Source organism: Palaemon carinicauda, chromosome 1 (assembly GCF_036898095.1).
Source record: "Palaemon carinicauda isolate YSFRI2023 chromosome 1, ASM3689809v2, whole genome shotgun sequence".
Lineage (NCBI taxonomy): Eukaryota > Metazoa > Arthropoda > Malacostraca > Decapoda > Palaemonidae > Palaemon > Palaemon carinicauda.
In genome coordinates this window covers 287638511-287761562 of record NC_090725.1, presented here as the reverse complement: position 1 = coordinate 287761562, position 123052 = coordinate 287638511, and the positions used below count along the sequence as shown (strand labels likewise).

Below are 123052 nucleotides of genomic sequence, written 5' to 3'. Positions count from 1 at the left end.
TAGTTCTATAATAATTTCTCAAATAACCTTTAATGGGCCTATGTTCACTCGAACGGTTGAACCATATATAAAATGCACTATGTCGATTGTAAAGGTCATGGTGTCTGGTTTCAGTTCCATTATCATCAGAATAGATGCTCACCAGAACGTAACCTTCCCAGTAAACAGCTTAAAATCACGCTCCCGAGCTGGGGTCGATCTGCTATGCAAATGCTATGGGAACGTGTTACCACTGTAGGCCTACATAAAAGATAATTATTAGAACTATGAAGCGTGAAGTAGGAGATGATGAGTGGAGAAGTGTTGAATGAAAATCTCAATATAGAGATGACTGGTGCAATCTATCCGAGGCTCTTTGCGTCAATAGGCCTCCGATGAGATGATGATGATGATGATGATGATTATGTGATACATGGGTTTTAGATGACTGTTCTAAAACGTTATATAATTAATGATTAAGAAATTAGAAGATGAAGAATGAACCCCGACTAAAAGGTGTAGCCTATAGTGATATTACTTTCAACATTCTTTATGATAATGCTTTTATTATAAAGGAAATAAAAGGGCTTAGGATACGATGTCACAATGATAAAATTATTTTATAAATATTTTTATAGATAAGAACATTAGCTATTCATACATAGCAATGGCTTAAGATGAATTAGAGATACGAAAACTGAAATGTAGGAAAGAGTCATAATCTAGTGAACTTAATTTTTTGAGGTGATTGAAAATTGATGGGCACATTTTTTTTTTGATATGGAAGGAATTTTGAATCAATATTCTTACTATATATTATCTCTTACTTGAGAGGAAATATGATAAATGAAACACAATCCAGCTTAAAATGCTTCAGGGAACTGAAATACGGGACAATTTGTATTAATGGCAACTTCAAGAATAAATTACGGTGTCCAAAATGAATTTGAATTATAAAAAAAAATTTAGAGTTCTATACCATGGAAAAGAAAAACTGGGAAAAACAATTGATAGATACAGAGGAAATGCGTCTAGGAGTTGATGCAGGACAAAGTGATTCTAACATCAGTTGCAAGTTGAAAGAAGAGTAAGAAAATAATGAAATAAATGATAAAAGAAGTTGACGAATGAAATATATGTCGCTATACTCTAACATTAGTAGTATTGTTTCGAACAAATAACTCATAGTTAAATAGCAAGAACACATTCACATTTGAGGGTAAATAATGTATTTTGAATGTATACCGAATACTAAAACACTGAAAAAGAATTATGAAAAAAAAATGAAATACATAAGAGACAGGACTAGAAACTTCATAGTTTAATAATTATATAACACAGAATAAAAAATAAATATGATATTGAATGAAAAAATTAAAGAAATCTGAAAGTAAAGACCTAAAATAGAAATAATGAATAATCACCACAAGAAAGCTGGGGTGCAAATATAGAGGCATAACTCCCATTGCAAGTTTAATTGACCCTTTTCCTGATATCAAAACACTGTGACTGTCACTCTTCTAGAAAAGTTTATCAACAGAAACATTGGTAGGTTATTTTATTAACATTGTCCTTAAATTATAATGATCAGATATTCAGTGACTTCAGTCTATTTGTTTGTAATGATGTAGTCAAAATGTGGCACGAGACTGTATTAGTAATATTTATTTGACGGCTCATATTTCGGTATTATTATACTGTAAATTGATTGGGTATTATATAATTTATTGTACATTATTTTCTTGTCAAATATATAAACCATGTATTTTTCATATATCATATGAGTTTAGGGGTTTACCATAGTTCCGGTTGGAACAGGTGTAAATTTTATTACCTGTCAAATCAATTTTGTTTTTGGGGATATTGTTTATTATTATTTGAAAGGCGATAATATGAAACTATAGTCAATTTTTTGGGGTGTCTGCCGTTTTTGGGGACAGGGATATCTTTCTTATTACTAGCCAAATCGTATTTCATTATGGGGATGATGTTCTTTACAATTTTCTAACATACCATAATATGATGTTATTTTATCGTTTTGAATAATAGCACAATTTACCTTTACCACGGTAATATTTTCTAAGTTCAGCATGGTCCGAACGCAAGTCACGGGTAGCTCCTGCTTAGTTTCCAACTTTCCCGATAGATAGAGCCCGTGTCATCCCAGTCTAAGAAACGTTCGGTTTTACAATTTAATACTGTCCCGTCAATCTACATATTTACCCCTTCGTTAAGTATGTAGTTTTTAAGGACACGTCATGTAATCATTCCCGTAAAAAAGAGCCGATTTCGGACTTTTTTTTACTCGATTTCAAGAAATGTTCGGTTTTACAATTTAATACTGTCCCGTCAATCTACATTATTTACCAAATCATTCCCGTATAAAAGAGCCGATTTCGGATTTTTTTTACTCGATTTCCGGCCGGTCAAAGGGCTGTCCCCAAAAACGGCAGAGGCTCCAATTTTTTTTAATGAGGCAGACATGTACCTACTCGCAGGGGTGCCCTATTAGCTTGGAAAAATTTCCTGATAACTGATTGGTCGGACATTAATACCAATACTTCTGACCAATCAGCAATTAGGAAGCTTTTCCGAGCTAAAAGGGCACCCCTGTGAGTCTGTACATGTCTGCCTCACTAAAAAAGGGAATGACTATAGTTTTGCAATTACTAAGCATAATTTAGTGTCACCTTACTACGAATGAAACAAGTTAGGAATTGGGAGGCAAACACAGACTTTGTGGGTAAGCAATAGATATGGTCTTCTAAAGGGGGATGGGATTGCAGTGGGGCGTAGCCCCTCTGATAAGTAAGGATATGGGGATATATGTATGATGACAGGCCAGCAACACAACTCCCTTGTTTTCAACCTTTTCATAAAATTGTATTGAATAAAAACTATGGAGCCTTTGTATATCACTGGCCAGTTCATCCTGTAGGGATTAAAGATTGACATCAACTAACCTAAGCTTTCCCCCCAACCTAACCTTTCCCCCCCTAACCTAACCTTCAAGCCATGGCCTTACTTACTTACCTAACGGGGGGCTGACACCCCTTGCAACCCCCCCCCCACCCCTTTCAACTACCATATTCTAAGTTAGCCGTAATCATAGATACAGGTGGCCGCCATCATACATACACCCAAAACTATACAGAATGTTCTAATTACACGAGGAACATTTCTTATATTCATCATTAGGAATATTATACTATAGTAAATATTTTTCCGATGGTTTGTATCATAGAATAGTAAAATATTAATTAGGACATTGAATCATGCATAATTGGATAGATCTGTCAAAATGCACTATTTTCAATCCCATGTATTACTGAAAAAAGTTTCTTTGTTCCTTTCATCATCTTAACACTTGTCGTGGGAGCCTCCTCCCTCCAGACAGTTCAGAAAAAAATTTGATGTGTTACTTTGGTCACAAGGTACTTGTTCGAACCGAATAAAGGGCCTAACGTTTTATATTTTAAACCTCATTGTTAATTGTTTTCAATATTGGAATAGACAATGTAATTGAAAATCTTAATTTATTTATCATGTTGATAATGATAGATTAGGGTAAACATGTGTTAGATATTTTTAGTCTATTATTGAGAAATGGAAGCCAAGGCTAATGTTAAAACAGGCTGGAGAGCAATGCTACAACTTGCCTCTTTGTTAACTTTGTATATATACAGTATATGGTTTTATTCAGTCAATTATACAATATTTTCAAGTATTATGATAGAATTGTGAATTTTGGTTGAGAAAGAAAGAATGCGGAACATATATCTGTATGAACTGAATTAAAGTTAAAACATAATAAACTATATCTTGTAGGGAAACATCTGCTGCTTACCAGAACATAGGAACAATGAAATAATGTTATTGTGAGCGAAGAGAGGTACGGCAGAGCAAAGACCAATAAATAATTAGATAGTGTTAATTTGGTTTAGCAACATGAAGGTACTGTAAATATTCTCATTTAAGTAAGACGGCTTTTTAGTACGATGAAAACAGCTAGAAATAACTCCATAGAACATTGGATTGAAAAAGCCCGTTTACTATGTGTCCGGAAGGCCGTGGAAACAATAGCCCCATTGGTTTAATTGTGTTTCGTTAGTATTACTGGGTTTTGATTATATAGTAATAACTTTTTTATTATAGTGACTGTTTTTTATGACAATTAGAATACTTGCATAAACAACAAAGTTTAAACAAGTTAATATAAAACCCTTAGAATAAGTCTGGTACATGGTGTATTCTAAGATGTTTTCAGTCATGGTAGTCGACTCATTGTAACTCAAAAGCTATGGATTTCTGCTAGAGATCATTATAGAAAATTAAACCTTCTAAAAAACGTAAAATATACTGTACTGAGTAACCGTCTTATTTTCTCCAAACCATTTATTGTGCTATTCTATAATTCTACCAAATTGTCTTTTCGCTGCCATGACTTACTTTGGTTGCAAATAAACATTTTTGTTCCTTCACAAATACAAACCTTCATTCTTTAATAAAGATATAGCTTATGTTTTAGTGTCGAGCTGTTTTAGCCAAAACCGTTCATGTTAGGTGTCAATGACCCTCATTTACTGGCGATTAGACCAACTACCCAGCTCACACACTCACCCAGTGACTACTCCTCACTTTTGTTTTAGCTACTGTGAAGTGCAGACGTCTCATCTCTCTATTCCGGTTTCACTATTAGTTAGTTATATTAGCTTAAAAGATTTTCCATCTCTTCAGGTGTAATTGGTATTGAGGATTGCTAGCATGCGGGTTTTTCCTGGTGCATCGTGCCGCTCTTACGGTACCTTTATGTCAGTGATGGAGACGGATCCTTACCTACTTTGCCCTTTGTGCAGAAGACAGTCCTGCACAGAGGCTTCTCCATGTGCCGATTGTCAGGAGTGGCCATCATTCCAGTGGGAGCTATGGTAGACATAGGAAGTATTAAAGGGATTCTTCACCTTTGAATTCATCCTCAAAGTCGGAAAAATCCCAACTTCTCTTTTTTATGGCTCGTACCATCCCACCTTCCTCTTCTGAAAGCTGATCTGATAAGGGTGATAACTATTTAACTCCTGGACAACCTTCGGGTTAGGAAGACTGCTACTTACCCTAGCAAAAGAGTGCCACCTTCGCCCTTTGGGTAGTCTAGCTCTCTTGACGCGCTGCATCAATTGTGGCCTTCCTTTGAGCTTTCGGGGTCCCCTACAAAAGAATGCCCTTTTGAGGTGTTGAAGCTCGGGGTATGCTTGAGCGCACAGCTGCCTCCACAGGGGTTAATCTTGATCTTCTCTGCCAAGCTGCTGGAGGGTAGTCCCTTCCAGTCGGTCTTATACCTCCAGTTGATACTCCCTCCACCGCTCCTTATCCACCTGAGGAGTTGTAGGCTGGTTTTCTTCGGAATTCCAGCCTAGTGTGAGCATACATAATGAATTTGCTCGGCCCAAGGTTCCCTGTGAACCTCGTCCTTCCGAGGTTGGTAGATGCTCTCATCAGTGAGAAAGATCTTCCTCTCTTGAATGGTCTCCCCTTCTCGAGTGGTCTCCCCCTCGAGTACCTCGTAAGTGGGTGCATGACTTGTCACTACCTCTGTAGCTCTCCAGAGCTGGACTCTTTAGAGCCTTCTGTTGATAGTGTCTGATGGCTACCATGAGCCAGAATGGCTCTCCACCATGCCCCCTGGGCATTACAAGATTCTAGTTTTGCTAGCGTGCAACTCTCTGTGCTCATGCCTCAGCTGTCTGTTCCTTTGTTCAGTAGACATTTTGCAGCAGCAGCAAACGTTTCCTATCAAACTAACCTCACTGTACTCGTCACCATCCAAGTGCCTGTGTTCCCACCAAGACGGATATTCCCGCCAGGACGTACGCAAGGTGCAGGTTACTCGTGAACCTTTGTATCTGAGGTGTTGGAGCACAACGACCACTGTGCGTGCTCTAACTTTTCCTCCAGTCTCTTGTATCTTTGTCAGTCTTATGGCCTCCTATTCCTAGGAAGTCACCTGGTATCCAAGATACCTAGACTCAAAGGTGGGCCTTCCTAAGATTAATCCCTGATGGGAGAAACTGTTAATCATCCCAGTAAAGGTAACAAAGAAACAGAGGAGACAGGGACAGGTTATGCCTCCTCCGGGAGATGCCCTTCATCCAAGGATGAGCCTTGGTTCAAAATCTCTGAGAAAGGTTTCATTCATGGACAACCATTGACTCACTCCTGTTTAAATAGTCCATAATGCATTCACCATTCAGTCTGTGGACCCCATTATAGCTCCCATTAAACATCTTTAAACTTTGCAGCCTGCAGCTGTTCCTTGGAAGGTGGCTGCTAGTGTTCTACCCTCCTTCTTTTCGAATCCTTGAGACTTAAAGGATTTGAACTCTTTTCCGAAGAACTGGACATGAAATATTGTTGATGACTCGGCTCTACAGAGGAGAATTCAGGATGCGGTGGTGGCCTTGTTACTGCCCACAACTCTGGACACTCCTCCCAGGTCTTGATCTCCTGTTAGGGTAGGGGTTGATAACCCTGGCCCAATCCAGGCTCCTATGGGTGCGAGTCTGGAGTTGGATGATTCTCTAGATTTGGACTCGAACAACTCATATGGCGTGTTGCCTTGGCCAGCCCGTCACCGAGCAAGGGTAGTCAGACAATTCTTTTATGCAGTTTCTGTCCTACATCAGGTGAATTAATGGACTCGGGGAACCACATACTCCCTTCCGGAGGGAAGAGACATGGTTCTGGACTTGTTCTGCCATGCCCCATGACTGGGTAAGACCAGGTTGGAGTTAACTTTGTTCTAAGATGGTGTCGGGATTTATTAAGAAAGTCATCTTTCAAATCTCTGATAAGACAGACTCTCTAAGGGCGAGCAACTCGTCTCATTTACTTACTCCACTTTCTGTCAGACAGAGAAAGTATTGAAATTTGCTCAATGATGAACCTTCACCTTTGCCCTTAGATCCGTCAGTGTCAGCCTTGGCTCAGGGATTGACAGTTGAGAAGCTAGCAAGAGACGCAGCCAACATGAAGAGGATTGCAAAGGCAACTCTGCAAGCCCTTAATGTTCTGTATAGACTACTGGTCAGGTTCTGTTGGTTATCTGACCAACGAGGAAGACTTGATGGACCTAGATAAGAAAAAGGCATTTAAGAATGTTTTGTGTTCCTTGGCTAGAGCCGTGGAATTTTATGCCCACAACACAGCCAACCATTAGGCTTATTGGATCTTGAAAAGGCAGGATGCATTCCGCTAAAACCCCTCGGTAGCCCAAGTCCTTAATGCCAGAGTCTGGAAGAGACCAACCACCTTTACAGCACATTACTATAAGCAACAGATAGTTGTCATGTCATTGATTATTTTCGGTTTAAGCAGATACGTATATGAATGGGATGAACGAGTTCCTTCCCATTGAAGACGCCCTTATGCAGGTAAGAATTTCCTTATGCCATTTAGTTTGTAAGTTAGAACAATTATATATAACCGAATTTAAACTTTATTGAGTCAGTGGCTAAGCTTAACCATGAGGCTGATATCAAGATCTTGCTTCTTATACGAGCCAGTCTGGGATGTTATCTATTAATTTATCTGGGTTAGGGCTAGACAGACATTTGTTCAACAGCGGAGACTCCCTCCCACTTAAGGAAGTCTCCTCTATAAATGACAAGGGTTTGTATCCGTATAGGATTAAACTACAAATTTTTAAAACAATTTGTATGTTTCCTACCTGTACAAACCAGAGTTATTCATTTTAAAGTATTAACCATGATAAGACTGAATCAGAGACTGGTGTGCTCACCCACAGCATGGGTGGACACCTGATAACCATACTATAGTTTCTTGCCAGCATCCCAATAATTCTTTCATTTTGGTCATAGAAAAATTACTTAGGAGTAAACCCCTACAAAAGACTTTGGTTTGTATAGCTAGAATAAATACAAACTGTTTAAAAATTTTGTAGTAACTATTATTTCAAAAGTTTTACTCTCTCCTCCCTTTATGACCCACCTCTGTGAGAGTAGGGGAGTCAGCAATATGGACATCAGGGGAGATTAGAAATAAATGGAATTTTATTATAAAATTTATTCCTATACGCAACTGATGTTCTTTTACATCCCAAACCTTCTCCCCACTGGTTATGTTTTTTTAAGAGGATAGGACGTTAGTTTTAACTTCGAGAATAAAGACAAAGCAGGTGCTGGCTAGCTACACTGGTTGTTGCCATTATCCACTAGATGTTTCATTACTGGGCAAGCGACTGAAGGACAAAAAAATAGGAATTTCTTGGGATGATGTTGATATTATCTGTCAGCTCTGAGAAGGAAGCAATTTAAACATTAGGTAAGTAAAGAAATAACAAATTCAATCATTAAAATGAATTTTTTTATTCTTCAAAGTAATTTTAATGCTATACATGTACCATAATGGTTACATATTCCTTGATTTCTGTAGATGGGTATAATATATGCATGCTTGTACTTACAGGATGTTAGAGGTAAACCTTTTACCCTTTTAATATAATCATCTAAAGGTACTGTCATGTTTCAGGACTGGTATACAGTATTATGAAGATTAATGGCAAAACCCAGTTAATGGGCGACAAAGTAATCCTCGTACCCTACAAGAAATCCCATGTTAAAAAGTATCACGAGTGGATGCAGTCACCAAGATTGCAGGAACTTACTGCATCCGAACCTCTTTCTGAAGAGGAAGAGTATGAGATGCAGAAGTCTTGGTATGAAGATGATAATAAATGCACATTTATTATATTGGACAAAAAATGCTTTGAAGAAACAAGATCTGAAGAGCAATCCATGATAGGTGATACTAACCTTTACCTTTCTAATGATGAAGAAAAAACTATAGCAGAAGGTGAGATAATGATAGCAGAAACAGCCTTTGTAGGAAAGAAGCGAGGTTGGGAAGCAATGCTTCTTATGTTCCGGTATGGAGTGGAATTTTTAGGAATAGCAAAGTATCAAGTGAAAATTGGTTTGTCAAATACTCCAAGTATTTGTATGTTCAAGAAAATGAATTTCAATACTGTGTCCGAGTCAAAAGTGTTTAATGAAATCACGATGGAAAGTGAAGTGAACGAGACATGGAAAACATGGTTAACTGAGAGCACTAAACAATTTTCTGTATTGCCACATACGAATGAAGACTTAGAATGAATTGTGATACTCTTCGTAAAGGTATTTTTTTCTTCCTACATGAATACCAACCTTTGTCCTTTAATAGAAGTATGCTTTCAGCAAAGCTGGATAAAGCTGTTAAAACTTAAACATGGGGTCAGTACTGTAGTTAATTCTGGGTGGCAGAAACCTCCCATCCACCTGACAGGCCACTGAGCTTTCACTTTGTTTCCAGCCTCTGGATAGTGGACTTACATCAAACACACTTAACTTGCTTTTTCTTTTAGATGATTGTGATACCAGAGTGTCATCGGCGAGGGACGTTTAAAAGGAATGACAGTTTTTTTCAGTGGTTTCCTGATTATCTGCTATGTGACAGTTTTCATGTTAAACATGCTGATATCCACCATCTTATTGCTGTTATGCATCACTCCTGTTCGCTATTCATTCCCTTGCTTATGTGGCCATGTGACAATGAGGGCAATATAATCCTAAGGTGTTTTTTCCATACCTGGAAAGGCACTTAGGGTGTATCACATAGTTGTGCCGTCTTCTTTGAGGAGTTCTTGTGACCTCTTTCCCAGTTGGAGCATCCTCATTGGACTTAACAACACTGAGAAGAACCTCAAGTTCCTTCTCCACTTCTGCCTCACTGCCTCACCTTCATCTCACAAATTCTTAAATTGATTTATTTTTTTTCTATATGCAAGTGTGAGTCCTTTAAGTTACTTTTACCACCTCAACCACCCCTCTCTGTCATAGGCTTAAAGTCGGAAGTAACTTGCTTAGATGACTGGCAGGTGGGCGGGGCTCTTCCTCGGTAGTTACAATTACCTTGTTAACGATTCAGTGGCTGTTCCAGTTTGCGCTGAAGCCATACTCCTATTTGAAGGACAGGTTTGTATAACTAGGAAAACTATAAATTACTGTACTTTTAAAATCATATATACAGTGCTTAAAATGTTTGGTTTTTATCTATGTTTTATCTGTTAGTATAAGTAATACATGCCAAATGCAGTATAGCACCAGGAATTGATGTAAATTTCAAGATTTGAACATTATTCTGCATTGTATTAAGGATTATAAAAGTAAAATTTTACATACATTTTGGAACTCTTAAAACCTTTATGATAATTGTGTGCCACGAAGTCAGGCCTGTATATAGCTATTGGAAAAGTAATTAGCTTAACTTTTGTATTCTAGAAAAATCCTTAGATGGAGTTTTAAACAATGATGAAAGCTGTACACTATTTTTAATTGAAGAAGGTAGTTGTGTCAGACTAATACTGGCGGTCATGTACATCTCTGTAAACCTAAATTAGTGTGCTCAAGCCATTAAGTTTTGAGTGCTATGAAAGCCTTTCTACTAAATCAGCATTGAAGCCAGAATACCAACATGTTATGAACTAGTATTATTAGAAAGTTAAGCAACTCCTCTAGGAAACATCATTCTCACTTGTTAGTGATGTCATTATAGATAGTTCTTTTTGTACAGATTATTTTGATTGTCAAAGAGAGTAAAATGCTCTCTGATTTTCTCTATACATGTAAGTGAATTTGTTCCTATACAAATACAAAGTATTGTCTTTTGGTAGGACTACGATGCTAGTTTTGCTGGAAACATTTGTTAAACTTTAAACAAAGTACATAGTAGTAGTTAGTGTCAGGTAAATCATAAGGCCTATCTACCTAATACTTAGCTATGCAGTCACTTTTAATTTTGGCTGTAAAATTTCTTTTTGCTTTTGTCTTTGCAGTTTGTATTTTGGATAAATTCTCCATGTGCAGACATGCATGCATTTCCTGGAAATCTTGGTAAGAAATTTGGCTGGTTTATGAGTAAATCTGGAATGGATCCTCATCGTCTTTGTGCTATTTGCTAGGGGCATCAATGTTTGCAGTCATCTCCTTGCGTCAAGTGTAGGTCATGGCTTTCTCTACAGTGGGTATAGTTTGGTAAGAAGAAGGAGACTAAGAGAAATTCTTTGGCTTTGGACATGGCAATGAGCAAGCTTATGCTTAAGAAACTCTTTAGCTCCCCATCTCCTTCCTCTTCTTGACTTATCCTCCTTCAGATTCCTCTGGTGCTGGTTCCTGTGGAGGAATTTGTAAAGGGGGAGGGGCCCATGCTTGCACTTATTGCATCCTTCAGGGAAAACAGTAGTATTCCCTTCTCTTAGTAAAGCTAATATTCCTTTGTCTTTACCTCAATGTTCGGTTTCTGTTGTCCTTACTGAGGACAACATTAGTGAGAACCTGAACCTGCAGAATTTATTGCCTTCCTTTGGCATCGCTGGTGTTCTGTCTGCAGAGAAGCTCCTGAAGGTGCTGGCTCTTGCCAGGTCCTTAATACCTTTCCTTGCTGTGTCTTCCCTCGTAGTAAGAGAATACCTTGATGAAGTCACTGATCTTCAACTTGTAATATTGATTCCATGTTGAAGCCTTGTGAATGATATGAGTGCTTTCAAACTAAGGAATATATTTTCCCTCAGTTTGACCAAGAATGTTTTTTTAAATACTTGTTCTATATTTTATTACAGTATTATTTTAACCTTATTCATATTTCATTGACTGTATCCTATTTTCCTGTCCAACCTCTCTTCCTTTTTTCTCTATCTAGATTTATAGGAAGGGATACTAATGCTGGGATTGGTTTTTATTCAAAACCTATTGTGCGAGTTGTTTTGGTCTTGCTAACTATCCAATAATGTTGGAAACCAAAGGAAAGTCAATATACCTGTATTAACCTGCAGAGCTATCTCAGGGGAGAACATTGGTCCTCGGATTCCAAGGTTGAGCTCATTTTTCGAGATAGGACTCTTAGCATTCAGTACGGTTTGGCTTCCTCTATTATTAAAGAGGGATGATAGTATTCTTGAAACTATCCTAGTCCATCAAGCAGGTTTGTCTTACATGAGCCACTAATCATAGTGATCCCATCCCTTTGTGGTAGAGTAAGGAGTGGACATTTGGGAGTCAGCTCTTTCCCTAAAATTTGTATTTTCCAATTTTTTTTTAACTTATTATTTTCCCCCAACCAAATATAAACGAATTAATATCATTATTGTTTCTCCTACCTCTGAATTCCATGGTGCTCTCCAGACACTGTTGATGACCTTTGCCAATTCAAATACAAAAAATTCCATTGACGACCTAAGCACTAAAAATTATCACTGCCATAGCCTACGTATTAATCCAGTGTTATCAGTACTGGAAATTTTTGTGCCATCTTGCCCAGAACCTCAAGGGGCTAAAAGTATTGGCAGTAAAAATTGAAATAAGAAATTACTGTATTATATTTTGAAACTAATTCCCACACTAAAAAATGATATTTTAATTATAAAATAAATTTTTGAATATACTTACCCGGTGAATATATAATAGCTGCAACTCTGTTGCTCGACAGACACATACAATAAAAACTCGCCAGCGATCGCTATACAGGTTGCGGGTGTGCCCACCAGCGCCAACTGTCGGCCAGATACCACTCTCGATGTAAACAAAGACTCAATTTCTTCTCATCCCACTGCGTCTCTATTGGGGAGGAAGGGAGGGTCGTTTAATTTATATATTCACCGGGTAAGTATATTCAAAAATTTATTTTATAATTAAAATATCATTTTTAAATATTTAACTTAGCCGGTGAATATATAATAGCTGATTCACACCCAAGGAGGTGGGTAGAGACCAGAGTTAAATATGTTTACATCGTATAAGCTAAGAGTTTTTTATTTCATTTTGGCAGTTATCAATATAACAAAACCAAAATAAATAGGTACCTGGTAAGGAAGTCGACTTAGACGATTACTCTGCCTTGTAAGTACGTCTTCCTTACGGAGCCCAGCGATCCTCTTAGGATGCTGACAGACCCCCAGGAGCTGAAGTATCAAGGGCTGCAACCCATACAACAGGACCTCATCAAACCCCTAATCTGGGCGCTCTCAAGAAATGACTTTGACCACCCGCCAAATCAACCAGGATGCGAAAGGCTTCGTAGCCTTCCGGACAACCCATAAAAACAACATTAAAACATTTCAAGAGACAGATTAAAAGGGTATGGAATTAGGGAATTGTAGTGGTTGAGCCCTCACCCACTACTGCACTCGCTGCTACGAATGGTCCCAGTGTGTAGCAGTTCTCGTAAAGAGACTGGACATCTTTCAAGTAAAATGACGCGAACACTGACTTGCTTCTCCAATAGGTTGCGTCCATGATACTTTGCAGAGATCTATTTTGCTTAAAGGCCACGGAAGTTGCTACAGCTCTAACCTCGTGCGTCTTAACCTTAAGCATAGATCGGTCTTCCTCACTCAAGTGTGAATGAGCTTCTCGTATTAACAATCTGATAAAATATGACAAAGCCTTCTTTGACATAGGCAAGGATGGTTTCTTAACCGAACACCATAAACGTTTCAGATTGGCCTCGTAAAGGTTTAGTACGAGCTAAGTAGAACTTAAGAGCTCTAACAGGGCATAAGACTCTTTCTAGTTCATTGCCTACGATCTCCGATAAGCTAGGAATATCGAAAGATTTAGGCCAAGGACGAGAAGGTAGCTCATTTTTGGCTAGGAAACCAAGTTGCAGAGAACAAGTAGCTTTTTCTGACGAAAACCCGATGTTCTTGCTGAAGGCATGAAGCTCACTGACTCTTTTAGCCGAGGCTAAGCATACCAGGAAAAGAGTCTTAAGAGTGAGATCTTTCAGGGAGGCTGACTGTAAAGGCTCAAACCTTTCTGACATGAGGAATCTTAGGACCACGTCTAAATTCCACCCAGGAGTAGCCAAACGACGCTCCTTAGAGGTCTCAAAAGACTTAAGGAGGTCTTGCAGATCTTTATTGTTGGAAAGATCTAAGCCTCTATGCCGGAAGACCGAGGCCAACATGTTTCTGTAGCCCTTGATAGTAGGAGCTGAAAGGGATCGTACCTTTCTCAGGTATAAGAGAAAATCAGCTATTTGGGCTACAGAGGTACTGGTCGAGGATACGGAAACTGACTTGCACCAGTCTCGGAAGACTTCCCACTTCGATTGGTAGACTCTAATGGTAGACGCTCTCCTTGCTCTAGCAATCGCACTGGCTGCCTCCTTCGAAAAGCCTCTAGCTCTCGAGAGTCTTTCGATAGTCTGAAGGCAGTCAGACGAAGAGCGTGGAGGCTTTGGTGTACCTTCTTTACGTGTGGTTGACGTAGAAGGTCTACTCTTAGAGGAAGACTTCTGGGAACGTCTACTAGCCATCGAAGTACCTCGGTGAACCATTCTCTCGCGGGCCAGAGGGGAGCAACTAACGTCAACCTTGTCCCTTCGTGAGAGGCGAATTTCTGCAGTACCTTGTTGACAATCTTGAATGGTGGGAATGCGTAAAGATCTAGATGTGACCAATCTAGGAGGAAGGCATCTATATGTATTGCTGCTGGGTCCGGGACTGGAGAGCAATAGATTGGAAGCCTCTTGGTCAGCGAGGTTGCAAAGAGATCTATGGTGGGTTGACCCCAAGTCGTCCAAAGTCTCTTGCACACATCCTTGTAGAGGGTCCATTCGGTTGGAATTACTTGACCTTTCCGACTGAGACAATCTGCTAGGACGTTCAAGTCGCCCTGGATGAACCTCGTTACTAGGGAGATGCCTCGATCTTTTGACCAGATGAGCAGGTCCCTTGCGATCTCGTACAAAGTTAGTGAGTGGGTACCTCCCTGTTTGGAAATGTACGCCAAGGCCGTGGTGTTGTCCGAGTTTACCTCCACCACCTTGCCTCGAAGGAGATTCTCGAAGCTTATCAAGGCCAGATGAACCGCCAAAAGCTCCTTGCTGTTGATATGCATGCTCCTCTGACTCGAGTTCCACAGACCTGAGCATTCCCGACCGTCCAGCGTCGCGCCCCAGCCCAAGTCCGATGCGTCCGAGAAGAGAACGTGGTTGGGTATCTGAACTGCCAGGGGAAGACCCTCTCGTAGGCTGATATTGTCCTTCCACCAAGTCAGACAAGACTTTATCTTTTCGGAAATCGGGATCGAGACCGCCTCTAGCGTCTTGTCCTTTTTCTAGTGAAAAGCCAGATGGAATTGAAGAGGACGGAGGTGTAGCCTTCCTAGCGAGACAAATTGCTCCAGGGATGACAGCGTCCCTACCAGACTCATCCACAGCCTGACTGAGCAGCGTTCTTTCTTCAGCATCTTCTGGATGGAGAGCAGGGCTTGATCTATTCTGGGGGCCGACGGAAAAGCCCGAAAAACTTGACTGTGAATCTCCATCCCTAAATACAGAATAGTTTGGGATGGGACCAGCTGTGACTTTTCCAAATTGACTAGGAGTCCCAATTCCTTGGTCAGATCTAGAGTCCAATTGAGATCCTTCAGACAGCGATGACTGGAAGAGGCTCTGAGAAGCCAGTCGTCCAAGTACAGGGAGGCTCTCATCTCCGATAGCTCGAAACTGGTACCCCACATTCCTGTAAACAAACCTCAGAAACGGTTGGGAATCCGGGTGTATAGGAATGTGGAAGTATGCCTCCTGAAGGTCGAGAGAGACCATCCAGTCGCCTTCCATAAATGCTGTCAAGACAGCCTGGTAGACTTCATCGTGAAGTTTGTCTTGACAATGAATACATTGAGCGCACTTGCCTCTTACGTACTCCTGCAGTGAACATGGCTGCCAAATCATGGAGCCATCCCTGAGGGACTTGTCCCTGCAGAGAACGTGGCTGTCAGATCATTGGAGCCATCCCTGAAAGCCTTGTTTATGCATGACATAATTGTACAGCAAAACTTCAAAGGCTCGAAAACAGCTGTGAAGTTGACCTGTAAAATCTTGGAGCGTCTCCTGGCCAGGCGCCAGGGAGAGTCTACGAGATTTGAGAAGTCTATCTGGGCAGAGGCAGGAACTCCCAAGCCGAGAACTTCTCTCGTGTCATATCAGACTCTCGCTCTATAAGCCAGTTTAAAAGAAGGGAAAGTAAAGGCTGTATCCCCCAAACTCCTCCTGGTGATAAACCAGTCGCCTAGCAAACGTAAAGCTCTCTAGGAGAGCGAGAGAGCACTAGCTTATAAAACAACGGCTTCGAAGTAGCTAGGCCTAGTGTAAGCTCTGACGTTTAGGCGAACGAGGAGCAGCAGTTACAAAAAGATCCGGACAAAGATCCTTAAAAATCAGCATGATTTATTTAAAGTCCATAGAGGGCTAAGCAGCTTTAGGCTCCTCTCCGTCTGACAGAGTCCTCAAGGGAATATCAGTAGGAGGGGGAACAGCAACTTCCTCATCTAAAGGAACCTTGTCCGATAATAGCTGAGTCTCAAGCAAGGGAGAGACCTACCGTGGTGGCAATGCTTTACAAGCAGAGTCCACACGCACTGGTGCATTAGTAGCGGACCAGGACGCAACGTCATGTAACTGCTTGACAGTCTGTGAACTGTCAACAACAACAGGTGCGAGAGACCAGGACGCAACGTCATGTAACTGCTTGACAGTCTGTGAACTGTCAACAACAACAGGTGCGTGAGGACGCACAGCGTCCACTCGAGACTGCTTTGACCGCCTAGACTGAGCAGTCAAAACAACTCTAGAATGCGGAGGTTGACGCACAGCGTCAAAACAAGTCAACTCCGATTGTTAGCGAACGTCCTGAACGTCAACAGGAGCATCAGCAAGTGGCCTAACGTCCAAATGTGGCTGAAAATCCACACGAGACCGCATCGAGTGTGGTTCTAAACAACCTGACTGACGTGACTTAGCTACGCCAACGTCAACAGGACGCACAAAGGAACGTTAGGTTGGCTGAAAGCCAGGATCTCGATGAGATAAACGGCTAGGCTCAAAGGACTAATCGGCAGAATAGTCTTCCATAAGGGAGGCAAGCTTATTCTGCATGTCTTGCCGTACAACCCATTAGGATCAACGGAAAAGGTTGCGGTAAGAGACGAGGGTAACGTCTGTGACCGCAAAACCTTGCCAACAAAAAGACTCTCGGAGTCTGTGTTACGCTTTTGTTAGGCGGCGAGCAGTCTTCCGATGACTGCATAGGGTCAGAGCTGTCCTAATGGCTACAACCAGGACGCTGGACCTGTCCTGAAAGGACTGACTTTCGCTTAAGGGCCTCGAAACCTTGTTTCAGGTTTCTTATGCGAAAAGCCTTCGGATGACGAGGAGAAAAACGTCTCTCTCGCCTAATGGTAGGGGTTATCTTGGTAAGATACACCCGATACCATAGAGGGAACGTCTGTTCGCTGATCAAGGCCTCTCGAACCCATAAGTCGTACGACATTACTTCTCCCCTGGGCTTGGGAGCTTGCAAGAGGTCCCGGACTAGGCGAACGACAGGCACGAACAGACGAACCCTCGGTCGCAACACTGATAACACTTTGCGCAATATCACTTTATCACTACGATTTTCTGTTTAGCACTTATTTCACTGAAATCGAAACTTTTACTGATTTCTACCTGAAGCGCGCAATTCTAACCTCATCAAAAGGTAGTAATAGCGAAATCAGTCGTATAATGCAAGCACATTAATACCAGCAAAAAACAGTAAACATATTTTAAGATAAAAAATTCAGTGGATGGGGAAGAGACTAAACACTAGTTCATTCAAAACTACGTTTTCAATCTCTCACCGTACATTGCCTGGGGACGAGAATAAAAAACTAAAAACGTTTTATCCTTTCTCCCCGTACAGAGACTAGGGACGAGAGTAACTCGAGAACAACGTTACCCGCTTGAACGGAACGTTTTCTCCCCTCTCTCTCCCTCCGTCTCTATCTCTCTCTCTCTCTCTCTTGATTACGCACCTAAGAGAAGAGCCCACTTACGTTTCGTCAAAAAAACATGTTATTTGACCAAAGGAAAAAAACTGAAAGGTTTTTCAATTAAAAAGTTCCTTTAAAATATAATTTAAAACATTTAAGCTTTGAAAGAAGAATGAACAAAACGTCAGAATCGATTTACTCTTTCTGCAAAGTGAAACCGTGATACTCTCTCTCTTTATCGTAACGATAGAGCGCAAACTGCGTAGCATAAATAAACTAAACGTTAGTTCATCTTTGAAACAGTACGAAGACTATTCAAAGAAAATCTTTCATAAAATATCTATTAAAAAAATATTTATTTAAAAAGTTTTAAATCATTAGCTCTTTAAAAGCTATTTACGATTGAAAGGGCTCAACGTTGTTTAACTTCAGTTTCCAAGTTAGGACCGCCTACTCTCAGGAAGGTCGCATATAAACAAATCATTAAAATTTATTTTTATGTTTATTATAAATGGAAAGTTAATCGAAGAGGCCTAATAAAGGCGGTGAGATATAAAATATATAGAGGAAAATCTATAATTAATTTATAACGTGATAAGATAATTGCTAAAAGCCTAAACACACTTCCGTCTAAGGGAAGGGTCGGCCATTTAAAAGTCAAAGAAAGTCCATACTCTCATTGTCATCAAAAAAATTAAATCTAACCAAAAACGAGTTCAAGATTTAAGATGAAGAAAAACACCTGCACTGTGAAAGCTCAAACCAAATTAAAGTACTTCACCAAATATGATGGGAAAAACTCCAGGTTCTACAGCGAGTAAAAGTACGTCTTGTCGACACGTCGACAGAGAAGAAATTGAGTCTTTGTTTACATCGAGAGTGGTATCTGGCCGACAGTTGGCGCTGGTGGGCACACCCGCAACCTGTATAGCGATCGCTGGCGAGTTTTTATTGTATGTGTCTGTCGAGCAACAGAGTTGCAGCTATTATATATTCACCGGCTAAGTTAAATATTTAAAAATACTCTAGCATGATTAAAAGTCTGGTGTGGAGATACTCTCTCAATAACATCAGAAGGGGACGAAATAAGGTTAGCAAGCAACCCGGCCTGTGTTTCATTGGGAGCTTTAACTAGCAAACAACTATATCTTTTCAAATTACCATGAAAAATGGTAGGCTACCAATACATTTTTTCCAGACACTCATAGCCCTTGATCATATTTAATGCCCTTCCTTGTAGGAAGAGACTTGCCAGATTGGTTCAACTATCATTCTGGAAGCAGTTTCCTTTTCATCTCAATTGAAATCAATGTCCTTGGCCCAGATGTCAAATTCAGAATCAGTAACATTTTGGCTGTTAAACAGCTTTACATGGCTAGAAAGGGCAGGGATTTAATTTTTTCCAACTCTCACGAGGGAAATTTTTGCCTAGGAAGCGTAAAAAAGGGTAATATAAGCTTTATAATCTTGTTTATTATTTTAAAGTTTTAATTTCCGCCTTCCAATTTTCTGAAAAAAAATTAGAATAGCGCCAACGTTATCCCTGCGTGTTGTAAGAGGCGACTAAAAGGGACGGGACGAGGGGGCTGGGAACCCCCTCTCCTGTATCTGCATCCTGTGAGACATCGACAAAGAGATGGAGCTGGGGGGAGAGTGACTGCTCCCCGCACTCTAGTTTTGGGGTGTTTGAATGTGCGTGGATGTAGTACGATAGAGAGTAAAAGATGTGAAATTGGAAGTATGTTTAGGAATAGAAGGAAGGATGTATTGGCCTTGTGTGAGACGAAGATAAAAGGAAAGGGTGAAGTGATGTTTTGTGAAATGTCTTGTAGAGTGTCTGGGATTGAAAGGGGAAGAGCGAGAGAGGGTGTGGCTTTATTGCTGAGTGAATGGATGACAGGTAAAGTAGTGGAATGGAAGGAGATATCATCTAGGCTAATGTGGGTAAGGGTTAGGTTGGGTAGGGAATGTTGGGCATTTGTCAGTGCGTATGGGCCAGGTAGTGAGAGAAGTGAAGAAGAGCGGAATGAGTTCTGGAATGAATTAACTAGGTGTGTAGAAGGACTGGGTAGAAGGAATTATGTAGTTGTCATGGGTGACTTAAATGCTAGAGTGGGCGCTGGAGAGGTAGAAGGTGTCATTGGGAAGTATGGCGTACCAGGTGAAAATGAGAGTGGTGAGAGACTGGTAGATATGTGTTGAGCAAGAGATGGTGATAAGTAATAGCTTTTTCAAAAAGAAAGATAAAAATAAGTATACATGGGTAAGAGTGGCAAATGGAAGAGTAGTAGAAAGGGCATTAATGGATTATGTGTTGATAACTAAAAAAATGTTTGGAAGATTGAAAGACGTGCACGTGTTTAGGGGTATGGCGAACGGTATGTCTAATCATTTTTTGGTGGAAGGAAAATTAGTTGTAGCAAAAGAGTGGGGGAATAGAGTAGGTGGATGTAAAAGGGAGCTAGTGAGGGTTGAAGAGCTAATAAAACCGGGGGTAAAAAGTAAATATCAGGAAAGGTTGAAAATGACATATGACGAAGTGAAAGTAAGAGAAACTGGCAATTAAGAAGAGAAGTGGAAGTTAGTAAAAGAAAAGTTTGTTGGGATTGCAAGTGATGGGTGTGGCAAGAAGGTTGTTGGAGGCAGCATGAGGAAGAGCAGTGAATGGTGGAATGAAGGAGTGAAGGTAAAAGTGGAAGAGAAAAAGAGGGCTTTTGAAGAATGGCTGCAAAGTAATAGTATAGAGAAGTATGAAAAATATAAAGAGAAAATGTGGAAGTAAAGTGCAAGGTACGTGAGGCAAAGAGGGCAGCTGACCTGAGGTGGGGTAAGGGATTGGGTCATTCATATGAAGAGAATAAGAAGAAGTTTTGGAAAGAAGTGAAGAGAGTAAGGAAGGCTGCCTCAAGAATTGAAGAGACAGTGAAAGATGGAAATGGAAGGTTGTTAAAAGGAGAGGAGGCAAGGAAAAGATGGGAGGAATATTTTGAAATGTCATGTTGAATGGAGAGTTACTTGAGGAGGTGGATCAGTTTAAGTACTTGGGGTCTGTTGTTGCAGCAAATGGTGGAGTGGAAGCAGATGTACGTCAGAGAGTGAATGAAGGTTGCAAAGTGTTGGGGGCAGTTAAGGGAGTAGTAAAAAATAGAGGGTTGGGCATGAATGTTAAGAGAGTTCTATATGAGAAAGTGATTGTACCAACTGTGATGTATGGATCGGAGTTGTGGGGAATGAAAGTGATGGAGAGACAGAAATTGAATGTGTTTGAGATGAAGTGTCTAAGGAGTATGGCTGGTGTATCTCGAGTAGATAGGGTTAGGAACGAAGTGGTGAGAGTGAGAACGGGTGTAAGAAATGAGTTAGCAGCTAGAGTGGATATGAATGTGTTGAGGTGGTTTGGCCATGTTGAGAGAATGGAAAATGGCTGTCTGCTAAAGAAGGTGATGAATGCAAGAGTTGATGGGAGAAGTACAAGAGGAAGGCCAAGGTTTGGGTGGATGGATGGAGTGAAGGAAGCTCTGGGTGATAGGAGGATAGATGTGAGAGAGGCAAGAGAGCGTGCTAGAAATAGGAATGAATGGCGAGCGATTGTGACGCAGTTCCGGTAGGCCCTGCTGCTTCCTCTGATGCCTTAGATGACCGTGGAGGTAGCAGCAGTAGGGGATTCAGCATTATGAAGCTTCATCTGTGGTGGATAACGGGGGAGGGTGGGCTGTGGCACCCTAGCAGTACCAGCTGAACTCGGTTGAGTCCCTGGTTAGGCTGGGAGGAACGTAGAGAGTATAGGTCCCCTTTTTTGTTTTTGTTTCATTTGTTGATGTCGGCTACCCCCCAAAATTGGGGGAAGTGCCTTGGTATATGTATGTATGTATATTTCTCAAAAAGTATTAAAAGTTTTCATAATATTTCATATTTTTAAATATTTAACTTAGTCGGTGAATATATAATAGCTGCAACTCTGTTGCTCGACAGACACATACAATAAAAACTCGCCAGCGATCGCTATACAGGTTGCGGGTGTGCCCACCAGCGCCAACTGTCGGCCAGATACCACTCTCGATGTAAACAAAGACTCAATTTCTTCTCTATCGACGTGTCGACAAGACGTACTTTTACTCGCTGTAGAACCTGGAGTTTTTCCCATCATATTTGGTGAAGTACTTTAATTTGGTTTGAGCTTTCGCAGTGCAGGTGTTTTATCTTCATCTTAAATCTTGAACTCGTTTTTGGTTAGATTTAATTTTTTTGATGACAAAGAGAGTATGGACTTTCTTTGACTTTTAAATGGCCGACCTTTCCCTTAGACGGAAGTGTGTTTAGGCTTTTAGCAATTATCTTATCACGTTATAAATTAATTATAGATTTTCCTCTATATATTTTATATCTCACCGCCTTTATTAGGCCTCTTCGATTAACTTTCCATTTATAATAAACATAAAAATAAATTTTAATGATTTGTTTATATGCGACCTTCCTGAGAGTAGGCGGTCCTAACTTGGAAACTGAAGTTAAACAACGTTGAGCCCTTTCAATCGTAAATAGCTTTTAAAGAGCTAATGATTTAAAACTTTTTAAATGAATATTTTTTTAATAGATATTTTATGAAAGATTTTCTTTGAATAGTCTTCGTACTGTTTCAAAGATGAACTAACGTTTAGTTTATTTATGCTACGCAGTTTGCGCTCTATCGTTACGATAAAGAGAGAGAGTATCACGGTTTCACTTTGCAGAAAGAGTAAATCGATTCTGACGTTTTGTTCATTCTTCTTTCAAAGCTTAAATGTTTTAAATTATATTTTAAAGGAACTTTTTAATTGAAAAACCTTTCAGTTTTTTTCCTTTGGTCAAATAACATGTTTTTTTGACGAAACGTAAGTGGGCTCTTCTCTTAGGTGCGTAATCAAGAGAGAGAGAGAGAGAGAGATAGAGACGGAGGGAGAGAGAGGGGAGAAAACGTTCCGTTCAAGCGGGTAACGTTGTTCTCGAGTTACTCTCGTCCCTAGTCTCTGTACGGGGAGAAAGGATAAAACGTTTTTAGTTTTTTATTCTCGTCCCCAGGCAATGTATGGTGAGAGATTGAAAACGTAGTTTTGAATGAACTAGTGTTTAGTCTCTTCCCCATCCACTGAATTTTTTATCTCAAAATATGTTTACTGTTTTTTGCTGGTATTAATGTGCTTGCATTATACGACTGATTTCGCTATTACTACCTTTTGATGAGGTTAGAATTGCGTGCTTCAGGTAGAAATCAGTAAAAGTTTCGATTTCAGTGAAATAAGTGCTAAACAGAAAATCGTAGTGATAAAGTGATACTGTATTGCGCAAAGTGTTATCAGTGTTGCGACCGAGGGTTCGTCTGTTCGTGCCTGTCGTTCGCCTAGTCCGGGACCTCTTGCAAGCTCCCAAGCCCAGGGGAGAAGTAATGTCGTACGACTTATGGGTTCGAGAGGCCTTGATCAGCGAACAGACGTTCCCTCTATGGTATCGGGTGTATCTTACCAAGATCACCCCTACCATAAGGCGAGAGAGACGTTTTTCTCCTCGTCATCCGAAGGCTTTTCGCATAAGAAACCTGAAACAAGGTTTCGAGGCCCTTAAGTGAAAGTCAGTCCTTTCAGGACAGGTCCAGCGTCCTGGTTGTAGCCATTAGGACAGCTCTGACCCTATGCAGTCATCGGAAGACTGCTCGCCGCCTAACAAAAGCGTAACACAGACTCCGAGAGTCTTTTTGTTGGCAAGGTTTTGCGGTCACAGACGTTACCCTCGTCTCTTACCGCAACCTTTTCCGTTGATCCTAATGGGTTGTACGGCAAGACATGCAGAATAAGCTTGCCTCCCTTATGGAAGACTATTCTGCCGATTAGTCCGTTGAGCCTAGCCGTTTATCTCATCGAGATCCTGGCTTTCAGCCAACCTAACGTTCCTTTGTGCGTCCTGTTGACGTTGGCGTAGCTAAGTCACGTCAGTCAGGTTGTTTAGAACCACACTCGATGCGGTCTCGTGTGGATTTTCAGCCACATTTAGACGTTAGGCCACTTGCTGATGCTCCTGTTGACGTTCAGGACGTTCGCTAACAATCGGAGTTGAATTGTTTTGACGCTGTGCGTCAACCTCCGCATTCTAGAGTTGTTTTGACTGCTCAGTCTAGGCGGTCAAAGCAGTCTCGAGTGGACGCTGTGCGTCCTCACGCACCTGTTGTTGTTGACAGTTCACAGACTGTCAAGCAGTTACATGACGTTGCGTCCTGGTCCCTCGCACCTGTTGTTGTTGACAGTTCACAGACTGTCAAGCAGTTACATGACGTTGCGTCCTGGTCCGCTACTAATGCACCAGTGCGTGTGGACTCTGCTTGTAAAGCATTGCCACCACGGTAGGTCTCTCCCTTGCTTGAGACTCAGCTATTATCGGACAAGGTTCCTTTAGATGAGGTAGTTGCTGTTCCCCCTCCTACTGATATTCCCTTGAGGACTCTGTCAGACGGAGAGGAGCCTAAAGCTGCTGAGCCCTCTATGGACTTTAAATAAATCATGCTGATTTTTAAGGATCTATGTCCGGATCTTTTTGTAACTGCTGCTCCTCGTTCGCCTAAACGTCAGAGCTTACACTAGGCCTAGCTACTTCGAAGCCGTTGTTTTATAAGCTAGTGCTCTCTCGCTCTCCTAGAGAGCTTTACGTTTGCTAGGCGACTGGTTTATCACCAGGAGGAGTTTGGGGGATACAGCCTTTACTTTCCCTTCTTTTAAACTGGCTTATAGAGCGAGAGTCTGATATGACACGAGAGAAGTTCTCGGCTTGGGAGTTCCTGCCTCTGCCCAGATAGACTTCTCAAATCTCGTAGACTCTCCCTGGCGCCTGGCCAGGAGACGCTCCAAGATTTTACAGGTCAACTTCACAGCTGTTTTCGAGCCTTTGAAGTTTTGCTGTACAATTATGTCATGCATAAACAAGGCTTTCAGGGATGGCTCCAATGATCTGACAGCCACGTTCTCTGCAGGGACAAGTCCCTCAGGGATGGCTCCATGATTTGGCAGCCATGTTCACTGCAGGAGTACGTAAGAGGCAAGTGCGCTCAATGTATTCATTGTCAAGACAAACTTCACGATGAAGTCTACCAGGCTGTCTTGACAGCATTTATGGAAGGCGACTGGATGGTCTCTCTCGACCTTCAGGAGGCATACTTCCACATTCCTATACACCCGGATTCCCAACCGTTTCTGAGGTTTGTTTACAGGAATGTGGGGTACCAGTTTTGAGCTATCGGAGATGAGAGCCTCCCTGTACTTGGACGACTGGCTTCTCAGAGCCTCTTCCAGTCATCGCTGTCTGAAGGATCTCAATTGGACTCTAGATCTGACCAAGGAATTGGGACTCCTAGTCAATTTGGAAAAGTCACAGCTGGTCCCATCCCAAACTATTCTGTATTTAGGGATGGAGATTCACAGTCAAGTTTTTCGGGCTTTTCCGTCGGCCCCCAGAATAGATCAAGCCCTGCTCTCCATCCAGAAGATGCTGAAGAAAGAACGCTGCTCAGTCAGGCTGTGGATGAGTCTGGTAGGGACGCTGTCATCCCTGGAGCAATTTGTCTCGCTAGGAAGGCTACACCTCCGTCCTCTTCAATTCCATCTGGCTTTTCACTGGAAAAAGGACAAGACGCTAGAGGCGGTCTCGATCCCGATTTCCGAAAAGATAAAGTCTTGTCTGACTTAGTGGAAGGACAATATCAGCCTACGAGAGGGTCTTCCCCTGGCAGTTCAGATACCCAACCACATTCTCTTCTCGGACGCATCGGACTTGGGCTGGGGCGCCACGCTGGACGGTCGGGAATGCTCAGGTCTGTGGAACTCGAGTCAGAGGAGCATGCATATCAACAGCAAGGAGCTTTTGGCGGTTCATCTGGCCTTGATAAGCTTCGAGAATCTCCTTCGAGGCAAGGTGGTGGAGGTAAACTCGGACAACACCACGGCCTTGGCGTACATTTCCAAACAGGGAGGTACCCACTCACTGACTTTGTACGAGATCGCAAGGGACCCGCTCATCTGGTCAAAAGATCGAGGCATCTCCCTAGTAACGAGGTTCATCCAGGGCGACTTGAACGTCCTAGCAGATTGTCTCAGTCGGAAAGGTCAAGTAATTCCAACCGAATGGACCCTCCACAAGGATGTTTGCAAGAGACTTTGGACGACTTGGGGTCAACCCACCATAGATCTCTTTGCAACCTCGCTGACCAAGAGGCTTCCAATCTATTGCTCTCCAGTCCCGGACCCAGCAGCAATACATATAGATGCCTTCCTCCTAGATTGGTCACATCTAGATCTTTACGCATTCCCACCATTCAAGATTGTCAACAAGGTACTGCAGAAATTCGCCTCTCACGAAGGGACAAGGTTGACGTTAGTTGCTCCCCTCTGGCCCGCGAGAGAATGGTTCACCGAGGTACTTCGATGGCTAGTAGACGTTCCCAGAAGTCTTCCTCTAAGAGTAGACCTTCTACGTCAACCACACGTAAAGAAGGTACACCAAAGCCTCCACGCTCTTCGTCTGACTGCCTTCAGACTATCGAAAGACTCTCGAGAGCTAGAGGCTTTTCGAAGGAGGCAGCCAGTGCGATTGCTAGAGCAAGGAGAGCGTCTACCATTAGAGTCTACCAATCGAAGTGGGAAGTCTTCCGAGACTGGTGCAAGTCAGTTTCCGTATCCTCGACCAATACCTCTGTAGCCCAAATAGCTGATTTTCTCTTATACCTGAGAAAAGTACGATCCCTTTCAGCTCCTACTATCAAGGGCTACAGAAGCATGTTGGCCTCGGTCTTCCGGCATAGAGGCTTAGATCTTTCCAACAATAAAGATCTGCAAGATCTCCTTAAGTCTTTCGAGACCTCTAAGGAGCGTCGTTTGGCTACTCCTGGGTGGAATTTAGACGTGGTCCTAAGATTCCTCATGTCAGACAGGTTTGAGCCTTTACAGTCAGCCTCCCTGAAAGATCTCACTCTTAAGACTTTTCCTGGTATGCTTAGCCTCGGCTAAAAGAGTCAGTGAGCTTCATGCCTTCAGCAAGAACATCGGGTTTTCGTCAGAAAAAGCTACTTGTTCTCTGCAACTTGGTTTCCTAGCCAAAAATGAGCTACCTTCTCGTCCTTGGCCTAAATCTTTCGATATTCCTAGCTTATCGGAGATCGTAGGCAATGAACTAGAAAGAGTCTTATGCCCTGTTAGAGCTCTTAAGTTCTACTTAGCTCGTACTAAACCTTTACGAGGCCAATCTGAAACGTTTATGGTGTTTGGTTAAGAAACCATCCTTGCCTATGTCAAAGAATGCTTTGTCCTATTTTATCAGATTGTTAATACGAGAAGCTCATTCACACTTGAGTGAGGAAGACCGATCTTTGCTTAAGGTTAAGATGCACGAGGTTAGAGCTGTAGCAACTTCCGTGGCCTTTAAGCAAAATAGATCTCTGCAAAGTATCATGGACGCAACCTATTGGAGAAGCAAGTCAGTGTTCGCGTCATTTTACTTGAAAGATGTCCAGTCTCTTTACGAGAACTGCTACACACTGGGACCATTCGTAGCAGCGAGTGCAGTAGTGGGTGAGGGCTCAACCACTACAATTCCCTAATTCCATACCCTGTTAATCTGTCTCTTGAAATGTTTTAATGTTGTTTTTATGGGTTGTCCGGAAGGCTAAGAAGCCTTTCGCATCCTGGTTGATTTGGCGGGTGGTCAAAGTCATTTCTTGAGAGCGCCCAGATTAGGGGTTTGATGAGGTCCTGTTGTATGGGTTGCAGCCCTTGATACTTCAGCTCCTGGGGGTCTGTCAGCATCCTAAGAGGATCGCTGGGCTCCGTAAGGAAGACGTACAGTACTTACAAGGCAGAGTAATCGTCTAAGTCGACTTCCTTACCAGGTACCTATTTATTTTGGTTTTGTTATATTGATAACTCCCAAAATGAAATAAAAAAACTCTTAGCTTATATGATGTAAACATATTTAACTCTGGTCTCTACCCACCTCCTTGGGTGTGAATCAGCTATTATATATTCACCGGCTAAGTTAAATATTTAAAAATGATATTTTAATTATAAAATAAATTTTTGAATATACTTACCCGGTGAATATATAAATTAAACGACCCTCCCTTCCTCCCCAATAGAGACGCAGTGGGATGAGAAGAAATTGAGTCTTTGTTTACATCGAGAGTGGTATCTGGCCGACAGTTGGCGCTGGTGGGCACACCCGCAACCTGTATAGCGATCGCTGGCGAGTTTTTATTGTATGTGTCTGTCGAGCAACAGAGTTGCAGCTATTATATATTCACCGGGTAAGTATATTCAAAAATTTATTTTATAATTAAAATATCATATTTATTGTAGAGAGCTGTAGTTCTCAAAAGAGGACATATTGAAGAGGTATCCTCCCAGAATTTTTAAAGTTAAAAAGCTGAAAGGTAACTGTGCAACTGTGGTAGTATTTACCTCACCTTATCTGCCAGACTTGATAAAGATTTGGTAATTCACTTTAATGTTTCTGAGAAAAAAATTATATCCTCACCCTGTTCATGGTTATAAATTTTATGATTTTAAACCTATCAATATCAAATGCATTAATGGCAAGAGATGTTTTATCTTCTCTAAGTTCCATTACCTGTGCAGATTGATTAGATTATAAATTTTGTTTTCATTGTAAGGGAGCTCACTCCTAAAAGTTCACCACAATGTCCTCGATATAAATTGGAACAAGTAATCATTGAAACAGCAAATAATGAACATGACATGGGGTGCAGCCAGGAAAAAAAGTTTTGGGGATACTGTATAATAATGCCCAAAAGCATGGAAATGTTTTGTTCAATCTACAAAATTCAACTTCTAGTTAAGAACACGGCACATTCTTCTACAGTTTCCAATTCATAATTTACAGAATTATGACCACTCCCCTTCATCTAGTCACTCCAAACCATTTTATTCTCATAATTATGGTGTTACTCCTAAATCTTCATCTTATCACATGTTATACCAAAATAGTAATTGTAAAAGCAAATTGCATTGACACTAAAATCAATACCGTATAAGCAAGAAACTCAAATTCTTGTACAAAACAGGTTTGGTACACCAGCAACGATATAGAAAAATCAAATTTTTTATTTCCATACTCACCTGATGTTTATATTGCTTTTTTTCTCTAGAAACTTTAATCGACATTTACCTGTAAAATTTTTACATATTTGAAAAAATGCCTCTTGTAAAATTATGGAACATTCTAGTAATAAGTAGTAAGAAGCTCAGTACTGACATGTCAGTCTCTCTTTATCATTTCAGTTTCTTTTTTGTCATGTTTTAGCATGCACATGCTCCAGATTGTTAGCTATTACTGTACTGTGTTTTAAGATGTGTTCCTCTGGATTTGTGAGCAATTACTGTGTGGAGTGTTCAAGGGAACCATCTCTAGGTGATCATGATCTGTATTATCTTTGTGTCTCGTGTCGAGAGCAGTAGGCTTACTGTAATTTAAACAACTGGTGAGGACTGCGTTTGCTCCACTGCCCCTATTTTAGAAAATTATGTTTCAATAGTTGCCATTCAAGATAAATGTTCAAAGTGTAAAAGGAAACTAGCTGCTATCTGAAGAGGAAAAATAGGGAAGCTTCGGCTAGTTGATTATAGTGGGGATGATGACGATAATGACACTCCAGCATCGTTAGATAACTCACTTAACAAGCCAGGTTCTGATAATGATGAGCTTCAAAAGCTCTTGACATCTCTACCTTCATTTGTTAAATATTCCAAGTCCAGTGAGTCCTACCGTAAAAGCTATAATTCTGATCGTACATGCCTGGTTGCTAACCCTAACCTACCTCCTCAAGTTGAGTCTAGTGGTAATAGCATTCTTTTCAGTAAGGGTTCTGAAAGTTTTCTTTGCAATACAAATTCAAGGTCCTTCCACAGAGCCTGGAATTCTTCAATTGATTTAGACATTTTATCTGCTAAATCTTTACATTCCCATAATATTAGTCGCTCTTTTAGATGAGTAAATAGTAAGGTAGAAGACCAAGTTGGTAGTCTGGATCCTAATATCCCTCCATTCGCTAAAGTAAGTGCTCTTAAGTAACCTCACATTACATCTGTGGATGGCATGACATATCGAATTATTCCCTTAGATCTTGATGGGGCAAACTAAGTTTCAACTAAAGTCAATCCTTTACCTCATGTTTCAGGTGGTAGTGAGATTTGTTCGCTTGCAATTGCAACCTCATCCACTATCTCATTATGGGTTAACTCTAGCAGAATAAATGTGGTAACTGTGACATCTAATGCTGAAACGAGTCCCAGCATGCATGCGCAGTAACCCCCATATCCAGTTGTAAACAAACTGGGATATCATCTGATTATCCCTAGGTTCCTCCTGCTGTACAGGAAGATGAGGAGAAAAAAAAACATAGAATCAGTCCTCAAATATGAGGAAGTATCTCCCTTTTCAAACTTTACATAACCTTATTGCCGAGAAATATCCTAATAAGTTGCTAAAGCTAAGTTCTGGAGCTGCTTATTCTTCCAGGTCTTTGGAGACAGCTACTTCTGGGACTGTTTATATCCCTCAGTACTCAACCTTCATGGTAGATAGAATCATTAAATTATTGTCTCATATTCTGATTCTTGTTTAGTCCTTAAGCCTTCTATATCACAGAGATGTGCTGGCTTTTTAAGAATAATCAATATCTTATTCTTGTTTTAGATTTTAATTAAACTTCCTCGCTCCTAATAAACAAAACTCTTTAAATTCAGGGTTTGCAAGCTGGTTGTCTAAAGAGATGTTGTGTGGGTAATTCTAGTAGTGTGTGTTCTTGAAGCACTTTTCTTTGCATATTCTATAATAGGAGTTATTGCTAGTCTCATAGAAGAGAATTTCTTGGACATCAGGATTTTTATTTAATTTTGTAATATCTTACCTGTTTAGATAAAACTGATTCTGATGAGGCTTCATCAACTTTGGTGTGTTTTGTGATTTAGAGAAGATAGCAGGTATGTGCCTCTTTAGTGCTGTGAGTCTCGGAGGCAAGAAAACTGTCATTAATTTCTTCCATTTTAGGGGCTGTGTAAGATATAAAAATTGATAGAGTGGTTGCTCAAGTTGAGATAAGATATGCTTTGCAGCATACTGAAATACTATATATTCAATAGGAAATTACACTCTAGCATCCTACTGAGTCCCTTTTGCTGATATATAGGATTGGAATCTTCAATGCATGTAATCCCGTTTGGTACACTAATTGTTCTACTGTCAATACAAATTATTTTAAGGTTGAACAAATAGTAAATGATCATAACCTCTGTACTTTAAACCATGGTGGTACTAGCACTTACTACCTCAAAATCTCATGGAAGATATTCATCAATAGATTTAACTTTAGTTTTCCCAATGTTATTGTTAAGTTTAATTGGAAGATCCTTGACAACCTTTAAAACAGTGACCATTCTAATACAATGTAACCACATTAGGACATTCACCATCTGGTATAGGACAAATAAATCTTACTGATGAAGTCAAGAGCCTCACTATAATCATTCACAAAACTATGATGAAACAAATTTCTTTGTGTACTACTTCATGTAAGCAGCTGATAAATGTATGCCTCTGACTAATGTCAGACCAATAAAACATGCGGTCCCTAGGTGCTCAGACACATTAACCTAATTGATAAAACAAAGCATACAATTTGAAGAAAATTACAAACCCTTAATAAAAGATACAATAACTTGCATACAGGTACCCTATTGGTAGGAAGTACATTAAAGAAACTCGTTGATATAGTCATAGAAGTTAGTGTGCAATATTGGAACCATATTTTAACAATATAACTGATAAATTTAGAAAATAAGGTATAAAAGGCAAAATAATTTCACAACAAAAATGTCTAGTATATCAGAAAATACTTCAATGCAGACATTGCATGAATTCAGAAAATTAAATTGTTCCTTTAGAAGAACTGCAAGACATGCATTTGTGTACAATGGCTCACTACTTCAAAATACATAGAAAATTTCAAATGTTATTGTACACAGTATGAAAATCATAAGCAATATGAATATTTTGGAGACCCACTTTGGATCTATCTAAAGAAAAGAAAAACCAATGGAATTGAATTTTGATGCTGTGAAAAATATTTACATTACTGCGGTAAAGGATTTACTCAAGAAGAGTGTGAATTTGTATCAGTGGTCACTGAGAAAGACGATATAAACTTTGATATAATAAGAAACCTAGTCCATTTGGTTAAGATCTATTTTTCAGTTTTACAGTCATCTTTGGTCTCCAAAAAGATGGGAACGTGTCATAGTAATACCGATAGCTAAAACAGGAAAAATCCCAATAATCCAAACAATTACAGACAAATTTTCTGACTAGATATATTTGTAAATTACTGGAAAATTGTAAATTATCGACTGTATTTCTGTTTACACCATAGAAACATTTTATTAACTTTGCAATTTGACTCACAAACAGAGAAATCCACCTTGGTCTCTCTTTTATTCTTGGAAAATTATATATGTAGTGATGTTTTGAGGCATTCAGTACTAAAATCCTCATTCCATAATGGTTATCAAGGACATCTCTTTATTTTCATTAGAAATTTTATTAGTAGAAGAACATTCCAAACTCATATAAATATTTATTTTGAATTTTTCAATATTTAACTTAGCCGGTGATTATATAGCTGCAACTCTGTTGCCCGACAGACAACTCTAAGGTAAAAACTCGCCAGCGATCGCTACACAGGTTGCGGGTGTGCCCAACAGCGCCATCTGTCGTCCAGATACCCAGTACTCAATGTAAACAAAGACTCAATTTTCTCTCTGTCGAGCTATCGACAAGACGTACTTACTCGCTGTTGTTAAACTGGAGTTTTTTCACAACTAATTGGTGAAGTACTTTATTCTAGTTTTGAGCTTTCGCTGTGCAGGGTTTCTCTTCACACAAATCCTTGAACTCTTTTTGATAACGGATTCTTTGTTGATGACTTTTTGATAGTTTTTTTAATTTCCCTTTGACCAATTCAAAATGGCTGACCCTTCACAAGTCCCAAAATTTAGGAAGTGCAATGCTAGGGACTGTTCAAGGCGTCTTCCGAAGGCTTCTATCGACCCTCACACTGTTTGTTCCAATTGTCGGGATAAAACCTGTCAATTGGAAGATCGGTGTGAGGAGTGCGTTGGGCTTTCGGAATTCGATTTTATCGAATTCCAAAAGTATACACGTAGGCTAGAGAGAGATAGAGTTAGGAGAAGTTCTTCTCGTTCTGTTGATATATCCTCTCCTCATGCCCCACAACCTATTCCTTCCCCTGTAGTGGTTGCTCCTAACCCCCCTCCTGGCACTCAGGAACCTTCGATGGCTGATATGATGCGTGCCATCCAGGCTCTGGGTGAGAAAGTTGAGTCCCTTGCTAGTGACCGTAATCAGCTCATGGCGGATGTGAAGGAGCTTAAGTGCAAAAGTGCAGTGGGAAGTGCTAAAGTGCCGAGTGATAGTGTTGTGGATAGTGTTGCGCTTGAGGGTTCGTCTGTTCGTGCCTGTCGTCCTCCTAGTCCGGGACCTCTTGCAAGCTCCCAAGTCCAGGGGAGAAGCAATGTCGTACGACAAATGGGTTCGAGAGGCTTTAATCAGCGAACAGACGTTCCCTCCGTGGTATCGGGCGTATCTACCCAAGATCGCTCCTACCTAACTAAGACGAGAGAGCCCATTTATACCTCGTCTTCGGAAGGTGTTTCTCGCAAGAAACCCTGGACCAAGGTCTCACGACCGCTTAAACGCAAGTCGGTCCCTTCAGCGCAAGTCCAACAGCCCGGTTGTAGCCACTGGGTCAGTTCGGACTCGCTGCCGTCATCCGATGACTGCTCACCGCCTAAGAGAGGCAAAGCGGTACCGCTTCAGACAGTAACACCGTCTGTCGCCGCACCTGCTCCTGTAGACCCTAAGTGGTCTCTACTGCAAGACATGCAGTCTAAACTAACGTCTCTTATGCAGGACTTTCGTGCGGAGAAGGTTGCTGCCGCACCAGCTAGTGCAGTACCTAGCCTACAACCTTCCACACGATCGGTTGTGCGTTCTGTGGACGCTGAGGTAACCTTCTCACGCACACCAGTTGAGAGAGTTCCGCCACCCATGCGTTCCAGTGTGATCTGCCAGCCGCATGTTGACGTTAAGCGACGCACGGAGGTCTCCGTTGACGTTCGGGAGGTTCACCAACCGTCAGAGTTGCTTTGTTTTGACGCGGTGCGTCAACCTCCGCAACCCAGTGTGGTTTCCACTGCGCACCCACATCAGTCCAGACAGTCTGGAGTAGACGCTGTGCGTCCCCGCGCTGCCATGGTTGTTGCCAGCTCACAGACTGGGCAGCAGTTCCATGACGTTGCGTCCGGCTCAGTCACGCATGCACCCGTGCGACCGGACTCAGCGAACCAGCCGTTAACCACTCCGTTGCCGTTTCCTCATCAGTTATCGGATGAGGGACTTTCTGATGATGATGTTGCTGCACACATAGATGAACCACAATCAGAATTGGACGAGCCTAAGTCTACTGAACCCTCTTTGGACTTTAGGAAAGTTTTGGCCATTTTCAAAGAGATGTTTCTGGACCAGTTTGTTTCTGTGGCTCCTCGTTCTCCTCCGTCAGAGTTTGTGTTAGGCATGCCGTCTACCACTCCTGCCTTTACTAGATTCGTCCTCGCACGCTCGTCCAAGAGAGCTTTGCGGGTGTTAGGAGAATGGTTGCAGTCCAAGAAGAGTTTAGGGAAGACAGCCTTTACGTTTCCCCCTGCTAGACTCTCTTCTAGATCGAGCGTCTGGTATGCCACGGGAAAAGTTCTCGGCTTGGGAGTTCCTGCCTCTGCCCAGGGCGACTTCTCAAGCCTCGTAGACTCTCCCTGCCGCCTTGCCATGAGACGCTCAAAGATATGTTGGTCATCTTCGGACCTGGACCACCTTTTGAAAGGTATCTTTAGGGCCTTCGAAGTTTTTAACTTCTTAGACTGGTGTCTAGGAGCCCTAAGCAGAAAGATCTCTCCGACAGAGAAAGAGTCTTCCTTGCTCATTATGTCCTGCATGGACAAGGCCATACGTGATGGGTCTAATGAGCTTGCTGCATCATTTGTGTCCGGAGTCCTTAAAAAGCGTGAAAACCTATGCTCATTCCTTTCAGCTGGAGTTACACCGTGCCAGAGATCCGAGCTTCTTTTTGCTCCTCTTTCCAAGTGCCTTTTTCCAGAAGACCTGATTAAGGAAATAGCCGCTTCATTGATACAGAAGGACACTCACGATCTTGTTGCGTCCTCCGCTCGCAAAGCTACCCCTTTGCCTACCTTGTCAGCTAGACCAAGGATGGACACTCCAGCGTCCCGTTTTATTCCGCCCTTTCGTGGCAGAGCCTCCAGCAGAGGAGGTGCTCGTGCCGAAGGGAAACGAGGAAAGAAGAAAGGAACCAAGTCCTTTAAGGGCAGAGTCTGACTGCCAGCTTCTTCAGACAGCAGTGGGAGCCAGACTCAAGAACTTCTGGCAGACCTGGGAAGACAGAGGCGCAGATGCACAATCTGTGAAGTTGCTAAGAGAGGGGTACAAGATCCCGTTTGTACGGAAACCCCCTCTAGCAACGTCTCCCATCGATCTCTCTCCCAGGTACAGAGAGGAAGACAAGAGACGAGCCTTGAAACAGGAGGTGTCTCTTTTACTAGAGAAGGGAGCAGTGGTCAGAGTCTCGGACCTTCAATCTCCAGGATTCTACAACCGACTCTTCTTGGTGTCAAAGAAGACAGGAGGGTGGAGGCCGGTGCTAGACGTCAGTGCTCTGAATGTCTTTGTCACAAAGCAGACGTTCTCCATGGAGACCTCAAAGTCAGTCTTAGCAGCGGTCAGAAGGGAAGACTGGATGGTCTCTTTAGACCTAAGGGACGCCTACTTCCACGTCCCCATCCACCCGGACTCCCAACCTTTTCTGAGATTCGTTTTCGAAAAGGTTGTCTACCAGTTTCAAGCCCTGTGCTTTGGCCTAAGCACAGCTCCTCTTGTGTTTACGAGGCTGATGAGGAATGTAGCCAAATTCCTTCATTTAGCGGACATCCGAGCCTCCCTCTATTTGGACGACTGGCTTCTCAGAGCTTCTTCCTGTCGTCGCTGTCTGAAGGATCTAAAGTGGACTCTAGCTCTGACCAAGGAATTGGGTCTCCTTGTCAATATGGAAAAGTCACAACTGGTCCCATCCCAAGCTATTGTGTATTTAGGGATGGAGATTCACAGTCTAGCTTTTCGGGCTTTTCCGTCGGCCCCCAGAACAAGCCAAGCCCAGTTATGCATCCAGAACATGCTGAAGAAGGAACGATGTTCAGTCAGGAAGTGGATGAGTCTGATAGGGACGCTATCATCCCTGGAACAGTTTGTGTCATTAGGAAGACTACACCTCCTTCCTCTTCAATACCACCTAGCATTTCACTGGAAAAAGGACAAGACGCTAGAAGCGGTCTCGATCCCCATTTCCGAGAAGATAAGGTCTTGCCTGACTTGGTGGAAGGACAGTATCAGCCTAAGAGAGGGTCTTCCCCTGGCTGTTCAGACTCCCAACCACGTTCTCTTCTCGGACGCATCGGACGTAGGCTGGGGCGCGACATTAGACGGTCGGGAATGTTCGGGACTATGGATCTCGAGTCAAAGGTTAATGCATATCAACTGCAAGGAGCTACTGGCAGTACATCTGGCCTTGAAAAGCTTCAGGTCTCTCCTTCAAGGCAAAGTGGTGGAAGTGAACTCGGACAACACCACTGCCTTGGCGTACATCTCCAAGCAAGGAGGGACCCACTCACTGACGTTGTACGAGATCGCAAGGGACCTGCTCATCTGGTCAAAAGGTCAAAACATATCACTAGTAACGAGGTTCATCCAAGGCAACTTGAATGTCATGGCAGATTGTCTCAGTCGGAAGGGACAAGTAATTCCAACAGAATGGACCCTCCACAAGGATGTATGCAAGAGTCTTTGGGCCACTTGGGGCCAACCAACCATAGATCTCTTTGCAACCTCGATGACCAAGAGGCTCCCAATATATTGCTCACCAATCCCGGACCCAGCAGCAATACATATAGATGCCTTTCTCCTAGATTGGTCGCATCTAGATCTATACGCATTCCCACCGTTCAAGATTGTCAACAAGGTACTGCAGAAGTTCGCCTCTCACGAAGGGACAAGGTTGACGCTAGTTGCTCCCCTCTGGCCCGCGAGAGAATGGTTCACCGAGGTACTCCGATGGCTAGTAGACGTTCCCAGAAGTCTTCCTCTAAGGGTGGACCTTAAGGTACACCAAAGCCTCCACGCTCTTCGTCTGACTGCCTTCAGACTATCGAAAGACTCTCGAGAGCTAGAGGCTTTTCGAAGGAGGCAGCCAGCGCGATTGCTAGAGCAAGGAGAACATCCACCCTTAGAGTCTACCAATCGAAGTGGGAGGTCTTCCGAAACTGGTGCAAGTCAGTATCTGTATCCTCGACCAGTACCTCTGTAGCTCAAATAGCTGACTTTCTCTTATACCTGAGAAAAGAACGATCACTTTCAGCTCCCACTATCAAGGGCTACAGAAGCATGTTGGCATCGGTCTTCCGGCATAGAGGCTTAGATCTTTCCAACAATAAAGATCTACAGGACCTCCTTAAGTCTTTTTAGACCACGAAGGAGCGTCGTTTGGTTACACCTGGTTGGAATTTAGACGTGGTACTAAGATTCCTCATGTCAGACAGGTTTGAGCCGCTACAATCAGCCTCCATGAAAGATCTCACCTTAAAGACACTTTTCCTGGTATGCTTAGCCACAGCTAAAAGAGTCAGTGAGATTCATGCCTTCAGCAAGAACATCGGATTTTCGTCTGAAAAAGCTACATGTTCACTACAACTTGGTTTTCTAGCCAAGAATGAGCTACCTTCTCGACCTTGGCCGAAATCATTCGATATTCCCAGCTTATCGAATATGGTAGGCAATGAACTAGAAAGAGTCTTATGCCCTGTGAGAGCTCTTAAGTTCTATTTAAAACGAACTAAACCTTTACGAAGCCTATCTGAAGCTTTATGGTGTTCAGTTAAGAAACCATCTTTGCCTATGTCAAAGAATGCTTTATCCTATTTTATGAGACTGTTAATACGAGAAGCTCATTCCCATCTGAGTGAGGAAGACCAAGCATTGCTGAAGGTAAGGACACACGAAGTTAGAGCTGTCGCAACTTCCGTGGCCTTTAAGCAAAATAGATCTCTGCGAAGTATAATGGACGCAACCTATTGGAGAAGCAAGTCAGTGTTTGCGTCTTTTTATCTAAAGGATGTCCAGTCTCTTTACGAGGACTGCTACACACTGGGACCATTCGTAGCAGCGAGTGCAGTAGTGGATGAGGGCTCAACCACTACAATTCCCTAATTCCATACCCTTTTAATCTTTCTCTTGAAATGTTTTTATTGTTGTTTTATGGGTTGTCCGGAAGGCTAAGAAGCCTTTCGCATCCTGGTTGATTTGGCGGGTGGTCAAAGTCATTTCTTGAGAGCTCCTAGATTAGGGGTTTTGATGAGGTCCTGTTGTATGGGTTGCAACCCTTGATACTTCAGATCCTAGGGGTCGATCAGCATCCTAAGAGGATCGCGAGGCTCCGTAAGGAAGACGTACTTAAAAGGCAGAGTAATTGTTCAAGTCGACTTCCTTACCAGGTACCTATTTATTTTGTTTTTGTTATTTTGATAACTTCTAAAATGAAATAAAAACTCTTAGCTCATAAAAGTGTAAACATATATTGCTGGTCTCTACCCACCCCCCTGGGTGTGAATCAGCTATATAATCACCGGCTAAGTTAAATATTGAAAAATGTTATTTTGATAATAAAATAAATTTTTGAATATACTTACCCAGTGATTATAATTAAAGGACCCTCCCTTCCTCCCCAATAGAGACGCAGTGGGACGAGGAGAAAATTGAGTCTTTGTTTACATTGAGTACTGGGTATCTGGACGACAGATGGCGCTGTTGGGCACACCCGCAACCTGTGTAGCGATCGCTGGCGAGTTTTTACCGTAGAGTTGTCTGTCGGGCAACAGAGTTGCAGCTATATAATCACTGGGTAAGTATATTCAAAAATTTATTTTATTATCAAAATAACATTTTGATAATAAAATAAATTTTTGAATATACTTACCCGGTGATTATAATTAAAGGACCCTCCCTTCCTCCCCAATAGAGACGCAGTGGGACGAGGAGAAAATTGAGTCTTTGTTTACATTGAGTACTGGGTATCTGGACGACAGATGGCGCTGTTGGGCACACCCGCAACCTGTGTAGCGATCGCTGGCGAGTTTTTACCTTAGAGTTGTCTGTCGGGCAACAGAGTTGCAGCTATATAATCACCGGGTAAGTATATTCAAAAATTTATTTTATTATCAAAATAACATTTTTCAACCCAGACTGTGATGTACATATCTCAAGGTAATGTTTTGAGTAAGACTTTTTTTTTTTTGTATTGGCAATTAATGATATACTGTACTGTAATTGCTTGAAAGCCACAAGGAGTATAAAGTATCCTGCATGTGAATGACTTGGCATTATATTACTCTTTAAATAATTATTGCCACTTGCAAAGAATTTTGAATATTGCCATACAAACAATGCAAATTTTAACTGCGTTTGTTGGTTTCAGATTTTCTGCAAAAAAATAAAAAAAAAACATTACATTTTATGAATATTATATGGAAGCAAAACCAAGATATAAATCTCACATAAGGTGACATTCAAATCCAATTCCAAGATAGGATAAAATATCTAGGACTAGCATTCGATACCCACCTCCATGGGAAAGAACAATAAGCCTGTCAACTTGATAATGAAATTATCTCTTGCAATGTGGTGTGCAAAGAGATCAGCTACTGATGAACTATAAAGCAGTAGACTTATCAAGGATAGATTGTAGTAGCTCAATATATGGATCTAAATCTGAAGCTGCTTTGAAATCTTTAGATCCAACACACTCTCGAGGCCATAGAATTTGTACTGTAGCCTTTAGATCTTCTCCAAATGTTTTAATTTCATGTGAAAGTGCGGAGCTAACTTTGTCTTTACATCAAGATTTTGTAACAATGAGAAGTCCAAGGATCATATCTGCATATTTTCCAACAAGAAAGCTCTCCAACCAAAGTGATTTATTTGTAAATATTCATGAACATCCATTCTTGAAGAACCCTATTTAAGTATCTATTTTTTTCCACCTTGGACCATAAAGAAAACAAGAATATGTTCTCATCTTGTTTATTTATCAAAGAACTAAGGTTATATTCAGGTCACCGTGAACAACACAACTTGGAACATACCTAAAGGAAATGACCTCACTATGATATATATAATGATGGATCTAAATCAATGGGTGCTGGTTGTGCTACAGTATCCCCAGCAAAAAACCAGAAATAAAAAACTACTTACTCTCTCAAGCATCCGTATTTACATCTGAGCTATCAGCCATTTTGCTAGCTATCAACATTGTTGAAACAATTAAAGGTATCGTTGTACGAACAGTACATAGTGCTTCACAGCATAATTCTGGTCACCAATGCATGACCTCCTATGGACAGTGTGAAACCAAACTTACAACAAATTTGATGACGTCAAAGATCTTTCTGTTTAGTCCAGAAATGATAGTACTTCATCTTTAAAACAGAAACCAGTACCTTAGCACAAATATAAGCTTTCAATTCACATATTTCAAATGGTTTTGTTACTTTAAATAAAATACATTCTATCCATTTACCATGTGTGCAGAAACACATTAGGATTACAATCATTTACAGGTACCTATTTAGATGTACTAGCCATCGTTTCTGTCTGAACCCCAACCAGCAAAGGGTGAATTTGAAGTTTGACCTTTTTTCTGAATTGGGAAGTGCCATAGAGGCTCTCAAAGGTTACATAGATAAGAGCCAGCTGGTACAGTATTACAAATTAAAGGGTTGCCTAATTTCTTTTCCCAAGAGGTAGATAATAATGCAGTCCCTCCCTTTTTCATGATCAGAAGTATGATCAACAAGTTCAGTTGGTTGAGAAAGGCAAGAATGACTTGGCACTGTTCTGATCTCCAAGTGAGTGGCTCACAGATATCTGGCTTCTCAAACAACCACATGAGCACCTAATACACTAGAATTCCCTTATACTTTGATTGGCCAAGAGGAGACTCCTCAGTGTGAGCAGAACAAAAGGTTTTATAAATCCCTTTGAATTTTCCATAGTTAGTTCCAAGAGAAGGTCCAGCCTTTCTCTTTACCAACAACAGTAGGTTCAAGGTAAAGAGGTTTTTTTTCTGTTTTATTATCCTCAGATAAGCCAAAGGTTCCTTGGTTGCAACTTTTAAGTGTTATAGATATATGTTGGCATCAGTATTACAATATAGAAATTTAGGTCTTGCCAAAATACAATCACAAATGATGTTATCAGATCCATATGTAAAGAGGATCTACTGTACCTATGCCAAAATCAATCTCCTGTAATTTGAAGGTACAATAGTCTTAAAATTTATGCTGTATCCTCAGTTTGGTCCCACAGAGTCAGGTGGGTTAAGAGAGCTTTCCTTAAAGACCTACTTTTTCATAACATATCACCCAAGTGAGTTAGGGGTTAGCAAATTGCAGGCAATGTCCCGCAATGTAGACTTTGAGCTGGAGGATTATTTTTTTCATTACCAGTTTTCAGTGCTAAAAGTAACTTCAGGTGTAGGCAATCTCCCTGGAAGTTCTTTTATTCATCATCTAAACACTAGAGTGTAAAGAAGTACTGTACAGTACAGTAATCAGATGTCTATCTAGTTAGAATTGATTATTACAAGAATAGATCAATTAGGTAAAATTCCAAGAATCTTGTGAAGTTGAAAGTACTCGTATTGTGACCAGTTTCTGCTTTTAAAGAGTTAGATTATGTTTCACATGTTTAGGGAAGGTATACTTTAGTGCAAGCTAAAAAATTTTCAGCTCCTTAGGTATGTATTAGATCATTTAAGAATAATTTTAGAGTTTCAGTTTGCACTGTGAAAGATCTGATTTGCAACTCTTCAATGCAAATAGGCTTGGTTTGGCATACAATCAGACATTACCGTTTGTGGGTGTAAGGTAACAGACACCAACCAATGTGGAAAATAACCATATAGTTAATACACCCTTAATGACACCAGAAATAAAACTTGTGTACTGTATTTCTGTCTTGAGAACAAAGACAAATAATAGTATTCATTGTTTCATAACTCTAGATTAAAGGAAAGTATTTACAGTTATGTAGCACCAAATAGAAAATACAAAAATATGTTAATACTGTCCATAAGGACTTGAAGATTATTTTATGTAACAATATTATTTTCATCTTATTCTCCCCTGGGAATAGTATGGTACAACTGAGTGCACTGTGCACTTTTGGTTCTTATATAACTTTTTTTTTTTTTTAGTTAAGGTGAATTCACAATCAAATAAGTGTGAATGTACCTTGACTAAAAGGATATGCTGTATCATTAACTCACATAGTAAGACCAAATAGAGCACAGCATACTGTACTCTGTTATACGATTGGGGAAGGACAGTTGATATTGCCACTTTTAAGGGAATTTTCTAGCCCTTGTGTACTACTGCAATTTGGTTTGTCTTTGTAATCATGGCATGTGCTATATTTGGTTTTATATAAATGAGAATAGATACCCTTAAATATTGCCTTATGGAATTTCAGGCCTTTTCATGAATAAGTATGCGTTATGACTTCATGTATCAAATATCACGATTAGATTTTAAAGTATTGAATAGATTTACTATACAGCCAACCAACCTTGTCAACATAAGACCGATTACAGATTGACTGATTTTATGCTAGTCTCATTTAGTACTTGTCCACAATTATACCCATATGGCTGAAAGTTTTTCCTCAGAGACCTATACAATTTTTGGAACCCTTTCAAATTTGTTTGCTTGTATCCTAATTTGCTCATATTCAGAGTTACTAATTAATTATCAGAGGTACTACTGTATATGGATAATCTATCTTTTGCTACTTTACAGTAATCACTTACAGTAGTTTTATATGACATTATGGGGTTGTCAACACTCTAATGAAACTTAAGTGGACATTGTAACTCATATTTGAAATATTGTACTGTACATACGTCCCAGAGTTACCTTTTACAAATTAGGGTTTCTGGCTCAAACACATTTTGTAAGTTGTTGTAAGGCATGGATTTTGATGACTTGGTAGCTTTCAAGAAAATCTATTAAACCCCCTCTACATTATGTAAGAATTCATTGATTCCATGTAATTTTAACTAATTGTATTAGTGTGCTACTGTTGTTAACACACATTTGGGTTGTCTTCAAATGTCATCTTGGTATGTTACATCTTCAAGTAAAGTCTAAGTAAGTTAACTTTAAAATAGTTTATTCTTTAAGAACAGGGTTAACATCTCCATCACAGGAGTATAGCTGGTTTGGTCGGATGACCATTCCGTATGACATCGTAGAGTAAACTGATACAAATATCCATATTCATGTTAAAGTTATTTCAGCACTTAATGATTTATGTACACACCACATTAATACCGGAAGATACTCAGTTCCTTTCTCACAGACAACCTTTCTCACGGACTGGGTTGGTGTTTACTCTTCATGAAAAATGTTACATTGCTGAGGTTTGGTATTCGCATCCTGCTATGATATGACTACAGCACTTCTCACACTCGCTTCTACTTCCACAGTGACCTATTAGGTCATGTGTTTTAAACATGTAATAAGGGATTTTGACGAAGGAAAAATCTATTTCTGGGCGAGAGACCTGTGCCGCCCAGTGAAATGCTCCTTAAGCACCATTTCAAAGGAATATAACTGCTAATATTACCAGAGAAAAAATGTAAAGGAATGCTAGGTTGAACTAGCTCGCTCACCTAATGGTGTCGGTATAGACTGGGGCGAAATACCAGAGGTCTCGTACCATTTAGACTTCTCCTCTTCGAAATCCCCCAATAGTGAGGTGCCGTTCAACCTCCCCTGCCTCGCAGACCAGTACTACTAACTCAACCCACGCTTGCCCAACACTCCTTTCAAGCACCTGTTTGATATAAGTCCAAGTTTTTTATTTCGTGTGTTTCATTGGATTTATCATCAACTTTCTCTCGATGGCCGATTCCCAAGATACCCCATCGAAGTTAAGTACCTTATCCATGAGTTTTTAACGAGATTGGGCAGTGTCATCTTTGTTTTTATTATTGAGAAGTGTTTATATATGAGCGGCGTCCCCGTTCTTTCTTTCGCCTCTGCCCTTTGTCTCGTTAGTTCGTCCGTCTTTTATATTCGTTCGATCCTTAGGAGTTTTTTCCTTATATTCATTTAGTACACCGACTTTATGCTTTCATATAGCAATATTCATTTAGTACACCGACTTTATGCTTTCATATAGCATTTATTTTATGTTATCCTATGATATCGGTGTTAGCGTTTCATCAGGAGTAGGTTATGTTGGTATGCCTGCATTCGTGCATGTTGGTGGATAGCGTCACCATTGAGATTGTTTCGCTAGTTCTAGGAGCTTTAATTTCGACCATCTCACTTATTATTAGTAAAACCTTTTGTTTTATTACGCTCCACCTAGTTTTACGTTTGGTTCGAGTGGGACTCTCGCGTATTTTGTTGTTTTTACTGTTCGATCTACCGCTTCAGTAAACACACGAAATAAAAAACTTGGACTTATATCAAACAGGTGCTTGAAAGGAGTGTTGGGCAAGCGTGGGTTGAGTTAGTAGTACTGGTCTGCGAGGCAGGGGAGGTTGAACGGCACCTCACTATTGGGGGATTTCGAAGAGGAGAAGTCTAAATGGTACGAGACCTCTGGTATTTCGCCCCAGTCTATACCGACACCATTAGGTGAGCGAGCTAGTTCAACCTAGCATTCCTTTACATTTTTTCTCTGGTAATATTAGCAGTTATATTCCTTTGAAATGGTGCTTAAGGAGCATTTCACTGCGCGGCACAGGGATTGAGCCCAGAAATATAATTATTACAATTGTAAGCAATGGGGGATTTTCCTAAACCAGATTATTTTTATGAATAAATCTATTATGTATGACTCACAACTTCTTGGGACTTTGGAATATTTCTACCAGTATATATTTCAGGTACACACACACTCACTCTCTCTCTCTCTCTCTCTCTCTCTCTCTCTCTCTCTCTCTCTCTCTCTCTCTCTCTCTCTCTCTCTCTCTCTCTCTCTCTCTCTTTTAGAACTGAAATAAACCATTTCTAGATCCATGAAATGGGATCAGCATAACGAATGGATTTCTATGAAAACATTTTGTTTAAAAATTTGTTTATATTTTTCATAGGTGGCGATGTCTAGAAATATAATCAGGAAAGCCAATGCATCTGACAGTGAAAAGTTATTGGTTTTAATTAAAGAACTATCCAAGGAGCTCCGGTTAACATCATCTCAGTTAACACAGAAAGGTAATACAATTTTTATTTATGATACCAGAATCTGATTATCTCTTAACATATTTTTTAATACAATCTTTTTTTTTTAGGAACAATTCATGCTTTGTTTTGAAAGTAGGACTATATTCCCAATTGCTTAATTAATTATGTGTACTGTCGTAAAGGCATTTGTTTCACCTGTATTTGTTCACATCTTTTACCTAATCTATTGTATCCCAATATAATTTACCTTCCTGTCTTGAAGGTGGTGCATGCTAAATGCAACAGGTTGCTATCCAACTGCAAATCTTAATATACAGTACTATGAGCTGTACTGCAGTCTCCATTTATCACTGATAAAGAAAATGACTATTATACTTTAAATTAAGAAAATATGGATTAGGTATAAGTTTTTAAATGTAAGTTAAATTTTTCCTTCTAATTTCCTGTTCCCATAATTCTGTCCCTTCAGTTCCTTATTTATGTGACACCATAAGAGCTGATTAGTGGGAACCTGGTGTGTGTTCTGGATTTTGAGAAACTGATGAGAGAGTGATGAGCCTTTTACAAAATTTGAGTAAACCAGCAATAAAAAATGCAATAGTCTAATAGCAGTAACAGGGAGGTTAATAAGTCTTATCAATTACTAAAATTAAATCTGCCAGTGGGAATAGAAAAGTAGATTCTGATGAAAGTAACAATTAAATTGAGAAAACTTTTTCCTAAATTAATGATAAAGAGGACTGAGAAAGGAAAGTATTGTGATGTAAGAGGAAAACACCCATTTGATGTATTGGATACGGTACTTGCACAGATATTACTCAGTGCTTGAATATTGTGATGTTTGAGTGAAAAATATTATTGTGATGCTGTTTTTTTCTTAATAGCCACTGTAATGATTATTATACATTTGATGAAGAAACAGCATTGTGGAGTTTATGGTATAGAAGTTAACAAGGGATAACCTATCAATTCTGCTGCTACTTGTAACCAAAAAATTAATTGTTCCGTAACCGAAATACAAACCACGCTATTTACAGAGGGTTTACCTTTTAGCGCAGCTGAAATGACGAGCCAATGGTTTTAACGAGGGTTAATTACCCCCGCGCTAGTTAGCGGGGGGTGGGGAAGGGTAGCTTGCTACCCCTCCCCCCTCCACACACCGGTGACTTGCTTCACTTCACTTTTGGCTCGGCGGTGATCAGACGTGTCTGCTCATCGCCCTCGTGACAGCCTTTAATTTTCTGCTTTTTCTTTTCAGCGTGTGTGTTGGTTGGAAGTTGACCTTCAGTTATTTCTTTACAATGCGTACATGCCCTGGAGTTGCCGGTCGTCCTTGTGGGACTTTCATGTCGGACGTAAATACGGATCCGCACACCCTCTGCCCTCAATGTCGGGGCCGACGGTGTGACCAGGAGAACATGTGCCGTAAGTGCAGGGAGTGGTCTGCCTCCCAGTGGGAGAGGTTTGGCCGTCGGCGTAAGAAGAAGTCCAAGAGAGACCGTTCTCCTCCGGGGTTAGCCTTGAAGGAGGAAGGTTCTCGGGACTCTTCTTCCGCCGCCCAAACCTCCTCCGAAGCTCCCCCTCGTCCGCCTCCTAAGGAAAGTCGGCCGAGTGGGAGCGCAGGCCCTTGTTCTGTTTCCCGACCTTCGGTGGGGGGAGAGGGCGTCGCCTCCCATAGCGAGGCGGTTCCCCCTCCTCCTCCGGGGGAGGTTATTGATAATGCCTTATCCAGTGATGATCTTTTACAGATTTGGTCGTCCCTGGGGCTTAAGGGCTTGCCCTCCAGGGTCGCCCTTATTGACCTTGTCTCGTTGGGGGCCGCTGTTAAGCAGTCGCCGGCAGTAGCAGAGGTAGACCCTCTGTCTATTGTCGACGTCATGGTGACAGAGGCCTCCGACGTGGCTGGGCCTTCTGCCGCAGGTGCTGTTGCGGGTGATGGTGCTTAAGACTCTCCTCCTCCTTCCGTACATCCTTCGAAGGGGGAAGTGAGTCCTTCGGTCTTGGCTGCTGCTCAGCTTCCTTCTGAGGGAAGTGCTTTAACGGAGACTCCCCTTCGGAGGACTGATGGTCCCGACGATCTTCCCCGAGGCCGCCTCCGCCGTAAGGCTCACCGTCCGCTACGCCACAAGGGCCTCCCTTCCCCTTACAAGGGGACTAAGAGGCGCCTTTTTGGGTCTTCATCCTCCGGGGGGGACTCTCCTCATCAGCCTCAACCTACAGCTCCGCCCTCCTTGAACCTCTCTGCAAACCGCTCACCATCTCCTGCCAGATCTTCGCCTTCTGGAGAACTCGTCACCCGATGGGCAACGGTCCCTTCGGGGCTAAGGGATCCTTCCCTCACGCGAGCAGTGCTAGCGCACAAGCGCTCTCCTGCTCGCCAGCGCTCTCCTGCTTGCCAGCGCTCTCCTGATCTTCAGCGCTCTCCTGCTCGTCGACGATCTCCTGCTCGCCGACGCTCACCTGCTCGTCGGCTCTCTCCTGATGTTCGCCCCCCTCGCCAGCGCTCTCCTGCTCGTCAGCTCTCTTCCCAGCGTCAGCGCTCATTTGAGGACCATCGCCCTGCGGTCTCTGACCACCCTTTAGTTCCTGCTGAACTCCCTGCTCACCATCTGCCTGGTCCTGTGGCTACGCAACATCGTGCTGCGCGTGTGTCAAAAACACATGTTCGCCAGCGATCTCCCAGTTCCTGCTCGTGAACGCTCCGCGCCACCTGTCCTTTCACATGACACGCGTCGACCTTCTGCTCGCCAGCGATCTCCAGCTCGCCAGCGATCACCTACGCGCCAGCGATTACCTCCTCGCCAGCGTTCACCTGCTTGCCAGCGCTCACAGGCGATCTTAGTATCGCCTATTCAACAGCGACAGTTAGCGCGCCAACGTTCTCCAACGCTCCTGAAGGAACATGGTTCGCCAGCTTCTAGCTCGCCATCGCGCGATCGCCCGCCTGCGCATGCTGCTCACCATCGCTCGCCATTGCACGATCGCCCTCCTGCGCATGCTGCTCGCCATCACTCGACCCTGCACGATCGCCCTCCTGCGGATGCTGATCACCATCGCACCCCATCACGCGATCGCCCACCTGCGCATGCTGCTCGCCATCGCTCGCCATCACGCGATTGCCCTCCTGCGCATGCTGCTCGCCATCGCTCCCCCCTGCACGATCGCCCTCTTGCGGATGCTGATCACCATCGCACCCCATCACGCGATCATTTACCTGTGCATGCTGCTCGCCATCGCTTACCATTACGCGGTCATTCACCTGCGCATGCTGCTCACCATCGCACGCCAGTGCATCGACATGCCACATCGCGCCATCGCCAACTTGAGCGGCTGGACTCGCCAGCTCATCATCGATCGCCTGTGGATGTACATCGCCAGCGATCTTCCTCACCTACGCGGCAGCGCGTTCCCTCGCCGTCGCGCCAACGCTTGCGTTCGTCGCCTCGGACACGCGTTCATTTACCTGCCCACCCTCGCGCTCACTCGCCCGCGCGACCGCTCGCCCGCGCGACCGCTCGCCCGCGCGACCGCTCGCCCGCGCGACCGCTCGCCCGCGCGACCGCTCGCCCGCGCGACCGCTCGCCCGCGCGACCGCTCGCCCGCGCGCCCGCTCGCCTGCGCGCCCGCGCGACCGCTCGCCTGCGCGCCCGCGCGTCCGCTCGCCTGTGCGCCCGCGCGATCATCCACCTGCGCGACCATTCGCCTTCGCGCGACCATTCGCCCTCGCTCGACCATCGTTCGCGGCGAATTCCGCAGCCGGTGGTAGCAGCAGGAACGCGTGCTCCTAGACGGCACTCGGGATTACCTCCATCCAAACACAGGTTGGTAGTGCAGGACGAGGAGAGGTTAGTACATCATTCTTCCCCACCTTCTTTTCAGGCAGGTACCGTCGTGTCCACTCCAAAGGATCGCCCGATCCCTTTCCCTTTAGCGAGGATTTCGGACTCTGTGTCCTTGGAGCAGCAGACTTGGTTTGGTCCTCTGGCACGGGCGTTAGTGAGGGTTATGAAACCAGCACTCGCTGGCCAGGGTAACAAGCCAACGGCTGTCTCTCCTACGCTGAAGAGAAAGAGAGGAGTGGACTTCGTGGTGACTTCCCCCAGGGCGAAGTTGGTTCCCAAGAGGTCGGTCGCGAAGGTCCCTTCTCCTGCACGAGTACTCTCTCCTTCTCCTGTGGACGAGGCCTTTCCGTCCTCAGGTGAGTCCAGTGGGGCGGTAGTCTTCCCCTCGGCACCAGGGGGGGAGACTTCGCTTCAGGCAGGAGAATCGTCTCGTGAGGAAGGGGCCCCTAGAACCTCGTTGTTGGGATCCTGTATCCCTCCCAGGAGGGAATCCAAGGATTCCAAGACCGTCCCTAAATCCTCTGCAAGGATTCGTCAGGAACCCACGACTACCCAGGGGAATGTCCACGTATCACCCCAGGAAGAGATTCCTGGGGCAGGAGACTTAGCTGCCAGCCCGCAGGGAGGAGAAGAGCAAGAATCCGAACATGCCTTCTGGCAGGTCCGAAGCCTGATAAGGCAACTTAACAGGCTTATGGATCCAGTCATCGCCCCCCGTGAAGGCAAAGACACGATTCTGGATGAAGTGTTTGACGTTCGGAAGGCCCCTAAGACCAGTGCAGCTCTGCCCTGGTCTCGGGGGCTGAAGAGTGCCAGGGCTAGGGCCAACGCTCAGCTCGCACTTCTTGCCTCCTCCAGTCGTTCCGCTGCCGGGAACAAGCTCATCCCTCCTCCTCGCCTCCAGCAGAGGAGGTATTTCGAGATCCTGGGTGAGCACAACCTCGCTCTTCCTCTCCATCACTCTGTGGAGGAGCTGGCGAAGGGAGTTCCCCTTGAGAAACTCTCTGCCCGGCAGGTGTCGTTCTCGGCGGCAGAGATCCTTAACCACGAGAAGGTCGCTAAGTGTGCCATGCAGGCCACTTCGTGGCTGGACTTCTGGCTAGGATCTCTGGGCATCCTATTGCGATCGGAGGACTTGTCCAAGGAGACCAATAGGAAGGCCCTAGAGACCTTCTTGCTCTCGGGCACCCGCTCCATCGAGTTTTTGGCGCACCAGGTTACCACCCTGTGGGCCAACTCGGTGTTGAAGCGTCGCGATGCTGTGTCCGAGAGATTCCATCCGAAGGTCCCCGCCGTAGATGTGTGTAGGCTCCGACATGCTTCCCTTCTGGGGGAGAGCCTGTTTGAGCCTCAAGACATGGAGCGAACGGCTGAGAGGTGGAGGAAATCCAGCACGGACTCCCTCCTCCACAGGGCCCTTACAACTCGGCCCTATAAGCCTCGAGCCCCGCCACAACAGCAGCAACAGCCTCGTAAGGCTCCCAAACAGGCACCGGCAGCTAAGAAAGTGGTGTCTAAGCCCCAGCCCTTTCCAGCCAAGGTCAAGAGGGGCGGTAAGTCCTCCAGGGGAGGCAAGACTCCTAGGGGTGGCGGCCGCGCCCGCAAGCCCTAGGGGTGGCAGTCCCCCTGCATGTCCACCTGTGGGGGGATGCCTTCAGCGCTGCATCCGCAGGTGGCAGCAACACGGGGCCGATGCTTGGACGGTCTCTGTGATCGGCCAAGGTTATCGCGTCCCGTTCACAACATCTCAACCTCCCCTGACAGCGAATCCAGTGTCGTTGAGCTCCTATGCCATGGGATCGGCAAAGGGGCTGGCCCTTCAGGCCGAAGTCGAGACCATGCTCGAGAAGGGTGCTCTCCAGGAGGTCGTGGACGGCTCCCCAGGCTTCTTCAGTCGACTCTTTCTTGTAAAGAAGGCTACTGGAAGCTGGAGACCCGTCATCGATCTCTCAGCTCTGAACAGGTTTGTCAAACAAACCCGGTTCAGTATGGAGACAGCAGACACGGTCAGACTTGCGGTGAGACCACAAGACTTCATGTGTACACTGGATCTAAAGGACGCGTACTTCCAGATCCCAATCCATCCGTCTTCCAGGAAGTACCTGAGATTCTGCCTAGACAACAAGATCTACCAGTTCAAGGTGCTGTGTTTCGGTCTCTCCACAGCTCCTCAGGTGTTCACCAGAGTGTTCACCCTGATTTCATCTTGGGCGCACAGGAACGGTATTCGTCTCCTTCGTTACCTGGACGATTGGCTGATCCTAGCAGACTCGGAGTCGACCCTTCTTCGGCACCGAGACAGGCTTCTGGATCTTTGCCAGGATCTGGGGATCGTGATAAACCTCGAGAAGTCCTCTCTGCAGCCGTCCCAACGACTGGTTTATCTAGGCATGCTAATAGACACCAATCTCCACAAAGCCTTTCCATCAGACGACCGGATAGCAAGGCTGAGGAGGGTGGCGGAACCCTTCCTCAGGCGAAAAGAACTCCCCGCCCAATCGTGGTTGCGTCTCTTAGGCCACCTATCCTCCCTGGCCCGTCTGGTTCCAAACAGCTGCCTCAGGATGAGATCCCTTCAATGGCGGCTCAAGTCCCGGTGGAATCAAGGATCCGATTCCCCGGACGTTCGGATCCCAATGGGGTCTCTGGAACAGACGGACTTGCGGTGGTGGCTGGCCGACGAGAACCTGCGGAAGGGAGTGAGTCTTCTCGTCCTCCCCCCGGAATTGACTCTGTTTTCGGACGCGTCAAAAGAAGGGTGGGGGGCGCACGTTCTGAACCAGAGGGCCTCAGGCCTTTGGTCAGAATCAGAAAAGTGCCTACACATCAACCTGCTAGAATTGAAGGCCGTCTTTCTGGCTCTTCAGCAGTTCCAACGGTCCCTGGCGGGTCACTCCGTGGTGGTGATGAGCGACAACACCACGGTAGTGGCTTATATCAACAAGCAGGGAGGCACTTTTTCGCAACAGCTATCCCATCTTGCAGTAGAGACTCTGAGGTGGACCGAAACCCACTCGATAACACTATCAGCTCGCTTCATTCCTGGCAAGAGGAATGTGCTCGCCGACAGTCTGAGCAGGGCTTCGCAGATAGTGAGTACCGAGTGGTCTTTGGATCCTCAGATAGCCAACAAAGTCCTGACTTTGTGGGGTTCCCCGACTGTGGACTTGTTCGCGACAGCCTTGAACTTCAAGCTGCCCCTGTACTGCTCACCAGTCCCGGACCCCAAGGCACTCTGGCAAGATTCTTTCCAGCAACGGTGGGACAACATCGACGTGTACGCCTTCCCACCGTTCTGTCTGATGAGAAGGGTGCTCAACAGGACCAGACTATCGGTCAACTGTTCCATGACTCTGGTAGCTCCGCTATGGCATCACGCGTAATGGTTTCCGGACCTTCTGCAACTCCTGACGGAACTCCCAAGGGAGCTTCCTCCACGACACGAGCTTCTCAGACAACCCCACTCCGGCGTCCCTCACAGGGCCGTAGCCTCGCTTCGGCTTCACGCCTGGAGACTATCCAGCGTCTCCTCGCGGAGAGAGGCTTTTCGCAACAGGTTGCGGAGAGAATGTCTCGGCACCTGCGAAGGTCCTCTGAGGGAGTCTACCAAGCGAAGTGGAGAGTCTTTTGTGGTTGGTGTCGTGGAAGGGGTATCTCTCCACTCGATGCCACTATTCCAGCAATAGCGGACTTCCTCGTGTATCTGCGAGAAGAAATGCGCCTTTCTGTCTCGGCAGTGAAAGGCTATCGCTCAGCTTTAAGCTTGGCCTTCAGATTGAAGGGCGTGGATATTTCTTCATCGCTAGAACTCTCTTTACTCATACGTAGCTATGAGCTTACCTGCCCCCAGTCAGAAGTGAGACCCCCTCCTTGGAACGTGGTTCGAGTCCTCAGGTCTCTTAAGAGACCTCCCTTCGAGCCATTACGCCAGGCCTCCGATCGCCACCTGTCTTGGAAGACGGCTTTCCTACTCGCCTTGGCTTCGGCCAAGCGAGTTAGTGAACTTCATGGTCTCTCGTACGACATCGCCCATTCAAGGGGATGGGGGGAGGTAACGTTCAGGTTCGTCCCTGAGTTTGTGGCCAAGACTCAGAATCCTGGAGTGCCGGATCCTCGGTTCGACTCTTTCAGGATCGCGAGTCTCCGTTCTGTAACAAACGACCCAGACCAGCTGCTACTATGTCCAGTGAGGTGTCTGAGGCACTACTTGAAGAGAACGGCTGCAGTCCGTCCTCATGTGCGAGCTTTGTTTGTGAGCACAGGCAGGACAAAGAGGAGGGTCACAAGGAACACCATCTCAGCTTGGATTCGAAGGGTTATCCACCATGCCCTGAATCCTGACCCTCCTCCGTCACGACGCCCTCGGGCCCACGATGTCAGGGGTATTGCTACATCCCTGGCCTTCAAGAGAAACTTCTCTGTGACGCAGGTACTTCAAGCTGGGGTCTGGAAGCGTCAAACGACCTTAACAGCCCACTACCTGCAAGACGTGACCCACAGGAGCCTCGATACGTTTTCTATCGGCCCTGTGGTGGCTGCACAACAGCTGGTCTAACCTCAGGCTCCTTTTTGGACAAGTAGCAGTAGGTTGAGGGCGTTGTTACCCGGTCTTAGTCTGCGTGAATGAAAGAGTATGTCTGACCCTTACTTCTTTCTTCATTCTCCCCTCTCTTGGGGAAGCAGCATCCTGGTCCTCGGATAGCTGACCTCGACCTCTGCAGGTAACCCATGCTTCTTTGTGCTCCTAGTATTAAGCTTAATACTGTTGCGTCTCCCATACCCTGACGAGGTGGTATGGGGAACGTCCTATCCTAGAATTCTTATCTGAAGGTCTCAAGGTCAACTTCATAGGACGAGTCACACTCTCCTCCTCACACTGCTTATGTAGGTCACTCGTTCCTAGCATCGCGCTAGGAACTTGTGAGGTACAGGGGCTCCCTCTCTCTAGTGCTGCTCACTGAGGGATCGAGCCCCCGGGCAAGCCGAAGTCAGTAAGGCTGGGGGACTTTCCACCCTTCTTAAGGGGTAAGTCACCCTCTGTAAATACCGTGGTTTGTATTTCGGTTACGGAACAAATGACAAATTCGAAGATAATTTGTATTTTTCCTAACCATACAAACCTTAGCTATTTACACATATGTGCCCGCCATCCCTGACCCCCAAGTCAAGTCCTACCTCTAAGTGAAGTGAAGCAAGTCACCGGTGTGTGGAGGGGGGAGGGGTAGCAAGCTACCCTTCCCCACCCCCCGCTAACTAGCGCGGGGGTAATTAACCCTCGTTAAAACTATTGGCTCGTCATTTCAGCTGCGCTAAAAGGTAAACCCTCTGTAAATAGCTAAGGTTTGTATGGTTAGGAAAAATACAAATTATCTTCGAATTTGTCATATTGGCAAATGAAGTGTAATTGAAATAGTAGTTATTAACATGGAATATTACAAGAAGCATATATCTTTAAAGATTCTATTTATCCCATTTACAGAGTTAGATGATGATGCCTTTGGAAAATCTGCAATCTTTACTGTGTATGTGTCTCAGAGTGATGAAGGTGACCTTACCGGATATGTTCTCTTTTACAACACGTATTCCACTTGGGAAGGCAGAAGTCTATGCGTTGAGGAACTCTTTGTAACTGCATCACAGAGGAGAAAAGGAATTGGTTCATCTTTACTAAAAAAAGCAGTACAGGTAACTCAAAGATGTAATTTTTCTTTCAAGCCTTTTGTATAAATTCTATGGGAAAAGGTGTACTACAATAATTATAAAACTTTTTGAGAGTAGGATTTCATCCTCCTCAATTAGAATGTGGAAAAAACAGAAGGTACATATCACCGCAAATCAAAATTAAGAATTGTGATTCAGTAGTAAGTACATTTTCCCAATGATTATTTTTTTTGAAGTATTACACATGAATGTTTATACAGTATGCTATTGAAAACTTTTTATTTTATTGAAAAATATATTTTCAACATGTTCAATAAGAGGTAACAACAGTGTTTCATCTACAAAAATATAAAAACTTGTGGACACAAGTTCCTCCATTTTGCAAATGATGATAATATCCATATCAAAATTAGTAGAATATGCTGAAAAAAGTTGTCTTTTATTGAAAGGGCCAAAATCATTGGAAATTGTTTCTTATTGTGTTTTATTAGACATCTCGTGGAAATCATGTTGTTTATGTAATTTATGTCTAATCAAATTAATATTTTTCTGATATTTTTAATTGATTATTGTCTTACTGACTAGGTTTTAGCAATAGCCTTCTATATAAAGAAATATTGTGTTCTGATGCCCTAAAATTATTACAGTGTTATCCACTGTATACTGGTTATGTAGGTAGTGGTGTTTAATCATTAGTGTTCTTGGTGAGAAATGATTGGAATTGTTGCAAGAAAAAATCTTGGTATTCAGAAGTTAATATACTGTTGAAAAAAATCTTCAATGGATTTTTAGTTTGCAAATAAAGAACATTAAAGGATACATTTTTTAGCATCAAGAGGCCACTGCATTGCTTAGCCATACATTCTGTTGAGCTGCCAACCAGAGATATGTAATTGAGATCTTCGTGCTACCATGGGAGGTTCAGCATAATCTTTGTCTGTCATCATCATGCATACTTTTAAATACTTTCTTATTTTGCTAAGTGTTTATGTCCTTCCTCTTCCATGCATCTCTTACAGTAAATAGGGAATCTATTATGGACAGGCTATCTTTCACTGTACTGTATTGTTAAATCTTGAATTTGCATCAGACTACAGTACTGTACTTTATTTTGAATACACTGTAATGGCTATTTCTTACTTTGTATTTTTATTTTTGTTTTGTATGCCCTCCATCCTTCTCCTTCATCTTCCATATTCTTTTAAGAGCACTGAAATGACAAAAGAAAAAATTCAATATTAGGAAATCAAGTTTATGTTCTTGATGAGAGTGCTTTTTGTAGAAATCTTCCATGCTAATTGAAATTAAATATTGCCAATTGACAAAGACATATCAATCTATGATTAACCACCTCCTTAAATTTCAAAGTACCCAATTCATATTCCTTGTCTTGTCCATTTCCATTGATGCTGCACTGAATACTAATAGGCAGTAGCCACTGAAGTTTGTGATTTATGTGGCATTACCTTCCAACGTTTTAATAAGAATATCTTCTTACTTTTTGTCTCATGGACTCACCAATACCAGCTCTCTATGCATCCCAATGTAATATTCCATGACCTATTCTTTATAAATATGTTTTCTCAATCTAGAATGTATGAGCATAGTTGGATAATGGAAAGTACTTGCCCCTTGTCAGCAGTATTGTTTTATGTGAATCAATATTACAGTTCAGTACTCAATTTTTACCCAAAAATTACATTGTTACAGATTATGGTTCTTTTCAGGAAGCATTGAAGAGAGGATGTAGTCGATGTAATATCACCGCCTTTCCAGGTAATAAATTTCTTGCTAGCCAGGGTGCTATTGATCTAACAGACACTGAAAAGTGGCTGTTCTTCAGAATGAACAGAAAAGCTATGGAAGATTTTAGTCAGAGGTAGGTACTATACAAAGGAATTTTTTTTGTTGATTTTAGTTTTTAGAAATCAGAAATTCTTTTTATAATAATTTTTTTTTCTATTCATGATGTGCAAAGTTAAAGTTTTTCTAGTTTGAAAAGGAAAGAATGTCAACCACTGTACTAGCCTCCCGGCTAGTACATTGTTAACATGGTTGCCTAGCATTTGCATGGTAGCAGATCGATCCCAGCCTGGGACCGTGAGTTTAAGCTGTTGACTGGGGAGGCCACTGCTGTGGTTAGGCACCGCAGTGGTGGGTGGGGCTTGCCCGTCTGACGTTCTGGTGAGCATCTATTCTAATGAAACTGAAACCAGAAGGCTTTACCTAAAAGATAGAATTTTGATAATAGAAAAAATTATTTTTATTGAACTTCGTTGATGTTCATACTGTATTGTTTCTATACTCAAAGTTGTCGACGTTGACCCTAAAGTGAAAATTTCCTGTTCTCTCCCCCTGCAAAATGCTTCCCCCTATGGGAACCTCCACACCATCTGGTAGTTGATGCAACTAAGTAGTCGATGAAACGACATCTTATCTCCTGCATTTCAGTTCTCTGTACAGTAATACCCCACACTAGGTCATTCATTGGTTCCAAGATACCTGAAGTATGTATAATTTTTATAGGTAGGATTTTTGGCTTGGAAAGTCACTTATATGCTCCCTCTGCTTTGTGTATACTGAACACAAAAAAGTATTTACAAGCTGCTATCATTTTATAAAAATTAAATACAATACAGTAGTACCTCTGTTTAATTTGTTCTGGGAACAAGCTTGCAACTTAAATTCTGGTGTTGTAAATTAATTTTTCCTATAAGAAATAAAGAAAATTTACTCAATGTATTCCATAAGTTTATAGATACACATATACAGTAATTTTTAGAGGTTTCTAATAGTGATTATTGAATAATTTATAACCCCTAACATCAAAAAATTAATAAAAGAATTTATGTTAATAATACATACATACATACATATACCAAAGGCACTTCCCCCAATTTTGGGGGGTAGCTGACATCAACAATGAAACAAAACAAAAAAGGGGACCTCTACTCTCTACGTTCCTCCTGCCTAACGAGGGACTCAACCGAGTTCAGCTGGTACTGCTAGGGTGCCACAGCCCAACCTCCCACATTATCCACCACAGATGAAGCTTCATAATGCTGAATCCCCTACTGCTGCTACCTCCACGGTCATCTAAGGCACCGGAGGAAGCAGCAGGGCCTACCGGAACTGCGTCACAATCGCTCGCCATTCATTCCTATTTCTAGCACGCTCTCTTGCCTCTCTCACATCTATCCTCCTATCACCTGTTAATAATAGAATTTGTTATTTCTATACTTACCTTATGTTCATATTGCTTTGTCCTGAAATTGACTATTATTGACATTACCTCAAATAACAAAAAATTTACAGTTTCCATCTCTCACGAGGCCACAAAAGGACATCTGGTGGTTAATTTCAACTTGAATCAGTTTCGACGACAAAACAAATATCCTATCCTCTTCGCCTCATTAGAATGTCAGGATGCCAAGAAGCTTCAAATCAGTCAATCAATCACCTCAATAGTCAGTGTGGAGAAGGAAAGTCCTTAAGAAAATATTAATTTATACGCTAGACTCACCTCTTAGTGTAGGGCTTCAGTACTAAACCAGTATAACTAAGGCTATTCTAAATACCTCTTAAGACTGATTAAATTCATCCTTTAATAAAACTAAAATAAAACCCACTTACATGAAAGCATTCCAAGCCTCTACTATGGTAAAAGCCAGTAAGTTGATAAGAGAATCAGGATTCTTCAAAATAATGTTTAACAAGTACCAATATGTAAGGTCTGATCTGCAGCTAAAAGTCTTCCAAAGAGAGATTCTTACAAAATGCCATCAATGTAGCTGCACTTTTAATATCATGCATTTTAACTTACAAATTGTTCCTTTTACTACTCTTTAGGCTTCTGAAATTAATCTTTTAACCAGAAAACATTAGCATTTAAACAAAGGAGGATTTGACAACCTAACCCCACAGAAAATTGGTATACTACCCTTAAAGTTTGCACCAGTGGCCAATTAATAATTTAATAGCCCTCACCTGCCAGAAAAATCCATTTTCTGATGCAATTGTAACTTCTTTCTCCAAAGATGACATTGAAAAATTTATGGTAATTTTTAAAAAATTATTCTTAGCTCAAAAACCAGGCAAAACCAATAAGATCCTCTTATGTTCTCCAAAAATTACCTTATAAGAAATAGATTTTAGTACTATAAATCATTTAGCCAAGGATAAGGTCAAAGACAGTTTTAGCCATGGGATCCTTAAAAGAGAGCTTTCCAAATATTCTACTGTAATTTTGAACCAGTTTGAATACAGCGTGGCGCAAGGACATAAAACTGGTAATATCTGAAATGGACTGCTTCTTTCCGGAAAGAAGTTTTGTCCTGTATAGTTAAGCCTCATAGAAAGGTTTTCCAGTCCAATTAATAAATTACTGAAGGAACTACTGTACTCTAAATGCTAGCATAAGACCATCTTATGTGGACAATTTTTAGTCCTAGAAAATAGAAAGCAAATAATTACCATTATCCGAACTAGTTCTAGTGACTGACCTATTTCTTATGAGTACCAATCAAAATGAATATTCAATGGACTTGATAAGCTTGGAAAATCTCCTTGTCTATGAGGATAATGTCTACAGCCTCCATGCAGTTTGATGCACCAAGTCTGGGTTTGGAATGCACCACTCTTGAAAGAAGTTGCTTGAGAAGCACGGTTGCACGGTTCCTTGATCACTCCAAGCACATAGGCCATAGACCTGAAAACCACACTTCCTTTGAAGCCGATAAGGGACCACCAGTGCCTTATTGCTGTTCATTACAACAATAAGACTCTTGAGTTATGATAAACTGGTGAAATGTATCAACCTGAATCCAACCAGTCCTGTAATATAATCACAAAAAGGCATATAACATATAACACTGAGTAGGAAGTATATCCCTGCCAATTCATCCAAGCCAATAGAATCGGATCAACATACTATATAAACCTAAATAAAATACACTTGCAAAATTATCATGAATTACAAGATGGATCCAAAGTTTTTTTTTTTTTTTTTTTACCTTTCTAGGAGGTACCATATCCAACTGTTACAGTAATTTGATTTTAGAATCTGAACTTTGCTGAAAATGTTGAGAAAGTTATTGAAGGTATAGCTTTTTAAGATGGAGCATTGGACTGAGGGATTCAGTAAGTCACTATGATCTCAGACAACACTCACTTAAAAATATTTTTATCCACAGGTAAAAAATTTCTTGATACAGACTAGGTATATTTTATTATCTAAGGATATTTATAATTTTCAAAAAAGTTCTTAAGAATATGGAAAGATATATTCTTTTTCATGATTTTTTCTAATTATTTTTCTTTTATCTTTGCAGGTGTAAAAATATAGAAGGAGCCCAAATCAGGGAATCAACTCAAGATGATGTTAAAAGCATTAGGAAACTTATTCAAGACCTTGCAGATTATGAGGAGATGCCTGATGGCCCCAAGATTGCCGCAGCAAGTAAGTATAGGTTTTGTTTGCTTTACTTCATGATATATTTATTTCATAGTGCCTCTTGCTTGAATTTTATGATAGAGGATAGAATCTCTGTAATGATTGTTTTACTTTCTCACTGTACCCTTAGGGCTTTGTAAAAATATTAAGAGTTTTTTTTTTTAATTAGGTATTACAACTTTTGTTATAGATATTACTAATTTACTATGATTAGCTGTCATTCCTTGACAGAAAAATAGCACTTTTATAAATTTGGCATCTCCTTTTTTTACTTTTATGAGGTCACCATTATTTCCATGAACCTCCACTGATGTTCATATTGCTTTGTTCTTTATGCTTTACTTACATCAATGCTACCCTAAAAGAAAAACTGTTTTCTTCTCTTCAATTACCCTCTAAGGCGACATCTAATGACTAATGGTAACCCATATTGTATGTGCTGTATATGCATCCGTCATATATATAGTCTCTCATCAGTGTTGACTCAAGTTGACATTAGTATCCCACTGTAGATTCAAAATTTATTAAATTTAGTTAATTGTATTGGCTTCTCCTAGATTTGTAAGTAATTACTGTGTAGCTTATTCAACGGCATTAAATTTGGGTGATTGTAATCCCCATCCTCTTTTGTCTCTTTTCAAGGACAGTATTGTGATTTAGCTAATTGTTGTGAAGAATGTGAAAACTGTAAGGTTCCTCATGGAGAAACAGGTTCAGAATGTTGATGAATAGATTAAGTTTCAAACGTAAAATAAAATCAGCATTTAGTTTACATGAGAATCCATGGAAGTATAGATTTCTTGATCAGAGAGGATGATGGATGTTGGAAATACTACTCAAGCCATAAATGAACCTTCAGCTGCTAATGAGTCCTCAGCCTTTAGTAAATGTCAGGATTTTCATGGCAATGAGCTTGTTAAGCTCTTGAATACAGTACATTGATTTTATTCATATAGCAAAATAAAAATTCCAATCTAATCAGTCCAGTTTCAAAGCATGTTATGGCGTCTTGAAGGGAAGAAAACAGGAAATTCTGGGTGCTTAGTATTGATGTCAGTTGCTTTAAAAACTAAACAGTGTTAGAGGAGTACTGTATAGAAATGAAAATAATTGAAATTTAATTTTTCAATATTAAACTTACCCGATAATCATGTAGCTGTCAACTCCGTTGCCCGACAGAATTCTACGGAAGGGATACGCCAGCGATCGCTATACAAGAGGGGGGTGTACTCACAAGCGCCACCTGTGGCCAGGTACTGCAGTACTTCTTGTTGACACCACTTCAATTTTTCCTCTGTCGTGCTTCCGGCAAGACGTTCATGGATACGCTTATAATTTTGGAGTCTTGTTCACGGTTTTTGGTGAAGTATTGCTCTAAGATTTCAGCTTTCGCTATTCAGGAAGTTTTATTATTAGCTTAGCTAACTTTTGGAATTAATTTGATTAATTATGGTGACGAAGAGAGTATGAACTCTCTTTCACCTTTAAATGGCCGACCCTTCCCTTAGACGGAAGTGTTGGTGTCTAAGAGAGTATAGACTCTCTTTCTTAATTTTGCTTAACAAAAGTTATAGATTTATTTTATATCTCTCCGCCTTTTATAGGCCTCTTCGATCAACTTCCTTTTATTATAAACTTATTAAAATTAATTTTTATATTTGTTTATATTCGACCTTTCCTAATAGTAGGCGGTCTTTTCTTGGTACCGAAGTTAATTAACATTGAGCCCGTCATTTCGGTTTTACCTGTTAACATATTATGCTATTTTAAATGTTTTTGAAAGAATTTCTTTGATAGTCTCGTACTGTTTTCAAAGTTGAACTAACGTTTTGTTTTGTCTCTGCAGTTGTTGACGTTCAACTTGCGCTCTATCGTTACGATAGAGAGAGAATTTTCACGGTGTCACGTTGCAGTAAGAGTAACCGTGTCTAGCGTTTTGTTCATTCTTTCTTAACTTAATGGTTTTAATTCTAATAAAGTAACTTTTCATTTTGGGAAATATTTCAGTTTTTTCCTTTAACAATAATATGTTTTAACGATATATATGATTGGGCTCTTCTCTCAGGTTCTAAGTCAAGAGAGAGAGAGAGAGAGAGAGAGAGATAGAGACGGAGGGAGAAAGAGGAGGATAAACGTTTCGTTCAAGCGAGTAACGTTGTTATCGTTTTTGCTCTTCTCCCTAGTCTCTTTAGGGGAAGAAGGTAAACGTTTCTAGAGTTTTTTCTTGTTCTCAAGCTTTATGCGGTGAGAGATTTTAAACGTAGTTTATTTGATCTAGTGTTTAGTCTCTTTCCAGCCACTGAATTATTTATCTTTCATTAGATTTTTCTGTTACATTGTAATTCTGTTTTCGCAATTACTAACTTTTGAGAAAGGATAGAATTGCGTGTTTCAGGTACAAACCACTTAAAGTTTCGAGTTCAGTGAAATAAGTGCAAACAGAAAATCAAAAGTGATAAGTGATTAGCGCAAAGTGTGTCAGTGTTGTACGTGAGGGTACTTCTGTGCGTGCCAGTCGTCCTCCCAGTCCGGGACCTCTTGCAAGCTCCCAAGCCCAGGGGAGAAGCAATGTCGAAGGGCAAAAGGGTTCGGCAGGCCTTGATCGGCGCACAGAAGTATCCTCGGTGGTTGCGGGCGTGTCTTACAGAGACCGTCACTCCCACCCGCAGACGATTGAGCCCTTATTTTGCTCGTCTGCAGAAGAAATTTCGGGGAGAAAACGCTGGTCTCAGGTCTCAAGACCTCTTAAACGTAAAGTCCAGACCTATGCCAGACGTACGAAGTTAGAGTTCAACAACCCGGATGCAGTCATTGGGTTAGCTCTGACTCTCCTCAGTCATCAGGTGACTGCACACCTCCTAAGAGAGGTAAGGCGATGCCTTAACAGACCTCATCTTCTATTAAGGCTTTGCCTCAACAGACCTTATCGTCTGTTGATTCCAAGACGACTTTGCTGCAGTCCATGCAGTCGCAGCTTGCGGTCTTAATGCGTGAGTTTCAGGCTGAGAAGGTTACACCTCCTCCTGCGAACGCTCGGAGCGCCTCTCCGCAGTCCAGTCTGCCAGGCGTACGAAGTTGAGGTTCCTCAGGCTACCTTACCGCGTTCTGAGTTGCCAGTTACCAGCGGTGTGCAGCAACCTCCGCCTCCTCCTGCGAGAGCTCCGCCTCACCGCAGTCCAGTCTGCCAGGCGTACGAAGTTGAGGTTCCTCAGGCTACCTTACCGCGTTCTGAGTTGCCAGTTACCAGCGTTGTGCAGCAACCTTAACCTTCCTTTAGGCAACCTCAGCAATGGGAGCAGGAGTCTTATGCCTTACTTCCTCCGCTTCCGCTTGCGGTTCCACCAGCGAGGCAACAATCTCTTGAGGTACGACAACCTCTTCCATCAATGAGGCAGCCACCTCAGCACTCGCTGCAGCGACCTAAACCCTCCTCAAGGCAAGAGTCTCAACTCCTTAGGCTAGCACCTCAGGAACCTCAACTCGCGAGACAAGAACTGCGTTCTGCGCAGCCGCTACCTCTACTCTCGCAGCTCACACCTCAGGAACCTTAACTCGTTCCTCAGGAACCTGCTACTGCGCATCCGCAACCCTTACAGCAAGCGCAACTCTTGAGGCAGCAACCTCATGCTATGAGTCAGCCACCTCAACGCATGCATCTGCCATTTTTTCCTCAACTTGAGCTTCTTCCCATTCAACTTGGGAATAACAAATGACAATAATAACACCTCATTACTTTCATAACTTGCATTTGTAATCATATACATGTATGCCTACACAAACATTATGATAATGGAGGTTATTTGTATTACTTATATAAAAATATATATGTATTCCTTGCAATATATTTTTAACAAATCGCAAAATATGGCAAAAATATCTTCTAAACAAATGAATCATGAGTTATGAATGTAAGGTAATATTATGTTGATATTAAACCCCATGCAAGCATGCATGAAGTAATGCAGTGTTGCCAACAGGGCGAATTTCCCTTTCCTGAGGTGAAGTAGATTATAGTACATTTAGTGTAGCTTAATTCTACGATTATCATGCCGGCTATCAAATTCATCAACAAAACAGTCTAAATCAATTCCCTCGGCACGTGCACTTTCAATGGACGGTAATGCGATATTACTCACTCTAGCACTGGTCATGGAATTTCTGAGAAATGTTACACGCCATGCAACACGCTCTGCTTACCTTACAGCATGCTCTACATACAGCATGCTCTGCATACAGCATGCTCTGCATACAGCATGCTCTGCATACAACATGCTCTGCATACCTTACCGCATGCTTCTCAGTCACACATCTTTGGTTGTTGCCAACTCACTAGACTGTCAAGCAGTTTCATAACGTTGCCTTCTAGTCTGCTGCTTTTGCACCAGTGAAACCCTCACTGAGAGAACTTAGCTTTTCTCGGATATGGTCCCTGTAGATGAGAAAGTGCTTTTCTCCCTCCTTCTGATATTCCCTTGAGGACTCTGTCATTTGGAGAGGAGCCTTTAGCTGCGTAGCCTCCTATGGACTTTTATTTAAGCATAACATGCTCCCAGGGAAGGTAATGGTTCCACTTCAGTCGCTAACCCCGTCTGTTACCACACCTGCTCCCATAGACCTTGAGCTGTGTTGCAAGACATGCAGTCCAAGCTTAGTCCTTGTTAGAGGATTTTTTTATTTACGGAGTCAGTGTGTCACTGGGAAGACGTTCAACAACCAGCAGAAGTGACTTGTTGTGACGCAGTGCGGCAACCTCAGCAACCCGATAAGGAGTTGTCTGTACGACCCAGACAGTCTAGACAGCTTCGGGTTGTCACTGTACTTCCTCGCTTCCCCATGGTTGACAGTTCACAGACTGTGCAGCAGTACCATGATCTTGTGTCCGGCTCCGTCAGACGACTGGCTTTTAAGTTCTCCCACAAGTCGTCGCTGTCTGGAGATTCTCAGATGGACTATGGATCTGACCAAGGAACTGGGCCTCCTGGTCAATTTTGAGGAGTCTCAGCTCGTCCCATCCCAGACCATTGTCTCCCTGGGTATGGATCTTCAGAGTCGAGCTTTTCGGGCTTTTCCGTCGGCCCCAAGGATCTTCCAAGCCCTAGAATGCATCCAGAGCATGCTGAGAAGGAACCGATGCTCAGTCAGGTAGTGGATGAGTCTAACAGGGACACTTTCATCGCTGGCCCTGTTCATCGTGTTAGGGAGACTCCACCTCCCCCCCTTCAGTATCATCTAGCTGCTCACTGGATAAAGGACATGACGCTAGAGACGGTCTCAGTTCCTGTTTCCGAAGAGAGGAGGTCTTCTCTCGCGTGGTGTAAGAACAGCTTTCTTCTCAAGGAAGTCTATCTTTGGCTGTTCAGAAACCCGACCGCCTTCTCCTCTCGGACGCATCAGACACGGGCTGGGGTGCGACTTTGGACGGACAGGAATGCTCGGGAACATGGAATCAGGAACAAAGGACACTTCACATCAATTGCAAGGAGTTGTTGGCGGTTCTTCTGGCCTTGATAAACTTCAAGTCCCTCCAGCTTAACAAAGTGGTGGAGGTGGACTCTGACAACACCACAGCCCTGGCTTACATCTTCAAGCAGGGAGGGACTCTTTCGTGAAGTTGTTCTAGATCGCAAGGGACCTCCTCATCTGGTCTAAAGATCGAAAGCTCACGCTGGTAACGAGGTTCATTCAGGGCGATATGAATGTCATGGCAGATCACCTCAGCCGGAAGGGTCAGGTCATCCCCACAGAGTGGACCCTTCACAAGAATGTTTGCAGCAGACTTTGGGCCCTGTGGGGTCAGCCAACCATAGATCTGTTCGCTACCTCGATAACCTAGAGACTCCTGTTGTATTGTTCTCCGATTCCAGACCCAGCAGCAGTTCACGTGGATGCTTTTCTGCTGGATTGGTTCCATCTCGACCTGTATGCATTCCCGCCGTTCAAGATTGTCAACAGGGTACTTCAGAAGTTCTCCTCTCGCAAAGGGACACGGCTGACGTTGGTTGGCTCCGCTCTGGCCCGCGAGAGAATGGTTCTTAGAGGTACTGCAATGGCTGGTCGACATTCCCAGGACTCTTCCTCTAGGAGTGAACCTTCTACGTCTACCTCACGTAAAGAAGGTACACCCAAACCTCCACGCTCTTCGTCTGACTGCCTTCAGACTTTCGAAAGACTCTCAAGAGCTAGGGGCTTTTCGAAGGAGGCAGCCAGAGCGATTGCCAAAGCAAGGAGAACATCCACTCTCAGAATCTATCAGTCTCAAGGGGAAGTCTTCCGTAGCTGGTACAAGACCAATGCAGTTTCCTCAACCAGTACCACTGTAACCCAGATTGCTGACTTCCTGTTATATCTAAGGAAAGTAAGATCCCTTTCAGCTCCTACGATCAAGGGTTACAGAAGTATGTTGGCAGCGGTTTTCCGCCACAGAGGCTTGGATCTTTCCACCAACAAAGATCTACAGGACCTCCCTAGGTCTTTTGAGACCTCAAAGGAACGTCGGTTGTCCACTCCAGGCTGGAATCTAGACGTGGTCCTAAGGTTCCTTATGTCATCAAGATTTGAACCTCTCCAATCAGCCTCTTTTTAGGACCTCACATTAAAAACTCTTTTCCTCGTGTGCTTGACAACAGCTAAAAGAGTAAGTGAGATCCACACCTTCAGCAGGATCATTGTTTTCACATCTGAAACGGCTACATGTTCCTTGCAGCTCCTTCACGTCCTTGGCCTAAGTCGTTCGAGATCCCAAGCCTGTCCAACTTGGTGGGGAATGAACTGGAGAGAGTACTTTGCCCAGTTAGAGCTCATAGGTACTATCTTAAAAGGTCTTAACCTTTACGAGGACAATCAGAAGCCTTATGGTGTGCTATCAAGAAACCTTCTTTTCCAAGTTCTAAGAACTCAGTTTCTTACTATTCAGGCTTCTGATTAGAGAAGCACATTCTCATCTGAAGGAAGAAGACCTTGCTTTGCTGAAGGTAAGGACACATGAAGTGAGAGCTGTGGCTACTTCAGTGGCCTTCAAACAGAGCCATTCTCTGCAGAGTGTTATGGATGCAACCTATTGGAGAAGCAAGTCAGTGTTCGCATCATTCTATCTCAAAGATGTCCAGTCTCTTTACCAGTACTGCTACACCCTGGGACCATTCGTAGCAACGAATGCAGTAGTAGGCGAGGGCTCAGCCACTACATTCCCATAATCCCATAACCTTTTAACCTTTCTCTTGAATACTTTTTATGGGTTGTACGGTCGGCTAAGAAGCCTTCCACATCCTTGTTGATTTGGCGGGTGGTCAATTCTTTCTTGAGAAGCGCCGAGGTTAAAGGTTGTGATGAGGTCCTTTAGTATGGGTTGCAGCCCTTGATACTTCAGCACCTTAGAGTTGTTCAGCCTCCTAAGAGGAACGCTGCGCTCAGTAAGGAAGACGAACTTATTTAAGGCAGAGTAATGGCTCAATTCGACTTCCTTACCAGGTACTTGTAATTTCATTGTTATTTTGAATAACTGATAATATGAAATACGGGATACTTAGCTTCTTGATATACATGTACACTGGTTTTCACCCACCTCCCTGGGTGTGAATCAGCTACATGATTATCGGGTAAGTTTAATATTGAAAAATGTTATTTTCATTAGTAAAATAAATTTTTGAATATACTTACCCGATAATCATGATTTAATTGACCCACCCTTCCTCCCCATAGAACCAGTGGACCGAGGAAAAATTGAAGTGGTGTCAACAAGAAGTACTGCAGTACCTGGCCACAGGTGGCGCTTGTGAGTACACCCCCCTCTTGTATAGCGATCGCTGGCGTATCCCTTCCGTAGAATTCTGTCGGGCAACGGAGTTGACAGCTACATGATTATCGGGTAAGTATATTCAAAAATTTATTTTACTAATGAAAATAACATTTTTATCATTAAAGGCACATTTATTGATCATAAATCTTGATGATTTTTACATTTACATTTAAGTAGATTGTATTCTTGCTGATCACATATAAGAGAGGATAGATTTGAATAATGAGGAATGATCATGTTGGGAGAATTTACGTTAACAATAAGATATAAAACCTGTGAAATTATTAAGTAGTAATTGTATCTAATTGATATACATCAGAGGATCTATATTACATATTCAAAGATTTAAAATGCTTCATAAGAGAAAATTTTATTCATCTTGTATGTTTTTATTGGATATAAACAGGTTCACTCTTTATATTTACATTTCGCAATACTGACCTTTTGAACTCATATTTACTGCATCTAAAAACATCATAGACATTGTGATGAATGGTTGAAGTCATATTTATAGGAATTCTGTTTTAAGCCTTATTTTTTTCATCAATTACTTTTTCATTTTCTAGCTTTAAGAGAAGATAGTCTAGAGAATGAGGCATTCTATAAATGCTATGTGGCTGAAGCAGAAGGTCAGTTAGTTGGATACAGCATCTTTTTCTTCACCTACAATGGAGATGGAGCTGGTGTATACATGGAGGATCTTTACGTGTCTCCAGAGTACAGGAAAAAAGGAATTGGAATTGCTTTGTGGGGAAATGTGATTAAGGTGAGATTTGTTATTTGTGATAATAATAAGTTTGAATTCGTTGCTATCTGCAAATCAAGGCAAGGATAGGTGCTATTGAATAAAATGTTTATATAAAGAGTAACCCCTGTTTTTCAATATTAAACTTAGCCGGTGATTATATAAGCTGCAACTCTGTTGCTCGACAGAAAACTCTACGTTAAAAATCCGCCAGCGATCGCTATGCAGGTAGGGGGTGTACTTCAACAGCGCCATCTGTCGTGCAGGTACTCAGTACTCAATGTAAACACAGAACCCAATTTTCTCTCTGTCGGGCTACCGGCAAGACCTACTAATTCGCTGTGCTAACTGGATTTGTTTTCACAACTATTGGTGAAGTACACTATTCTAGTTTTGAGCTTTCGCTATGCAGGTGTTTTATCTTCATCTCAAAACTTGAACTCGTTTTGGATAGATTTAATTATGGTGACAAAGATAGTATGGACTTTCTTTCACTTTTAAATGGCCGACCCTTCCCTTAGATGGAAGTATGTTTAGGCTTTTAGTAAATATATCACGTTATAGATTTTCCTCTATATATTTATCTCTCCGCCTTTTTTAGGCCTCTTCGATTAACTTTCCATTTATTATAAACATATAAAAATATTTTAATGTTTTGTTTATATAGAACTTTCCTAAGAGTAGGCGGTCCTAACTTGGAAACCGAAGTTAATCAACGTTGAGCCCTTTATATCGTAATTAGCTTTTATAGAGCTAAGGAATTAAAACTTTTTAAATGTAATATTTTATGAAAGATTTTCTTTGATAGTCTTCGTACTGTTTTCAAAGATGAACTAACGTTTAGTTTTTTATGCTACGCAGTTGTTGACGTTCAGGACGTTCAACATGCGCTCTATCGTTACGATAGAGAGAGAGTGTATCACGGTTTCACTTTGCAGTAAGAGTAAATCGATTCTGACGTTTTGTTCATTCTTTCTTAGCTTAAATGTTTTAAATTCTAATTTAAAGGAACTTTTTAATTGAAAAACCTTTCAGTTTTTTCCTTTAGTCAAATAACATGTTTGTTTTGACGATATATAATTGGGCTCTTCTCTTAGGTGCGAAATCAAGAGAGAAAGAGAGAGAGAGATAGAGACGGAGGGAGAGAGAGGAGAGTAAACGTTCCGTTCAAGCGGGTAACGTTGTTCTCGTGTTACTCTCGTCCCTAGTCTCTGTACGGGGAGGAAAGATAAAACGTTTTTAGGTTTTTATTCTCGTCCCCAGGCTATGTGCGGTGAGAGATTGAAAACGTAGTTATATGAACTAGTGTTTAGTCTCTTTCCCAGCCACTGATTTTTCTTTTTATCTTAAAATATGTTTTCTGTTTTTTGCTGGTATTATGAGCTTGCATTATACTACTAATTTCGCAATTACTACCTTTTAATGAAGGGTAGAATTGCGTGTTTCAGGTAGAAATAAGTGCAAAACAGAAAATCGAAGTGATAAAGTGATATACGCAAAGTGTTAAAGTGTTGCGTCCGAGGCGCAAAGTGTTACTGTGTTGCGTCCGAGGGTTCGTCTGTTCGTGCCTGTCGTCCTCCCAGTCCGGGACCTCTTGCAAGCTCCCAAGCCCAGGGGAGAAGCAATGTCGTACGACCAAAGGGTTCGAGAGGCTTTAATCAGCGAACAGACGTTCCCTCCGTGGTTTCGGGCGTATCTACCCAAGATCGCCCCACCCACACAAAGACGAGAGAGCCCATTTATTCCTCGTCTGCGGAAGAGGTTTCTCGTAAGAAACCATGGACCAAGGTCTCGCGGCTTCTTAAGCGCAAGTCGGTCCCTTCCGCGCAAGTCCAACGGCCCAGTTGTAGCCACTGGGTCAGTTCGGACTCGCTGCAGTCTTCCGACGACTGCTCCTAAGAGGCAAAGCGGTACCGCATCAGGCAGTCACACCGTCTGTTGCCGCACCTGCTCCTGTAGACCCTAAGTGGTCTTTGCTGCAGACCATGAAGTCTCAGTTAACGTCATTGATGCAGGACTTTCGTGCGGAGAAGGTTGACGCTGCACCAACCTCTAGCCTACAACCAACCACGGTTGTGCGTCCTGTGGACGCTGAGGCGACCTTCTGCCGCACTCCAGCTGAGAGAGTCCCGCCACCCATGCGTTCCAGTGTACCCTGCCAGCCGCATGTTGACGTTCAGCGACGCACGGAACCTTCCGTTGACGTTCGCGAGGTACAACAACAGTCTAAGTTGTTTTGTTTTGACGCGGTGTGTCAACCTCCACATTCTAGAGTTGTTTTGACTGCTCAGTCTAGGCAGTCAAAGCAGTCTCGAGTAGACGCTGTACGTCCTCACGCACCTGTTGTGGTTGACAGTTCAGTTGTTGACAGTTCACAGACTGTCAAGCAGTTACATGACGTTGCGTTCTGGTCCGCTACTAATGCACCAGTGAGAGACTCAGTTTTTATCGGACAAGGTTCCTGTAGATGAGGAAGTTGCTGTTCTCCCTCCTACTGATATTCCCTTGAGGACTCTTGTCAGGTGGAGAGGAGCCTTAAGCTGCTTAGCCTCCTATGGACTTTAATTCAATCATGATGATTTTTTTAAGGATCTTCGTCCGGATCTTGTAACTGCTGCTCCTCGTTCGCCTTAACGTCAGAACTTACACTAGGCCTAGCTACTTCGAAGCCGTTGTTTTTAAGCTAGTGCTCTCTCGCTCTCCTAGAGAGCGTTACGTTGGCTAGGCGACTGGTTTTTTCACCAGGAGGAGTTTGGGGGATACAGCCTTTGCTTTCCCTTCTTTTAAACTGGTTTATAGAGCGAGAGTCTGATATGACACGAGAGAAGTTCTCGGCTTGGGAGTTCATGCCTCTGCCCAGATAGACTTCTCAATTCTGGTAGACTCTCCCTGGCGCCTAGCCAGGAGACTCTCCAAGTTGTTTTCAGGTCAACTTCTCAGCTGTTGTCGAGCCTTTGAAGTTTTGCTGTACTATTATGTCACGCATAACAAGGCTTTCAGGGATGGTAAACGGTTCCGCCTCAGTCGCTAACCCCGTCTGTTGCCACACCTGCTCCCGTAGACCCTAAATGGGCTTTGCTGCAAGACATGCAGTCCAAGCTTGCGTCCTTGATAGAGGACTTAAATGCGGAGAAGAACCTTCTGGCCAACAACCTTCCAACCGGTCGGTTGTGCGCCCTGTTGACGCTGAGGTAACCTACTCGCGTCTGCCAGTTGAGGTGGTTCCTCCACCGATGCGACCCAGTGTGGGTTGCCAGCCGCACGTTGACGTTAAGCGAAGCTCGGAGGTGGTTGTTGACGTTCAGGACGTTCAACAACCAGCAGAGGTGACTTGTTGTGACGCAGTGCGTCAACCTCAGCAACCCGGTAGGGTGTTGACTGCACAACCCAGACGGTCTAGACAGTTTCGGGTTGACGCTGTACTTCCTCGCGCACCCATGGTTGTTGACAGTTCACAGACTGTGCAGCAGTTCCATGATATTGCGTCCGGCTCCGTCACGCATCCACCAGTGCGACCGGATTCAGCGAGTCAGACGTTGCCCACTCCGTTGCCGTTTCCTCATCAGTTTCGGATGAGGAACCCTCTGATGAGGACGTTGCTGAACAAGACGATCAGCCCCCAGCCCTGCTATCCATCCAGAAGATGCTGAAGAAGGAACGCTGCTCAGTCAGGCTGTGGATGAGTCTGGTAGGGACGCTGTCATCCGTGGATCAATTTGTGTCACTAGGAAGACTACACCTCCGTCCTCTTCTATACCATCTAGCTTTTCACTGGAAAAAGGACAAGACGCTAGAAGCGGTCTCGACCCAGGTTTCCGAAAAGATGAAGTCTTGTCTGACTTGGTGAAAGGACTATATCAACCTAAGAGAGGGTCTTCCCCTGACTGTTCAGACTCCCAACCACATTCTCTTCTCGGACGCATCGGACGTAGGCTGGGGTGCGACATTAGACGGTCGGGAATGCTCGGGATTATGGAACTCGAGTCAAAGGACAATGCATTTCAACTGCAAGGAGCTACTGGCAGTACGTCTGGCCTGGAAAAGCTTCAGGTCTCTCCTTCAAGGCAAAGTTGTGCAGGTGAACTCGGACAACACCACAGCTTTGGCGTACATCTCCAAGCAAGGAGGGACCTACTCTCTGACGTTGTACGAGATCGCAAGGGACCTCCTCACCTGGTCAAAAGGTCTAGACATATCACTAGTAACGAGGTTCATCCAAGGCAACTTGAATGTCATGGCAGATTGTCTCAGTCGGAAGGGACTAATAATTCCAACAGAATGGACCCTCCACAAGGATGTATGCAAGAGACTTTGGGCCACCTGGGGCCAGCCAACCATAGATCTCTTCGCAACCTCGATGACCAAGAGGCTCCCAATATTTTGCTCACCAATCCCGGACCCAGCAGCAGTTCATATAGATGCCTTTCTCCTAGATTGGTCACATCTAGATCTATATGCATTCCCTCCGTTCAAGATTGTCAACAAGGTACTGCAGAAGTTCGCCTCTCACGAAGGGACAAGGTTGACGCTAGTTGCTTCCCTCTGGCCCGCGAGAGAATGGTTCACCGAGGTACTTCGATGGCTAGTAGACGTTCCCAGAACACTTCCCCTAAGGGTGGACCTTCTACGTCAGCCACATGTAAAGAAGGTACACCAAGGCCTCCACGCTCTTCGTCTGACTGCCTTCAGACTATCGAAAGACTCTCGAGAGCTAGAGGCTTTTCGAAGGAGGCAGCCAGAGCGAATGCTAGAGCAAGGAGAACATCCACCCTTAGAGTCTACCAATCGAAGTGGGAAATCTTCCGAAACTGGTGCAAGTCAGTATCCGTATCCTCGACCAGTACCTCTGTAACTCAAATAGCTGACTTCCTCTTATATCTGAGGAAAGAACGATCTCTTTCAGCTCCCACTATCAAGGGTTACAGAAGCATGTTGGCATCAGTCTTCCGTCACAGAGGCTTAGATCTTTCCAACAATAAAGATCTACAGGACCTCCTTAAGTCTTTTGAGACCACGAAGGAGCGTCGTTTGGTTACACCTGGTTGGAATTTAGACGTGGTACTAAGATTCCTTATGTCAGACAGGTTCGAACCGCTACAATCAGCCTCCCTGAAAGATATCACCTTAAAAACTCTTTTCCTGGTATGCTTAGCCACAGCTAAAAGAGTCAGTGAGATTCATGCCTTCAGCAAGAACATCGGATTCTCATCCGAAACGGCTACATGTTCTACAACTTGGTTTTCTAGCCAAAAAACGAGCTGCCTTCTCGGCCTTGGCCAATATTGTTCGATATTCCAAACTTATCGTATGGTTGGAAATGAACTAGAAAGATTCTTATGCCCTGTAAGAGCTCTTAAGTTCTATTTGAAACGAACTAAACCTTTACGAGGCCCGTCTGAAGCTTTATGGTGTTCAGTTAAGAAACCATCTTTGCCTATGTCAAAGAATGCTTTATCCTATTTTATCAGACTGTTAATACGAGAAGCTCATTCCCATCTGAATGAGGAAGACCAAGCTTTGCTGAAGGTAAGGACACACGAAGTTAGAGCTGTCGCAACTTCCGTGGCCTTTAAACAAAATAGATCTCTGCAAAGTATAATCGACGCAACCTATTGGAAAAGCAAGTCAGTGTTCGCGTCTTGTTATCTTAAGAATGTCCAGTCTCTTTACGAGAACTGCTACACTCTGGGATCATTCGTAGCAACGAGTGCAGTAGTGGGTGAGGGCTCAACCACTACAATTCCCTAATTCCATAACCTTTTTAATCTTTCTCTTGAAATGTTTTATTATTGTTTTTGGGTTGTCCGGAAGGCTAAGAAGCCTTTCGCATCCTACTTGATTTGGCGGGTGGTCAAAGTCATTTCTTGAGAAGCGCCTAGATTAGAGGTTTTGATGAGGTCCTGTTGTATGGGTTGCAACCCTTGATACTTCAGCTCCTAGGGGTCGCTCAGCATCCTAAGAGGATCGCGAGGCTCCGTAAGGAAGACGTACTTAAAAAGGCAGAGTAATTGTTCAAGTCGACTTCCTTACCAGGTACTTCTTTATTTTATGTTTGTTATTTTGAATAACTGCTAAAATGAAATAAAAAATCCTTAGCTCATAATAATGTAAACAATTATTGCTGGTCTCTACCCACCCCCCTGGGTGTGATTCAGCTTATATAATCACCGGCTAAGTTTAATATTGAAAAATGTTATTTTTATAATAAAATAAATTTTTGAATATACTTACCCGGTGATTATATATTAAAGGACCCTCCCTTCCTCCCCAATAGAGACCCAGTGGACCGAGGAGAAAATTGAGTTCTGTGTTTACATTGAGTACTGAGTACCTGCACGACAGATGGCGCTGTTGAAGTACACCCCCTACCTGCATAGCGATCACTGGCGGATTTTTAACGTAGAGTTTTCTGTCGAGCAACAGAGTTGCAGCTTATATAATCACCGGGTAAGTATATTCAAAAATTCATTTTATTATAAAAATAACATTTTACAGGTACTATACATTACAGAGAGAGAAAGAATGATTTTCATGTTCAGGGTAGCAATATGTATCTGACGTGGACTGTTCTGCGAGGGGATAGTCTTTTCAACGTCAGGAGGACTGTCATAGCCTCCAAGATGTTAATGCGTATCACCAATGATGTTTGTGGTGGTTGCAAGAAAATTGTCTGTGCTAGGCTCTTATTCGTTGATCACGCCCTTAATGGCGTGCACAATCGGCTCGGTGTCAACCTTGTTGATCTCTTCGAGCGTTTGATGCATATCTTCCCCAGACTCCTGGCGCATCTTTTGGCTGTGCTTCTAGCATCGGGTCTGTCACCACTGCAAACCGGAGAAAGCCCAGTGCTCTTTCCTGTTGCCATTTTGAAATCCTCATGTGTTGGATTAGTCTCTTGACAGATGCTGTTTTTTCTCTCCTCTTCTTTAATAGAATGGAGAGGTGGTGTGACTGTAAGTTCCCATAGATTCTTAACCATTGAAACTTGAGAGCTGGAGAAAGGTGAGACTTCTAGCGATTGATCTTGAGACAGGTGTTCCAGGAACTGTATCACCTTTCCGGCCACTTGCAGACAAGTAGCCTTGGATGCTGCCCGCACCCACCAATCGACCAGTTATGCTACTACCTGTACTCCTTCAGAGCATAGGTGCTGGACAATTGTGTCCGTTAGCTTTGCGCATACCAAAGGGCATGTCTGCAAAGACAAATTTTGTCTTCTGGAGCCTGAATCCTAGGTAAGATGAGAGGGGGCGACTGACTGGTAGGTGCCAGTAAGCAACTGCCAGGTCTATTGAGACTATACGCCCCTTTTTGGTTGAAGGGTCCTTATGTGTTGCACTGTAAGCATCCGGAACTTGTTGTTCTCGATGTTCTTGGGAACGCAAAACAGCCTTCCTGAATTTATATGGACTTCGCTTGCCTCATTACCTTCTTGTTCAAGAGTTTTGAGGTACGTTCTTCCAATATGGGGGAAGTGTTGGAAGAATTTGGAAAGGTAGATTTTTGTTCCATTTCCAACCAAGTCCATTCGTAATTTGGCTGTGGACCCATGGATCAAAGGTCGAATGATCCCGAAAGTAGAAAAGTCTACCTCTTACCTGGAACCTCTCATTGTTCAGAGGTTTCTGAGGATATTTTTCTGTGACCACGTCCTCCTTCACCCTTGGGGGATTTCCGGAGGATCCTCTTTTGGGGCCCTTACCTTTGTAGGGCCGAAGAGTGGTGGAGTGCCTTTCAAAGCCAGGATTAAATGCAGGTACCTGGTAACCAGCTGATGTGAGACCATCTGGAGAGTGGTTTACAGCTGGACTACCATTTGAGGCACCGTGGCCATGGTCACGTTCGGAAATTATGCCATTCTAATGATGATTTCCTCTTTGAGGACATGCCCCACTTTCAGAGCCTGTTCCTACTCTCCGTGGTGGGTTTGGTATTGACTTCTTGGACCACTTCCTGTGGGAAAGAGTCTAGGCCCCAGATACATGATGAAATCAGTTTTCTGGGGTGTTATTAAAATCCTGCACACATTTCTAAGCAGTTCTGATGAGACAAGGAGGCAATAAGACTATCTTTCATCTCCTGTTCCCTTCTCAAAGGATGGTTTGGCAACTTTGGAAGGTTTGTATTTCTCTAGGATTGGGTAGGGTTTTCCCTCCTTGACTGCTCTCATGACACAAAACTACAAAACTCTTTGATGAGAAGGTTTTGCAAAATGAAATGAACTCAATCATTAATTCAAAGTAGGAGTAAACCTAAGGCATGCAGGGTCCCTAAAACACTGTAACTTAGACTTACAGATATACTGTACTGATACAGGTACTGACAAATAGGTCTTAGTTTCTTATCTTCATCTGCGATATCAGTATAAACAGGAGTATCCAGCTGGAATTTGAAGCATTGAATGTATTATTATCTTACCATGTGAACTAACAGCTTTTTAAAGGAAAAGAGTCTATTAGGTAAAATTATGCTGAGGAAATTGTCCAAAGATTTGAACATCAAATATTTTCAGAATTCCTTGACTCACTTCTACATCTGAATAGCTTGAGGATCCTACTGCCGTAATTTGATTTTATTGAGCTATTTGGTGTATATAATGTGCAAAGCTGAATGAAATTACAGTAGCATATTGGATTCATGAGAGCAAAGAGATATGAACAAGATCTCTGGTCATTCAGAAAAAAAGAGTAAACACTTACTCTAATAGAAATACCCCTGTAATAAACTTAACATAAACTTAAACCCAAGAACTTAAGAGCTAACTTATACAAAAGTTTCCACCTAAATGGAACAGTTTTATCAAAACTTTAAAAAAGAGCTGATCTGTAAAGTGATGCATATTTATCAAAACTTTTAAAAAGTGCTGATCTGTAAAGTGGTGGATATTTATCAAAACCTTTATAAATTGCTGATCTGTAAAGTGATGCATATTTATCAAAACCTTTAAAAAGTGATGATCTATAAAGTGATGCACGATTCTGTTCATATTAAGCTTCTCACCAAGGTCACCAAGGACATACAAAACAGCATTTGAACTGACAAAAATTGTATTATTCACCACCAGTAAAAAATAAGTCCAAATAACTTTTGAAAAACTCCCTAACTGTCACTGAACTAGTGATGGAAAAACCCTGTAGAAAGCTTCCGATAGTATTATGTGAAATTAATTGCACTCATTGACTGAATTTAAGTCTAATGGTAATGAGAATCCATGTAAACATTATTATTATTATTATTATTATTATTATTATTATTATTATTATTATTATTATTATTATTATTATTATTATTATTACTTGCTAAGCTACAACCCTAGTTGGAAAAGCAGAATGCTATAAGCCCTAGGGCTCCAACAGGGAAAATAGCCCAGTGAGGAAAGGAAATAAGGAAACTACAAGAAAAGTAATTAACAATTAATATAAGATATTTTAAGAGCAGTAACAACATTAAAATAAATATTTCATATATAAACTATAAAAACTCTAAAAAAAGGGGGAAGAGAAATAAGATAGAATAGTGTGAGCGAGTGTACCCTCGAGAAGAGCACTCTACCCCAAGACAGTGAAAGACCATAGTACAGAGGCTATGGCACTATCCAAGACCAGAGAACAATGGTTTGATTTTGGAGTGTCCTTCTCCTAGAAGAGCTGCTTACCATAGCTTAAGAGTCTCTTCTACCCATACCAAGAGGACAGTAGCCACTGAACAATTACATTGCCGTAGTTAACCCTTTGAGCGGAGAAGAATTGTTTAGTAATCTCAGTGGTGTCAGGTGTATGAGGACAGAGGAGAATATGTAAAGAATAGGCCAGACTATTCGGTGTATTTGTAGGCAAAGGGAAAATGAGTCGTAACCAAAGAGAAGGATCCAATGTAGTACTGTCTGGATAGTCAAAGGACCCAATAACTCTCTAGAGGTAGTACCTCAATGGGTGGCTAGTGGCCTGGCCAACCTACTTCCTACAAATCCAAGAGCTTGGAATGTTGCTACCAGTTAAAAAAGTAATCTGACATGCAGTAAGTTATCTGAGTTGAAACCTGTGTGCCACCAAGAAGTGACAGCTACGAATACTCTTCCAGAATTAGTACTGTATGTCTGGTATATAAGTGGGCACATAAAAGCTCAAGTAAAGTAATGGGTGAAACTAACTGTTAAATAATTAGTTTCCAAGAAATACTTTTCTAGTGTATAGCATTGGTAATCCTCAGAATTTTTTTTCTATTGAATAAACTTTTCATATATTTAATAACTTTTCACTGGAAGTTGACTCGTATAAGTCTGGCATAAAAAAACAAGGTTTTTGTGTACAAATTTTGGAAATATAAGCGTGCCTGAATACTGTCCAGTGTATTTGGTGAGAACATTTTGAGACCCAGAACTATTTTCAGACAGAATTATTTCTTCTCAATTGAAACCGATTTTATGCAGTGATTTTACTATTGCCTTTAATAACCTTATGCATTGGTTCAATGTTGACTACCTGTACTAGATATTGTACATATTTTTTTTAATGCAAAATTTATTTTAGTGATTGTAAATCACTTTAAAGTGTACTTATATAAGAAGGAGCATTGTACTTTTCAACTCTATGTTCCTGGAACATGATGTTTTTTACTCCATGTTACAAAATTGTATGGCTTTTTAGAGGTTAGATTTTATTACAATCTATTCTTTTTTTAATATACTTTATGTCTAGTTAAGGATTTTTTCTTGTTTTTCAAAAAGAATGAAGATCAGGAAGCAGACTTTAATATTATTTTTGCCATATGATTATTTTATGAAAAATTAATCAATATTAATATCCTACAGGCCACTGAAAACCAACTTTTTATCCATTCTTGGTGAAAATCTAATTTTTATTAATTTAGTTTTTTTATATGAAGATTTACAGCCAACAATTGCCTTATTTATTATGTTACTCTTATTTTTTTCAGGCTGGTCTTAATATTGAAGGCAAAAGATGTGATTTTGCTGTCCTGGACTGGAATACTCCTAGTATTGATTTCTACAAACATATGGGTGCAATAGATATGACACAAGAAAGAGGATTCCATTTTTACAGAATGACCAAAGACATTATGAACTCATATGTAAATACTACTTAAGTTGAGTAATATATTAGTTCCTGCTGTATTAACCAACTTACTATGTCACCTACATATTGAAAATTGGAATAAAGAAAAATCTCTAAATTTAGAAATAAATCCCCATTTTTATTTTTTTTATGTCAGTATACATACCTGATTTTATTTTTGATATTTTGATTTAAATATTGAATTCGTAACTCTAGTTTTGACAGAGACCCATCAATTACATTTTGCCCCTATTCATAGTCGTGAATATTTTCAGATATCATCTTATTCTTCCAGACAGAAGAATAGTCATCTGTTGTTTATGCTTGCACCTTTTCGATCCTCTGGTAGATAAACTATCATTATTTGTGCAGGTTAAATGTGGTCAGTGAGAAACAAATGACTGAGATAAGTTTTCTTTATATGATAGATGGGTCTGTATATAAAAATTAGCTTTATGTTTTGATGCCCTGAAATTATATCCTAAGAAGCTTGGGAGCCCTAACTATAGCCAGATGAAGTCCACATAACAAATTGTCCAGATTCACTGGAGCCAAGGATACTACAGCCACTGCAAGTGCCTCTCATTGAGATAGCTGATGGTGGCTGTTCACACTTAAGAAGATATTTATAGAGAAGAGAAAAGTGCTAGAGATGGTTATGGTAGAAGATCTTCTCAGTAAGGCATGCATAGTTCTTGCAGCATCCAACAGATCAGGGCTCTACCAGCGATGTAAGAAGCATGCCTAGAATAACCAGAAGAACTTTAAGGCCATTAGTCTTGATCTCATAACAACCTCTTCTTAGGAAAACTAATTTTAGGAAGAGTACCTCTCTCCTCTTGACTCTCACAGTAAGTGGCTCCACAGCTTAAAAGAGATGTTCTTAACTTTTAGTATCTGCACTGGACAATCAACCGGCAGAAATTGTGAAGACATGAGATGCAGTAGTAGCAAGGGGTTGCAAGGCTACAACCAGTAATAGTGGCAGACTTAGGAGAAGCAGAAAATACACCTATTACTATAAGACTGGCAAGTATCAGGAACAGCAAACACAAAGGGCACCAGGATCAATAAGAACTGCAGGACAGTAGAAGCAGGAAGTATCACATGCATCACAGGAGTGTCAGACACTGTAGGTGTAAAGGTTTATGCACAGTACTATAATATTGGCTAAAGGAATAGCAGCTGCAAAAACATGTAGTGCAGTCACAAGAAAATGATGAGAAGCTGATACACCGGTTATTGCAAGAACTCCTTGGATGGCAGACTGGGCAGGTCTATTGGGAATCACAGAATACAGAGATGCAGCAGATGCCACAGTGTTTGCAATCATTGTGGACAAAGGCACATGTACTGGAAGAGCATCGACAGAAGTAGCAGCCAAATATCAGGTACCACAAGAATAACAGAAGTAGAGGGTAATACAGGAGTCACATGTACTACAAGCTCAGCCATAGACCACAGATCCACTGTCACTGGAAGAGCAGTTGAAGTAACAGGTATTTCAGGAGCAGTAGAATTAACAGGTATTTCAGGAGCAGTAGAAGTAACAGGTATTTCAGGAACAGTAGAAGTAGTAAATGTAACAATAGTTGTAGGCACCGTAGTTGTAATACAAGTACAGCCGGCACAGGTACAGATATAGGTTCTGAAGTAGTCAAATCAGTAGGATTAGAAAGCACAGAAGCAATAGAAACAACCTGTAAAACATACCAAAAGATACCAATGGAGTTAGATCAGTAGTTGTAGCATAGTAGTAATAGTTGGCTGTGTAGCCTAGTGTAGGGCACACTTAATTGAAGCCGTGACCAGGCAAAGATAGTCCTTAATCACTCCTGACATAAAGCACAAATTTCTCCTGCAATTATACCAAGAAATCTTCCAATACTGTAACATCCTTGTTTTTAAAGCAGAGATCAGGCAGGTAGGGGAAGTAAAAACTTATAAGACACATTAAACAGTCTGTGAGACACACCAGGCACAGGTAGAAGTGCAGATGAGGAATAGGCAGGATGGAAATTGATTAAAAACATATCGCAAGGATAATGTAACTTCTTTGTATTGATCACAGAAAAGGAAAAACCTAAAGCTATAACCAAGATACAGAAGACACCGAGTCAAAAGAAGCACGGATCTCGACAAAAGCTAGTTTTATCGATACTAGACTTTTACAGTACTGTACAATCCTCTCTTAACTCTTTGTGCAGTTAACCCATCCTGGCACATCCTATAGGTATAAGTGGGCACTTAACGCAGGCTGTAACAGGTGTGTCAGTCATCATACTGAAATACTTAGGCAAGTATACTGAGGTACACAGTGAACATACTACACATTAAGCCATAATGCATGTGGTAAAACAAGGTATTATAACAACCTGCATGTAAAATACCAGTTACGCCAATATAGAGTACTGCATAACCCAATATAATTCTGATGGAAAATCATTTACCCTATTGAAAGGGAAAGTTGTTATTGATATCTATTACAAGCAGTAATGCAGAATTCATTTGATCTTTCCTTTGTTTATTCAAATGGTGTGCCTGGAATTTTTAACAGATGGGCCAAGGATGCCTCATGGTTTACCAAGAATTTGCCTTTTTCTTATCTTTTTCTTCTCTAGGGCTATATCTTACAAATATCATTAAAACAGTGTCACCGCATTAAGTGAAAGTAAAGTTTTCAATATTAATCTTACCCGATGATCATGTAGCTGCAACTCTGTTGCCCGACAGAAAAAACCTAAGGTCGGGATACGCCAGCGATCGCTATACAGGTGGGGGTGTACAACAACAGCGCCATCTGTCGAGTAGGTACTCAGGTACTTCTTGTCAACAAGAACCAATTTTTCCTCTTTCGTGCCACCGGCAAGACCTACTTGATACGCTGTTGTTTCTGGAGTTGATTTCACGCTTTTTGGTGATGTATTCTCTCTAGATATTAGCTTTCGCTGTTCAGGAGTTATTATCATTAACTTATCAAGCTTTTTTGATTAGTTTTGGATTAATTGTTGACGACTTTGATAGATTTTGGATTCCCCCCTTGGCTAATTCAAGATGTCTGACCATTCTCAAGTCCCTAAGTACAGGCAGTGTAGCGCTAGGGACTGTTCTAGGCGTCTTCCGAAGGCCTCTATAGATCCTCACACCGTTTGTTCCAATTGTAGGGGTAAATCCTGTCAATTGGAAGATCGATGTGAGGAATGCGCTGGGCTTTCGGAATTCGATTTTAATGAATTCCTTAAGAATGCACGTAGGCTAGAGAAGGATAGGATCAAGAGGAGTTCGTCTCGCTCTTTTGATTTTTCCTCTCCCCATGCCCCTCAACCTATTCCTTCCCCTGTAGTGGTGACTCCCGACCCTGCTACTAGTGCTCAACCCTCGATGGCGGACATGATGCGTGCCATTCAGGCTCTTGGTGACAGAGTGGAGTCATTAGCTAATGACCGGAATCAACTTTTGGCCGATGTCAAAGAGTTGAAAGAGAAAAGTGCAGTGGGAAGTGTAGTGAGTGCAAGTGCGGTGAAAAGTGTCAGTGTCAGTGTTACGCATGAGGGTGCATCTGTTCGTGCCAGTCATCCTCCCAGTCCGGGACCTCTTGCAAGCTCCCAAGCCCAGGGGAGAAGCAATGTCGAAGGACCAAAGGGTTCGACAGGCCTTGATCGGCGTACGGATGTACCCTCAGTGGTTGCGGACGTATCTTGCAGAGATCGTCCCATCCACAAACAGACGAGTGAGCCCATTCATTCCTCGTCTGTGGAAGAAGTTTCTAGGAAGAAACGTTGGACCAAGGTCTCACCACCTCTCAAGCGCAAGGTCCCTTCCGAGCGAGTCCAACGGCCCAGGTGTAGCCACTGGGTCAGTTCGGACTCGCCGCAGTCTTCCGAAGACTGCACACCTCCCAAGAGAGGTAGAGTGGTTCCGCAGCAGGCAATCACTCCGTCTGTTGCCGCACCAACCACGGTAGACCCTAAGTGGTCTATGCTGCAGAATATGCAGTCTCAGCTTGCTTCCTTCATGCAGGAGTATCGTGCTGAGAAGGTTGACACTGCACCTGTTAACCTACAACCTGCCACGGTTGTGCGCTCAGCAGATACTGCGGCTGCTTGCTCCCACACTCCGCCTGTGAGAGCTCCACCACTGATGCGCAGTCGACCCTGCCAGACGCATGTTGACGTTAGCCGACATGCGGCACCCTCCGTTGACATGCGTGAGCTACCGCATCAGCAGTGGGAAGGTGCTGTCAAGCTGCTGTGTTTTGACGCAATGCGGCAGTCTCCGCAACCCACGGCAGTCCCTCCCAAGCACCAGCACTCCGCTTTTGTTGTTGCCAGCTCTCAGACTGACCAGCAGCGGCATGATGTTGGATCCAGTGCAGCTACGCATGCACCCGTGCTGCCGGATTCAGCCGTTCAGCTTTCTTCTCCACCTTTGCCGCTTCCTCCTCAGCATTCGGATGAAGGAGTATCTGATGACGACGAAGCTGCGCATTTGGACGATCCGCACTCCGACATAGAAGAACCCAAGTCTACGCCTCCCTCCTTAGACTTTAGGAAAGTCCTTGCCCTGTTTAGGGAGTTGTATCCGGACCAGTTTGTGTCTGCAACCCCGCGCTCACCTCCCTCTGAGTTCGCTTTAGGCATGCAGTCAGCAGCTCCTGCCTTTACGAAACTCGTACTCGCGCGCTCATCCAAGAGAGCTTTAAGGGTACTGGGAGAGTGGTTGCAGTCCAAGAAGCAACTTGGGAAGACAGCCTTCATATTCCACCTACCAAGCTTGCTTCCAAATCTAGCGTCTGGTATGCCACGGGAGAAGAACCCGGCTTGGGAGTTCCTGCCTCTGCCCAGGGCGACTTCTCAAGTCTGGTTGACTCTCCCCGCAGGCTGGCTATGAGACGCTCCAAGATTTGCTGGACCTTTTCGGACATGGACCATCTGTTGAAGGGAGTTTTTCGTGCTTTTGAGATCTTCAACTTCCTGGACTGGTGTTTGGGAGCGTTAAGCAGAAAGACCTCCCCTTCGGATAAGGACTCTGCCATGCTTATCATGTCATGCATGGACAAAGCCATTCGGGATGGGTCTGGCGAGCTTGCGGCTTCGTACGTGTCCGGAGTGCTTAAGAAGCGAGATCACCTTTGCTCCTTCTTGTCTGCGGGGATCACACCATGCCAGAAGTCGGAGTTGATGTTTGCTCCGCTTTCCAAGTGTCTCTTTCCGGAAGAGCTGATCAAGGGGATTGCTGCCTCGTTGATCCAGAAGGATACCCATGACCTGGTGGCGTCTTCCGCACGTAAAGTCACAGCTTTACCTTCTGTGCCTAGACCTAGGATGGACACACCAGCGTCTAGGTTCATCCCGCCCTTTCGTGGCAGAACCTCCAGCAGAGGAGGTACCCGTGCCGACAGTCAACGTGGCAAAAAGAAGAAGGGTTCCAAGTCCTCAAAAGGCAGAATCTGACTGCCTACCTCTCCAGACAGCAGTGGGAGCCAGGCTCAAGAACTACTGGCAGGCTTGGGAGAACAGAGGTGCAGACGCTCAGTCTGTGAAGTTGCTAAGAGAGGGGTACAGGATTCCGTTCTTGCGCAATCCCCCTCTAGCAACTACTCCCATCAACCTCTCTCCCAACTACAAAGAGGAGGACAAGAGGCTAGCTGTACAGCAAGAGGTGTCTCTCTTGCTACAAAAGGGAGCGGTAGTCATAGTCCGGGACCATCAATCCCCGGGCTTCTACAACCGTCTCTTCTTAGTAGCGAAGAAGACAGGAGGGTGGAGACCGGTGCTGGACGTCAGTGCTCTCAATGCTTTTGTCACCAAGCAGACGTTCACCATGGAGACGACGAAGTCGGTGCTAGCATCGGTCAGGAAGGAAGACTGGATGGTCTCGTTGGACCTAAAAGACGCGTACTTTCACGTCCCCGTCCATCCAGACTCCCAACCTTTCCTAAGGTTCGTCTTTGGAAAGGTCGTTTACCAGTTCCAAGCCCTGTGCTTTGGCCTAAGCACGGCACCTCTAGTGTTTACCAAACTGATGAGGAATATTGCCAAATTCCTGCATTTGGCAGACATCAGAGCCTCCCTCTATTTGGACGACTGGCTTTTAAGAGCTGCGTCAAGTCGTCGCTGTCTGGAGAATCTCAAATGGACTATGGATCTGACCAAGGAATTGGGTCTCCTGGTCAATATAGAGAAGTCCCAACTCGTCCCATCCCAAACTATTGTCTATCTAGGTATGGAGATTCAGAGTCGAGCTTTTCGGGCTTTTCCGTCGGCCCCCAGAATCAGTCAAGCCCAAGAATGCATCCAGAGCATGCTGAGAAGGAACCGATGTTCAGTCAGGCAGTGGATGAGTCTAACAGGGACGCTTTCATCGCTGGCCCAGTTCATCGCGTTAGGGAGACTCCACCTCCGCCCCCTTCAGTATCATCTAGCTGCTCACTGGAGAAAGGACATGACGCTAGAAGCGGTCTCAGTTCCTATATCCGAAGAGATGAAGTCTGCGCTGACGTGGTGGAAGAACAGCATTCTTCTCAAGGAAGGTCTACCATTGGCTGTTCAGACCCCCGACCACCTTCTCTTCTCGGACGCATCGGACACGGGCTGGGGTGCGACACTGGACGGACGGGAATGCTCTGGCACGTGGAATCCGGATCAAAGAACACTTCACATCAACTGCAAGGAGCTATTGGCAGTTCATCTGGCCTTGAGAAGCTTCAAGTCCCTCCTTCTAGGCAAGGTGGTGGAGGTGAACTCCGACAACACTACAGCCTTGGCGTACATCTCCAAGCAAGGAGGGACTCATTCGAGGAAGTTGTTCGAGATCGCAAGGGACCTCCTCACCTGGTCAAGAGATCGAAAGCTATCGCTGGTAACGAGGTTCATTCAAGGCGACATGAATGTCATGGCAGACCGCCTCAGCCGGAAGGGTCAGGTCATCCCCACAGAGTGGACCCTTCACAAGAATGTTTGCAGCAGACTATGGGCCCTGTGGGGTCAGCCCACCATAGATCTGTTCGCTACCTCGATGACCAAGAGGCTCCCAAATTATTGCTCACCGATTCCGGACCCAGCAGCAGTTCACGTAGATGCCTTTCTTCTGGATTGGTCCCATCTAGACCTGTATGCGTTCCCTCCGTTCAAGATTGTCAACAAGGTACTGCAGAAGTTCGCCTCTCACGAAGGGACACGGTTGACGTTGGTTGCTCCCCTCTGGCCCGCGAGAGAATGGTTCACCGAGGTACTGCAATGGCTAGTGGACGTTCCCAGGACTCTTCCTCTAAGAGTGGACCTTCTGCGTCAGCCGCACGTAAAGAAGGTACACCCAAGCCTCCACGCTCTTCGTCTGACTGCCTTCAGACTATCGAAAGACTCTCAAGAGCTAGAGGCTTTTCGAAGGAGGCAGCCAGAGCGATTGCCAGAGCAAGGAGGACATCCACTCTCAAGGTCTACCAGTCAAAATGGGAAGTCTTCCGAAGCTGGTGCAAGGCGAATTCAGTTTCCTCAACCAGTACCTCTGTAACGCAGATAGCTGACTTCCTTTTACATCTAAGGAATGTAAGATCCCTATCAGCTCCTACGATCAAAGGTTACAGAAGCATGTTGGCAGCAGTCTTCCGCCACAGAGGCTTAGATCTTTCCACCAACAAAGATCTACAGGACCTCCTTAAGTCTTTTGAGACCTCAAAGGAGCGTCGGTTAGCCACACCAGGTTGGAACCTAGACGTGGTTTTAAGGTTCCTGATGTCAGCAAGGTTCGAACCGCTTCAATCAGCCTCTTTTAAAGATCTCACTTTGAAGACTCTTTTCCTCGTTTGCTTAGCAACAGCTAAAAGAGTCAGTGAGATTCACGCCTTCAGCAGGAACATAGGTTTTACATCTGAAACGGCTACATGTTCCTTACAGCTTGGTTTTTTAGCTAAAAACGAGCTTCCTTCTCGTCCTTGGCCCAAGTCGTTCGAGATCCCAAGCCTGTCCAACTTGGTTGGAAACGAACAAGAGAGAGTACTATGCCCAGTAAGAGCTCTTAAGTACTATTTAAGACGTACAAAGCCATTACGAGGACAATCAGAAGCTTTATGGTGTTCTATTAAGAAACCTGCTTTACCGATGTCTAAGAACGCAGTTTCTTATTACATCAGGCTTTTGATTAGAGAGGCCCATTCTCATCTGAAGGAGGAAGACCATGCTTTGCTGAAGGTAAGGACACATGAAGTTAGAGCTGTCGCTACTTCAGTGGCCTTCAAACAGAACCGTTCTCTGCAGAGTGTAATGGATGCAACCTATTGGAGAAGCAAGTCAGTGTTCGCATCATTTTACCTTAAAGATGTCCAGTCTCTTTACGAGAACTGCTACACCCTGGGACCATTCGTAGCAGCGAGTGCAGTAGTAGGTGAGGGCTCAACCACTACATTCCCATAATCCCATAACCTTTTTTAATCTTTCTCTTGAAATGCTTTTTATTGTTGTTTTTGGGTTGTACGGAAGGCTAAGAAGCCTTTCCCATCCTGGTTGATTTGGCGGGTGGTCAAATTCTTTCTTGAGAAGCGCCTGGATTAGAGGTTGTGATGAGGTCCTTTAGTATGGGTTGCAGCCCTTCATACTTCAGCACCTAGGAGTCGCTCAGCATCCTAAGAGGATCGCTAGGCTCAGTAAGGAAGACGTACTTAAAAAGGCAGAGTAATGGTTCAAGTCGACTTCCTTACCAGGTACTTATTTATTTTATGTTTGTTATTTTGAATAACTGCTAAAATGAAATACGGGATACTTAGCTTCTAATGTTAACATGTATGCTGGTCTCCACCCACCCCCCTGGGTGTGAATCTGCTACATGATCATCGGGGAAGATTAATATTGAAAAATGTTATTTTCCTTAGTAAAATAAATTTTTGAATATACATACCCGATGATCATGAATTTAAGGACCCTCCCTTCCTCCCCATAGAGACCCAGTGGACCGAGGAGAAAATTGGTTCTTGTTGACAAGAAGTACCTGAGTACCTACTCGACAGATGGCGCTGTTGTTGTACACCCCCACCTGTATAGCGATCGCTGGCGTATCCCGACCTTAGGTTTTTTCTGTCGGGCAACAGAGTTGCAGCTACATGATCATCGGGTAAGTATATTCAAAAATTTATTTTACTAAGGAAAATAACATTTTCCGAAACTGCCGGGGTATTGTATGCAATAGGAATTCTTTTAAATAATTTGTTGATTGAACTTTACAAACCCATCTTTCATGATACATGTTTGCATCATGGCTTTCAATAATGATAGTAACAGACATGGAGATCAAATTATACACAATTATCATGATATGCTAATGTTTTCACAGATGAAATTTGATTGTTTTTGTCTGCTATGTGAACAATAGTATAGTAATTTACAGTACTATACTTATACCGTATTCAAAGCAAATTTCAAATTATTTCCTCAGTTATCAGGTTGATTTGGCACTTTTGTTAATTAGGCCCATCTGTGAAGGAAGATTTGGGAAATTTGAGTAATGACCTACAGCAAACCTCAGAGGAAGAAAGATCATAAATCAAGACTATTTTGATCAGTATTCCAAAGCGTGACACCAAGTTTGATAAATTACCACTAGAGCTTTTATGTAGATAACCAGAGGTATATCTACATGTGATATTGGATCATTGGCTGCTTAACCCTTACCACTACAAGTACTTCCTGTACGAATTCAAACAAAATGTCGGCTGCTTACATTAACCCACTGAAAATCATCATCATAATGAAAAGTTGAAAAATACTGATAATAATGATGTTAGTCTACTGTCATATGCATGTTAAATTTTACGGACAGATAAGGAGAGAGAGAAAGAGTAAACTTTACTGGATGTATGCAAAAACAAGGAAATGGACCAATATTTTAAAGTACAAATAAATACCCATCTATAGCTACAAAATAAGGAATAATATGGTATTCTGTAAAAACTAACTGCTATTATTCTATGCAACTCCTGATAAGGTCTGATTTAGTTTCCTTGTTTGAAGGTATGCTTAACAAGAATCCTGAGAAGTGATTAGATTAAAATTAAGATACTATAGATATATAAAATTATGTGGTAACTGTAAAATGTGGAAGTCGATAGAAAAAATTAGAAGAAAATATTAATGCAACCAGGGAATAGTGGGAAAATTACCCATATAACCCAAGATGGAATTTTTAGTATAAATCCGTAAGCTCTGAGCATTTAATGACTCAGTTTGGTATATCTAACCATAAGTACACTGATGACACATTGTACATCATCTGGTACTCATTTTACAGAAATATTCTAGAAAAATTATGGCATCATGTGAAAACAAGATTTACATCAGAGTCTGGGCAGATGCTGAGTCTAACCATGAGCGAGAGAAAAATGGATAGCAGTAGCATGTGCACAGGACAAGTCAAACAAAAATTAACAGCAATCTTTCACATAGTTTACGTGTCACGAGCGGTCTGACAAAGCTTTATCCTATGCGATTTTTTTCATAGTGTAAGTGCGTAGGCATTGGGAAAATAATGATATCATTGCTATATAGTGCTTAGCAAGGGTATTGGGTTTTGTGTGCATGCTTTTTTTATTTTATTTTTCACTGAAAAGATTTTCCTTTGAGAGTATGGCTGAAGAGAGGAAGGCAATGATGAAAGAAATTGATAAGCTCACTCCTAGTAAATTTCATGAACTTTTGTTTTCTGATGATGAACCTTTTTTGGCAAGTGAAACTGTTCTCCAAAGGTGCAAATTGCCAGAATTATCATCGGAAATTCTATTTGAATTTAAAAAAACTAAGATTTGGTCACCTGAGGTATGGTCAACGGCCAGAGCTATAACCTCCCACGCACTGACTTTACACGAACCGACTTCCTACGTCATTCCTCCCCCCACATCGCTCTATACAACATACCCCCTACCGTATGTTGCGTTTATGGATCTGGAGAAAGCGTATGATAGAGTTGATAGGGAAGCAATGTGGAATGTGATGCATGCGTTAGGATAGGAAATGAAGTGAGCGATTGGTTTCCGGTGAGAGTGGGGCTGAGACAGGGATGTGTGATGTCGCCGTGGTTGTTTAACTTGTATGTTGATGGAATGGTGAGAGAGGGGAATGCTCGAGTTCTTGGATGAGGATTGAAACTGGTAGACTCGGATGATACTGTACTGGTTACAGACGCAGAAGAGAAGCTTGGCCCATTAGTGACAGAATTTGGAAGGGTGTGTGAGAGAAGGAAGTTGAGAGTTAATGTGGGTAAGAGTAAGATTATGAGATATACGAGAAGGGAAGGTGGTGCAAGGTTGAATGTCATGTTGAATGGAGAGTTACTTGAGGAAGTAGATCAGTTTAAGTACTTGGGGTCTGTTGTTGCAGCAAATGGTGGAGTGGAAGCAGATGTACATCAGAGAGTGAATGAAGGATGCAAAGTGTTGGGGGCAGTTAAGGGAGTAGTAAAAAATAGAGGGTTAGGCATGAATGTAAAGAGAGTTCTGTATGAGAAAGTGATTTTACCAACTGTGATGAATGGATCGTAGTTGTGGGGAATGAAAGTGACGGAGAGACAGAAATTGAATGTGTTTGAGATGAAGTGTCTAAGGAGTATGGCTGGTGTATCTCGAGTAGATAGGGTTAGGAACGAAGTAGTGAGGGTGAGAATGGGTGTAAGAAATGAGTTAGCAGCTAGAGTGGATATAAATGTGTTGAGGTGGTTTAGCCATGTTGAGAGAATGGAAAATGGCTGTCTGCTAAAGAAGGTGATGAATGCAAGAGTTGATGGGAGAAGTACAGTAGGAAGGCCAAGGTTTGGGTGGATGGATGGAGTGAAGAAAGCTCTGGGTGGTAGGAGGATAGATGTGAGAGAGGCAAGAGAGCGTGGTAGAAATAGGAATGAATGGCGAGCGATTGTGGCGCAGTTCCATTAGGCCTTGCTGCTTCCTCCGGTGCCTTGGATGACCGCGGAGGTAGCAGCAGTAGGGGATTCAGCACTATGAAGCTTCATCTGTGGTGGATAGTGTGGGAGGGTGGGCTGTAGCACCCTAGCAGTACCAGCCGAACTCGGTAGAGTCCCTTGTCAGGCTGGGAGGAACGTAGAGAGGAGAGGTCCCCTTTTTTGTTTCATTTGTTTGATGTCGGCTACCCCCCAAAATTGGGGGAAGTGCCTTGGTATATGTATGTATGTATGTAAAAAGATTGTTGTTTGTGAATGAGTCAGATGACAAGCTGGACTTTGACAAACCTGACGGAAGTGAGGAGTCTGATGTAGACCTACCCAGCAAACAAGAATTGCAGGAGTCAAGCGATGAGGGGAGATATCATCTGGATCAGCCTGTACTAATCAGATGTGGGAGGATTAGTGTCCGTATGTGCTACCAGACTTGGGGAAGGAGAGTGAGTGTGACAATGATCCATCTATCCATCTACTGTATCAACATAATTAATTGTAATATTTGTAGAAGCTGATGTGTAAAAGGAATTGTAAACTTATGGCAACCAGAAATCACTTGATAAAGACAAAGTTTTGTCAAAACTGTGCTGTAGTGAATAAAGTAGTAAGAAAATAAATAATCGTCGTTCATTAAACCAAAGGATTACGACTGAAAACTTAAAGAAGCTGAGGCAATTTGAAGGTTCCTGCAGGAAACAAATTGATGCCATTAAGGTTATTTCCTTCAATGGAAATTTTATATATATATATATATATATATATATATATATATATATATATATATATATATATATATATATATATATATATATGACAGCAGGCCGGGAGGAAAAATGAAACGAAGATTTGACAAGCGCTTTCGTGTTATTATTACACCTCTTCACCGTGAAGAGGTGTAATAATAACACGAAAGCGCTTGTCAAATCTTCGTTTCATTTTTCCTCCCGGCCTGCTGTCATCTTGAGACATCGCACGTTCCAGCGATTTGTCATTAATATATATATATATATATATATATATATATATATATATATATATATATATATATATATATATATATATATATATGTATGTATATGTATGTATGTATGTATGTATGTGTGTGTGTATACATACATGAATAAAATACGATCAGATAGAATTATAATAGGAGTGGTAAGGTGGCGTCAGTAGAGTAACTTCCGTATAGTAAATCGGCGATCCAGTTAGAATAGTTCAACTTCGTAGTCGACTCAGACTGTGACAGTGAATTAGTGATTCATTCTTTTGTTGACATTTGTTTTGATCAAATTTCGTGTTCCTCCTGTCAAAATGAACTTAGAAAAAGTACCTAATCAGAGGAAGTTGACTTTGTGTAGAAAATATTATATGGGTAAGTCAGTCTTTTCAGTGTATATGCCTTTATAGCTCTCTAGAATTGGCCTATTGTCCAGACAAACACTTGATAGTTAGGACTCACGATAAGGCGTAGGCGAATGATTAGAAATTTAGGATTTGCTGTAGAATGACAGTTAATAATATTTCGTACTTAATCTATCAAGTCAGAAATGTAATCAGGTAAATATTTGCTGTAATAGAATATGCCTAATGAAAAATGTCCACGGTCTATTTATTGTGTTTCATTGCAGAATAGTACAAAGTTAACACATTGAAACTTGCTTAGTTAAATAGATCCTTGCAAATATTCCGATTGTATTTATCATGATGGCTACCCCCATATCCCTTGTTTTCAACCCAATCGCTAAGAATACGGCAATTAGCCTTCCACGGTATGGAAGTAGCTAAGATCGGTACTATTATAGTTCTGGCTGGGACAACATTTCCTAATCAAAAACTTTCCGGAGCCTCTGTATATCAGCGGCCAGTTCCTCCCGCATGGATTAAAAATGGCCATCAACTACCCTAAACTTTCCCCCCTAACCTAACCTACAAGTGTCCTTACCTACTTAGCTAACAGGGGCGGGGGTGGGGGGAGGCTCTTTTACACTCCCGTATTCTAAATTACTTGTAATAATACATTCAGTTGCCCGCTATCATACACCTAAACTTTCCGGTAATTTTGTATATTATTCCATGGTAATGTAACCTAGGAAAAAAACTACTGTTTCTTACAGAAAAATTACGATCTCTTCAAAAATGACACTCGTTTCCTTCGCAAATGAATAGTTTCAGAAATATATATATATCTATATCCTACGATAATGGGGGACCCCCAGTGGGAACTCGGGGTTTTGGGTGGGGAAAACATACTGGGGAAACGAAATATAATTGTTTTCCTATAGTAAATAACGTGAATTAAGCGAATTTGATGTTCATTTCAATCGGAAACAAACAGATCAACCAATTCGGATAACTTTAAGATGCACGGTGTCACTTCTCTTACGAACGAACGATAACATTAGCAACGTTACCAATAATACACAGTGTTACCAACGTTGACGTATGGTACACAGAGTTACCAACGGCACGTTGACATTACTAAAGATAGTAATGATAGATATTTCCATATATTAAATAATTTCTCCATATAAGTTTTACTCAATATATAAAAAGTACAAAAAGGGCACAGAACCTAACAAACCCACCTGACCTAGCCTAGTAGTATGACAGGTCACAAAATAACATTTGATCTACATCGGACGTTGGCAGCACTGGTGACTGTATTTTTTCATGACACAATCTTTGTAACGGCGCCTCCAAAGTTTATCCAGATATACAGTACTGTTTTGTATTTTCCTCCAGTTATTATAATTTCAAGAAGGTAATGTATAGAGAAGAAAAGGCTTGTTTTACGTTTATATATCGATTCCCCAGTATGTTTTCCCCACCCAAAACCCCGAGTTCCCACTGGGGGTCCCCCATTATCGGAGGATATAGATGTATATTTATTTCTGAAACTATTAATTTGCGACGGGAACGAGTGTCATTTTCGAAGAGAGCGTAATTTTTTCTATAAGAAACAGTAGTTTTTTTCCTAGGTTACATTGCCATGTAATTCACTACAATGAAACCAACTTTCCTATAGGAAAAATCCTGTTTTCTTAGCAAGTTAGGTTAGGTGGTGTTATATGCACACAGGAGTTTCGGTGCTACTATAGCGTGAGGTCTACCACACTATAGCGTGAGATCTACCTCCAGTTAGTACTATAGCGTGAGGTCTACTGCTGATTTATCCGTCCCTCATAGAAAAAACACATTTCATACATTTGTTTAAGCATTAAACTCTTAATTTAAACATATCTTAGAAATACCTCAAATAGATAATTGGATTTCTAATTACATTAAAAAAAGGAATAAAGGTAAAAATAAACATGTTATCATATATTTCCATACATTTATTCTAGCGATACACTCTTCGTACATCAAACATGTTATCATATATTTCCGTACATTTATTCTACCGATATACACTTCGTACATCTTCTAAGAATGACACAAATAGATCATTGGAATTTCTTCTCATCCCCTTCCAGCAAGAATGATCAAGATGAGACTGGAACAGCTGACGACCAACAGAATCATCGTTTTAGCGTCCTTATGTAGGAGTATGTTTGTTTGCTTGCTATAGATTATAGCCAACAGTTCTCGTTGGCATGGGCCATTCCCTTGGTCGACCCGTAGCAAGATTTAGGAGCTCCATTTGCTTCCTTTTACTGTATATGGGCAGTTCACTTGGGCAGGTCACGTTTTTTATGGTTAGGTGCGGGGCTCTGGGACGCTGGTCACGCGGTAGACCTCACTCTCTACCTGGGTAAGCGACATATGGCGGTAGACCTCACACTATAGTAGCACCGGAGTTTCTGTCCATGGTTGTACAAAGGCTCCATATACATCCTGTATGCTATTTTCACTTTCCCTTTGCCTTCACATAAACCGAATAGTCTGACCTATCCTTTACCGATTCTCCTCTGTCCTCAACTGAGATTACCAACCAATTCTTCTTCATCCAAGAGGTTAACTAATGCACAGTAATTGTTCAGTGGCTACTTTCCTCTTGGTAAGGGTAGAAAAGACTTTAGCTATGGTAAGCAGCTCTTCTAGAAGGACACTCCAAAATCAAACCATTGTTTTCTAATCTTAGGTGGTGTCATAGCCTCTTTCACTGTCTTGGGTTAGAGTTCTCTTGCTTGAGGGTACACTCGGGCACGTTATCCTATCTAATTTTGGTAAATATATATTTCAATTTCTAGCCAAATACATGAATCATATATTTTTCCAACTTGCTATCTTGTGTTCTGTGCATTTCTGACCATAATTATTGGGGCAAACCACCCGTTCATGAGTTTTTGGACCCCCTTGTATAAAAACAATTATGGGGGACTTCAGTTGGAAACAGGGGTTTTTGGGGTGGGGAAATGCCAAAAAACTAGTGATTTGCAGCAATAATAATGGTCAGAAATACAAAATAAACATTAGATAATGAGTTGGAAATAGATATGGTTCATGTAAGTGGCTGAAAATTATAGTGTCATAATCATTTAGGTGTCACTTCCCGTCCTTCTAATGGTTTTTGCTCCGCCGTCCACTCGCTTCTTGCGCTAAAAGAAAAACAGCAAGCTCTGTATGTACTGGCAAGCGATAATGTTGAACTGCACTCGCAATCCCCCTGGCTCATTATTTCAGGGTTATTTTTTAATTTCACGTGAGTAACAATAGCTATAAACTGAACGGGGAGCATTTCCATCCCAATTAATTGCTGACACAGATGAAATTACACTAAATTTTGGAATAAACTGTACTTTTTCAATATTAAACTTACCCGATAATCATGTAGCTGTCAACTCCGTTGCCCGACAGAATTCTACGGGAGGGATACGCCAGCTATCACAATACTAGAAGGGGGTGTACTCACCAGCGCCACCTGTGGCCAGGTACTACAGTACTTCTTGTTGACACCTCCTCAATTTTTCCTCTGTCGTGCTTCCGGCAAGACGTTCTGGGATACGCTTATGATCTTGGAGTATTTTCACGGCTTTTGGTGAAGTATTTCTCTCAGATTTCGGCTGTCGCTTTACTGGAAAACTTCTATATTAGCTTAGATAGCTATTATTTAGTTCTGATTAATGGTTAACGATCTTTTTGCTTGATTTGGAATCCCCACTTGGCTAACTCTTTGATTCAAGATGTCTGACATTTCACAAGCCCCACCCCATAGACGATGTAGGTCTTGTAATAGGCGTATTCCGAAGGCCTCGGTAGATCCTCACACCGCTTGTTCTGACTGTAGGGAAAGACCCTGTCAGTTGGAAGATCGATGTGAGGAATGCGCCGGACTTTCGGAACTTGATTTTGTCCGATTTCTTAAGTATTCAACCAAGTTAGAGAGAGAGAGAGTTAGGAGGAGTTCTTCTCGCTCTTCACTTTTTTCCTCACCTCATGATCCCCTACCTTTTCCTCCCCCTGTAGTGGCTACCCCCGAACGTACTATTTGCCCTCAACCTGATATGTCTGTTGTTTTGCGTGCCATTCAGGCTTTAGGTGACAAAGTGGAGTCGGTGGTTAGTGATCATAAGTCTCTTATGGCCGAAGTCAAGGAACTTAAGGTCAAGAGTGCAGTGGGTGGTAATAGTGCCAGTGCTGTGACGAGTGCTAGTGTCAGTGCAGCGCCAAGTGCTAGTGTCAGTGTCAGTGTGGTGCGTGAGGGTACTTCTGTGCGTGCCAGTCGTCCTCCCAGTCCGGGACCTCTTGCAAGCTCCCAAGCCCAGGGGAGAAGCAATGTCGAAGGGCAAAAGGGTTCGGCAGGCCTTGATCGGCGCACAGAAGTATCCTCGGTGGTTGCGGGCGTGTCTTCCAGAGACCGTCACTCCCACCCGCAGACGATTGAGCCCGTCTTTTACTCGTCTGCTGAAGAATTGTCAGGGAGGAAACGTTGGACTCAGGTCTCAAGACCTCTCAAACGCAGAGTCCAGACCTCAAGAGCTCTACAACCTGGCTGCAGTCATTGGATCAGCTCTGACTCGCCGCAGTCATCAGTTGAATGCACACCTCCTAAGAGGAGTAAAGTGCTGCCGCAACAGATCTCTTCTGTTAAGGCTTTGCCTCAGCAGACCTTAGTGTCTGCCGACCCCAAGTTGACTCTACTGCAGTCCATGCAGTCACAACTTGCGGTCTTGATGCGTGAGTGTCAGTCTGAGAAGGTTACACCTCCTCCTGCGATCGCTCCGCCTAACCGCAGTCCTGCCTGCCAGGCGTACGATGTTGAGGCTCCTCAGGATACCTTACCACGTACTGAGTTGACAGTTTCCAGTGGTGTGCAGCTACCTCCGCCTTCCTTAAGGCAACCTCAGCAATGGGAACAGGAAGCTTATACCTTACTTCCTCCGCTTCCACTTGCAGTTCCACCAGTGAGGCAACACTCTCTTGAGGTACAACAACCTCTCCCATCCATGAGACAGACTCCTCAGCTCTCGCTGCAGCGACCTCAACCCTCCTCAAGGCGAGAGCCTCAACACCTTAGCCTTGCGCCTCAGGAACCTCAACTCGCGAGACAATTACTGCGTTCTGCGCAGCCACTACCTCAACGCTCGCAGCTCACACCTCAGGAACCTCAACTCGTTCCTCAGGAACCTGCTACTGCGCATCCACCAACCTTACAGCAAGCGCAACTCTTGAGTCAAGACACTCATGCCAGGAGTCAGCCTCCTCCACCCATGCGCCTACCTTCTGCTACTTCTTTTGACCAGCCTTTGCAGCCTGAGCCTCAGGTGTTCCCTCAACAGAGACTTGAGGAGGAAACCACAAGCGTTTTTGCTCCAGCTCGTGCAGATTCTGCTGTTCAGCATACCTTACCTCTCACTTCGCTACACTCTGGTGATGAGGTTTCTGATGATGAGGCTGCACACCTGGACCCCTCATCAGACGTGGATGAATCCAAGTCTTCTCCGCCTCCTATTGACTTTCGTAAGGTCTTGGCTCTTTTCAGAGAGGTATACCCAGACCATTTTGTCTCTGCTACCCCCCGCTCTCCGCCATCTGAGTTTTCGCTGGGCATGCAGCCAGCCAAGTCAACGTATACTAAGCTCGTCTTTGCAAGGTCCTCTAAGAGAGCGTTAAGGATTTTAGGGGAGTGGTTGCAGTCTAAGCAGCAACTAGGAAAGACTTCCTTTATGTTTCCTCCGACTAAGCTCACTTCTAAAGCGGGCGTTTGGTATGCCACAGGAGAGGAACCAGGCTTGGGAGTACCTGCCTCTGCCCAGGCTGACTTCTCAAGTTTGGTAGACTCTCCTCGTAGAACAGCAATGAGGCGCTCTAAGGTTTGCTGGACCTTCTCAGATCTTGATCACTTCCTAAAGGGTGTATTTAGAGCCTTTGAGATGTTCAATTTCCTAGACTGGTGCCTGGGGGCCCTTAGCAAGAAGACCTCCCCTGCGGACAAGGACTCAGCCATGCTCTTAATGTCCTGCATGGATAAGGCTATTAGGGATGGATCTGACGAGCTTGCTTCGATGTTTGTGTCAGGAGTGCTTAAGAAAAGGGAGCAGCTTTGTACCTTCCTTTCCTCCAGCATCACACCTTGTCAAAGGTCTCAACTCCTTTTCGCTCCGCGCTCTAAGTTCCTGTTTCCCGAAGAGCTTGTTAAGGACTTGTCTGCGGCCCTGATACAAAAGGACACCCATGATCTTGTGGCCTCATCAGCTCGTAAGACTAAGGTTGCTACCTCAGTCCCCAGGACTTATCGCACCCCAGTGGCTGATACTCCTGCTACGAGGTTTCCGCCCTTTCGTGGTAGAGCCCCCAGCCGAGGAAGCTCCCGTCCAGACTCTTCCAGGAGCAAGTCTAGGAAAGGTTCCAAGACTTCTAAAGGAAAAAACTGACTCTCCTCATCTCCAGACAGCAGTAGGAGCCAGACTCAAGATCTTCTGGCAAGCCTGGGAAAAGAGAGGTGCAGACGCCCAGTCTGTCAGTTGGCTGAGGGAGGGTTACAGGATACCATTCTGCCGAAAACCCCCTCTGACCACATCTCCCCTCAACCTCTCTCCCAACTACAAAGAAAAGGACAAGAGGCTAGCGTTGCACCAGGAGGTGTCGCTCCTTTTACAGAAGAAGGCAGTGGTTATAGTCCGGGACCATCAATCCCCGGGCTTCTACAACCGTCTCTTTCTGGTGGCCAAGAAGACAGGAGGTTGGAGACCGGTGCTGGACGTCAGCGCGCTCAATGCTTATGTCACCAAGCAGACGTTCACGATGGAGACGACGAAGTCGGTCCTAGCAGCGGTCAGGCAGGAGGACTGGATGGTCTCGTTGGACCTGAAAGATGCTTACTCTCACGTTCCTATTCATCCAGACTCCCAACCTTTCCTGAGATTCGTTTTTGGAAAGGTTGTCTACCAATTCCAAGCCCTGTGTTTTGGCCTAAGCACAGCTCCTATGGTGTTTACGCATCTGATGAGGAATATAGCAAAATTCCTCCACTTATCGGACATCAGAGCCTCCCTTTATTTAGACGACTGGCTGTTGAGAGCCTCCACGAGTCGTCGCTGTCTGGAGAGTCTCAACTGGACTTTGGACTTGATCAAAGAACTGGGTCTGTTAGTCAATCTAGAAAAGTCTCAGCTCATTCCCTCCCAATCCATTGTGTACCTGGGAATGGAGATTCGGAGTCAGGATTTTCGGGCTTTTCCATCGGCCCCAAGGATAAGCCAAGCCCTAGATTGCATCCTGAGCATGCTGAAGAGGAGCAGTTGCTCGGTGAGACAGTGGATGAGTCTCACAGGGACCCTTTCATCGTTGGCCCTGTTCGTCGAGCTAGGGAGACTCCACCTCCGCCCTCTTCAATTCCATCTTGCAGCTCATTGGGACAAGGGTTTGACTCTCGAAGCAGTCTCTATCCCAGTCACCAAAGAGATGAAGACCACTCTCTTGTGGTGGAAGACCAATCTCCTTCTCAGGGAGGGCCTATCGTTGGCGATTCAGACCCACAATCTTCATCTCTTCTCGGATGCATCGGACTCGGGCTGGGGCGCGACCTTGAACGGACAGGAGTGCTCGGGAACGTGGAACGAGGAACAGGAAACGCTCCACATCAACTGCAAGGAGCTTCTAGCAGTTCATTTAGCCCTATTGAACTTCAAGTCCCTCCTGCTAGGCAAGGTGGTGGAGGTGAACTCCGACAACACCACAGCCTTGGCTTACATCTCCAAGCAAGGAGGGACCCATTCGAGGAGCCTATACGAGATCGCAAGGGACCTCCTCATTTGGTCAAGAAGTCTAAACCTCACCCTAGTTACGAGGTTCATTCAGGGCAACATGAACGTCTCAGCAGATCGCCTAAGCAGAAGGGATCAGGTCATCCCCACGGAATGGACCCTCCACAAGAGCGTGTGCAACAGACTTTGGACCTTGTGGGGTCAGCCGACCATCGATCTGTTTGCCACCTCCATGACCAAGAGACTTCCTTTGTACTGTTCCCCAGTTCCAGACCCAGCAGCAGTTCATGTGGATGCTTTTCTGCTGAACTGGTCCCATCTCGACCTTTACGCATTTCCACCGTTCAAGATCATAAACAAAGTCCTTCAGAAGTTCATCTCGCACGAAGGGACACGGCTGACGCTGGTTGCTCCCCTTTGGCCTGCAAGAGAATGGTTCACAGAGGTACTACAATGGCTGGTCGACGTCCCCAGGACTCTCCCTCTAAGAGTGGACCTTCTACGTCAACCTCACGTAGACAGGTTGCACCCAAACCTCCACGCTCTTCGGCTGACTGCCTTCAGACTGTCGAAAGATTCGCTAGAGCTAGAGGCTTTTCGAAGGAGGCAGCCAGTGCGATTGCCAGAGCAAGGAGGGTATCCACTCGTAGAGTCTACCAATCCAAGTGAGAAGTCTTCCGGAGCTGGTGTAGAGCCAATGCAGTTTCCTCTACCAATACCTCTGTGACCCAAATAGCTGACTAACTATTACATCTTAGGAATGAGAGATCCCTTTCAGCTCCTACGATTAAAGGGTACAGGAGTATGTTGGCTTCAGTTCTCTGCCACAGAGGTTTGGACCTTTCTTCCAACAAGGACCTTCAAGACATCCTTAAGTCTTTTGAGACTTCTAAAGAGCGTCGTCTACCCACTCCAGGCTGGAACCTAGACGTAGTCTTAAGGTTCCTTATGTCACCTAGGTTCAAACCTCTCCAGTCAGCTTCCTTCAAGGACCTTACCCTCAAGACTCTTTTTCTCGTCTGCCTTGCAACAGCTAAAAGAGTCAGTGAGGTTCATGCCTTCAGCAAGAACATTGGGTTCACATCCGAATCTGCAACATGTTCTTTACAGCTCGGATTCTTAGCTAAGAATGAACTTCCTTCACGTCCTTGGCCTAGATCGTTTGAAATACCTAGCCTCTCCAACATGGTAGGTAACGAGCTAGAAAGAGTTCTTTGCCCTGTCAGAGCTCTGAAATTTTATCTTAATAGGTCAAAACCTATTCGAGGACAGTCAGAAGCCTTATGGTGTGCCATCAAGAAACCTTCGAGGCCCATGTCCAAAAACGGGGTTTCGTATTATATAAGGCTTCTGATTAGAGAAGCCCATTCTCACTTAAAGGAGGAAGACCTTGCTTTGCTGAAGGTAAGGACCCACGAAGTGAGAGCCGTAGCTACTTCGATGGCCTTTAATAAAAACCGTTCTCTGCAGAGCATAATGGATGCAACCTATTGGAGGAGCAAGTCAGTGTTTGCATCATTTTATCTTAAAGATGTCCAGTCTCTTTACGAGAACTGCTACACCCTGGGACCATTCGTAGCAGCGAGTGCAGTAGTAGGTGAGGGCTCAACCACTACATTCCCTTAATCCCATAACCTTTTTTAACCTTTCTCTTGAATGCTTTTATTGTTGTTTTTATGGTTGTTACGGTAGGCTAAGAAGCCTTCCGCATCCTTTTGATTTGGCGGGTGGTCGATTCATTCTTGAGAAGCGCCTGGGTTAGAGGTTGTGTAGAGGTCCTTTAGTAGGGGTTGCAGCCCTATATACTTTAGCACCTTTGAGTTGATTCAGCCTCCTAAGAGGAACGCTGCGCTCAGTAAGGAAGACGAACTTAAAAAAGAGGCAGAGTAACGGTTCAAGTCGACTTCCTTACCAGGTACTTATTATTTCATTGTTATTTTGAGATAACTGTTATATGAAATACGGGATACTTAGCTATCCTTTAATCTTGTACACTGGTTTTCACCCACCCCCCTGGGTGTGAATCAGCTACATGATTATCGGGTAAGTTTAATATTGAAAAATGTTATTTTTATTAGTAAAATAAATTTTTGAATATACTTACCCGATAATCATGATTTAATTGACCCTCCCTTCCTCCCCATAGAGAACCAGTGGACCGAGGAAAAATTGAGGAGGTGTCAACAAGAAGTACTGTAGTACCTGGCCACAGGTGGCGCTGGTGAGTACACCCCCTTCTAGTATTGTGATAGCTGGCGTATCCCTCCCGTAGAATTCTGTCGGGCAACGGAGTTGACAGCTACATGATTATCGGGTAAGTATATTCAAAAATTTATTTTACTAATAAAAATAACATTTTAAGTTTCCTCTTGGAGATAGATGTCTTTATGTGATGGTGGTTTAACTCAAACTGAAGGGAAGGGTGGAAAAAAAGAATGGCTATTGTAGAACAACATCTAGGAACTTTTCCATAAACATTTGGAAGCGCCTAATCGGTTAAAAAAGCCAAGTAAGGATTACGTCATACAAAAAACAGAAAAGCTGGCCAAAGCGAATGCAAGCAATGCCTGCACAGTTACCGTAGTAACTTGACATCAGTCTCCCAGATGTAAACAATGTACTTAGAGTAGAGATTGACTTCACATTTTAATCGACCGATACGTAAGGTATAATGCCCCAGCCCCCATTAAATATATAGAGAAAAATACCAAACTAGCCAGCACTCGTCCATTTCTTACAGCGAATTTCAGTTTCGCTAGTAATTATAAATATCATACATGAACCCCAATTTCTCTTCCTCTTGTTTTGTTAAATATTTATTTTAATGTTACTGTTCTTGAAACATTTAATTTTTCCTTGGTTCCTTTCCTCAGTGGGCTATTTTCCCTGTTGGGGCTCCTGGGCCTATAGCATCCTGCTTTTCCAACTAGGGTTGTAGCTAACCAAGTAATAATAATAATACTGTCCAAAACCACTATAAACAAAGTTACAGATTTGAATGAAAAAAAAATGATAATTCTGTTATGCTTCTATCCTCATCATAGCACCTATCAGGGAAGTCTCCTCCCTCCAGACAGTTTGGTAAAGTTATAGAATAGTATAAGAAACAGAATAACACTACTATTTAGTGTACTTGTGGTATTTTGAATGTTTTTTTATAACAGTATCTTGCCGAAATCCATAATATATTCCTACACGAATATAAACCTCTCGTCCTTTATTAATGTTAAAGTTCAGCGTTCGTTGTGTCTGACCGTTAGAACAATTTTTAGGGGTTGTGGTAGCCTATTGGAATTGTCCCTGCCTAGTGATCTAGTGGACTGTGGATTGATACCAGCTCAAGTTTGACAGTTTCTTGTAGTGTCTGGAACCTCACTATCCTTGTGAGCTAAGGATGAGAAGTTTTGGGAAGCCTATAGGGCTATCTGCTGAGTCATCAGCAGCCATTGCTTGGCCCTCCCAGGTCCTAGTTTTGGTGGACAAGCATTTAGGGCACTGATCATATGCACCTGTTCTTAAGATATTTTATTTTTCCTTGTTTCCTTTCCTCACTAAGCTGTTTTCCCCTTTGGAGCCCCTGGGCTTCTAGCATTCTGCTTTTCCAACTAGGGTTGTAGCCTAGCAAGTAATAATGGTAATGATAAATGGTCAGTCTAGGGCATAGTCTTGCTGGACAGTGTCTCTGTCACTTCCCTTGCCCCATCCATTCATGATCTACCTTTAAACTCTTATATAGCAGGCGTTGGAGCCCGTCTGTCTCTGGTGTGTTGAAGACGTTACGTCCTCAGTTCTTCTTGGGTTTTCATTGGGTAACGACCGCCTTTGTTGTGTTCCAAATTCATGAGCGTGGTGAAGAGAGATCATGGCAGATAAAAATGGGCAAAAGATGCAGCTCTATCTTGGAATAGAAGGAAAGACTTGCAATAATTTCATTAGTAAACATCATGTTGGCCTTCACATGGTAATAAATGCAGGAAGCATGACTGCCCTCAAGATTCCCCATTCCCCGAATGCTGGACATGGCCTACCAAACACTGGGCCAAGTATGGAAAAAGAAAGATAAAAATGTAGAAAAAAGACAGGAATCTACCTTCCAAAAAATCCAAATCTAAATGAGGCCCCCATCCTTAGAAAAATTTTAGAAATTAAGATGATCTGCTTTTTTGGATGACAAGGATTTTTGGATTCTCCTAGCTCTTTTTCTATATCTTCCCTCAGCTCCTCCATCGGTCCCTGGTCCGATTTTTTTCTTCCACGGTGGTTCCTCCTCATTCCTCTGCTTGAAGAACAGGGGATAGAATGGTACCAGCTACACTGGGTAGGGCATTAAACCCACCACAAATGTAGCATATGTTTTTTGGGACGGAGGGACAAGAACCAAAGATCATACAGTAATTGTTCTCCAAAGGGGGCCAAAAGAAGTCTTTCTCCTGAAGGTCTTTCGCTGTAACGATTGTCACTATAACGAAGGGTACCACGTGATGCATTGCCAATATAAAGTAGGATGGAGATGGGAGAGCTGTGAGACTGGGGCGAACCACTTGACCGATCACCTATATGCAAAAGATGAGACATTTATAGAGGAATCCTCGCCCATGTCACAAACACCAAAAGATCATTGGCGATACATGGACGATCTGCGAGACGAATATTGGGATCTCAAATATCGCCATCTTGGAAAAAAAGAAAGAGCAGTGGAAATTGAGAAACTATGGTCGATCATGCCATCACTTTTCTCCCAATTGCTGATCAAGATCCTCATCATCCGCATCGCCAACTGGAAATGAGCTACGGCGCGAAGGAATAAAGATTGTGAGAAGGAATAAGGATGATCGGAACTTTTTTTTTTTTTTTTTTTTTTTTTTTTTTTTTTTTTCTCAAAGAAGAGAGCAATTTGAAATTACACCGATCTCAGTCCCTGCTCCTTCAACCCAGCCTGAAAGACCTCCAACACCCCCAGTCAGGAACAAAGGACTCCGGAGCGCCCTGCATCTCCCATAAGACATGAAGGGCAGACACCTGATCAAGTGAATGACTCTGAGACTCTGAATCAAGACCATAATGACCCAGAATCAGTGTCTTTTAAAAGTCCTGAGTTTGGTATGGAAAATGAACCAGTTACGGTAGCCGGACTGTTGAAGGATCCTGTTCAGGGGAAGTGCTCGTCAGCGAACAAACTGTTCGGAAGTCCTGCAAGCAAACGATCTTCACTGCAACTTCCTTGGACAGACACTATCTTTGAACCCATTGAAGTATTTCAAGAACAAATCATGAGTCAAACGTGTTTGCCGTTGGTTAATAGATTTATTAAGAGTATCCCTCCAGCCAAGAACTGTCAAAGGAAATACAATGTACTACCTACGTGAGGAATTTTACCTGTCTCCCTGTCAGTTGAACCAAATTTGGCAAATCTCGCTTGAATGACTATGGCACCACTGGGCTCGGAAACAGCAATCTTCCCAGCGCATGATTTGGCCTAGTTAGAATCTTTGGCGATGGGGGCCTGTGGTCTGGGCTGTTTCACTCTTCGCAACTTAGAAGAACTTGAAGGACGAAGCTTACCACAAAAATATGTGGTGTTTGTACTTTTTGGAGATACAGTAAGACCATAAACTTCTTAGATCACCCGTGTGCTAATATTTGGGGAAACATCTTGAAAAGAAGGGACACAGTAGCGTTAATTATATCTACTGTACCTTGTTAAGAATTCAATGGCTATTTCAACTTGCGTTGAAGTCATACTCCTAATAAAGAACTCAGATTTTTATACTGTAATTAGAAATAATACAAATTACAGTACTTATTAACTTTGATATCTTGCTGATGACTTAATTTTCTTGTTCCTTTTCAGCTGGTTTTGCACTCTTGCCATTTATGTGGGCTGTCAATGCAATTTGGTTTCTCAGAGAAGCATTTTGGGCGCCACCTTATCCAGAGCAGAAACAGATCCGTAAATGTGAGTGTTTTCAACAATTGTTAATTTACCTGGCTTTGATTTTGTTGTATTCAACATGAATTTTTAGTTGTTCATACAAGAATACAAACCCTCATCTATAAATGGTAGTATTATTTCGGCGGAGCTGGAAACTCAGATGTAAAAATTTATAAAAAGCTTTAGGGTACTTAGTGGCGGGCTTTTTGGGAAGCCATGCCTCCCTGCTAGCTTGCTAAGTAGCCACTTTGATTTTAGCAGTCAATTGGCACAGACGTACCCTCGGTGCAAACAAACTTGGGTTTTTACACCTTTTTTACTGGCATATTGTTGTGTGTTGAGAAAATGTAGAAACCATTTGTGGAGAAGCAAATGGAGAAAAGTTAGTGGATATGCAGTCCCTCCCTTAGATTCCTGGCCATGTGTGTGGAACTTTATTGAGCAGGACTAAAGTAGATTCCTAGTGTTTGTGCCCTTTTTGCAGAGGTCATAACTACATTCAGTCATCACCTTGCGAGAAGTTTAGGGAGTAGGCATCCTTCCAGTGGCTATAGTACGGCAAGAAGGTCCAAGTAAGATTCTTCTCTTTGGAGTCTTCCTTGAAGGCAAAGAAGTCTACAGAACTTCTTTCTCCTTCGGATACTCTGGCTTCTGAGCCTTTTCTGTATCACTCTTCTAGGGGAAGTTGAATAAGGATGGTGACATTGATTTAACCTTGGCCTAAATCCAGAGTAAGGCCACATTACTGTATCTGCTTCCCCCTAGAAAAGTAGAAATTCCATCTACCTAGAGGGAACCTAAAACTCCTGTAAACTGGTGATGACATGGCTAAGGACGACATCCTAGTGATGCTGTGGCCTTCCTTAGCCATTAAAACCAATCTGTTGAAAGAAAAACTCTTGCAAGCCCTTACAATATCATGGGCTTAGTCTTTTCATGACATGTTTTTTGTTGCCCTCCCTGTAGAGGGAGTACTTAACATGACCCCCCCTCCATCCAGCCCAGGTTTGAAAAGGAGGGAATGCTTTTAACATCCTTCATCCTTCTCTGGAATATGACAAGGATGTCTTCAATTCCCCAAGATGTAGCCTTAATGTCCTCCGAAGATGAACCTTTGCAAAGGACGATAAGTCTTCAGATATGTAGGAGAGACATTGTGCGCTAATGTATGGAAGCACTCACCTGTTCGCGCGCTCTCCATTTAGCACCATTTATCTGATCTTTGAGGTCTTACCTGTTCACTCTTGCTCTCCAGTTAGCGACTGAGGTCTTAGTCTTAGCTGATGGCATGTGCTCTCTAATTAGCTCACACTCATCGGATCCTGAGGTCTTATCTGTTCTTGCACGCGGTCCCCACTTGACCTGGATTCATTGGAACTGGAATATTCCAGTATCAGCACACACATTTGTAACCACTCAATCATTGGTTCACGCCCACACTTCCCTACATATGCACGCCCTTCTGTTAGCTCACTTTCATCTTTTTGCTTGTGCACGCTCATTTGGACATGAATACTCACTTGTTCGTTTGCTCCCCTCTGTAGAGCACACTCTTCTGTTTACACGTTTGTGTGCTCTCTTTTCAATATGTATTCTCCTGTTTGCGCATGTTCTCTAATGGATGAATATTCGCCACATCCTGAATCTTCATCTGTTCATGTCCACTTGCGTTCTCCTTTTGACTACATCCACACTCTCCAATTAAAAACTGCTCTCCTGCTTACGTGTGCATTTGTGCTCACCTATCCACACTTATTCAACTGTTCATGCTCACTCCATTTTTATGGAATGATTGTCTGTTCACATGCATTCTTTTGTGTGCGCACAGCAGCTTCATGTATCTGCACATACACATTTTCCCATTAAGATTTGGTTGCCTGTTAAATCACACTCACCCATTAAGACAGGCTCAGCTGTCAGATCACGCTTTCATGTTTGGGCATGCTCATCGCTTACTAAGCATGCGCCTATATATGATCGGTCCCCTGTTCCAGAAACCTTGCCTCTCAGTGCCAGATCTTCTGAAGATCACACGCAGTTCATAGAAAGAAGGCTACATGAGTCTGTCTTTTGTCTTCATAACTTACAATACAGTATATATGACATACTTTTTCCATTTTAATGTTTTTACTAATCTCAAGATAATTTATATTTCTTATTTATTACTTCTCATAGATACAGTAGTTTATTATCTTAATTCCTTTCCTCACAGTGCTATTTTTTCCTTATGGAGCACTTGGGCTTATAGACCCAGCTTTACCAGCTAGAGTTGTAGCTTAGCTAGTAGTAATAGTAATAATAATAATGATAGTACCACAGAGTACTCTTCATAAGATCAATCTCTACACACAAGGAGCCTAGTCTTAAGGAGAGACGTCCCTAAGACACCTCGAGCAATTAATTCTCCCAGATACTTTTCGAGGGATAGATCACTTCGAGATCATCAAAGAACTTCATCATCCTCAGGGGTCAGATAATCCAATAAACACTTTTAGTCTGCAGGTCTTGAAGTTCTGTACTGTGTCTGTGTTAGCCCTTCAGAGGTACAAGGACTTGCTTCATCGCCCAAGGCTAGCATGTGATTAAAGGAAACTTGTAGTTCTGCAAGGAATGACCCTGTTGCTATAGACTCACCAGAAAACTGTCCAGATTTAGTACTGGAACCGGACAAAAGACATTCGGAACCTTGCCATGGACTCGCCAGAATAATGTCCAGATTCAGTACTGGAAACGGACAAAAAGACATTCAGAACCTCGCCATGGACTCGCCAGAATAATGTCCAGATTCAGTACTGGAAACGGACAAAAAGACATTCAGAACCTCGCCATGGACTCGCCAGAATAATGTCCAGATTCAGTACTGGAAACGGACAAAATACTAGGCATGCAGTTAATTCTGATAGTCAGGCCTTCTCCATCATGATGCTCAATACTACATAGTATTCTAGAAGTTTTATTCCAGCTGTGACCAAGTTGTGGAATGGTCTTCCTCATCGGGTAGTTTCTCTATCAGCTGTTTGGATCCATCAATTACTTTGAAATAAACTACAATACAGTATTGTTCATTGATATTCATTGTACAGTAGTCTTAGTGTAGACTACCTTTTTTCAATATTAAACTTACCCGATAATCATGTAGCTGTCAACTCCGTTGCCCGACAGAATTCTATGGAGGGATACGCCAGCTATCACAATACTAGAAGGGGGTGTATTTACCAGCGCCACCTGTGGCCAGGTACTCAAGTACTTCTTGTTGACACCTCCTCAATTATTCCTCTGTCGTGCTTCCGGCAAGACGTTCTGGGATACGCATATGTTCTTGGAGTATTTTCACGACTTTGGTGAAGTATTTCTCTTTGATTTCGGCTGTCGCTTTACTGGAAACTTCTATATTAGCTTAGTTAGCTTTTGGAATTAATTTGATTAATTTTGGTGACGAAAGAGAGAGAGAGAGAGAGAGATAGAGTATGAACTCTCGTTCACTTTTCAATGGCCGACCCTTCCCTTAGACGGAAGTGTTGGTGTCTAAGAGAGTATAGACTCTCTTTCTTAATTTTGCTTAACAAAAGTTATAGATTTATTTTATATCTCTCCGCCTCTTATAGGCCTCTTCGATTAACTTCCTTTTATTATAAACTCATTAAAATTAATTTTTATATTTGTTTATATTCGACCTTCCTAATAGTAGGCGGTCTTTTACCGAAGTTAATAAACTTTGAGCCCGTCATTTCGGTTTTACCTGTTAACATATTATGCTATTTCCGCCACAGAGTTTGAAAGATTTTCTTTGACAGTCTCGTACTGTTTTCAAAGCTGAACTAACGTTTTGTTTTGTCTCTGCAGTTGTTGACGTTCAGAACGTTCAACTTGCACTCTATCGTTACGATAGAGAAAGAATGTTCACGGTTTCACGTTGCAGTAAGAGTAACCGTGTCTAGCGTTTTGTTCATTCTTTCTTAACTTAATGGTTTTGATCCTAATAAAGGAACTTTTCAGTTTTTTTCCTTTAACAATAATATGTTTTAACGATATATATGATTGGGCTCTTCTCTCAGGTTCTAAGTCAAGAGAGAGAGAGAGAGAGAGAGAGAGATAGAGACGGAGGGAGAAAGAGGATAAACGTTTCATTCAAGCCTGCCAGGCGTACGAGTAACGTCGTTATCGTTTTTTGCTCTTCTCCCTAGTCTCTTTAGGGGAAGAAACTAAACGTTTCTAGAGTGATCTAGTGTTTAGTCTCTTTCCACCACTGAATTATCTTTCATTAGATTTTTCTGTTACATTGTAATTCTGTTTTCGCAATTACTAACTTTGAGAAAGGATAGAATTGCGTATTTCAGGTACAAACCACTTAAAGTTTCGAGTTCAGTGAAATAAGTGCAAACAGAAATCAAAGTGATAAGTGATTAGTGCGTGAGGGTACTTTTGTGCGCGCCAGTCGTCCTCCCAGTCCGGGACCTCTTGCAAGCTCCCAAGCCCAGGGGAGAAGCAATGTCGAAGGGCATAAGGGTTCAGCAGGCCTTGATCGGCGCACAGAAGTATTCTCGGTGGTTGTGGGCGTGTCTTACCGAGACCGTCACTCCCACCCGCAGACGATTGAGCCCTTATTTTGCTCGTCTGCAGAAGAGATTAGGGGAGAAAATAAAGGCAGAGTAACGCTGGTCTCAGGTCTCAAGACTTCTTAAACGTTAAGTCCAGACCTATGCCAGACGTACGAAGTTAAAGTTCACAACCCGAATGCAGTCATTGGGTTAGCTCTGACTCTCCTCAGTCATCAGTTGATTACACTCCGCCTAAGAGGAGTAAGGTTCTTCCACAACAGATCTCTGCTGTTAAGGCTTTACCTCAGCAGAACTTAGTGTCTGCCGACCCCAAGTTAACTCTACTGCAGTCCATACAGTCACAACTTTCGGTCTTGATGCGTGAGTGTCGGGCTGAGAGTGTTGCACCTCCTCCTCCGCCTACACTCCCTCCACCTGTTCTCGCTCCGCCTGTGCTCGCCCAGCCTGCACCTGCTCCGCCTGTGCTCGCCCAGCCTGCACCTGCTCCGCCTGGTCGCAGCACCATCTGCCAGGCGTACGATGTTGTGAACTCTACTACAGTCCATGCAAGCACAGCTTTCGGACTTGATGAGTGAGTGTCGGGCTGAGAGTGTTGCTCCTCCGCCTCCGCCTACACTCCCTCCTCCTACACTCGCTCCGCCTGATCACAGTACCATCTGCCAGGCGTACGATGTTGTGGACTCTACTACAGTCCATGCAAGCACAGCTTTCGGACTTGATGAGTGAGTGTCGGGCTGAGAGTGTTGCTCCTCCGCCTCCGCCTACACTCCCTCCTCCTACACTCGCTCCGCCTGATCACAGTACCATCTGCCAGGCGTATGATGTTGTGGACTCTACTACAGTCCATGCAAGCACAGCTTTCGGACTTGATGCGTGAGTGTCGGACTGAGAGTGTTGCTCCTCCGCCTCCGCCTACACTCCCTCCACCTACACTCGCTCCGCCTGATCGCAGTACCACCTGCCAGCAGTTCCACCTGCCAGGCGTACGATGTTGAGACACGTGCTGAGTTTGCTGTTCCCTGTGGTGTTCAGCCTCCGCCTTTCTTAAGGCAACCTTTACATTGGGATCAGGAGGATTATACCTCTCTTCCTCCGCCTCCACTTGCTGCTCCACCAGTGATGCAACACTCGGTTGAGGTACAACAACCTCTCCCGTCCATGAGTCAGTTTCCTCAGCTCTTGCTGCAGCGAGCTCAACCCTCCATAAGGCAAGCACCACAACACCTTAGCCTTGCGCCTCAGGAGCCTCAGCTTGCGAGACATTTACCTTGTTCTGCGCAGCCTCTTCCTCATCGCGCTCCGCTCACACCACAGGAACTGGAACTTGCTACTCCGCTTCCGCCAACCGCTCAGCAAGCGCAACCCTTGGGTTCAACCACTCATGCTAGGAGTCAGCCTCCTCCACCCATGCGCCTTCCTTCTGCTTGTCTTTTATTCAGCCTTTGCAGACTGAGCCTCAGGTGTTCCCTCATCGGAGTCTTGAAGAGGAAACCACACTATTGTTGTTCCAGCTCGTTCTGACTCTGCTGTTCAGCATACCATGGTTTAAACCCCATGCAAGCATGCATAAAGCACTCTAGCACTGGTCATGGAATTTCTGAGAAATGTTAAACGCCATGCACACGCTCTGCTTTCCTTTCAGCAGGCTCTGCTTACAGCAGGCTCTGCTTACTACATGCTCAGCATTCAGCATGCTCTGCATTCAGCATGCTCTGCATACAACATGCTCTGCATACAGCATGCTCTGCATTCAGCATGCTCTGCATACAACATGCTCTACATACAGCATGCTCTGCATACAGCATACTCTGCATACATCATGCTCTGCATACCTTACCGCATGCTTCTCAACACATCTTGGGTTGTTGCCAACTCACTAGACTGTCAAGCAGTTTCATAACGTTGCCTTCTAGTCTGCTGCTTTGCACCTGTGAACCCTCACTCAGAGAACTTAGCTTTTCTAGGATAAGGTCCCTGTAGATGAGAAAGTTCTTTTCTCCCTCCTTCTGATATTCCCTTGAGGACTCTGTCATTTGGAGGGAGCCTTTAGCTGCATAACCTCTTATGGACTTTTATTTAAGCATAACATGCTTACAGGGAAGGTAATGGTTACACTTCAGCCGCTAATCCCGTCTGTTACCACACCTGCTCCCATAGACCTTGAGCTGTGTTGCATGACATGCAGTCCAAGCTTAGTCCTTGTTAGAGGATTTTTTGTTTACGGAGTCAATGTGTCACGGGGAAGACGTTCAACAACCAACAGAAGGGACTTGTTGTGACGCAGTGCGGCAACCTCAGCAACCCGTTAAGGAGTTGTCTGTACGACCCAGACAGTCTAGACAGATTCGGGTTGTCACTGTACTTCCTCGCTTGCCCATGATTGACAGTTTACAGACTGTGCAGCAGTATCATGATCTTGTGTCCGGCTCCGTCAGACGACTGGCTTTTAAGAGCTCCCTCAAGTCGTCGCTGTCTGGAGATTTTCAAATGGACTATGGATCTGACCAAGGAACTGGGCCTCCTGGTCAATTTTGAGGAGTCTCAGCTCGTTCCATCCCAGACCATTGTCTCCTTGGGTATGGATCTTCAGAGTCGAGCTTTTCGGACTTGTCCGTCGGCCCCAAGGATCTTCCAAGCCCTAGAATGCATCCAGAGCATGCTGAGAAGGAACCGATGCTTAGTCAGGCAGTGGATGAGTCTAACAGGGACACTTTCATCGCTGGCCCTGTTCATCGAGTTAGGGAGACTCCACCTCCGCCCCCTTCAGTATCATCTAGCTGCTCACTGGATAAAGGACATGACGCTAGAGACGGGCTCAGTTCCTGTTTCCGAAGAGATGAGGTCTACTCTAACGTGGTGGAAGAACAGCATTCTTCTCAAGGAAGGTCTACCTTTGGCTGTTCAGACCTCCGACCACCGTCTCTTCTCGGACGCATCGGACACGGGCTGGGGTGCGACACTGGACGGACAGGAATGCTCGGGAACATGGAATCAGGAGCAAAGGACACTTCACATCTATTGCAAGGAGTTGTTGGCAGTTCATTTGGCCTTGATAAACTTCAAGTCCCTCCAGCTTAACAAGGTGGTGGAGGTGAACTCCGACTACACCACAGCCTTGGCTTACATCTCCAAGCAGGGAGGGACTCATTCGAGGAAGTTGTTCGAGATCGCAAGGGACCTCCTCATTTGGTCAAAAGATCGAAAGCTCACGCTGGTAACGAGGCTCATTCAGGGCGATATGAATGTCATGGCAGATCGCCTCAGCCGGAAGGGTCAGGTCTTCCCCACAGAGTGGACCCTTCACAAGAATGTTTGCAGCAGACTTTGGGCCCTGTGGGGTCAGCCAACCATAGATCTATTCGCTACCTCGATGACCAAGAGGCTCCTCTTGTATTGTTCTCCGATTCCAGACCCAGCAGCAGTTCGCGTGGATGCCTTTCTGCTGGTTTGGTCCCATCTCAACCTGTATGCATTCCCGCCGTTCAAGATTGTCAACAGGGTACTTCAGAAGTTCGCCTCTCACAAAGGGACACGGCTGACGTTGGTTGCTCCCCTCTGGCCCGCGAGAGAATGGTTCACCGAGGTACTGCAATGGCTGGTCGACGTTCCCAGGACTCTTCCTCCTAGAGTGGACCTTCTGCGTCAACCTCACGTAAAGAAGGTACACCCAACCTCCACGCTCTTCGTCTGACTGCCTTCAGACTATCGAAAGACTCTCAAGAGCTAGAGGCTTTTCGAAGGAGGCAGCCAGAGCGATTGCCAGAGCAAGGACGACATCCACTCTCAGAGTCTATCAGTCTTAATGGGAAGTCTTCCGAAGCTGGTGCAAGGCCAATGCAGTTTTCCTCAACCAGTACCAATGTAACCCAGATTGCTGACTTCCTGTTACATCTAAGGAACGTAAGATCCCTATCAGCTCCTACGATCAAGGGTTACAGAAGTTTGTTGGCAGCGGTTTTCCGCCACAGAGGCTTGGATCTTTCCTCCAACAAAGATCTACAGGACCTCCTTAGGTCTTTTGAGACCTCAAAGGAACGTCGGTTGTCCACTCCAGGCTGGAATCTAGACGTGGTCCTAAGGTTCCTAATGTCATCAGGATTTGAACCGCTCCAATCAGCCTCTTTTAAGGACCTCACATTAAAAACTCTTTTCCTCGTGTGCTTAGCAACAGGTAAAAGAGTAAGTGAGATCCACGCCTTCAGCAGGAACATAGGTTTCACATCTGAAACGGCTACATGTTCCTTGCAGCTCGGTTTTTTGGCTAAAAACGAGCTTCCTTCCCGTCCTTGGCCTAAGTCGTTCGAGATCCCAAGCCTGTCCAACATGGTGGGGAACGAACTGGAGAGAGTACTTTGCCCAGTTAGAGCTCTTAAGTACTATCTAAGAAGGTCAAAACCATTACGAGGACAATCAGAAGCCTTATGGTGTGCTATCAAGAAGCCTTCTCTACCAATGTCTAAGAACTCAGTTTCTTACTACATCAGGCTTCTGATTAGAGAAGCAAATTCTCATCTGAAGGAAGAAGACCTTGCTTTGCTGAAGGTAAGGACACATGAAGTGAGAGCTGTGGCTACTTCAGTGGCCTTCAAACAGAACCGTTCTCTGCAGAGTGTTATGGATGCAACCTATTGGAGAAACAAGTCAGTGTTCGCATCATTCTATCTCAAAGATGTCCAGTCTCTTTACGAGTACTGCTACACCCTGGGTCCATTCGTAGCAACGAATGCAGTAGTAGGCGAGGGCTCAGCCACTACATTCCCATAATCCCATAACTTTTTAACCTTTCTCTTGAATACTTTTTATGGGTTGTACGGTCGGCTAAGAAGCCTTCCACATCCTTGTTGATTTGGCGGGTGGTCAATTCTTTCTTGAGAAGCGCCAAGGTTAAAGGTTGTGATGAGGTCCTTTAGTATGGGTTGCAGCCCTGTATACTTTAGCACCTTTGAGTTGATTCAGCCTCCCAAGAGGAACGCTGCGCTCAGTAAGGAAGACGATCTTATTAAAGGCAGAGTAACGGTTCAAGTCGACTTCCTTACCAGGTACTTATTATTTCATTGTTATTGTGGATAACTGATTATATGAAATATGGGATACTTAGCTATCCTTTAATCTTGTACACTGGTTTTCACCCACCCCCCTGGGTGTGAATCAGCTACATGATTATCGGGTAAGTTTAATATTGAAAAATGTTATTTTTATTAATAAAATAAATTTTTGAATATACTTACCCGATAATCATGATTTAATCGACCCTCCCTTCCTCCCCATAGAGAACCAGTGGACCGAGGAATAATTGAGGAGGTGTCAACAAGAAGTACTTGAGTACCTGGCCACAGGTGGCGCTGGTAAATACACCCCCTTCTAGTATTGTGATAGCTGGCGTATCCCTCCATAGAATTCTGTCGGGCAACGGAGTTGACAGCTACATGATTATCGGGTAAGTATATTCAAAAATTTATTTTATTAATAAAAATAACATTTTGTTTAAAGGCAAGGCATTTTTCCAATATATCAAATGTAGCTTAGACTAAAATTTATATGAAATTGATGTTTGCTCTTTGGTATCTTGACCACTCAAGTATAGACTAAATGCATATTATAGGGTCTTAGTTACTTTTCCAATTTTAATGCTTATCTGATAGCCAGGCTCCAAACCATCAAGTATTCCAAGGCACCTGCAAGTCGTTAAAATACTTCTGGTTGAGGGTTGTTATTGGGTCCTTTGACTGGCCAGATAGCACTGCGTTTGATCCCTCTCTGATGACGACTCATTTTTCCTTTGCTTACATGTACACTGAATAGACTGGCCTATATTTACACCATTTTTCTTTCCTCATTCACCTGAAAAAACTAAGATAATGGAAAAATCCTTCTTCACTAGGGGTTCTCTACTGCACTGTAATTGTTCAGTGGCTACATTCGACTTCATAACGGTAGAAGATACTCTTTAGTTATGGTAAGCTGTATCCCTTCTAGGAGAAGGACTCCAAAATCAAACAATTGTTCTCTAGTCTTATGTAGTTCCGCAGCCTCTGCACCATGATCTTCCACTGTCTTGGATTAGAGTTCTCTTGCTGGAGGGTACACTCAGGCACACTATTCTATGTTTCCTTATTTCTTTTCCTCACTGAGCTATTTACTGTACCTTGTTGGATCCCTTGGGCTTTAGCATCCTCCTTTTCTAGCTAGGTTTGTAGCTTGGTTAGTAATAATGATAAATGAATAGAAGGTCTTGAACCGTAAGACTAATATTTTTCACCATAAGGAGCTCTTTATGATATATGGAAATGATTTTACCTGGAGGCGAGTGGGTATTATTTCAAGGAATCTTTCCCAATATTCATATGATATATGCTTCAAGTGCAAGCTTAGTCGCAAGAATTGTAATCCAAAGATTTCCTGCCTTTTAGCCTCTACCAAATCAGTCTTAATATGTTTTTCATGAATTCAGGATAAAAAATTATTACAAGACCAAAATCGTACCCTGGTATGTATTATTGCCTACTCTGGAATCTTCCATTAATAAGGACCTTGATGAGATGTTCTCGTGTCCAGTCAGGGCATTAAATTCATCTTTTGTAAGAAAGTTTCCTTTATAAAAAGAGGTGAAGAACCTTTTTTTGTGCTATTAGAAATAGTTAGTTCCAGTGTCAAAAATACATGCTGTGATTATCTTCTATGGTTCCTCTCGTACCATTTTTAATAAGAAGAGAAGCTGTCACCATCCATAAGCTATGACAAGTAAAGGCATCAAAAGATAGGATTACAAGTATTAAGCTTTCAAGAAATTCTCATTAACACTCAACCTCGTGTCGTTATCGAGGTTGATTTCAACTATCCGAATGGACTCGGGACTCCTACCATTTCTCCCATTCGAGACACAGTGCTGCTCCGGGAGCCCACTTGACTCTTTTCACCAAAGACAAAGAAGACGACGACCATTCAGCACAGAGGAAATTAGAGATCTTCTGCTGACTCATCTTCCTGTTGGAATAGCTTTTCCCCTTTATGGGTAAATAAGTGCAAGAAGATCGATCAATAGGAGTTTGTGCAGTTGACTCCTGCCTTTTCTTTCCCCATTGAGAGACGGTTCTGCTCTAGGAATCCTCTTGACTCCCCTCACTCTCAGACTACTAGTCCAGGACTGGAAATCTCTCATGCTCCAAGATTTGACCAAATACCATGTTTGAGCCATAGGGATTTTAAACAGGCAACTTCTTAGACCTAATCTCAGCACCCATAAAAGCATAGAGAGGCCACATCGTATTTGCACGGTTGTTGATAAGGCTTCTCACTGACCAAGTACAGGCACTTGTGTGGCTCTGCTTTGCTCTGCAGGGTACCACACTCTCACATTTGCTCTCCAAAGGGTAAGGCACAGGGTCCCATTAACTTCAGAGCATGACAGCCAAACGCAGTTCAGTTATTGAAGGAGATCAGCCAACGGTTGTTACTCCTTTCTTTCTCTACAGGAGATTGCTTTTTTATTAGGCTGGCTGGCAAATGTCCTAAAGGAGAATATCAGACCCTACAACACACGACTGTAGTACATTCCTTACAAAGAAACAGGTCTTTAAAATGTACTTCAGGATAACCAAGGTCTTCCTTTATTTTAAGTTGACATGTCTTTCGTTTGACAGCTGCTAGTTCCCCAGCAATAGCTCCGGTAGTTCCTAAAGCATTAGAAATCAGCAACCATTGTTCTCCTTACCATCCCATGTCATTGGAGCAGGAATATGGGACAATCTATCCTGGTCCATATTGCCTAGCCCTTGTGAAGCAAGTAGGAAATTGCATATTTTTGCCTATGTATCAAGTCATTTTGGAGAATAAAAGATTATCATCACCTTGTTTCAGAAATTCACAGTTAGAACCTAGAACCCGGCCATTCACAACCTCAGTTCCTTCTTCATCTCTTCCATGTATGAATGATCTTTTGGACACCTGGATCGCACATCTTCCTGTCCTGGAAGGACACTGTTTCTATCTGACTTTGTAGGGCATTCAAACATGCTTCTCTAGCTGGCAAGGAGAGGAAGGGAGTATCCCAGATTCCAGCGCATGAAGTGAAACATATCGAATCAATCCTAGCTCTCAGGAAGAACTAGTTGAGGAGGTAATTCATGAATACAAAGTCTGGTAACTTCACAGGACTAGAAACATCTTGTCTAAGGTAGCGGTCGTAACGTGATTCTAGAATGATAGGTAGAATGACTGGCCATTCTACCCCTTCTATCTTCCCTCTCCCCTTTTCTGGGGTGCTGGATCGGATGCTACATGTAGTGGAGCCACATGATCAAGCAACTATTCTTACTAGTAAGTTTTGTTTAGAAGTTTCTCCCCTATCCTCCCAGTTGAAGGCGAGGATGGTCAAGTTTATGAAACTATTTTACAATAATGATACATTCTGACAGTATACTCTCCACAAATATATAAGTTTTCCTTGACCGTCTACCTGTTCCTGATAGTGACCTAGCCTAACACCTGCCTCATCTTCATGACTAGGTTGATATGATATTGATATGAGTCATTAGTTTTGTGCCTGTACAGGACCTATGTGCTTGGACATATCCTGGCATAGTAAGCCAGCCAGTTTGGTTAGGGACTTGCTACTTCCAAAGTATATGTCTCCTATTAAAGGACACAGGTTTGTTTTTGCTTAAGAACAAATCTAAAATTTTTGAAATATTTATTTTTCCTAATTACACAAACCAGAGTCCCTCATGTTATACTTCCTGCCTCAACTGCCCCACAAGTCCTAGGCTGATGGTCAAAGTGAGAACTCGGTGGCCTGTCGGGTGAGTGGAGCTTATCCGCCACCCAGTAGTAAATAATGCCACCTCGTTAAGGTTTTAACAGTTGTTTCCTATTTTTCTAAAAGCGTACTCTAATAGGACTTAAGTTTTCACAGTTAGGAAAAATACAAATTACTCTTAACGATTTGTGGTACAGTACTGTATTCTGCTTACTAGACCCTTTCAGTTCTCTACAATCTAGTGGGCCCAGGAGCAACTTAAGAAAGATGGCTATCTACAAATGCTAGTCATGTGTGGGAAAGTGAGATTCAAATTACTCGATGGGCTAGTCAAAATCTTGGAAAAATATAACTTTTCTTCTCATCCAGCTCACGCTTGAATCATATAGAGTATGAATATTGGATAAGTATTGAGATAATAAATTTGATTTTTAAAATTGAACTTTTTCATTAGCAATTTGGACTAAAGACATACCATTTAGAGCACCCCTTCAATATAAGTTTAAACTGGGTATAGTAAGATTGTTAAATCACAATTAAGACTATTTTAACGAATTCAAAATCTAAACCATTCATAAAAGCTCAATGAAATGCACACCACAATTTATTATATTATTTACTGCAAAATAAACAGAGAACTTTAATTGTATTAAAGTCAAGATTTTATTACTGCATGCTCTCTCTCTCTCTCTCTCTCTCTCTCTCTCTCTCTCTCTCTCTCTCTCTCTCTCTCTCTCTCTCTCTCTCTCTCTCTCTCTCTCTCTCTCTCTCTCTCTCTCTCTCTCCTCTCTCTCTCTCTCTCTCTCTTTTTTTTTTTTTATTGAATATTTCTGTATTTTATACTGCCCCTTTCATATCATCTTGGTATTGTAACTTCTTTTCGAGGTTATTTTGTTCGAAGATATTTGTATGGTGTTTATGACATTGAATGTTATCTTTCACAGATGTCATCATATCAGGCATAGGTGCATTGGTATGGCTGATTGGGCTCATCACGTGGGTCACAGTCTTCCAACAAATGCGCAGTGAATGGGGTGCCTTGGCAGATCGTATGTCGTTCATAATACCGAAAGGAGTTCCATAATTATTTATCTTCAAGTTCTTCTGCTCTCATAGAGGTTTTACTGTACCATATCCTTTGCGTAATATTTTACCTTTTTGTAAAACTCTTTGTGAACTTTATAGAGTGGTTTCTATCATTCCATATGAGGATTCTAAGGGCCTTTATAATTTAGTATGATAGCTTAATAATCAATTACAAGTTACACTGTACTGTACAGTTAATTGAATTCATCAACATTTATTGGACCTGATGATGATTTTTTTTTCTTTTTTTTGGAATCAAAATTGAAAATCAGCAGCAGCAAATTTGAACTCTTGTAGTTTCTCCAATAATAGTCATTCTTCAACAGTATGCAAATTTGGTAAATAATTTTATTAAGCCTTTTAAAACTTTATTCTGTAATATAGCCATGCTATATTACAGGATGGGTGATCTGAAGTCTTCTGAGGTTGGTTGTGTTTTGATTGATGCTGTATATGAAATTGGTTGATCTTTTTTAATTTATGCATGAATTACCTAAGTATATTTTGTTATCTATTTTTGAAATTTGGAAATGATAGCATTCACATTTTAGAATCCGCAGTGCTTATGATTCTCTTCAATCCATAGGTAAGGAACCATGTTTTATATATGAAGCTTCAATAAAACATTTGTCTAGTATTTGTTTTAAGGACCTTGTACCTATTGCTTTTAATATGTTTGATTATGTCTAAGAGTTTTAATTTTCACCTATTTTTTCCCAAGAAATGATTTTAGAAATGAGAGTGTTCTTTAACTAAGGTCATTTTCCTAGAGAATTGCCAGCTCTCCACACTTGTAAGTTACTTAGAGATTTCTAACGTCCCTAAAGCAGTAAAAAGGTTTTTTCCTCTGAATACAAATCTCATTTCTTTAATAGGAATACAATTTTGGCTTAGCTGGAAATGTTTATTCAACTTTTAGCTCGGTAGTAGTAGCCCCACCCACCCGACAGTCGGCTCTGCACTTTCTTTTGATTTAAGCAGCAAGCAGTACAGACTTCCTGCCTCTAAATTTTGCTGTTTCAATTTTTTGCTTCCTCTTTTAAAAGAAATGGAAAAGGGAGCAGACAGACCATTGTGTTTGACGGATAGATTAAAGGAAGAAGACAATGGTATGCAGTTGTTATTCTGATGAACTGTAAATGTGTGTCAGTTTTCTGTGCTGACCTCCTGTTATCCACATCATCCTGGTTCCCAATGTGCATAACTGTTTGCTGTCATTCCTTCACTAGTGAGCCCTTACAACAATGTCCAAAACACGAACCTAAGGAATTTGGCTTTCTTTGGACATTGCTAGTGCTCCGTCAATGAAAGGAGGTTTTGCGACCGCTGAGGGGCACAACACTTTTTCTGTCCCTGCAGTGTCTTTCTGACCCCTGGTGAGGTGCTGAAGGGTAGGCTGTTTAGTGCCTGGTAGTGTTGTCTCCGCTGCTTTAATGAATTCCCTTGTGGCCTCTTCCTCTTTGGGAGCATTGTCGTTGACTTGCACAACCTGTTAGAAAACGAACTTCACGTTCCTCTGGTGTTTCTGCCTCATCTTCACTAAAATAATTATATGCTGGTAGTTCTAAAAGAACATGTGCAGTAGAATATATTATGGAAGAAATCCAGGAAGACATTGCTAGGAATCGGGTCAATGTAGACTCCAACTGACCTCTTCCTGCATACATGTGGGAGAGATGGAACACCTCCCAAATACATGGTACAAGTACTCAATCTTTCTTTTACCTTTTACCAGTTATCTCAACACTAAC

The 123052-nt window shown here is 42.8% G+C and overlaps 3 protein-coding genes across 5 annotated transcripts; all 3 read left to right on the top strand.

Annotated features, from left to right (window-relative positions):
- Positions 1-1416: 1416 nt before the first annotated feature.
- LOC137657544 (spermidine/spermine N(1)-acetyltransferase-like protein 1) lies at positions 1417-82563 on the top strand. 3 transcript variants are annotated; one of them, XM_068391881.1, is made up of 8 exons: positions 1417-1527; positions 45229-45349; positions 54641-54846; positions 56550-56701; positions 60153-60280; positions 68636-68835; positions 79750-79905; positions 80165-82562. In XM_068391881.1, the coding sequence occupies exons 2-8, from the start codon at positions 45235-45237 to the stop codon at positions 80240-80242; spliced, it is 1035 nt and encodes a 344-aa protein (XP_068247982.1). In that variant the 5' UTR covers positions 1417-1527; positions 45229-45234; the 3' UTR covers positions 80243-82562. The 3 variants fall into 3 exon arrangements, with proteins under 3 accessions (XP_068247982.1, XP_068247993.1, XP_068247986.1); XM_068391885.1 differs by lacking the exon at positions 1417-1527 and adding an exon at positions 8712-8847 and having other exon boundaries at positions 80165-82563; XM_068391892.1 differs by lacking the exon at positions 80165-82562 and having other exon boundaries at positions 79750-80124.
- Mnat9 (microtubule-associated Nat9) lies at positions 2613-10215 on the top strand. Its single transcript, XM_068391900.1, has 2 exons — positions 2613-2722; positions 8524-10215. The coding sequence occupies exons 1-2, from the start codon at positions 2680-2682 to the stop codon at positions 9147-9149; spliced, it is 669 nt and encodes a 222-aa protein (XP_068248001.1). The 5' UTR covers positions 2613-2679; the 3' UTR covers positions 9150-10215.
- A 10472-nt stretch (positions 82564-93035) lies between the features above and the next one.
- On the top strand, positions 93036-121494 carry LOC137657538 (gamma-secretase subunit PEN-2-like). The gene is made up of 3 exons (XM_068391873.1): positions 93036-93195; positions 106821-106925; positions 121160-121494. Exons 1-3 carry the CDS (start codon positions 93135-93137, stop codon positions 121297-121299), a joined length of 306 nt encoding a protein of 101 aa, XP_068247974.1. The 5' UTR covers positions 93036-93134; the 3' UTR covers positions 121300-121494.
- Positions 121495-123052: the final 1558 nt, after the last annotated feature.

Bases quoted from the DNA above. Each gene is read 5' to 3' on its own strand.
- Mnat9 (XM_068391900.1), top strand. From the start codon at position 2,680: ATGAAACAAGTTAGGAATTGGGAGGCAAACACAGACTTTGTGG. The intron at 2,723-8,523 runs GTAAGCAATAGA...GTCATGTTTCAG, and splicing joins GGCAAACACAGACTTTGTGG to GACTGGTATACAGTATTATG.
- LOC137657544 (XM_068391885.1), top strand. From the start codon at position 45,235: ATGTCTAGAAATATAATCAGGAAAGCCAATGCATCTGACAGTGAAAAG. The intron at 60,281-68,635 runs GTAAGTATAGGT...TTCATTTTCTAG, and splicing joins CCCCAAGATTGCCGCAGCAA to CTTTAAGAGAAGATAGTCTA. The intron at 68,836-79,749 runs GTGAGATTTGTT...TATTTTTTTCAG, and splicing joins TGTGGGGAAATGTGATTAAG to GCTGGTCTTAATATTGAAGG.
- LOC137657538 (XM_068391873.1), top strand. From the start codon at position 93,135: ATGAACTTAGAAAAAGTACCTAATCAGAGGAAGTTGACTTTGTGTAGA. The intron at 93,196-106,820 runs GTAAGTCAGTCT...GTTCCTTTTCAG, and splicing joins GTGTAGAAAATATTATATGG to CTGGTTTTGCACTCTTGCCA. The intron at 106,926-121,159 runs GTGAGTGTTTTC...TATCTTTCACAG, and splicing joins GCAGAAACAGATCCGTAAAT to ATGTCATCATATCAGGCATA.